This window comes from Equus caballus, chromosome 1 (genome assembly GCF_041296265.1).
Source record: "Equus caballus isolate H_3958 breed thoroughbred chromosome 1, TB-T2T, whole genome shotgun sequence".
NCBI lineage: Eukaryota > Metazoa > Chordata > Mammalia > Perissodactyla > Equidae > Equus > Equus caballus.
The window spans coordinates 13,692,378-13,831,854 of record NC_091684.1 but is presented as its reverse complement, the minus strand read 5'-3'; the positions used below and the strand labels follow the sequence as shown (position 1 = coordinate 13,831,854).

At 45.7% G+C, this 139,477-nt stretch overlaps 2 protein-coding genes and 1 long non-coding RNA gene across 14 annotated transcripts; 1 reads left to right on the top strand and 2 right to left on the bottom strand.

Annotated features, from left to right (window-relative positions):
• Positions 1–37,750: 37,750 nt before the first annotated feature.
• On the bottom strand, positions 37,751–73,229 carry RGS10 (regulator of G protein signaling 10). Of its 3 annotated transcripts, none has more exons than XM_023638405.2 (5): positions 73,014–73,229; positions 61,607–61,725; positions 60,331–60,417; positions 50,190–50,333; positions 37,751–38,216 (listed from the first exon to the last, which is right to left on the bottom strand). In XM_023638405.2, the coding sequence occupies exons 1-5, from the start codon at positions 73,060–73,062 to the stop codon at positions 38,070–38,072; spliced, it is 546 nt and encodes a 181-aa protein (XP_023494173.1). In that variant the 5' UTR covers positions 73,063–73,229; the 3' UTR covers positions 37,751–38,069. The 3 variants fall into 3 exon arrangements, with proteins under 3 accessions (XP_023494173.1, XP_003363460.1, XP_005602256.1); XM_003363412.5 differs by lacking the exon at positions 73,014–73,229 and adding an exon at positions 67,521–67,776; XM_005602199.4 differs by lacking the exon at positions 73,014–73,229 and adding an exon at positions 66,369–66,950.
• A 23,236-nt stretch (positions 73,230–96,465) lies between these two features.
• On the bottom strand, positions 96,466–115,392 carry TIAL1 (TIA1 cytotoxic granule associated RNA binding protein like 1). 10 transcript variants are annotated; one of them, XM_070259753.1, is made up of 14 exons: positions 114,879–115,060; positions 112,699–114,417; positions 112,129–112,190; positions 108,128–108,224; positions 103,198–103,347; positions 102,904–102,958; positions 102,664–102,751; positions 100,679–100,754; positions 99,408–99,516; positions 98,721–98,816; positions 98,532–98,616; positions 98,164–98,287; positions 97,688–97,827; positions 96,466–96,843 (listed from the first exon to the last, which is right to left on the bottom strand). In XM_070259753.1, exons 4-14 carry the CDS (start codon positions 108,137–108,139, stop codon positions 96,717–96,719), a joined length of 1,062 nt encoding a protein of 353 aa, XP_070115854.1. In that variant the 5' UTR covers positions 108,140–108,224; positions 112,129–112,190; positions 112,699–114,417; positions 114,879–115,060; the 3' UTR covers positions 96,466–96,716. The 10 variants fall into 10 exon arrangements, with proteins under 10 accessions (XP_070115854.1, XP_070115879.1, XP_070115863.1 ...); XM_070259778.1 differs by having other exon boundaries at positions 103,198–103,296; XM_070259762.1 differs by lacking the exon at positions 114,879–115,060 and having other exon boundaries at positions 112,699–112,766; positions 113,327–113,375.
• LOC138923101 (uncharacterized) lies at positions 114,338–116,259 on the top strand. The gene is made up of 2 exons (XR_011436310.1): positions 114,338–114,434; positions 115,059–116,259. It is a non-coding gene; the product is annotated as an uncharacterized lncRNA (long non-coding RNA).
• Positions 116,260–139,477: the final 23,218 nt, after the last annotated feature.

The window sequence follows — 139,477 nt, the reverse complement described above, 5'->3', positions numbered from 1 at the left end:
CAACTAGAAGGATCTGCAGCTAAGATATACAACTCTGTACCAGGGGGGATTTGGGGAGATAAAGCAGAAAAAAAAAATTTAAATAGAAGGTAGAAAAGGCTAGAACACGAATTCTTCTCTAGAGCCCCTAGAAGGAACACAGCCCTGCCCACACCTTGCTTTTAGCCCGGTGAAACCCTTGTCAGACTTCTAACCTCCAGAACTAAATGGGTATTGTTTTAAGCTGCTAAGTTTGTGTTAATATGCTACAGCAGCTGTAGGAAACTGGTACAGGGCCGCCTTGTTCACAGTATCCCCAGAGTGTAGCACTGGGATCAAAGAATGAATATAGGGGGATGGCAGTAGCAACTGTTCCATATGCCATCTTTGGCCTCTGTGGCACCAGCATCAGCCCTTGTCCCTGACTTTCCCTGGTGGAGCAGTCTTAGGGCACAGTGGCATGGGCCATCAGCATGTCTGAGTCACCAGGCTCTGTGTGAGGTCAGACTCCTGATGGCTGATGCTCTCCAGGCCCCAGTCCACTCCTCTGACCAGCTGTCATGGTGCTACCACAGCTGCACCTACATCTCAAGGCTGTCCTGGGATGCCTGGCCGAGGTGGCTCCTTGGGTCCATTTGGAGCCCCTGGGCTGGGTCTCTTGGCCTCAAGGCTCCTGAGGGCTGCCAGCTGTGTGCCGACATAGCCCTTCAGGGTCTATCTGAAAGTCTCTATTCATCTTTGCACAACTCCTTGTGGAGTAGGGCCAGGGGAGCTTCTGGGGCTTTGGGCTAATGTTGGGTCTGTGCTTTTTTCTAAATGCCTGGGGATTTGGGCTCATGCCCAGAGCTCTAGAAGTCCTCCATGCGGCATCCTAGGAGGCGGGAGGAGGACAAGAGGAGAGCTGCCTACACAACCCACTGGCTATGTCCCAAACCTTGGACATAAGTGCAAGAGAGCACAGCAAGTGCTTCGAGGGCAGGCGGGTTAACAAGCCCGCCCAAGAATTATTTTTGTTGGCTTTATTGTCACATACAATAAAATTCAACAATGTTAAGTATACAATTCAATGAGTTTTAACAAATGTCTACAGTCACGAATACACCACAGTTGAGATAGAGAACATTTCCATCATCATGATCCCTTTGTAGTCAACTGCCTCCCCGCCCCTCACCTCCCAGCCCCTAGGAACCACTCATTTCATTTCTGGCATGTACTTTACTCTTTTCTAGAACTTTGTATGAAGGAAATCAAGCAATATTCAGTCTTTTGTGTCTGGCTTCTTCCACTCAGCACAGGGCTTTTGAGCTCCCTCCACGCTGTTGTGTGTATCAGTAGTCTGTTCCTTCTCCTTGTGAGTGGTATGGCATTGGATGGATACGCCACAATTTGTTTCTCCATTCCTCAGCTGGTGGTCGTTTGGGTTGTTACCAGCTGTTCCCTATAATGAATAAAGCAGCCATGAATATTCACGTGAAAGCCTTTGTTTGGACACAAGTTTTCATTTCTGTCAAGTAAATACCTGGGAGAAGAATTGCTGGGTCATACGGTAAGTGTATTTCTAACTTTGTCGGAAGCTGCTAAACTTTCTTCCCAAGTAGCTTGGTCACTGTGCATTTCCACCAGCAATGCGTGGCGTTCCAGCTGCTCTGCATCCTTGCCGAATCTTGGTGTGGTGAGTCTTTACGTTACCCAAGAGAACGTAGCTTTATCTGACTTTGCCATTTGCCTTTAATTAAAGACTCGACCCTATGAAGCTATACGATGACTTGTATATCTTGTGTGGCAAAGATGCAAATAAATTCTATCCAGGACAATATATAACTCTAAAGGCCATGGGTTTTAATGCCCTGTAGGACATTAACTAGGTTGATCTAATATAGCACTTTTATTCTGATATTCCCCCTTTTTTATTAACAGAAAATTTTTATAATAGATTTTGTTTTTGAGAGCAGTTTTAGGTTTATGGAAAAATTGGGCAGAAAGTACACAGAGTTACCATATCCACTTCCGCCTCCCCACCCCAACCCCCAGGACACACAGTTTCCACTATTATTAACGTCTTGCATTAGTGTGGTATATTTGTTGTAATTGCTGAACCAATATTGGTACATTATTATTAACTAAAATCCATGGTTTACCTTCGGGTTCTCTCATTGTGTTGTAAAGTTCTATGGGTTCTTTGACAAATACATGATGCCTTGTATCCACCATCACGGGATCACACAGAACAGTTTCTCTGCCCCCAAAACCCACGTGATCCACTATTCGTCCCCTATCCTCCCCCAGGCCCTGTGACATTCCTTTCTAAATGACTTTTTGGGGGAGGGTGAAGATTAGCCCTGAGCTAACTACTGCCAATCTTCCTCTTTTTGCTGAGGAAGACTGGCCCTGAGCTAACATCCATGCCATCTTCCTCTACTTTATATGTGAGATGCCTACCACAGCATGGCTTTTTGCCAAGTGGTGCCATGTCCGCACCCAGGATCCGAACCAGCGAACCCTGGGCCGCCGAGATGCAGAACGTGTGCACTTAACTACTGCACCACCAGGCCGGCCCCCTAAATGACTTTTAATACCCAGTTTTACCCTTTGAACTAGTTTACTTTCCTTCTGATTCCCTCATTAAGGAGTTTGCACTTCTTTAATGCATGTTTATTCTGTATTTGCATGAAGTCATTTATTTAACGTTTTGAAGATTATACTTTACAATGGAAGAACACAGGGAAAACGACGACAGATGGTGTGTGCTTCCCAAATACAACTCTTTGTACATGTTACTCTCTTCTTCCCACTCAACTGTAAGAACTGGGAAGGCAAGGCCCCCTGATCTGTAGCCTCAGAATATAGCACAGAGCTTGGCGTAGTGAGGGCGTAATAAATACTTGTTGAGTGGTTGACATGTTTTTTCAGTGTTCCCAAAGCTGTGGTTTGGGACTTACATAACAGACTCAAGAAATGTCGGAGATTGGGTCCAGCTGCCTTATAAAGCTATTTCCAGATTTGAAGACTCTTAGAATAACTCACAAAACCCCCCAGTTCTCCCTCTCTTTCCCGCATGTGACATAGCAAAGGCATCTCAGGTAGAGATGCACTAAACATTTATGGGTACCACTCTGTGCTATATGATGCTAGGCATTGAGATAGAGTTGGGAATAGCATCAGCCCCTGCCCTCCAGGAACTCGCAGTCTAGTGAGTGGGGGAAAGATGTGCAGACACAAAATTGTACAAAGTGTGAGAAATGCAGTGACAGACGGGCTCCGGGAATTCTTGGAATTCTGAGCAGCAGCTGGCCAGTCTCCCTGTAGTGGACTGTGGTAACCAGTGTTTGGCCAGCCTAACAAGCTTCCCTACCCTCTTCTGCTGATCAAAGACACTGTCCCTTTAGCCATGAGGGTGGGCACATGATCCAGGCCTGGCTAACCATAGTACCCCATCCTTTGGCAACACAACTGGCTCCAGCATATTGACTCAAGCCAGGCAGATCAGCATCCTCCCCTGGTATGGATACAGGGACCCTTTGGATGGATACAGGAAAGCTTCTTTTGCTGTCTGCTTACCAGGCCAAGGCTGCCAGCTGCCATGCCTCCTGCCCCGTGGAGCAGGGTTCCCTGCAACAGCAGGGAATGAGGTCCACATACAGAAAGGGCAAGCCCCAAGGCTCTGGTCTCTGAAGCATTTTTCTTGATTCTGTCAGCTACCCCAGAGTCCTTCGCAGGTCCATGAGCAGATAACCCCCACCCCTTTTATTTTTTAAATAGTGTGAATTCATTTTTCTGTTACTTGCAACCCAAGACTCCCGCTCCAATACACTGCCTTTCATGAAATCATAACAGCACATGCACTCTCCTTTGATGGTTGGGCTGAGAACCGCTGGGGCTGGCGGCGATGCTGAGCACATCTGGCCTGGACTCCACAGGATTCGGGAGCCTGGCTGGGTGTGAAATCCCAGGCCTGGTGAGCTATGTTTGCCCGGAATCCTGCTCAACTTGGAAAGGGGCCCTGGACAGTTTGCCCTGAGGCACGCAAAGGGAGGCTGTCACCTGTCCTGACATCCGAGAAAACCAGGTCACCAGGGCCTGGAGTTGCTCTGCCCCATCCATCAGCCACGTGGGGTACGAGGGTCATTTGGCCCAGGCCTCACAGCCATGGGGCCTCACAGCCCAAAGCTACACCTGCGAGACCAAAGGATGGTTCATGGGGCCAACAACTCCGAGTTTGTGCCCCTTTACTGACCAGACCACGTGTCAAGCACTACGGATATTTTTTAAACTAATTCTATAATTACACTGTAAATAGCACAATTACATGGCAATGTATTTTGTGGGTGTGTTAGAAGTGAAATTTGTTCAGAGTAACTATTTCTTTCAATTCCACCAGTTGTTTATCTTTTTGTGGCATTCTTTATTTTCTTTCATCTAAAAGCTTTAAAACGACCAGGTCTAGGCCTCTCTCCCTCTAAGAGGTTCTGGGTTTGCAGAGTCTCTCCGAAGGGTGCCACCCCCACCCCCACCCCCGCCACACGCACACAGCCCCACCCAGCCCACCAACCCCACCTGCCCTGACTCCACTAGGAACCATCTGAGGCTTCAGGTGGACAGTTCCACCTTCCCAACATTCTCCTGTCTGAATCTCCACCAGGTCAGAGCCATAATCCACCCGAGCCAGGCCAGCTAGTGGATGGATGGATTTCCCTCTAAGAAAATTATTCTCAAGTACCAGATTTTTCCTGTGGGTGACTATGGTCTGGTCTTGATTTGCTGCCAGCTGCGTGACCTAGACCTTTCTCTAGCCTCAGTTTTCCTGTCTATAAAATGGGGAGACTGGACAAGCCCTTCCCTTCCATTCTCAAGCTGGAGTACAGAGTTGTGATGGCAGTATGCAAGGCATGGTGACCACAGGGGACATTTTCCTGGAGCTTCAGATTTGCTCCATGGTGACTAGTTTAAGATATTATTTTGCTATATCCATAAACCACTAAGTTATGGAGAGGAATTCAAATTTGCATAAAATTGTAAGATAAACAAGTGATTTTGAAAAATGTTTATACTTGCCTTGGACACTTAGGGCAATGGCTCTGACTCCCTGCAAGTGTTCGGGTCTCTTTCCGGCCCATGGGCGACAGAGAAGCACTGGACTTGGGTGAGGGGGCAGTTCCTCCCCGTTCCGACAATCAGCCAGACTTCTGCAGCTTGTTCTGCTTTAGCCTCCCACCTCGTTTCCCTTTTATTTTCTCCTTTATCTGAGGGTTGTCATCTCTAATAATAATAATGAATGAATGAAGGCTCTACAATCCCAGGAGTACTATGTAGATTGTATTCTACGTACTCCCTGGAGTTATGAAATCCAGATGCTCTATGATGGAAGGGTGGCTGCATGGATAAACGAAAGGGTGGATTGCAGGATGGATGGATGGATGGATGGATGGATGGATGGATGGATTGATGGTTGGACGGATGGATGGATGGTTGGATGAATGGATGGAAGGGTGGATGGATGGTTGAATCGATAGGTAGATGGACAAACGGATGGATGGTCAGCCGTGGTCCTGTGAACAAGATATGCCCTATATGCAGACCCAGTGGCGGATACTTGGTTGCAAAGGGAGTACCCAGGCAGAGCAGACCTTCCCAGAGAGTCTTCAGACCTTTTCCTGGTGTCCTGTGTTTATACAGGTGGCACTTGGCTCAGGAGAATCAGGTATGGAGGGTGGCCAGTGAACCAGGGCCCGCAGCCTGACTGCTGAGCATTCGTGTGAGGCACGTATCTGCTGCAGTGATGTGAGAATAGAGTAGATGTTCTGAGCTGTAGTAGGGTTGAGTGAGCCCTGGGCATGGAGGCAACTCCATTTCTGCCCTAAAGGATCCAGTACAGACATTTGGGATCCAATGAGGGCTCCACCAATCCTCCTGGGTAATCACGGCGAACTGCAGAGTGGGGGAGGGGCCTTAGAGTTAGGGTGAACATCCCCCTAGGAGCCAGAGAACCCTGGCGGAAAGGAGAGGAGCTTGGTGCTCAGTTCCCAAGCAGAGATTTACCTGCAAACCTGGGCACAGCCCAGGCCGGGGTCAGGGGAGGGGATGGTTTTGCGGGAAGACTCCAATCAGCCCTCCCATGACCTAGCCCCTAGCCCTGCTCCTGCTGCTCCCACCATCATTTGTGGGCCCCCCGAGGCAGCCGCTGGCTCCCCGCCCAGCTCCTGGGTAGGACTGGGCCCTGAGTGGCAATTAGCTGTTAGTGCCGCCAAGTTGATTCCAGCTCCTGGTGACCCTGCGGACAACAGAGCAAAGCTCTGCCCGGTCTTTTTGCACCATCCTCTCCTCTTCCAGCGCTCTATCAGACATGCTTACGTGAAATTATGTTCTGTAAAGACGAAAGTGTTGGACGAGCTGTGCCCTCACCCCTTCCTCTGAGCCCGGGCGTCCCCAGCCTCCTCCAAGCTCACAGCAGCGGTGTGCCCTTCAGGCCCATGTGTTCCCTTGGGAGCAAACCTCCTCCTCCCTGCAAGGTCCTGAAAGGCACCGTGAGGTTCACCAGGGCTCACAGGGACCCACTCGAGATGTTTGCTGCTTTTTCTGAGAAGCCAAACATGTCCCTTAGCAGGGAGCCACACAGGAGTCTGTGCATTAAAAACTTCCCTTAAAAATGCTTTCCTTGGGGCCGACCCCATGGCCAAGTGGTAAATTTGCGTGCTCCGATTCTCCGGCCCAGGGTTTCACCGGTTTGGATCCTGGGCGCGGACATGGCACCACTCATCAAGCCATGCCGAGGCTGCATCCCACATGCCACAACTAGAAGCACCCACAACTAAAAATATACAATTATGTACTGGGGGGCTTTGGGGAGAAAAAGGAAAAATAAAATCTTAAAAAAAAACTGCTTTCCTTTTTGAGCTACCAAAACCCACCCTAGAGGCAGTAACAAGTTTGGGTCAGCTCCATTAGCCGCACAGAGTAGGGCAGGCCCCGAGACGCTAAGCAGCCTGGCACCAGCGGGGTCACACAGCGGACAAGGAACCAACAACCGATCATCCTCAGTTCTTCCGCAGCCCTGGCCCCGCCGGCTGGCACTGCCCCTCTTTGCTCCACACGTGACTCCAGCTCCCACAGCACAGCAAGAGCGTCCAAAGGCACAGGGCTCGGGGACGGCAGGGCTGGAAGAGTTCTCTCCTGCAATCAACAAACAAGAAGTAACGTTTATCAGGCACTCAGCAGGTACCGGAGTCTCTTTATCTTCACACACAGCCCTCATAAAGGGAGGCTGGAAGGCTCAGGTGTGCCCAGGTCACTAAGGTAACAGGAGGCAGAGCTGAATGAGATTCAAGGGCGGCTCCCAAACCCTGCTCCTTCTCCTCTAGGCCGGCAGCTTCCTTGCCTCGACTGGGAGAACACCCATCAAACCACGCGGGGCCCCACAGTGAGCAGACTGTTCCTTCCGTAAAATGGAGAGGAGTAGGGAGGGCGGACCAGGCCTGGGGGGTCTCAGTTTTTAGTGAGCACCAGATCACCTAAACCCAAGCTGTCCCAAGCCTGGTCTTCATACCAGCAGCCTCGCTTGGGGGCTTTTTGGGAAGGGAGGACCTCAGGTCCCACCCAGACCTGCTGAGTCCAGATCTGCAGCTTAACGAGATCCTGGAGAAGCACTTAATGACATTCAGATTCCCAGGTTCTACCCCAGGGAGTCCAAGGCAAGGACCCAGGAATCAGCATTCTTAACCGGCATGGAAAGCTTCAGGTGAGAAATTCCTGCTGGACCTCGGGCTCCAGAGCCCTTTGGGGAAAGCCCATGGATGGGTGGCGGGAGTTCCCGTTGTCAGCAGATGGACAGATGGTGCAGCAACCACAAGGGAAAGGGCTCTTTCTCCTATAATGAGGAGAGGGTGCCTTAATGGCCCTTCTGTCTCCGTTCTCTGGAGTGTTCTTTGGAAGTTGTGGGTGACTCCTCTTCTGTCACTGAGGTCCCGGTCAAGTGCAGGTTGCTGCCTGCCCTGTGGTCAATCCCAGAACGGTTCTGTCTTAGCCAAGATTTTCTCCATTGCAAGTAAGTGCGAAGGAGCTTAAAAGAAAAGGGAAGCAGAGAACCTCACGGAATTCCAGGACAGGAAGCGCTCTCCGGGGCTGGAGCGTACTGATCAGGAGGGGTGCTTCATCCTGCCCAAGCCAGAGGGCTCCTCTCCTTGGTGAAGGGCACAGGCTCCAACCCTACTGCTCATTACAATCACTTGAAGAATTTCACAACCATGTCAGTGATCAGAATATCCAGGGGGAGGGCCCTGGGGTGGCGTCTTAGTCTCAGCATCTTTGGCTATAAAATGGGGATAATAACTGTCCCCACCCCATAAGGTCATTGCAAGGATTTCACAAGGTGACCGGGCAGGAGCCCTTCACCCAGCGCCTGGAGGTAGTAAGAGCCCAAGAAGGGCTGGCTGTTGTTACTGTTCTCCTGAGTCATCGGTACAACCCCCCAGCAAGGCGGAGGGTGCCACCCCATCACAGAGGGCAGCAACCTGGTTTGGTTGCTTAAGTCACTCACCCAGTGTCCCACAGCTAGGAAGCCCCAGACGGGGCTGGGATTTGAGGCCTGCACTGTCTGGCCACAGAGCCATGCTCTTCCTAGCCTAACCAGAGTTGAGCATCTGTAGTGTCTCCTCCTATATGTGAGCTCTTTGGACCCCACTGGCTCTCCCTCCACAGCCTCACTGGCCCTGACATTAGCCTGGGCGCAGTTGGCCAGAGAAGGCTCCATGGGCCCCGCTCGCCCTCACTGCCCTCGTGGGCTCTTTGCCAGGCTATTCATCTCTTCTGGCGGCTTTGCTCGGTGCTAGAACTGAAGGACTCACGTGGCCACAAGAGAGACAGGAATCCTGTGGAATCCAAACTCAGGAAGATAAAATGAGACCTCTGGAAGTCTGAACCAAGCTGCAAGGTGGCACAGGGCCCCCGGCCCCCCAGTGCTCCAGGCCCCCCTGCAGTGGCACACCTACTCCCCACGGGGCAGTCGGCTGCTCTCCCGTTCTCACCCGCCCACCCCACCCCAGACCTCAAACGGCTGCTCCTGGAATCCCGAGAGCTCATCAGACTCCTGCCTGTCATCATCTCCTGACCCTCACGGCCTCTCTGGGTCACAACCTTTCAGCCTCTGTCTCTGCTGCCAACTGCCCTGGCTCTCCACATGTCCACTCAAGTCCTGAAGGGGGAGCTCTAGGAGGAGGAGAGCTCCTGGCACATAGTGGCTCGGCGTGGGCAGAACTTTGCCCCCCCAGGCCATCTCACAGGTTGACCACCTGCCCCTTGGATGCCCATCTTTGGTCCAGTCCTGATGCTGCCAGTGAGAAGAGGGGGTAGGGAAAGTGGACTGGAGTCACGTGCTGCCAAAAAACGTTGCCCAGGGCTGCCCCCTCCAGCAGGGCTCTGGGCAGTTTCCCGACCCTGGTGCCCCGATACTCCACCCGCCCCCTCCCCATAATTCCCACCTGCTATCTGGAAGCCGGGAGGGTGGACGTGCAGTAGCCAAGACAAAAAAATGCAAGTCCAGTGGGGTCTCCTAATACGAACGTTATTTTCATTACTCTCATCTTTAAATGTTTCACCAATGTAACATACACCAATGCGATGCAGGCCACCGAATACGACAGGTGTTAGCAGTTTCTAACTCAGCCTTCCGCACCTGCCAGCCGCACCTACAGTCCCGCCAACCCCTTTTAGACTCTGCCCTCCAGAATGTAAGATCATAAAGTTGTGTTATTTTAAGCAACTAAGTTTTTGGCAATTTGTTATAGCAGAAATAGGAGACTAATGCAATAATTGATATTAACAGATTCATTACATTAATAATATCTTACGCTCATACTGCACTTTACTATTTATCAAGTATTTTACATCCATGTCTCCCTGACTAGATCGTAAACTCCTTAAGGGTATGAATTGCCTTTTCTACTTCTTTTGTACCCCAGGAGTGCCTAGCACTGCCCTGGGAACTCAGGGAAGGAGGAGGGGGGAAGGGAAAGAGTGATGCTGACGCAGCACGCATTATGTCCCAGGCACTGTGCCGAGCATCTTATATGCTTTATCTCATTAAATCCTCACGGTCCTTAAAAAGGAGAAGAAAGAATCTATTTTATAAGTTCCACATTTACACGTCCTCGTGTTTCCCTTGTTTATTTCCTTTTGGTCTTTGCGGGTTGTCAGTAAAGTTCCATTTGAAAACCGCTGCCGGCATCCTTTCGGCCAAGGAAAACACAGAAATGGGAGCTGCTTTGCCGACGCTTGGCCAGAGAAAGGCCAGGCCGGGGTGGCATGGGGTTGAGATGGGGCTTTGAGCCAGGAGAGCTGGTGCAAGAACAGGCCCTGCAACCTACTGGATCCACAATCTCTGGCAAGTTACTATAATCCCCAAATCTAAATGTCCGCCTCTGTAAAACTCACGGCACATTCGCCCCACAGACGTCCACTGAGCTCCGACTATGTGCCAGGACTGTCACTGGTTCTAGAGATACAGCGATGAACAAAAAAGGCGGAAGTCCCTACTGTCACGGGCTTACCTTCTAGAGGGGGTACGGAGAATAAATAAGACACATAAATAAATACATAGTATGTTTGTCAAAAATGCTAAGGGAGGGGCCGGCCCTGTGGCCGAGTGGTTAAGTTTGCACACTCTGCTTCAGCGGCCCGGGGTTTCGCCAGTTCGGATCCTGGGTGCGGACGTGGCACTGTTCATCTGGCCATGCTGAGACGGTGTCCCACACGCCACAGCTGGAAGGACCCACAACTGAAAAAAATATATATACAACTATGTACCGGGGGGCTTTGGGGAGAAAAAGGAAAAAAAGAAAGAAAAAAAATGCTAAGGGAAACAAATGCCCGTTTTTTAAAAACATCTTTGAATATTTTTTTTAAATAAGATTGGCCTTGAGCTAACATCTGTTGCCAATCTTCCTCTTTTGTTTTCTCTTCTCCCCAAAGCCCCCCAGTACATAGTTGTGTATTCTAGTTGTAGGTCCTTCTAGTTCTGCTGTGTGGGACGCCACCTCAGCATGGCTTGAGTGGTGCCATGTCTGCGCCCAGGATCGGAACTGGTGAAACCCCAGGCCACCAAAGCAGAGCTCACAAACTTCACCACTCAACCACGAGGTTGGCCCCAACAAATGACTTTTAATAGGTGAAGCCTTAAGTGAGCTGTGGTACGTCCAATGTGGTGAATACTATTCAGCAATAAAAAGGCAGGAACTATGGATTCACACAACAACCTGGATGGATCTCAGGGCATTATGCTGAGGCGAACAAAGCTAAATTCAAAAGGTCACACGCTGTGTGATGCCATTTATGTATCATTCTCAGAAAGTTAAAATTATAGACGTGGAGAACACGTTAGGGAGTTGCCCAGGCGGTTGGGAGAAGGAGCAGGCGTGGCTGTAGGAGGGAGCATGAGAGAGAGCTTTGAGGTGATGGAACAGTTCTGTATCTTGGTTGCAGTGGTAGTTACACACATCTACACGTGTATAAACATGGCATGAAACTGTATTCACGTTGAACCAATGTCAGTTTCCTGGCTTTGATGTTGTATCACGGCAACGTAAGGTACAGCATTTGGGGAAACTGGGTGAAAGGTGCATGGGACCCCTCTGTACTATCTTTGCAACCTGCTGTTGTCTACAATTATTGTAGCAATTGTCTATAATTATTACAAAATTAAAAGTGTTTTTTAAATATGTAAGAAAATAGAAACTAAAGCAGGGAGGGGTAGGGACGATGTGGGCAGTGGGTGTTGAACTTGTACAAAGGGCCTAACAGTATGTAACTACCTCAGAGGGCAGCGGGCGGTTTAAATGAGATATGACATGAGCCCAGAACACTGCAAATGGTCAGTATATGCTGGATTCTTCTTATTATTATTAGAGAGTTTAGTGTTATGTTTAAGTTTTTTTTTTAGTATGATAATATTGCTGTGGTTATGTCTTTTTAAAAAGTTCATAACTTTTGGAGATGTGTACTGAAATATTTATAGATGACATGATGTGAGGTCTGAGATTTCAAAGTAAAACAGCCGGCGGAGAAGTAGGTGGAGTGTGGATGGGCAGGACAGGCGACTGTTTGAGGCTGGGCGGGATGTCCCTTGAATTCCTGCGGGTTTGTGAGGTCAAGACCACACTCACGTCCTGAGCTCCCGGTGCTGTGGAGGAGACGTGACTTGCCAATAGGGTGGACCCACATCTTTGTGGGGGGTCTGTAGGAGGCCATCTGAAACGGCCCCCCCCCTCCTTTCAGGTTGAGGCCACTTCCTGGTTCGCTGTCTGGAGCTGGTTTTAGGTTTCATTCTGTTTTGTTCTGTAATGATCCATTCGCTAGGAAGCCAGGTTCTGAGAGAGGGCGGCACAGTGGAACACATGCTTTCCCCAAATTTGTTTTAGCTGTAAAATCTTTTCTCCCTCAAACAAATGCTTATGAGGCTCCCAAATGTATGAAACGGACAACCTTTCAACATTTTTACTGTGCCGTCTCAGGGAAAGTGCTTCTCCTCACTGGGCTGTGGTTCTTTTTTTTTTTTTTTTGAGGAAGATTAGTCCTGAGCTAACATCTGCTGCCAATCCTCCTCTTTTTGCTGAGGAAGACTGGCCCTGAACTAACATCCATGCCCACCTTCCCCTACTTTATATGCGGGACACCTACCACAGCATGGCCTGCCAAGCAGTGCCATGTCCACACCCGGGATCCCAACAGGTGAACTCCGGGCTGCCGAAGTGGAACGTGTGAACTTAACTGCTGCGCCACCCGGCTGGCCCCTGGGCTTTGGTTCTTTATTTTTAAATTTTTTAAATTTATGTTATAACAGTTTATGACATTGTGAAAATTCAATTGTACATTATTGATTGTCAGTCATCACATATATGTGCCCCTTTACCCCTTATGCCCACTGCCCAACCCTGTTCCCCTCTGGTAACCACTAATCTGTTCTCTTTATCCACGTGTTATTCTGCCACATAAGAGTGAAATCATCCAGTGTTTATCTTTCCCTGTCTGGCTTATCTTACTTAATGTAATACCCTCAAGTTCCATCCATGTTGTTGCGAATGGGACAATTTTGTCTTTTTTATGGCTGAGTAGTATTCCATTGTATATAAATACCACATCTTCTTTATCCAATCATCGTCGATGGGTGCTTCAGTTGCTTCTATGTCTTGGCTGTTGTGAATGATGCTGAAATGAACATAGGGGTGCATAAGTCTTTTTGAATTGTTGATTTCAAGTTCTTTGGATAAATAGCCAGTAATGGGATAGCTGGGTTGTATGGTATTTCTATTTTCAATATTTTGAGAAATCTCCATACTGTTTTCCATAGTGGCTGCACCAGTTTTCATTCCCACCAGCAGTGTGTGAGAGTTCCCTTTCTCCACACCCTTTCCAACATCTATTGGTTTTTGTCTTGGTAATTATAGCCATTCTAACAGATATAAGGTGATATCTCATTGTGGTTTACTTACATTTCCCTGATGATTAGTGATGTTGAACGTCTTTTCATGTGCCTCTTGGCACACCGTATACCTTCTTTGGAAAATTGTCTGATCACATCCTCTGCCCATTTTTTTGATGGAGTTGTCTGTTTATTCATCGTTGAGTTATATGCGTTATCTATATATTTTGGAGATTAACCCCTTGTCAGATACATGATTTGCAAATATTTTCTTCTAGTTGGTGGGTTGTCTCTTTGTCTTGTTCATGGTTTCCTTTGCCTAACAGAAGCTCTTTAGTCTGATGAAGTCCCGTTTGTTTATTTTTTCTTTTGTTTCCCTTTGGGCTTTGGTGCTTTTGCACAGCACTTTACAGTTTGGTTCCAACTGTAAAGAACTGTTTGGCTCCAAAAGGTAGGCAGGCCAGATGAGGTCATCCCCACGTTGGAGCCAAGGAAACCAGGCACAGAGGGTGCTATTATTTGCTCCAAGTCATATGGTTGGCGAGCAGTAGAGCCACTTTCTTCCTGTGTCCTCCACCATGTCCAGTGGAAGGACGGATGGGTGGTCTCCCCGACTGCAGCCCTAAACTCCGAGTCCAGTGACCCGTGTAGGTGAGACGCCAGTGTGTGCTCAAGCCAGTCGGAGGCAGACAGCCCCAGCTGGAGAGAACCTCCTGGTTCAAGACTCAGTCTGCCCACTGGCCACCCAGGGGACTTTCAAGGCGCCCAAGTTTCTTGGAAAGAAGGCACTTTGCCACTGCCCTCAGGCTTCTAAGAAACAGCGGCCTGTGCGGAGGGGGGTCTTTATTAACGAAGATGATAACAGTTGACAGTATTCATCAGGTCATGAGCTTCACATGCATTTCTCACTCGATCCTCCCAACCACCCAGACTGTTTGGGTGTCATTGTGATTATCATCCCTGCTCTATAGAAAGGGACACTGAGGTTCAGAGACTGAAATAACCTACCCAAAGTCACACAACCTCTCAGTGATGCGGTGATGGAAGCAGGACTCAAAGCCCAGTCTGTCTGATTCTGTGGGCTACATTTTTTCTTTTCTTTTTTCTTTTTTAATCTTACTCAAAATGAGGGCTATACATACTACTCTCCACCTGGCTTTTTTCACTGAATGGTGCATCTCGAAGACGGTTCTGTATCAGCACCTATAAAGATGCCTCATTGCTTCTTATCTGCTCAGTATTCTGTATGTATGGCCATATTGGTTCTTTTAACCAGTCGTTTATACATGATCACTTAAGTGGGTTCCAGAGATTTCTTTCTCCAAATACTGCTAATGCCAATGCCCACACTCAGCCAGCACTCCACACTGCCCCTTGTCCAGCAACGTGGCCACTTGCCCTCTCTGGGCTCAGAGTCTAAGATTCCTTCTAGTCCTAACTACAGCCTCTGATCCTTCAGTTGGAGAAGGGCTGGAGCAGGTGTTCTTGGTCCCCCTGGCATTGTAGGAAGTTCCTACAAGAGGGTATGAGGGCCAGTAAAGTGTCCGCCGGTCCATTTGCCCTCCTCCGGGCCTAACTGTGTTCAGACTTCCCAGAGGTGACATGTCTGGCTTGCTTCCTCTCTTGCAAGAATAAACACACATGGCACATGCAGATGGCCTTTGTGCCCTGACCACCTTTTCCTGCCCTTCCCCTTGGGCCTGAGTCTCTAGTCCCCTTTTCCCGTTTTGTAACCTCAGGCCAACTTCCTTCCTTATGTTCCCTCTGCAGAGGGCTAATGGTGTCCCAGGGTGGAGCAGATGGTGACCCGAGCCTCAGGGTCAGCTCTGCCTCTCGTGGGAGGTGGCCCTCAGATGGCTTGGGACTCTGCATTGAGGAGGGGGCTTCTGGTAGGCAGCAAGCCCTGGGCCTGTGACAGGAGTCACTTGGGCACGAAGTGATAGCAGGGCAATGAGGCCACAGGCAGGTTGGGAAGTCACCCCAAACCCAGAAGTGACCCCTTTCTCCAACCAAATCAAATAAAGCACTAATTGAACCAAGCCAAAGCTTTCACTAGTCTTCTTTCTGCTTCTACAAAGCTCAAAAGAGAAGCAGGAAGGAGAAGAGGAAGGCATGCATCCTTCTCAGTCTGATGCTAAAGAACATGCACCTTGGGAGCAGAGAGAACTGGATTTGAATCCTCGCCCTGGAACACACCCGCGACATGACCTGGAGTAGGAACCCATGCTAGGCCTCAGCTTCATCAGTTGTGAAATGGGGACAAGAATACTAACCTCGTGAATTGCTGTGACAAGGCATGAGGCTTTGGTCCCGATGCCCAGCGTATTAGTAATGCCGCTGTTGGTCTTAAGTCAGGTTCTCTAGAAGCAGAGGCTGAGCCTGGAAATCTTGTGCAAATGATGTATTGAGAGACCGAGGGAAGCAGGACAAGCAGTGGAAGAAGCTGAGCAAAGATGTGGTTTCAGAAGTCCCGCCTCAACACGTTACCCCGGGGAGCTCTGGAGCTTACGCTGCAGCAGAGAAGTGCTCCTGAAGCTGGACTCTTAAAGCCCTGCATCAATCAGCCGTTGGCCACAGGCATCAGGGGAGCCTCCAGAGAAGAATGCAGGTTTGAGTCCTTAACAGCCAAGCTCTGCAGCACCTGGAGTGTGGGTGCGCCCACTTGGTGAAAAGGCATCTGCGCAGGGCACGAACAGCATCTGCTAGGTTGTATCATCATCAGGAGGAGTGGCTCCCTGGAGCACTGCATTGAGGAAGATTGTGAGGCTGGATGGTGGGTTGGTGGAGAAGAATGACTCCATCGATTAGTGATGTCTGCAGTGGGCATGGGTGGCAGATGGCAGGAAAGCGTTTGCTCATAAACTTGAGGACCTCCCAGCCCTTTCCAGCTCTGCCTGTCTAGAATTCTAAATGCTGACCCATCACTCGTTCACCACACATTGAGTGAGGAGCTGCTGATGTAAAGTACTGGGCCTTTGCAGGGCCTTCAAGAAGCATTTTGTCCAGGAGGGAAGAGAAGACATGAGCATCGAGAAAAAGTACCAACTCACCCATGAATGAGCCAGGGTAATAAGAACTAAACCCTCACCGTGACCGCCAGCCACTCAATAAGGCCTGTCAGGAAGGGCCATGTTTCCCAGCAATTCAAACGCATTCTCAAAACTAAATCCAAACAATTCAGTCCCTGGGTTTGCTCGTTTCCTCGTAACATATGTCCAACTCTTTGGCTGCCCCATTGTTCTCCAGGTGCCGTACAACACATTCATTAAGAGCTCCAGCTTTGGACACAGAGAGAGATGGGACTGAACCCTGGCATGCCGCTTACTAGCTGTGTGACCTTAGGCAAGTTACCTAATCTCTCTGAGTCTGTTTCTTCATCTGGTAAACTGATATAACAACAGCAGCTGCCTCGTACGGCCAATGTGACATTTGCTGAGGTGAGACATGGCAAGGAGGACATATGTCCCAAGTGCAAGAAGTGTTTCTGCAGAAGTGGGGAGAGTATAGGAGTAAGAGAGGCTGGTGGGATGGCCCCAGAGACTGGGAAAGGTGAGGCCACCGCAGCTACCTTCTCCTCTTGCTTTCTCTGCCTCTTTCTCTTTGCTGTCGGTCAGGTGTCTCCTGCCGCCCCCGGTGACGTAAGAGCCCAGCCCCCGCAAGCCATGATCTTGGCTCAGTCAGGTGCGTCTCTGAGTCTCTGTGTCCTCAGCGCTGACGGGGCTGCAGCAGGAGCCTGGGAGGCAGGTCCCCACTGTGGCGGCTGACAGGGCCCCTGAGCCCCAGGGGAGACCCTCAGTGCAATCCCAGACCTGGAGGGGCTTAGAGAGCCAGGCAGGGCCGAGAGGGTCGTGCACCCCCGCTGTCCCAGCGAGAGGGACGAGAGTGGCAGCTGGAAGGAAACCCCACTGCAGCCAGCTCTGCCTCCCTCTGGGAAGCCCCAAGGAGGGGGGCAGTTTGTGGTGAGGGGTGTGTGCAGCTGGGCTGGAGGCAGCCTGGGGGTCCCTGAGCCCCTAAATGCCCTTTACCCCTCCCAGTGGCCTCCAGGGAGGAGAAGGGTTGGGCTGTGTTCATCGTCCATGCTGCCTCCTGTGCCCCGGGGGCGTTCTGGGGTCAGTACCTCCAGAGACTCCACCTGCCTCCTCGGACAGTAGCTGGGAGGGGCTGACAGGAGGCACAGGGCGAGTCTGAAATGCCCTCCCCATCTCCCTTGCTCTCTCTCTTCCACAGTCTCTCTCCCACCCTCTTCGTGCCTCTGTGTGTGTCCGTCTCTGTCTCTGCTTGTTTCTCCATCCACGGTCTGCTTCTTCTACCTGTCTGTCTTTGTCTCTGGCTCCCATCCTCCTCTGTCACTGCCTGTGCCTGGCACTCTCCATCTCCTGAGCTCTCCGTCTGTCTTTCTCTTACACGCTCTCCCTCCTGCCCCACTTCTCTGTAGCCCGCCCCTCACTCCCAGATTTTTCTCTCTCTGAAAAGAAGTCCATTCCCCATGTACCAAACCCAAGCCCTCTGAGGTTTTGGGAAAGTGGAGTTTGGGGACCAGAGGCCAGGCCTCCAGAAGCCGAGCAGAAAAGCAATCGGCAGCTCCCCAGAGGCCACAGCCCGAGAGCCGCGGCTTTGACCACCCTTCATTTGGCCTATTTAACGTAATTGTTTCTAACGTGTCCCACATGGAGTAACAAACAACCAATCCGTCCTCTCCCCCAGGGCCCCTTCTTTCTGAGGAACTTTGTCATCCAAGAGCTTCTTGTCTCCAGAACAGGGAGGATAGAGCTGACCATCCCAGCCAGCAGGCTCTGACGACAGCCAACCCAGCTGTCTGGGTTTTCCCACAGCTCATCCAGCCCACCTTGGTTTGGAGTCGGCTGTGTTTGGCACACACTGGGCTAGAATGGCGTAATGTGGGCTGGAATGCCCAGGGGCCATGAGGATGGCATGTTAGAAGACCCTTCTCATCTGCAGAAACATATTTGCTGCCCTGGCTGGGATGGGGAGCAGATGGTGGTCCCTGGCAGAACGTGTTGCCCAGCCCGGGCCCTCGGACCCCGGCTGATGGTACAACAGGCCTCAGATTCAGCTAGCAGGGTTGGGTCATGTTCCTTCCCTCTGCACCACCCTGTAGCATCTGGAGCCACCTGGCACAGTAGACCGATGCCCCAAGCACCTCTCAGCAGCTGGCCAAGACCTTCCAACTTCACCCTTTTGCAATTTCCAGGTCTCCAGCTGTCCAGCCCCATTTTAACTGGAAGTAGGTTGGCCCAGAGCTAACCAAGTGCTTCCAGCCAACTTGCTCACCACCCAGCTTTTGATTCTAAAGCCATCTTTATGCCAGTCCCACAAAAGGAAGCGCAAACCAGCAACGACAGGATGGGGAGAAAACAGCAATAGTAATGTGCTGGACTCAGTGGATTTTTACACCAGGTCCTGGGGGGGTCCAGAGAGGTTCTTTTGTGCAGGCTGGTCTCGCCTGTGACAAGGACCGAGCATCTAGGCTGAGTCACTGGCCCAGCTACAGAGGCGTCCCCTTCCCCGTAGCCCAGGACTCGCTGAGCATTCCAAAAACAACAAGCGGATTTGAGGCTGGAAACTGTAGTTGAGGGATTTTGTTTGTGTTTTTGTAAATAATACACAAGTATTCATCCAAGTGAATGGGAAAAGCTTAGACAATTTAAACATAATGTAGCGAGCAAGGGCAGATGACGGTGACGATCACTGGCTCCGTCCTCGGGGGGCCCAGGCTGTGGGCACTGTTTTCAGAAGCGGCCTTGTCCTCTCTGTGGCTGGTCTTAAAGTCGGGTGTTGAGGCCATTTCTAAAGGACTGCGGGGGGTTTAGTGGCAGCATATCTCTTTGCAACGTAATTTGTGGAAATTCTGAAAGGCTGAAGAAGGAATGAATTTTAAAAACAATCTTTGTATTCTCTACGGAAGAGTGTATTTGAACTTTATCTCTGTCCTCCTAAATTTGCTTAATACGTGTTTTTCTGTTCTTTTTTACCCCATTCTTCACATACCCACTGCCCAGGTCTGAGTTCGCCATTTGCGCAAATTCTCCTATTTGTCCATTGCCCAACAGAGGATGTATTTCTGGTCTTTTAATGAACCCCCCCGGTCCTATGAATTAAATAGATAGATAGATAGATAGATAGATAGACAGATGGAGATAGATGATTGATAAGGAGAAATAAGGTATCAACATCTATGATAGATATCAATATATAGATAGATATTGATATCTCTATGTCTATCTATTTATATCTCTATCTATCGCTCTATATCTATATCTATCAATCAACATATAAATAAAGAAAACAGTCGTAGACTAGGAATTCAAGGCTCTGTCATTCATCTGCCCAGAAAGCCCTGATGGTCTTCAGCCACGTTAGAGTCCACCTGTGCCTGGGCGTGCTCAGTGGTGTGCTGGTAAATGCTTAACAACAGGCTCCCAGGGGAGAGAGGTGAAAAGCCCTCATTGTAGCATTTGCGATTTCTGCAGTGTAAATACTCCCACCACAGCTGGTTTCACACTACCCATGTGATGGTACTGAATGTGGAGTTGGGAAGAGATGCACATAATGGGCTCTCATGAGCTGTACTTGCTGCATCCAGCACAGCACATGGGAGATCATTATGGGGTGGACACAAATGGCAGGACGTCCCCGTGATTCCCTCTTCTGTCCACTGCAGCTCCCGGGGTTTGGAGGCACTTTCCTCCCAGCCAGCTTTTACCCTTTCCCCTCATCCTGTTCACCCTTCTGCCCCTCCCTTTCCTCCAGCAAGTACAGACCAGAGGGTCAACAATCCGTATCAATCCACGGACTGAAGCCAGCCAGAATAACATGCCTTTATTTTTTAAAAAACAGAACTATAAACCAAACCAAATAAATGTATTGTTTTTTCCAGATATGTAAAAAGAAAATACATGATTGGTTATTGAACGTGGAGAGTGAAAGAAAGGAAATGGGTGGTGGCTCCTGAAGGAACAGACCACCACTGAAGCGGTCAGGGTGACACTGGCTTGAGGGGCCCCAGCCCTGGAAGGTCGTGGCCTCTATCTGTGAAGTTTGCGGTTGATGGGGTTGGAGATGGCCTCAGGAAAGGAAGGAAGAGGTAAATGTGGGCTGTAGCGGGTCAGCTCAGAGCCCTGGGAGGTCACAGAAGGAAAGGGAAGGCCACTGTATGTATGTAGGCTCAGGGAAAGGGACCCCACGCACCTTCAGAGAGTCTCCGAGTAAAGGAGGTCACATCAGAAGATCACTTACTGTAGAGATTCAACTCTACCCACTTGAGAGACAGAAGCGACCATTTCAATATTTGAGGCAATTCCACCCACCGTCCCACGCAGGGAGCATATTTCCCCTGAGTCACATGAGTCTGATCAGCCGCTCTGACTGCCCGACTCGGTCAGAGCATCTCATGCCATGTGATTCTGGTGTTGAAAGATGTGCTTTTTTCACCCAACCCGGGCCCTCCATGGAGGCCAACCAGTGGGCCAGGCACTTGTCCTCAGACCCAGGAATCTGTCCCCACCCTTCAACACAGTGTCTTCCAGGGGGTCCCAAGGGGAATCTTGACTAAGCATGGTTTCCACCTGCAGCAAAGGAGCAGGGAGAGGGGGATGATGAGGCTCACGGGACCCAATGGGGAAGGCGGGCGGAGTTAAGAGACTCTTGGGGCTCAGGACCTTAAGAGAGGAAAGGTCAGACCCAGCTGACCCAAAGTCACCCCCATGCTGACCTTGCCTTGTCCATTGCAAGGCTGAACAGCTGCTGCCAGGACGCCCTCTTGGTGCTTCTTGAGTGAATCCTGGGGCTTTTCCAGGGGTGGCCACCCCCGCCCCGCCTCACCCTCTCTGCAGCTTTAGCCCCTCCCCACTTCACGACCTGAAGCCTCTGGTGAAATGAAGAGTATAAGGTTCCCCCTTAGAAAAGTTGGGGACCCCTGAACTACATGTCTACTCTTTCCCCAACATATGAGGGGCTTTTGGGTGGTGTTCAGACAGAGTTAAACAATATAAATTGACATCCTGGAAAAAAGTGATTTTCTCTCCATTTATTTTTAAGTCTTTCTGGTTACCTTACAGGGAAAGTCTATAATCGTCTGCTCGGGCTGCCACACAAAGTCCCACAGAGCGGGTAGCTTAAACAACAGAAATTTATTTTCTCACTGTTCTGGAGGCTGGAAATCCAAGATCAAGGTGCCTGCAGAGTTGGCTTCTTCTGAGGTCTCCTTGACTTGCCAATGGCCGCCTCCTCCCTGTGTCATCACGTGGTCTCCCTCAGCCGTGTCTGGGTCCTAATCCCCTCTTCTTATAAAGATACCAGTCAGACTGGATTTGGGCAACCCCCCCCCCCGCCCCCGGCAGTGACCTCATTTCAACTTAATCTCCTCTGTAAAGACCTTATCTCCAAATACAGTCACATGCTGAGGTCCTGGGGTCAGGACTTTAACATACTAATTTGAGGGGGGGCACAATTCAGCCCATAACACCTCAGTTTAATGCTAATAACACTCCATCTCTATCTTCTCTCATTTTTCGCAAAGAGAGAGAAGATCTGAGGCTGAGAGACTTTGGAGGCAAGAGGACCTGAGTCAGGGTTAATCACGTCACGTTTCCATCAACTGTATCTTTACATTGTCTTCTAGGACGTATGACACAGATCTGCTACTTATAACAGTGATTTTATTTTTAAAAATAAGTACACTTAAGAAATGAGCAAAATTTTCAGTGTTACAAGGTGTGTTATGAAGGTGGGACACAGAAGACTGAAGTTTGGGGAAACGTGACCTGGCTTAGCAGATGTGACTGGGTTGCTCCCATGGTGAGTTGCCCAAAGTCTCAAGACTGGCTGTGTCAGAGCAAGAACTGGGACCCACGCCCCACCTCCAAGCCCAGAGCCTTTCCAGCAGACCGAAAGCCATGCCAGTTGATGTTTGATGCCACGCTCACGGGCAGGGTAACTCTCTGGCTTGGTGTCCTAGTCCACCCAGGCTGCTGTAACAAAATACCATAGACTGGCTGGCTCATAAACAACTAACTTTTATTTCTCTCAGCCTGGAGTCTGGAAGTCCATGAGCAGGGGGCCAGCAGGGTCGGGTTCTGGTGAGAACCTTCTTCTGAGCTGCAGACTTCAGACTTCTCACTGTGTCCTCACATGGCGGAAGGGGGAGGGATCTCTCTGGGGTCTCTTTCATAAGGGCGCAAATCCTATTGATGAGAGCTCCACCCTCAAGACCTGATCACCTCCGGAAGGCCCCACCTCCTAAAAGCATCCCCTTAGCGGTTAGGATTTTAACATGGGAATTGGTGAGGGACACAAACATTCAGACCATAGCATTTAGGGAGCACGGTCTTACAAGTCTTGACCCCACCACTTCCAGGCTGTGACACACTGGTCACGTTCCTCGAACTCTCTGTGCCTCTGTGGCTTTATCTCACGGGGTTGTGGTAAGGATGAAATGAGCTAATACGCATTAAGCGCTTAGTTTAGTAGCTGGTCTGCAGTGAGCCCTTGGTTAATATCAGTTTTTGATCACGACCATAAAAAGAATCATGGAACACCTTCTGAGACAACTGAATCCCAGGCATGTGTATTTATTTTTAAAGAAAAAAATCTAGAAACTAATATCCTGTGAGCACTTCCCATACAACCCTAGCACATATAAGCAGTCACCCTGGGGAAGGAATGAATGAAACGAGTGAACAATGAACAAGTGGGCAGTTTCCATCAGATTCTCCTGGGGCACGTGCTAAAATGCAGGTCCCTGGGCCCATCCCCAAACAGGGACTCTCTGGGAGGAGGGCTTGGGAATCTGCTTAACAAGTGCTCTGGGTAATTCTGATGCACTCTACGTGTTAGAACCACTGACCCAGAGCCAAACCTGTCTACCTGTACAGCCTGTGGGCCGGTCAGCCTGTAGACAGCCCCAATGGGGCTCCCTGCTAGCTACTAGATAAAAACAACCTTTCTCAAAGTTGTACATTGTTAGAAGCACCTTCCCATCATTGACTGTAATACGGAAATGCAGCGTGTTTTGTTGTTGCTTTGTTTTGTTTGTTTAAGTCAACCTTTTTATTTTGAGATAATTGTAGATTCATAAGCATAGAGATCTCACGTACCCTTCACCCAGTTTCCCCCAATGGTGACATCTTACAAAATTCTAGTACAGCACCACAACCAGGATATTGACATGGATACTGTCAACATACAACACACATCCATCACCACAAGGATCCCTCATGCTGCCATTTTATAGCTACTCCCTTCCTCCTGCCCCACCACCTCCTTAATCCCTGGCAGCCACAAAAAAGTGGCAGAAAGGGAGGCCACTGCAGAATGCACCTGCTCTCAGCCACAGAACTGGTTGGCTGAGGGCTTGGCAGCATGAGCCAGGGGGGCTCCTTGTTTTAGGAAAATACTTGAGAGCCAAATCTGTTAACACATTGGCATTGCAAGGGAAACCTTCAGTGGGGTGTGTGAGAACGAGAAATCTACAGAGACCCAAAGGTGCGGTGGGAAGGATGCAGGGCTGGGCATCAGGGCCCCACGCTCTCTGCCGCCTCTGCTGGGGGGCTGGGGAGGGCACCCCACCGGAGGTCACGTGATTTCTGCCTCTCGGCGTAGGAACTGAAGGAATAAAGAGATCAGTCAGCCCCTCCCACCCTAGACCTCCGTGATACTTAAAGTAAGTTTTGCAGTTAGTAGCATCTTGGAAACTGTTTTGTTGACATTAAAGAAAAAAATAATCCTGTGAACTGGTTCCACCTCTGAAGAAACTCTGTGGTTTCTACAGCCTGAACTTGAGCAAAACTGGAACATTAGAAAATTCTTTCCTTCTGTTGCATCTCTTAAAATCTTCTGATGCAACTCCTGATCTATTCCCGTTTCTGTTTCCAGACAGAAAGCTAGGTAAAGGAGGTTGTCTCCAAAAATACATTTTATTGTTCCTCTTTCTCCTCCCTCTGTCCCCTTCCACCACCCTTGCCTCCTCTGAGATCCATAGAAGGAAGGTTCTTTTTTTCTCTTCTTCTTCTCCCCAAACCCCCCCAGTACATAGTTGTATATTTTAGTTGTAGGTCATTCTAGTTTCTCTATGTGTGCCCCTGCCTCAGCACGGCCTGATGAACAGCGCCATGTTCACACCCAGCATCCAAACCAGCAAAACCCTGGGCCGCTGAAGTGGAGCGCGAACTTAACCACTGGGCCACGGGCCGGCCCCTGAAGGAGGGTTCTTGTTGGAAGAGTGATCTGCAACCAGTCTCTCTTTGAGATGAGCTTGCAAGGAGTTTGTTTACCTTTCGTTTTCTAACCTCCAAACACCTCAGAACCAGCACCTGCAATTTTCCCTAATGTATCCTTTGAACTTGCTGCAGGTTAAACCATAGAAGGTTTTATTTCTCAGTTGTAATGTATGTCGCCTTTGCCCACCCCACGCTTCCAAGAAACACCCGGTTCCTCTTTTCCTCCCCACCTCCCAACAACAGCAACAAAATGGAAATAAGAACGTCAACAGCAGCGCCCTTCCTTGGCTCTATGTAAATACCGAGGAAAGAATAAAGCCCGGCCCCCTCGCCCTCCTCCCTTTCACGTCTGAGCTGAGGACACCATCAACAGCAGCGTGCTGAGGGGCACACGAGCGCATCCAGGCGGGACAGATGTAATCAGCAGCATGATTCTTTGTGTGTGCAGAATAGATAGCAGAATGCCACCACCCACGGGATGCTTTGGCAAATGTACTGTCACTCATTTTCCCAAACAATTCAATGGGTTTTTAAAAAGTGCCTACAACAAGCAAAGAAAGGCCCAGGAAAAAACAGAATGACAATTCAGCCTTGAGTTCCCAAGTGACTTGAGAGTTGCTCTGGGCACAGGGAAGCTAAACCAACCTGATGACTCTTCAAACCAAAATTCAGATGGATGGAGAGCCTGGTGCTCACGGGGCAGGCAGTGGGAAGAGCCCCAGATTCACAGTCAGAACAGGGGAGCTGAAATCCCCCGTGTTCCTCACGCGGCTGTCACACACGGCCCTCGTACTTTCGCTGCAAACATCTTTGCGTAGACGTCCTTGCCGCGAACATTTTCACTGCAAACAGTTTCATGACATAACAAAATTAAAAAGACTTTATTGCAAAATACAAAATATTTGAACACATTTAAAATGTGAGTGAATTCCTGGCAATGCTGAGCAAATACCTGACTTTATTTTGTGGGTTGTACCTAAGCACTTGTCTTTGGAATCTTCCGTTCATAATATTATACATTTTTATTGTTTTGCATGTTGATTCAGCTCCTTGTTCAGCATCCATCACACTTTTTCTTTTTGGCTATAATTTCTTCTTTCATTAAGAGAGGTATCGATTTCCAAATCCAGTTTCTAACCTAGGGTGTGTATATGTAACCGGGCTTTGAATCGTGTTGTGAAAAGCCTTCTACACTGCTGTTCGTTCTTGGCATATTGTCATATGATAGACGTGCCAAACTTCTATGGGAATGTGGAGCTAAGATTTATGTAATATGAAAAATGGGAGTACTGCATCAACGGAGAAGTGAATCCAAACTGTCAACCAGTCATTTAATCTTCTACAGCAAATTTGCCTTAAGGCCAATTAGTTATGCAGCGAAAAATGTTTGTGGCAAAAATGCTTGCAGCAAAGATGTCTACAGCAAAGATGCTTATGGCGGAAATACAGGACACGGTCACCTAGGCCTCTGAGTCTTACTTTTCCCATCTGCTTAATGGGCATATTGATACCTATGTCTAGACTTGTAGTGAGGCTCCAAGGAGATCGCTCGGAAGAGTGGGTGCTTTGTGATCTGTAGGGGGGAGATTGTTGTTTAGGGTGCCAGAGAGGCAGTACCATTCCTAAGGCAAGTCAAGTTTCTAGAAGCCCCTGTAAGCACACTCTACAATACTGAGCATTGGCTCTTCCACAGCAGCCTCTCCTCGTGAAGCCAAGGCTTAATAAAGTAGCCCTTATAAAACCCAGAACCTGCTGGCCCAGTCGCAGAGCAGCTGTTTTCCTTTTCCTCCCCCCAAAACCCTGAAGGAGATCCACGTACTGAGTTCTGGGAGCTTGTTAAAATCCCCGTTTCTCTCCCACCCTCGTCCTTCACCCCCGGCAGGGGCCCCGGCACCTCCCCTGCTTCTCTCTCCCTTCTTCTCTACTTTTCTGCATTGTGTAGCTCAGTCTCACATCTCTGGGCTAGAAAGAATCCTTCCTCTCATGTGTGGGGTGTGATCCAACCGGCACTCATGGGATTCTCCAGAGCAGCTGGTAACAGAGGGAGGTCCCCCCCCCCCCGGTTAATATTTATTATTCTGTTGAAATTGTTTTGTTTGATGGTGTCCTCGAAGCTCTCGAGGGCTCAAACTTAAGAGCTTGGGCAAATGTTGAAACAAATCGTGCCTTTGGGTTTTTTTTTTTTTTTTTTTTATATTTTTTCTCTCCTAAATCCCTCTTTTAAGCTCACTTCCTGCTTTCCCTCAGGGTGAAACGAAGATGTGAGCTCCCATCTTTCTTGAGAAGCATCTTCCAGAGCAGAAACCCATGGCCTCTCAGAGTTGAAAGAGGCTCTGGGTTCAGCTGGTCCAATCACTGGTGATGTGCAAAGGCCCTGTTGCACCTCCGGCAGGTGACTGCCCAGCCTCTGCTTGAATGCCTCCAGGGAGGGGCATCCACACAGTGCCTGGTGCACGGGAGGCACCCAATGTGTTTGAGTGGTGGAAGTTATTAAAGAAAACAATTTAACCTTGATCAGTCAGGATTCTGATAGCGTCCTTTCACAACTGCAGCTGTTTCTAAGAAGGAATGGAAGGCCGCCCAGAGCACGGGCCACGGCTGGGCCTGCTGACGGAGGCCAGTTCAGGGTGCAGGTCCGCCAACCACTTACCCCCCAGGGACCTTGAGCAATTCCCTCGGCCTGTGTCGTCCCCACTTCTTCATCTGTAAAGTGGGGTTAATATGCCCTGCTTTGTGGCCTCACCGGCTGCTTTCAGTTTCAGCGGAGATAATGTAAGTGTGAGCTGGGAAGAACTTTATAAACATATGATTTGTTCTTATTATTCTTACTCTTTTTAAGGAACAGTGAAAGAAACCATGGAAAGGCCCCCCAACATTTCAATTTAGAATTCTAAGTAATTCACCAAGGAAATATTGATATTTGCATAGAAAAAGAGCCCCCAGTTCTTTGGATTTGGGGAAAATGGCCTCATTTGGTGTGAAACAGGGGAGGAGAGAACACAAGGTGGCGTCAGTCAGTAGCCCTGGAAAATTGCAATCACTGTTGAAATCTGCCCTGAACTAAGTCATGCCCTGAAGAGACATTGTTTATGTTTCTCTCCTCTCACCCACTAGAGGAACTCAGGGTAGGGCCGGCCTTGTTCACCTCTGAGTCCAGCACTGCTGTGAGATGTACTTAACCATCGCCATTCAAGAGAACAGGTTAGCAAGGGGCATTCACAAGGCCACTGAACTCACTCTATTGGCTGGATCAAGACCCAGACTTTGTTCATTGAAACTTTACTTTCTTGCCTTTTTCCATTTTCTTCTCTGAGAGTGAACTCTGTGTCAGAGATGACCCAAAAGGACTTGTCCTAACACAGTAGTCTTTGAATTACTTAGACCACCAGGAATGCTCCTTTTTAAACCAGATGCCCGAAACCTACTGGATCAGTTTCTCTGGGGTGGGGCTCAGGAGTGTTCATTTTAATAAGTTGCCAAGATGTTTCTGAAGTCTAGTAAAGTTGGGACACACTGCTGCAGGTCAGGAGGTGGTGTTCTCGTTCGCTTCGTTGAGACAACCCTGTGCTTGTTCACTTTGCCTTCAAATCGCTTGTAATCTTGCCGCTGAAGTTACGGGATACTGCACACATGTTATGGTTCCCGAACTGCCCACTGAGACACCCTGATGCCACAGCACACTGACGGGAGTACCACAGGATATTTTAAATTTTCAAGGGAAATACAGTGATAATTGAAACTGTGAATTAGCTCAAGGTGGTTCACGGTTTCAACATTAGATACTACATTCTTTTTGATGGAGTCATATCTTTGCAAAGTTGGGTTTTCAGTGGTTGCTGTGATAAAAAATAAGCACCACACGAAAATCATTGTGGGATGGGTGGTGACATCAATCTGATTTCAAGGTATGAGAAGCTGTGTGGTGTCCACAGGTGCCCACATCCCATTACTAAGTTAATCTGGTGATTTCTGAATGAAATAGAAATACACTTTTAAAACTTCAATTTTTATGTAGACTATTTTTTTTCAGTCAGCTGCTAAGTTGTTAGACTCACATACTTATGAAGTTGTTTGGACCTGTGTAATAAATGGAATTGTTACATTTTTGTTTGTTTGTTTTTCTTTAATGTAAGGACACCGTGGAAAAATTTCTGAGACGACAATGATATCGTGAACTGGGAAAATCCAGGAGCCTCTGGGCTCACGGGGAAGGTCAGCATAAGGAATGTTCCTTCCTTCTCAGAAGTGAAGGAAATACCAGCTAAATGACACCACGAAGAAAAAATAAAACAAATTGAGAATGTAGGGCGTTTAACACTATACTTAGCCTGGTTTCTTCAAAAAGGTAATGTCACTAAATAAAACATAAAAAAGGTTAGGAGACTCGTCTAAATTGAGAGACATTACAAAGCCTGCTCCTTGCTTGGATCCTGGTTTGAAAAAAGGACGTTTTGAAGCGTTCTATAGCTTGGGAAGTTTGCATATGGAGTAGGTGTTAGATGACATTGGAAATAATGATTCATTTTATTAGATGTAATACACGCCCTTATTTTAGGTGAACCATCATGTCTAATTTTCTTTAAAATAATTTGGCAAAAACGTGAACAGATGGAGGAAACATGGCAGAGTGTTAATAATTATTAAATATAAACAATGGTTTTCTTGTAATTGTACTTTTACTTTTCTGAATGTTTGGAAATTCTTCCTATAAAAAGTTTTTTTTTAAGTGACAGGTTATTGGTAAACTGAGCAATACAACTTGTCAGCTCTGAAGAAGCAGGGACGTAAAGATAGGGACAAATCCTCCGAAATTCCTCCCGACTTTGCCACAAAGTTTACAAAGGCAAAATGGCCCCTTGGCTGCTAAAGAATTTGGGAAGTAACTAATTTCCCTAATGGAAAAAATGAGAAGAAACTCTCAAAGAGCTCTCTGCATGAAAGAGAGGCCTCTTTTTTCTCACTCCACACAGCTGGACGAGGAGCTGGGGACAAGGTGTGGACATTCTCCATCAGCTGAGAACCAAGACATGAAACATGGCAGCACACTGGGGGCCCTGAGTTCCTCGACATCCCACCCCCAGCATCACCCTGGTCCCAGGGTGCAGGTCGAACGTTTCTCTAGGGTGGACCTCTTCTTAAAAACTGTCCCCCAGATGCTGGCAGTGTTCTGGACCAGGACCTCGTATAAACATGGACATTATTGAGCTGCTCACTTAAGATTCGTGTGCTTTACTGAACATCAGTCATACCTCAGTGAAAAAGAAAGTCCATCCCTTGCCCCCCTCTCCCCCGCCAAAATAATAATGCATCCCAGAGAGCTGGAGAGGAAAGAGTGAAATTTTAGCCTCTTATCTTGGAAGCTTCAGAAATAATAACTACATTTCAGAACAAACACCAGAGATAAAAGATGAGGATTTGGAGATACTCTTTTAAAATCCAGCAATGGGAAAGGGAGAAATTTAATATCTCAACCATTTTAAATCCTTAAGCCTCTGTGCACACAGCCAGTCATTTCTTGATCTCTTTGTTAATATGTTTAACTTTCCTAACAGGCAGTTTAGTCCTGCAGTTTTTTAAGTAATACACTCACATCAAAACATTGTTTCCAAGTGTTTAAAAAAAATTAGCCGTTTAAAAAAATTAGACTTTAGAAATAAATGAAATGAACAAAACAGTCTTCCGCTGATGGCCTGGTGAATATCTGCGGTCTTTGGGGCCAGCAGAGGCCAAGCTGGGGGCGGGGCGGGGCGGGGCGGGGCGGGACGGGGTGGGGGAGCGGATGGGACAGGAGCAGGGGTCAAGAACCGGTGACAGGAAGAGAAAGAAAACCTCAGCGCAGCCTCGTTCTCCTGCCTGAAGAGCCATGGCGCTGTGGGGGCTAGGAAGGGGCAGCTGTCCCGCCTTCTTGCCTAGTCCCAGCCCCTGTGCCACTCACACCTGGAAGCTAGGGCGGCTGCCTTGGTCACCTGGCACACACTGGGCAGTTCGAAGGCTGCCCCATCCCTGGACCTGGGCTCTCGGAAGCTGATTAGCACAAAGACCCTTTTACAGCCAGACCTGGAAGGGGGCGCCACAGGGGGCCTCTCTGGGGGGACCTCCCTCCCCAGGTGGTGCCCAGGGCCTTAGGGGGTCCTCCCTCGCTGCAAGGGCCCTCCTAGCGGGGAGCCCAGCTGCTCTCTCCCTCCACGGCTCACCAGCGCCCCCGTGAGCCCGAGCCAGGAACTTCAGGAAGGTTGTCGCCCAGCGAGTTGCTCCTCTGCCGGGAGTCTGGGGAGCTCGACACAGAGCAGAGCACGTGGGCAGCTCCTTCCTGGGAAACCATCATTCTCACATGCCAAGAGAAAGTCACCGAGGATACGAGCGGCTCCCCAAAGGACATCTCCTGGATTCCCTTCCCCTTCTTCAGATGCAGAATGCCTCCAGAGGGGACACACAGCTTCCTGTTTTCATTGCTTTTCCCTCGTCAGCGACCCTCTCTCAGACTTCTGTCCCTTTAACTTGGCCACTTGGCTAGACCAGGAAGCTCGCTCCAGGTTGGCAGTGGAGCCATCTCTCAGCCTTGTTACGCAATCCTAGGCCCACTCGGGCCTCCCCCTCACCTCCCTGGCTGCCCACGCAGGTCCTCCCAGCCTTCACCCTCTCCTGCCAGGAGACCTACCCACTTTCCACCTCAGTCATCTGAAGGACATTCAGATTCAGCTCCCTGACCCCGGATCTCTTCTTGTGGCCACTCAAACCATGACGATGTGGAGGAAGAGCCCCAACCAAGGAGTCAGAAATTAGCCCAGACCAGGAATCTGCCACACCTTCCCTGTGTGACCTTGGACGGACCACACGACCTCTCTGGACCACTAATATTTATTGACCCCTTATGGGCTAGGTACTGTGCCAAGTACATTGCATGTGTTATCTCATTGAATCTTACGTTGGGACCAATGTCATCCCCATCAACAGGGGAGGAAACTTCGGCTTGGAAAGATACATGACTTGTCCAAGATCACGCAGCAAATAAGCGATGGAGCTGGGTTAGGATTTAGGCAGTTAACTCCATGATGTGATCTTAACCAAAACTCTCATGCCAACCAATAGTAAAAAATAATAATAATCAAGATAATTGAGAGAGGCTCTCCACTGCTAAGATTCTGGGGAAAGCTGCAAATTTAGTAAAGGTGGACCCACATTTTCATGTCTCTAGGTCATGGACAGTGACCTCACCCACCTAGGAACTCAGAGAAATACTCCCTCTGGGAGAGGCAGACACAGCCCTCCTGGGAGACCAGGGTGTCAGCTCTATAATCCCAAGGATCTGTAAATACAGATATTCACAAGGCAGCCTGCAGCTCTGTCTCTCTTACCCTGTTCTTACGAGGGTGAGAGGGGCGACATGTGGACCAAAAGCCACATACTTGCAAAGGCATCCTTCCTCTGGAGACCAAGCAGCAGCGGATTCCTTTCCTGGGAACATCTCTATCAAGTAGACATCTGTTACTCTTAGGCGATCTGTATGCCATAACAGTTTAAAAAACAGAGTTTAAATGCTTAAATAAGAAGAAAACAGTTTGCCCACGTTGCAAAACAGCATATAAACTGTGCTGGAATTAGCACAAGGGAAACATTCATCTTCCCTAGATAATCTCGAGATTTTTTTCTTAATGGTGTATAATTATGTTTATTGGCATGGAAAGATGGTCATAATATACTGCTAAAGGAAAAAAAAAAACTAGTTGCAAATAGAAAGCCAGACTTTTTAAAGGAGCATTTGACTCCACCTCTCTGGCTGGGGGGAGGCCCCCTCTGCATGTCCTGCAGAAGAAAAGGAAGAATGAGCCAAGATGGGGCTGAGTGGTGGCCTGCTCCCTGAGAGAACAGAGACTTCCATTTCTAGCTGAAATGGCCAAAGATTTGCCTGAGCTGAAATGTGGCCCAGCTCAGTGGAGTGAAAGATGGTGGGCTGTGGGTCTAAAAGCCCTGGGTTCCGGAGCCACGGCGGCCGGGTGCAGGTGCAGAGCCTCTGAAGGTCAGGTCTGCACTGATACAGTGGGAGCCACGCCCACTGCACAAGCTCCCTACGTCTACAGTGTGCCTTGCCCCGTGCTCAGCCCATGGGGGACGCTCAGGAAATAGTGGGCCTCTCTGGTCCTCCCAATTCTGCATTTTTGTGACAATCACAAAGGTTGGCCATTAGCCAGGGGCAACACTGAAGTGCCAGGATGTGACTGAGATCAACCAAAACTTGAGATCCTGACACATTTGGCATTGATTCGCTCACTCAGGAAATATTTATGGAGGTGCCTCTGGGCCAGGCACCAGGCTCCCCTCTGGGAACATCTCGAAACACACCCAGTCCACGTCCTTAAGGAGAGAGGTCACAAACTGGTAACAGATAAATAGCTATGTACCTGTGCTCTGAAGGGGCTGGGAAGGGGCATAAGGGCAGGTGGCTGCTTAGCAGGGTCCTCAGGAAAGACCTCTCCCAGGAGCTTACAGTTGGCCTGAGACTGGAAGGAAGGGAAGGAGCTGACCATGCCAAGGTCAGGAGGAGCCAGCCTGTGCAGAGGCTGCAGAGAGCAGCACCCACGCCCTGCTCAAGGAGCCACAGAGGGGCAAAGGCAAGGTGCGGCTGGGCTCTGCTCTCTTGGCCTTGTGGCCGTGAGGCCATGGTCAGGATCTGAATTTCTACGCTGAGAACAAAGAAAGGCACAGAAGGGGCTTATGCAAGTGAGCAGCATGGTCAGGTTTCTGCTTTTAAAAGATGGATACTGGATGAAGATGGGGAGGGGGCGTGAATGAGGAGGACTGAGCAGTGAGGAGGCTGTGACAGCCACCCAGGCAAGGGGTGAGGGAGGCAGCTGGGTCAGGGCCTGGGGCCGTGGAGATGAGAAGGCATGGACGCATCCAAGCTAGATTTTGGAGAAGAATCTAGAGGGCTCACTGACAGAGCAGACATAGAAGTGCAGGAAAGGGGAGTCACTCGGGCCACTTCCAGCTGCCCCTACACAGTGGCTTTGTGGGAATCGGGAAAAGGCCCCCCTTTCTCCAGGGGGATGCAACACGATGAAACCTTCCATCCAGTGAGGCCACAACCTACAAGAGGCCCCAAGAAGAGGGAGCCCCAGGTTTCTGCTCGAGCAACTTTGGACTTGCAAAGCTAGCAGTGCCTGTGGGAATCCAGGGAGAGCCCAGGGTTCTGTCCAAGATTTGGGCCCCATTTTGATGGTGATTCTGCCCTGCCCCCAGCTGTGCATGAGGGCACACCCAGGCACCAGCCCTTTTACAGTGCTCACGGCATTGTATGCAACCAACCTGGGGAAGAAACACAACTTAAAAACCCTGGAAGCTAATGGTACAACAAGACTATTTAGCACTTATATAAATGCAAGTTCCAGAACATCTGCAGCCAAAATGAAAGTAAATAATGACAGAATGTGAGTCATGGCGGTGCTTGCCTCATAGTCTACAAGCTTGTAAACAAAGCATGCTCCCGAAAGCAGAGCCAGGACCTGCGAGTTGGGTACCAATTCATCAGCTCCCAACTCCGTAACACAGGAAGGGACGTATGTCCTCATCAGCAAAACCATAACGGGAAACTTCGTTAACTAATTCTTCATTCTCTAGAGTTCACCCGAGACTGGAATGAAAAAGCTTCTCCTTGTAAGACCAGAGTACTTATTGTCGTGTTTTTCAAAAGAAATCACCACCAGTGTCAACATGAAGTTTAACATCCTGATATTTAGGGGGAAAACAAAACAACTGAGCTTGTAAACTTAAGAGATGAACACAACCACCCAGTGTTTCCCATCCGTGTCTCTCCCAGGGACCGATCCCTTTCTTTCTGGTAACAGAGCGTTTGGTAAAGACCTTGTCTCATCTGACCAGCTGCTCCCTGCAGGCAGAGTTGATGCCTCCTTCTGTCATCCCTGTAGCTAGCATTTGGCCTGGGACGTTGTTGGTGCTCATTAAATATCTGTTGTGTAAGTAAATGAGCATCTTCGCCAAAAGGCAAGTATTCACCCCAGCTATGGGTTTCCCTGGGGCCTGTCCAAGCAGAGGACAGACCAAAAAGGGAGAAGGGGGTCAGGAAACAAGGTTTGGTTCCAGCCTCAGAGTCTACTGGCTGTTCTCCCACTTTTTAAGGTTTTATGTATGACGCAATGGGAAAGAGGCACTTGGAAGGCACTCTGCAAGTGTGAGGTGGTCCCCACCACGCCTTCCAGGGTCATTCTGCAATTGAGACGGTGGGACCATGCAGGACTCTGGACCACAGTTTACTCTGAGAAAGCCAGCTGGGTCAGCAGAGTGGATTTGGAGGTATAATTAATGACGGCAAAGTCACAGGGGAACATGTCTCCCAGGCCATGTTCTCCACACGTGGGAAATGGAGATCAGGGCACAAACTACAGAGCTAGCAGATAACACAGTTATGTGAGTGGCCTGTTATAATGCAATAGGGAATGGTGGGGCCTGCGGCTAACTGGAGATTACACTCATGCTCTGCCCAATGAACTTGCGTTGAAAGCTTTAAAACACATGCTCCATCAGACACAACATCTATGCCCTGCAGGCTGACAGTCTGAGACCCTGCAGGCTGTTGTATTCACGTGTTTTTTATTCTGATGCTTTGACATCTAGGGCCTTGTTGACTCTGCAGGTACGGTCCCTCCCAGGGCTAGCTAATTCCTAGAGACAGGAGCACGTCTTTCACGTGCAAACTAACCAATCCAGAGCTCTGTTGCCACCCTCCTCCTTTACTGGGCTCTCACACTCTGGGCCACTTGGCCTCATGACCCAGAGCCAGGTGCCAGACAAGTAGGGACAGCCCCTCTGCCCCAGAGCCCACGGAAATTATTCAGACCAGCCAATCCTAAGCCTGCTTACCCTGCCCTGCCTTTCCCCAGGAAACCACAATAAAGGCTCTTGCCCACGTTTTCCCTGCTCCCTCTGCCTCCTGACCGACCCTGGTGCTTCCCCAGTGCCCCTGCGTGGTTCGGCATGCCCCCTCCTCGTAGAAACTGTAACAAACTCCCTTTTCAGTGGCAGTGCTCTCCTGATCTGTTGGCCTCGCCAGACCTGAATAATAAAACCTACATGTGAAACTCCCCTAGAGCATGAATCATCACAGCTGCTGTGTTCCCCCTGCTGAATCTCAGCACCTGACAGTCCTAGCACATTACAGACACAAATATTGCTCAGTAAACGCATGGATGGACAGACAGACACAGGGGGAAAGTGAAAAGCTGGGAGAAGCATCTATCCGGCTATGTGGGTTCCCTACAGTGTCACTCTTGCAATGGCCTCAGGAAGCTGAGTTCTGTCCATGCCTCGGTTCTGCAAGTGGCATAGACATAGGCAGCCAGGCAGGAGGAAGCTGGAGGAAGTGGTGTGAGTTCACGCTGGTAGGAGTCAGCTGTGGTTTAAGTTATAGGCCCACCATCCCACTGACATTCAGCTTTTCAGGCAGCTCCTAAGCAAAGGCTTTGCTTTTGGTCGAAAATCTTCCTGCTATCTCTGGCTGTTTCCTTTATTCAAATGCTTATAAAGAGAGCGCCACCTCAAAGGGTCTCTGAACTCAGAGGTAAAAGGGTAAAAGCCAGAAAGAGGGTTCTCAGCACACCGGCAGCCTCTGGGACCTGCCTGCACAGGCTCTCCAAAGGGAGCCCTGAGCGGGTTGTTCAGCTCCATGGTGCCCCGAAATTACACTCTATCTGCAACTGTGCCATGGGGTGGGTCTGCATCCCTGCACTTTTCTAGTTAGGAAACTGCAAGTTGAGCTAGAGAACCCATGCTGTTTTTAATCCCTACTCTTAGAAGTATATCGATCTACTCTGCTTGAAGACGGACTGAATTTCTCGGATGGCATGGCCCTTCGGTGTCATTCTCAGCATCACTCTCTCTCGTCCCAGGCAGAGAGAAGGTCCGTCTGGGATGTCCCGGGGAAACGGAGAACCCCCTGTAGGGGGATCGAGCATTTGCCACTTCTAATGAACACTCAGTTGGATGACTCCGTTCTCAGCAGCGAATGGCTCCCTGAAGGCCATCTTTTCCCAGGCCCAAGATGGAACGACAGGAAGCATTCACTCATAGTGAACGGACAATGAGGCTAGAAAATCTGGGGGAACCAACCAAGAGGTCACACTAGGAGATGGTCATCACTAGGATGACCATGAGAACTGGTTCACCCAGAACAGAACCAGCTCAAGCCTCTTATCCCCGTGTAATTATTAAACTCACTCCTCTTCTCTCTCAAAAGTATCCTGGTTTGATTGATAAATTATGCAGTCACCCTCAACATCAGGGAATTCTGCAAATGGGAAAGCCTGAGTCAGAAGGCTCACAAGTAACAGAAGCTGGGTGCTTTGTGTGCACAAATGGGAGTTTAAGGTTTGGCAAACATGCAGGAGCAGGTCTGGCAGCAGCAGATGGCGGGAACAATTCGCAGAAGGGGACTGTGCCTGACCTCGTGCTCTGCTGGGCTCCCCTCTAAAAGGGCGCGGGGTGCCTGGGCCGAGCAGGACTTCGCTCACAGCCTCTCCACCCAAGAAGAGGCTTTCAGAGCCAGCATGTCTTTCCCTTGTTGAAGTCTCACACCCGGAGGTAACCAGTCCAGCAAAGGGTAGGTGCACAGAAGAAAGGGTTCCAATGTCCCCAGAGGGGCTATGGGAGAAGGGAACATGCCACCACCTCCATCATTGGCACGGGCTGTGTGCCACATCCCGTTCAACATCACCTTGAGCTGCCATGGGGACTCTGAACAATTCCCCATTTGTCTTTCTTTCTTCCTGGTTGAGATCTTGTTTCTGTCAAGATGAACTATTTATCTGTGTTGCATGAAATGTCACAGATTGTGGGCAAAACCAGGACAAACTCACGCACAAGAAATCAGAACGATCTGCTGAGGCTCACACGCAGCTCCCCAGATCCGTAGAGGCCGGCAGTGATGAATTTCCTTTCCCTACCACTGAACTCGCTCTTGAGAAGTCTTTAAGCCAAGAAGTGCCCAAGAGACAACACCCCCGGTGGCCTGAGTTTGTCAGATCAACTCATTCTTGAGCTGATTCGCCAAGTAAATCTGTGGATATCACGACCCCTCCCACAGAGGCAGGGCAAAGACTTAAAAGGTAAGAGGCGGCTATAAGTTTCACCTGGTGGCCTCACATGACGTTTAATAAAGCTAAAAAATGCTTAAAGTGTCCAGTGTTTAAGGACTCTTTCCACCTTTTTTTGTGCATGTGTGTGTGAACTAAAACTTCGAAGCTATTCATTTTTTTATGTAAGATTAACCATCATGCAAAACTTACTGGTCAAGCAGTTAATAAAATACACATATCCCACTGAAGGGTTTTGTACATTTCGGTCCTTGCAGATAACAAAGCAATTATAAACCCTGCACGGTCCTGAGAGGGAGTTCCTCTGCTTCGGAAAGCTGCCAGTCCCATTGGCTCCCCGGGGGCTCATGTGTTATAAATTCTTGAAGCTCTTTTAGCTGCACTTTGAGCATCGGGTGCGTCTTCTTCCTCTTCCTCGGTTCGCTTGTGTTTTAAAAACAAGTCAGACTTCAAGAAGCGGCTGTAGCTGTCATACTTCATGAGGTTGAAGATCTAAGGAGGAAGAGAAAAAGAGTCTGAAGGATGAAGCTAATCAGGCCATGAATCATCCTCTTAAATATTTATTAAATACCTACATGCGCCAAAGAATACAAATACGTGCAAAACACACACAAAGAGAGCTAAAGTCAGTCGTGTGCTAGACGAGGCGGATTTCCTGGATGTTTTGGGTCATTATGAAATAATCTCAATGGAGTATTATAGCTCAGAGAGTCACACGAGGAAATCTATCTTTATTTTCCACGGAAGTATAGATTCACAGAGCACTGATTTGTACCCTCGTATCAAGAAGTCCTTTAAGAATCTCTACTTTATTTGGATAGATAATCCAGGGACGTATTTCTCCAGGAATTTGAGACAGCGAATAGAAACAGCTCCTGTAGAGACGGTGGTGTTGTAAAGGCCACTATCATATCAGATGATGCCAATGTCGTCGAGACCCCCAGATCTGGCATCCAAGATCTCAAACCAACCTGTTATTATGCCCAGAAACAAAATGGGGCTTATTCAGTGCAGGGCCGGGGAGTGAAATTATAGTCTTAGCAAGGAGAGGCTTCGGGCACAGCCCTAATTAAAGGAAACAGCAGTCAGCTGCAGAATGAAAATCCCTGCATACGCACAGCACGCACACAGGCCCTGGAGCACGTCTCTGGGCAAGGAACGATTCTAAGGTATGCTTGTCAGATGCGAGAGGAGGACCCCTGATGGAGCCTAAGCTCCTGGATTTGAGGACTGCCACCTGCCGCACTGCAGGTCCTCAGAGGGTCGTCCCCCTCTCTTCTCAGCCCCAGTCCCTATTCCCAGCATCCCCTCTCCCCTACTCTATCCTATGCCCCCCTCCTCCCTTGCCCTACAAAAGGGGTGGGGAAAGGAGATAGAAAAAGGGAAGCAATTTCTGGCTGTCAAGGGGACAGTCTCATTTGAGAAATCTCTCTCTCCCTTCCTCTCTCTCTCAGGCGTTTCGACTGAACTTTCAGGACCTTCGGCAGATTAAAAATCCACACCTGCACCCTGCTGCCCTCACTGCACTACCATGCTACCATGGGCTCAACCCGTGGAAAGTTCCAGAGGTGTCTAGAATGTCACTCACTGCCAGGTGGGGTTATCAAGTGGGTGGCAAAACCCTGACATCATTTAAATCCGCCCTCTCCCAACATGCACACAAACTATTTTGTAAATTAAACATCTGACGGAGTCTAAGGACTCAGAACACCTGCCTGGGGGATGGGAGAATTGGAACCTTCGGTCTTTCCACCTTCATTTTCCCGAGACAGCTTCAAGCACAGGAGAACTGCCGAAATCATTTTGCTCTCGGCAGAGTCCATAACCCAGGGAAAGATTTAGGACTTTGGGTTTTCTTTAAACTTCGAAACTGCTGCTGCCCTTCCCCCAGTGGCCTTCCAGTCCTTTCCAACCGTTCAGATAGACCACACCTCTGTAAGCCCCACCTTGCGCCTCTCAACAGCAGTTACCTATTTTGTAGCAATCTGGTAATCCTAAACTTATTTGCTGAGGTTTGGAGAAATTATTAAAAAAAAAAAAAAAAAACCTCCCAGAAAATACAAAAATCATAGCCAGGGGTGAGCTGGAAGATGAGAAATGCCATTGTCATTTTGTGGGCTCCTACAAATGTGCTAAGCAGGTGTCACCATCCCTCACCACCTGTATTATGCAGCCCTTCCAGGCTCGGGAGCCCCCAAAGGGAACTTGGAGATGCCCACCTGATTCAAAGTCTGGAACGGATGCTCAAAGAGTGATGAATGAAACCAGCTCCATGAGTGCCCCTCCTGGCACCCAGCCCTACACCCCCTCCCACACCAGGTCCACAGCAGATGGGACCCACCACTGCCAGCAGGATGCGGTTCGACCCAAGCGTCTCATCTGAAGTCTCTGCGTGTGGGAGTGGAACATCCTGTTTGCCTGTGGTGGCTCTGAGGCTCACACTTCAAAGGAGAGAAAAAAAGGCCGGGGCTGGAGGCACCCAGAGCCAGAGGAGGCGGGGGAGGGAGGGCAAGGAGGTTCAGCTGAGGAGAAAGCTCAGGAGAGGCTCAGGGGCTGCAGGGCTCTCAGCCTCCAGGAGATCCCAAGAGACTGCAGGCTCTTCTCCCCCTCGCACTCCAATGGTGCCAGCAAGCTCGAGGGGAGGGGGCTGCGAACTATTTAACAAGAGCATAAGGGCCCCTTCCTGCCGTGGGCAGGTATGAAATGCCCCTAAAGTCCTTCAGGCTGGGCTTCCTTCTCCAGGAGCCCTCGCCACCTCCTGGTGCTGCTGCGGAGTCACTGGGAGACAACTGCAGCCATCAGACTCCCCGTGGCCTCATTTTCCAGGGCTGTGAGTTGCCGGATATTTCTGTGCAGGGCCTGGAGAGCAGACTTCCCGCTGGGCACTGGCCTAGAAGCCCAGGGCAACAGGGTGCTCCTAAGACAGGGCCCTCACGGGTGGTGCGCAGCAAAGACCGGCTTAGAGGACGGAGAACGCTCCTAAAAACCTCTTCCAAGAAAGTGGCCGAAGACAGTGCACCCAGCTGCTGCCCACAGCCTTATTTATCACAGGGTAAATGGCCACAACAAGGGTCCAATAAATGTTCACCCAGCGAACGAACAAAAACCACTCAACATGCAACAACGGAGGGCTGGCAAAATAAATCAGGGTAGTGCCAACACTGTCAAGAGCGCCTTCTAACCACACACCAGGCAGGACTGGGGGGCTACAATTCAGCCCCTAAGAGTGAGCAAAAGAGGGAGGTGGGATGCAAACACTGGCAGTCTAGCTCTGGAGCCCACACTCCTAACTACTAGGCTACACTGCCACTTATATGGCAGACTGATAGGCAGTCATTAAAAATGAATTCTGCAAAGAGAGTTTAATACGGAAAATGTACGTGAATGTTAAATGGCTGAACACCAAATCTTGAAAATGCCCTATACCTAAAAACGGTGATGTCAAATATGTTTTTTAAGAGTGTGTTTGTATGTATAAATGGGAAATAAATATCCCAAAGGTCAGTGTAGGGGGTTGAACGGTGTCCCCCCAAAATTTAGGTCCATCTGGAACCCCAGAATGTGACCTTATTTGGAATCAGGGTTAGTTGAGGATCTCAAGATGGCATCATCCTGCCTGGAGTGTTGTCCTTATAAGAAGAGGGAAGGACACACAGACACACAGAGGTTAAGAGGGCCATGTGAACACAGAGGCAGAGATCAGAGTGATGCAGCTACAAGCCAAGAACACCAAGGATTGCCAGGAGCCTCCAGAAACTAGGAAGAGCCAAGGAAGGGTTCTTCCTTAGAGCATCCAGAAGGAGCTCAGCCACCAACATCTTGATTGTGGACTTCTGGCCTCCCAAACTGTGAGAGAATAAATTTCTGTGGTCTTAAGCAACTCAGTTTGTGATAATTGGTTATGACAGCCCTTGGAAACTAATAGAGTCTGCTTATTGATTTTACCTCACTGCTACTTGAGCACAGAAAACGAGATGGCCCTAGGGGCTCCAGAAGATTCTACAAAACCAGGACTCGGATGGGGAGAACCGGCCTCACCAGGGCTAGACTGTGACCCCGACCTGACCAACACATCTCAAGCTGTCTGCAGGGAAGAGAGAGAGGAAGGGGGAGACACATCTGGGATTCGGGGTGGGGCTCCAGGTGGGCGGAGGCCATGGGCACAGAGCCATAAAGCAGCCGGTTCTGAGAGACAAGCAGCCGACGAAGCAGAAAACTCAAGTTGGCAGCTAAGTTGCATTCCGTGCCTTTTTTTTTTTTTTTTTTTTGCCAAGACAGCTGTGGCTCAGCAGGTTTCGGGTTTTGGCAGCCCCACATCTGTGAGCTGCATGCCCAGACTGTAAACTGTTTAGCATGGTCGCCTGGGCATCCAATCCTGCAGGCCACTGGAGGTGGGACTCGCGGTGAAAAAGGAGAAGGGAGCCTTTCCGCCAATGTGCAGCTACGCACAAGGGCCCCAACACAAGGCCATTACACAGCCAAGGCGCCCCTCCCTCTCCAGAGCCCGGCCAGTGGGTGATTGATTGGGGCTTGCCTTTCTGCAAGGGAAAATATCCACGCGGTGCTCCAACTTGAGAGTGTTCAGAATCGGCTGCTCCGGGAAAGGACCTGGGCCCTGAAGCATCCTCATCCGCACAGAGGACGAGCAGCTTAACCAGCCTCGAAGGCCCCTCCATGAAGGCTCCAGCGCTGTCTCAATTAAGTGCATTTCAAGCCTAATAAATCTTTTAAGACTTCTCAGAAGACAAGGACCTTAAAAGACCTAAACTCCACATGCGTCCTCCTTTCTTTTCAAAACTCTCCACCATGTTATTCCAACTGGGTACAAGGAGGAAAAAAATAAATCCTTTAATGCAACAGAAAGGTTTTTAGTGGGATTTCATATCTGTTTCAAGAACTAGGTTTAGTTCTTATGTGGAAATTGCTGAGAGAAGGCGGCAAGCGCCGCTGTCTGAATTGCAGTTCTAGAATGTGCTCTCTCCCCACGCCCCTGGACCGTAGACATGTGTTCACACCACACAGACAGGAAGTACGGAGAAAGCAGCCCACTCCCTCCAGCCTCTTCAATGAAATGATGACAGAATCAGCTGGGCATCGAGGAGGCTGTTGGGGCAGGGCACAAACGGGATGTCCCCAGCCCTGAGTGGAAGACTGCCTCCCCTCTTCTGAAGTGGGAATGGGGTGCACCCAGGAGAAGGACTGAGGGCAGCTGGCAGAGAGCAGGTGACAACACAGGACAGCTCAGGCCAACCCTGTCCCAAAGCGCCAGGGAGGGCCACTGGAAGTTTCTGTCACCCTGGACAGTCCTCCCGCTTCCTGGACAGGTCTGCCAGAGATGGACGATGTGCCGGGATGGGATCAGAACTCCAGAAAGAGACAGAGAGACCCCTGCTCGGGGTGAAATGCCCTTGCAGGCCCGTGGGTCCAGTGCTGTCACACGGAGGGAAGGCGCTTTGTCCACTTTTTCCTGGAGACCATAATACTCAAATCCAAGGCCCCAATGACACGCTTTCTACATGACGCAAAGGTATTTTAATTTTGCCTTTTGCCATCAGGAGGAGAGTTAAATGCTATTCTGGTGCCCACACCCCACTTTTCTTTCCCTAAACACCATTTTAAAGTTAATTTCAAATTTCAAATCCGCTGCTTCCTGCCCCACCCCTCAGAAGGCAAATGGCTGCGGCAGACGCAGGCAGCCAACTTTCCTTCCATTTGAATGAAAACCCACGACCTGCCCTTTCTGACTATGCACGTTGGAAAATGCCAATTTCTGGACTGGACTTGATCTTTGGGAGCAAATGTCAGCTGGCACCCATAAGACCGAGGCGTCCAGAATCCCGAGCTCCAGCCGCCACTGCAGACGTGGAGAAATAGGGGGTTGGGAGAGGGTGTGGACCCCTAAATGACCCCTGAAGGCACAGCAGCCCCTCCCCCACCTCTGGGTCCTCACCAGCTGGTTCAGCCCATCTCACTGATGTCTAAAAAGGAAGTGTTTTCACTTCTTGGGTTCTGGGGAAATTCAAAGAAACGACACTACTAAAAAGGAGCCGACGTATGGGTCTTTGTCAAGGATGTGGCTGGGAGCACTGACATCTCACTGAAGTCTTTCAATTTTTTTTTAAGCACCAGAGGTTGAGGACTTCCTTTTCGGTGGAGAAGGCCTCCTCCCCTCTGCCTTCCCCAGACCAGACTTAGCGCCAACCCCGAAGCCTGGGCGAGGGTGTCCTGGCAGCACACGAAATCCACTTCAAGCGTAAGATTTACAGAAAAAGAATGAGTGCACCTGCTCCCCGTCAAACCCACGGCCCTCTCTTTCACAGCCCGAGAAAGCAACGATCTCAAGGTCCCATTTGCAAGGACCTTGGCCCTTCCGCCTTCTTCAATCTCCTTGCGGTTCCAGAGTGAACGACCAAGCTATGCTGTGGAATTCCAACCGGGGGGCCCGGAACAAGAAAGGTGTGTGACTGGTGCCGAGAAACTCGCAAGAGGAGAACTTTGTTTTGAATCTTTCAAATGGCACAGCCTCAAGTCACTGAGCAGATTTCAAAGTGTTCCATTCTTAAACATTCAGGCAAGGGTCTGGAAGGACATCCTTGAGTCACCAAGGGAGTGAGCGGGAAGGGGCGGGCCTGAGTGATTTTAACTTTTCCCTTCATACCCTCCTGGGGTGTGTGAATTTTCTTTTCTTTGTCTTAATAATGAACACGTAGTAACTTAGCAATTAAAAATAATTTTAAAAATTCACTTGTCCAGAATTCCGAGCAACGCAGTAATGGGATGTGCTCGCGGCTCGTGCTGGCTTGGCTGGTCTGGGGCTGCCCTTCCTCCCTGGAGTTCCCAGCCATGTGGGTTAACGGGACACGTGTTCAGGCCACAGAGCTGACAGAGCCAGCACAGAGTGAAGCTGTAATTTCTTGTACAAAGAAAAGCATGTTAGCCTGCTGTGACTCATATGATCCCTCCATGTTGCAGCCGACTCTCAGTGCCTAAGTAACTGACGGGAATGTTCTAGAATCAGCCAGGGCTGGAGGTCCAGGAAAGCACAACTGAGCAAGAGAGACAAAAGTGGGAAAGGAGAAGGAGGTGAGAGCGTTGGTTGGTCTTCAGATGCCACAGGCAATGGTGCTGTCCCAGCATCCATGACAGGAAAATGGCGGCACAGACCAGAACGGTAAGAACAAAGACCACCGCTTGCCTCTGAGCACCAGGTTGAGGCAGGAAGAGCCGGCTGACCCAGAAGCCCTGGGCTCAAGCTGTGTCCCCCTCTCCAGCTCAGATGGGCTGCCCTCCCACGGAGTGAACATTCTCCCTGTAAGCAGAGGTGCCAGGCCCACCATCCCCAAGACTCCTTGGGAGTCAATGAGACGCACCCCGGAAAGCACCGTGACAACTGTGGAGAGCTTCAGTCTTAACGTCTCCTGGCATTCAACGAGGTGCAAAAACAGCCACACACCTCGTTGCTGTGTTTGGTGGGGCCCTGAGGCTCAGTGGGAGAGAGGCAGGTGAACTCTGCTACTCTGTTGGAAGTCACATTAAACCAGGTTTCTCGATCTCAGCACTGCTGACATTTTGGACCAGATACTTCTGTGTCGGGGGCCTGGCTTGTCCCTGGAGAGTCTTTAGCAGCATCCTGGGCTCTGCCCACTGGGTGCCAGCAGCACCCCCACCCCAGCTGTGACAACCAAACATGTCTGTAGACATTGCCCAATGTCCCCCAGGGGCAAAATGGCCCCCAGTGCAGATCTGCCATGTTGGTAAGGTTCATCTTCCTGTCGCCTTCTAATGGACGCGCACAGGGAACCCCATAGAGCGCTGACTGCAGCCAGGCCCGGCACTGAGCGAGCCTTCACAGGCACCAGTGCATTTCACCCTCACAACCGCCTTATCGTAACCCGCCTCTCACAAATGAGGACGCTGAGGTACAGAGAAGGCTCGCATCTTGCCCAAAGTTTCACAGCTACTAAATTCTAAAGTCAAAGAAAAGAGAAAAAAGGCAGGTCTAAGAAAATAAGGTTGTGGCTGTCAGGGAGCGACTTTTTAACATCGAAGAATGGAAGCCACACCAGGAAATAGGACCCACCTGGGGGGGTCAGATGGAGGCGGGACTGGAACATGAGCCCCCACTTCCCTCTCCTGGCTGACGGACCTACAGAAATAATGACAGTGAATATGAGCTCAGTGTCCAGGAAGCGATGGGCGGGGAGGAAGAGGGAGGGGCAGGGGGCAGGCCATCTGGGTACAAATGAGCCACAGTCAGGAGGTCGTGGGTTCCCAGCTGACTGTCTAGGAACAGAGATGGCTCTGTACCGAGTCATCCACATTCTCTTGCCCAAGAGATGAGGGATGGGCACAGCCAGACCTGGGAATCAGAGCCAAGGTGCTCAGCTTTCAAGAGGACCAAACTTTATGAACCCAACTGGCACATTCTATAAATAGTCACCGTTCAACATCCTTGAAATTAAACCAGTTACTACAGCCTTAGGGCCTAACCCTAGCCAGTCCCTCCCAACTCAGCTTCTACCACCTTCGCCACTCACTACACTCCAGGCCACACTGACCTCCCCCAACACATCCAGCGATTCCTACCCCAGGGCCTTTGCACTTGCCATTGCTGCTCCCTGGAAGGTCCTGCCCCCAAGTCTTTTCCCTTGACTCCTTCTTGCCACTCAGATCTCAGCCACCTTTTCAAGGAGCCCTCCCAAACCACTAGACCCAAAGTAGGGTCACTCTTAGTCTATCACCTGTTGAATGTCTCTGTCTGTCCCCGTGGAAGGACAGGTGCTCAGTGCACACACAGCTCCTAGCATAGTCCCTGGTACACAGTAGGCCCTCCGTCAATACTTATAGCATAAAGGAGTGACTGAAAGAGCAAGTCCACACACCACCAAAACAACCGGAACTGAAACAGACCCGCCACGACTGGACCAATAACAGAAAAAACGACACTGCAGGGAAGGGCAATTCATGGAAGAAACCAACTCTTTGTAAGGTCGCCTCCTCCTTCCAGCTTCCTACAACTTAAATTCGTCCACCAGCAGCCTTTCACTTGCAGCCAAAATACCCAAGAGACACCCAGCCCCGGCTCTCCTGGCCTTACAGCACCCACGGGGCCAGGTCAGCAGAGCCGAATTCAAGCAGAGAACCAGCTGCCACTACATGAATTTTCCACGGCACAAAGTTTTAAGCCCCCAAACTTCTCTTAAGACATCGTTTCGATGAAATGCCTACTAAAATGTCTAACGCATTTTCCACGGAATACGCTGACCACCATTTACGTTGTGCTCGATGCTTTGGGGCTGTTGGGATCATTAATCATGTCACATGGGATGCCCCAGTGCAGTGTGTGGGCTGCGGGCCCCCACGCTCAGTGGCTCCAGATCACTGTGCTGTGGTTTTGGGTTCAGTATTGTTTTTCTCTCTCCTCCCTGGATGTTAGCTATCGCTTCTTGCTACCCATCACTGTGCAGCCTCTACCCGCACTTCGAACCTGCTGTGAATGAAAATCCAGACCCTGTTAGAACTCGGTGTAGACTAGGAATAAGCAGGACCTGAAGGAAAACCCAGGAAGCTGTCCTTTCAATAAGATTCATGGGTGTTGGGTCAGCTAATTTGATGCTCAGGGAGGATTTTCCCATCCTTCTAGGTTCCAGTTTGTGCCCCAAAGTCCACCCTGACCTATCGGCAGCCTCCAGGGTGCAGAGCACTGCCCCCCGACCCCATGAGGAGGGGCTGAGGCTCCTCCAAGTTTCCCTGGTAAACGAGCGTTGGGGCACAGAAGCAGCCTGCTCAGACAGCTCGGCGGCGAGAGCCAAGCGGTGCTCAAAGGCGCCAAAGCTGCTGAGGAGGCTTTTCGAAGTTCTGTGAAATCCTGTGGTTCCAGACATGCTCCCCTCAGCTTCACACTCCTTCCTTTAGGAAAACAGGGCTCTCGGGGGGCCCTTTTGGGAGCAGAGAACCACAGACCGTGCTGAGCACACAACTTGACGGTTACCGGCAAGGCCCCTGGGAGCAGAGTTTTCCAGAACAAAACAGAACCCAGAGCCCCCGCACGGGGACGCGCTGTGGAGTCAGCTCAGATTCCCAATGCCTCGTTTTCCCTCAATTATGCCTCAGGAAGAGAGTTAGTGCCTCTGTCTCCCTCTCGAATAAATGGCTTTGAACAGCAGGGGATAAAAGCACTTTCTTTACATTAAGCGCTTTGAACCGCACTGCGCCACATTTGCTATCATGTGCCTACACGTATTTCCAGGAAAAAAGATAGTCTAGAGAGCAAGAGTTATCTAGCGGTTATCTCCAGCTATGAAATCATGGATTTTTTTTTTCATCTTTATATTTTGGTTTCCCAAGTTTCCTTCGTTGAGCGTGCACGACTTTTCTAGTTAGGTAGGTAAAAGTTATTTTTAAAATATTTTTCTTTCTCACTTAAAAGAACTCCTCCTCTGTCCCTTGCGTCTCCTCCTTCCTGTGCCAGCCCCCAGTGTATGAGTCCAGTCGGGTGTGCCCAGGTCACAGAAGTCCCACTCCATTCTGAGATGTGTCACAGGCCTCACCGCAGGAAACGTGGGTCCTTGGGAGCCCCCACCGCCCGGAGCGCTATGGGTTTATCTCATCCTTCACCACCATGGCTCCTGCAGCCCCGGAGACGGCCTGTATTCACAGGCCTGACCAACCCGTCTGCTCCGGCTGTCTCCTGGCGCTTTGAGGAGCAGTGGGAGGCTGCCTGGGAGCCTGGGGGAGATGCACAGGCTGTGATGCGCCAGAGAGAAGACAGCGTTCGAAGGCAGGTGGACGAGAGTGAACTGGCCTCCAGCACGTCCTCCCACCTGTGTGACTCTGTGCTAACAAACCACTTAGTCTCCCCAAACGTTGCTTTTCTCGTCATCAAAATGGGAATAATAATCCTCACTGGGGATTAAACGAGATGATACATGCCAAGTGGGCATCGGGCACAGGAGGGCACCCCTGCACGGCAAATACTGTTGTTATTGAAAAGAACAGAGGGGCTTCATAGAGGTTCTCACGCTGCACTTCCAAGTATCATAGGCAGCTTTTAAAAGATTCTGAGGTCCAGCTGGGGTGGATATCCCCAGGTGCTACAGCCACAAGAATTGCCTTTTGACCTTACATTCTACTTACTTTCTCTCCACAAATCCATGTCCATGGCATCCTTCCTATTGGCTCAAAATCACCACCTCCAGGAGGCCCTCAGCAAGTCTCCCGTGCTCACTGGAGTTGGAGTTCCTTCAACACCAGTTGAAATTTGATTGAGAATTCAATGTGGAATTTACACTTGCCACTGTATCAGTTGGAAAACATTCTCAAACTATTTCTCATATTTGTATTTTCTACCAGTATATTTGTTTGCTATCTGAGCAAAGATGAGGCCTCCTGGATGCTGGGACATGCTGTGGGGTCTGTGCACACTCCAGGTGATCAAAAAAAGGCCAACTAGTGCAAGGGACCAGTGGTTCTCAGAGTGTAGTCCCTGGGCCCGCAGCATGAGCATCGCCCGGGAACTTGTTAGGATGGCACAGTCTCAACCCACTTGGGAACCACGGCATCTGAGGGTTAACTCTGGGGGTGGGGCCCAGCGTCTGTCTTACAAGCCCTCCAGGTGGGTCTAGGCTTGCTCCCCGTTCGAGGACTGATGAATTAAATTAAAAGCTAGTCTCCACCTGTGTACCAAGGAAGGCCTTTGCTCCTCGATAAGGATGGGGCCAGCAGAAGTCTGAAACTGGTCTGTGTTCCTTGTCTCCAAGTGTTTATCTAACATTCGCAAAAACAGAGCACACCGTGAATGGTCAGATCTGCAAATTCATGTCGAGAAAACCTCTCCAGTGCGGTCTCCTCCCTCTGCCTATGACTGCCGGCATTCCTTACAAGAAGATTTGCCCGAAAACTAAAGTTGATCCCTTACAGGTCATTCGTTAAACCTAATTTTCCCTGTTTTAAGTGGAATATGCTGCCAGGCATTAACTTTTCATTACGATTCAGGAGCCTCATTATGAACTAGCTCATGTATGGGGCCACCAGAAGTAGGTGGCAATGTTTGGATATTTGCACAAAAAACAGCCCGGGTTCCTGGACACTTTGAGTCCTTGGGCTTGCTTTCTAGTTTTTCTCTTTTCCCTACCTTCAGCAGTTTTCACGTTGCTCCCTCAGTGTGGGGTCTTCAAATAGCCCCAGCCTCCCTAACCTGGGCTGAGAAGACAGAGAACACTGCTGGTTGGGGTTGTGTGGAGGCCAAGAGTACACAGGCTGAGGGAGACCCCTCTGGGTCAAATCCTGAGCCTGGCACTCCCATCCTCTCTCTCGCCAACGCTGGCTCCTCAGGGTGCCTCAGTCTGCCCAGCTGGATGGGACGGCTTCTAAGGGGGTCTAATATTTAGTGTTTCGCTGAACTCCTCCAGGCTGGGAATAAATGTCAGTTTTCAAATCAAGGTGCAGGTGTGGAAGTCAGTTTACCTGGTCCTGGAGCTTCTGGAACATCAGCGGGTGTGGTTCTTCCAGTATCTTCTCATTGAGCCGGGACTGCCCCTCGACGTTGACTTGTGACGACGCCTTGCTGGACAAAAAGGTCATGTAGATCTCCTTTGCCTTTTCCTGCATCTAGGGGAGACACAGGGAGCCCGTTTGTCATCTGTGGGCACAGCACTTCCCGGTCTGAGCCTAGCTCTCTGCTCCAGCCAGACCCAGAGGAGCTGCTGCAGGAAGAGAAACGGCTCTGCAGTGCTGGGGGCTTTGGCTCCAGAGCTAAGCTCGATCTGGGGGGGCTCGTGGTCAGCCTAAGCTCCCACCCCCGCCCCTTCCAAGCATCTGTAGCCACATCTCCTGTCACGAAATGGTTACAGTACCCATTGAGAAATGACAGAAAGAATCCTGGCCCAGAGTGAGTGACATTCTGTACCACTCAGGACCATCCTGTGACTTCTCCAAATTAAGGACTCGTGGGAATATTATTCAGCCATAAAAAGTATGAATGAAGGAAGTACTGACCCATGCTCCAACGTGGATGAACCTTGAAAGCGTTATGCTAAGTGAAAGAAACCAGACACTAAAGGCAACATACTACATAATTTTATTCATATGAAATATCCAGAATAGGCAAATCTATGGAGACAGAAAGATGAGTGGTTGCCCAGGGCTAGCGGGAGGGGGCAATGGGCAGTGACGGCATCATGGGGAAGGGGTTCCTGTTTGGGGTGATGAAAAAGTTCAGCAACTAGACAGTGGCAATGGCTATACAACAAGGTGAACGTGCCTAATGCTGCTGAACTACACCCTTTCCAAGGGTTAAAATGAGAGGCCCCAAAATGGCTAAAATGGTAAAATTCCTGTTATGTGTATTTTACCACAATAAAACAAAATCAACTTAAAGCATGCAGACACAACCCCACCAGGTATCAAGCACCTACTGTGCTCCAGGCACATGCTAAGTGATTTACAGCCATGGTCCATTTCCCAAATCCCTGAGCATCCAACAAAATGCCATTTCCTGTTAGCGCCACTTCCCAGAGGAGCCAACGCAGGCTGGGAGAGGCAACATGACTTATTAAGGAGACTGCAGGGAGATTAGGATTGATCGGCTCTAAGGCCTCCTGTTTCGGCTCAGATCCACGCCTGCGAGATACCACCCCCCACCACCCCCCCCACCCCCAGGTGGTGGGGTTTGTTGGCATTCCAGGGCAGGGAGCTTTTTTCAGGTAATGAGATACGAGGGTAAGCAAGGGAGGGGACATTCGCGGCCTCCCCGAGGGCCAAGCGCGTCTCGGCGGAGAGCATCAGCCCCCAGCAGGTCCGGATCAAGAGAGGCTCGTGTGCACAGCTGGAAAAGGCGCGCCCAGCAGGCCGATGTTGCACCAAAACCATCCGTGGCTGGCGGAGGAACACGCCCCCGGTGAGTGCTGCGTCTTAAAAAGAGCGGGCCTCCTTGAGGGGCCGTGGACAGGAGCCTGGTCCTCCAGGGCGGACCCGGAGGGTTCTCTTTCTTTTTTTTGAGAAAGGAGATGTCGTGGACTCGCACCTCCCAGAAGCAAAGATGGGGACTGTTTCTCTAAACATCAGAGCCCAAGAATTACCTCACCCTACAGAGCAAGCCAGACAATAAACGCCTCTGACATGCAGTCGCGGAGCAACGAGTTGTGGGGGGGAGCGAGGGGGCTTCCCGGGGCCTGGAAAACTGCCCTTCTCTCCAGGGAGCCCCCCCAGGGAGCCCCCCCTGGGGCCCCGCACACCCTGAGAACTTGCTAGGAAATCCCAGGCTTTGAAACCCTTTCGCCTTAAGGAAACTACCAGAAGGCTCCAATACCTAGTGCTTGAAAGAAGGGGGAAAGCAGTCCTTTCACTTATTTTGGTTCTGGGGACTAGTTGGCAAAGGGCCCCAGGAGGCTGAGGTCTGACGTCTCCTGTCCCCCAGAAAGAAGGCCTTGACACGACCTGCAGGAAGACTGCCCAGGTGGGGGTCAAGGCCCAGGCCATGGTGTCTGTTCTGGATCAACCATCAACATGAACAAGTAACTGATGCCAGACTCAAAGGCACAAGGAGCATCTTAAGATAAATACGGCTATTCCAAGGGACAAGTCTGGAGACCATCATGGAGACCCAGGCCAGCCACAGTGTGGGGCTGCTGGCCTCTCAAAGACCACACCCCGCCCCCATGAGGCCATGAGCCTCCCTCCCACCACCCTCATTCTGTCAGGAGGGAAGATTTTTGGAAAACCGCTTCCTGTTTTAATGATACTTCATAAAAGCAAAATTTCAGCCAGTCAACAGGATGAGCAAACTCCATGAGAGCTCAGGAGGCAGAAATCACTTCAGGCCCCCCCTGCCCCTTGAACAGTCACACACACACGTTTTCCAGACAAATCCAAGCTATCTTGGGTGGTTCTGAAAAGCAGAAGTGTGATGAGTAGCTGGAGGCGTAGAGTTGGGGGCAGGAGGGGCCAGGAGGAGAGGAAGCAGGTTCTGGGGGGTGAGGGGCGGTCTGTAGGTCAACAATCCTGGCTCAGCCCTACCCTCCAGCCCCCAGCCAGCCCTCCTGAGTCCCTGTCGGGGAGCAGCGTGGGGTCCCTGAGGCACGCAGCCCCGGACCCACCTCCGACTGACACCCCGAGTGATGGCTTCAGCCGCAGAGCTTATCTGCACCCAGATAGGAAGCGTGACTGAAAAGGGAAACCCCGGGCCTGCCGACCTCAGGCCAGTCACGGGAAGGCCTGGTGTCCATGCTGAGAACACAAGAGAAAAGAAGAACCAGCCTCTCGAGTTATTTTGGTAGATTTTCCAGAGCTTTGTTAACCCTGTAATAGCTCCTATCAGGATAGGAACAGAACATCCACCCACGGGTGGAGCTGCCCAGGTCTGTGATTCGGGGTCTGTGATCTGGAAGGGGAGCCGGCTGCTTCTCCAGCCCTTACAGCCTCCACCAGGGCACATCCTCTGTGGAGAGCAAATGTGCCTGGCATGTGACCCCGCCCCAGAAGGTGCTGGAAAAGGACCCTGCCTGGGCCCATGTGATGACTCCTGACCTCAACCTGAGGATGGCCTGTGGGCGTGTTTGCACCCAGAGGAGCTCCTCCCTGACACCCACAAGTCTGGGGCTTTCCTTGCAGGCCAGGCAGTGCCTCAGCCATGATCATGCTCAGGCAGGAGTCAGCAGCTGCTCTCAGCAAGCGCGTGCGCAGAAGCAGCAACTTCTTTTCAACATCAGCCCCAGAAACAGACATCAAGTCAGAAGGGCAAGGGCATCGACAGTCCGAAGCTCAGAAGAGAGTTGCTTTGTATGTTCTGGTTCCTCTCCCTCATCCAATAAGCTTCAACTTTTTCCACTGGGAAAATGAAACAAAACCTCCTTTTGCTCCACCTATAGCTAACGACCCTCCTCCGCACCATCAACTTTCTTACTGAAACATCTCAAAAGAAAAGCATGCACTTTGCGTCTCCGTTTTCTCCTTCCCACCCACTTCTCAGCCCACTCAGGCTGGCTTCCGCCCACCTGCCAGGTTGGCTTCCCACCAGCTCACGATGTCCTCCAGCTAGCTAAGTCCCTCAGACCTTCTTCTGGATTGCTCTCTGCCCCTGGCCCTGCTCACCTCTGCTGCCCTCTCAGGGTTCTCCAGCACCTCCCTGTTTCTAACTGTCTCCTTTGCCAGCCCTTGTCCTTCTGTCCGCGCCCCCCCCCCCCCATCAATTCTGAGGTTTCCCAGAGTTCTGCCCTTGGCTGACTACTTTCCTCATGACATGCTCCCCCAAGATTTCAGCTGAATCCTCTCTCCCAAGCTACCGACCATATAGCCAACTATTTCTAGAAATGTAGGCTTAGATGTCCCACAGACACCTCAAACTTGACACCAAGGAAAGAAGTGGTCCCCTCCTGGTCAGCAAGTCCTGCGGTCTCTACTCCAGGAAGCTGGGAAGCGCCATCCTCCGACATGTCCCTCACCCCCGCACCCTGCCTGTCACCGAGTTCTGCTCACTTTGCCTCCTGCACGTATGTCCATCCCGCCCATTCCCCTCACTCCCGTCACTCTGCCAGAGATGGACGATGGGAGAGGACACAAGAAAATTGGAGGATCAAGCCACTACCTTTATTAATAGCAGCCTCAGAAAGAGAAGGAGGCAAAGAAAATATCAAGTAAATGATTGGAGAATATGTTCCAGAACTGGCTCCAGAAATAGAAAGCAGATGGAAGGATAGTGAATGACCCCACACAGAGCAACACGAACAGCCCTCAGCACCTGCAGGTTGGGGAGCGAGTGCCAACAAGAGACGTCCAAATATGGCAGGAACTCAGGGGCATCGGGTCACCCAGGTGGCAGGGATGAGGAGGGCAGCAGAAAGAAGTCGTAGACCCCCAGGTGCTCAACCCCCAACCCTGAGCTGTTACCTCCCTCCCATCTCTGTCTCCCTCTCCCCAGGAGACTGGAGTTTTCTTCTCTAAAGAAATTGACGTGGCGAAGCTACAGAACAGAGGATGGTGGCAGGGATGTGGTACCAGACTGACTGTGAGGGCTGAGGGGAATCCCGCACACAGACCGCCCCCGCCCCCAGCAAGTTTCTCCCAACCCAGTTGAATGGAGATGTGTTTGCTTTATAAACGTACTGGGCTTGTGGCCACCAGGAGGAGACTGGAGGGTCCTAGTTTAGAGAAAACAAAAGCAGAAAAAATTCAACAGAAGGATTTGAAGATAAAGCTGAAATCTCCAAAGAGAAGTAGGAACTAAAAGCCAAAGAGATGAAAAAATAGGAAGGAAAAAAAGACAGAAGGAAGAGCTCAGTCCAGGGGAGCAGAGCCATCATCGGAAAAGAGAGCGGAGAAAAGGGAAGGAAAGAAGTTACTAAAAAATAATGATGATAATCCTAACAACTAAGGACATTTCCCAGAACCATAAATTTCCAGATTAAAAGCCTCCACAAAGTGCCCACACAATGGATGAACTCCACACCCTCCAAAGCCTCTGACCGTACAGTTTTAGAATATTGGTGATGAAAAGAAGATCCTGCGCTATTCCAGAGAAAAAAAAGCAAAGAAAACAAAACAGCTTACATGTAAAATACTGCTTCTTAACAAAAATGGAAGACAATGGGACAATGTCTTCAAAATTCTGAGTGAGTTTCAACCTAGAATTCAATTCTGTGCTCCATCAGATTATCAATGAAGTGGGAGAGTAGGGAAAAAAATAACATTTTCACTCAACAAAATCTTTAAATGTCTACCTGCCATGTCCCCTTTCTCAAGAAGCTATTGATTCACCAAAATGAGGGAATGACTCAGGACAGAGGAGGACCTGGGCCCAGGAGGCAGGAGAGGGGCAAAGGGGACAGCCAGTGGTAACAAAGGAAGGCCAGGGGACGCCCCAGTGGGAGTGTGGTCAGAGGACCCCAGTAGGACTGTCCCCAGGGGAACCCGGATGAGATGATCTGAGAGGCCTGACCCTGTGCAGCTCTGTATTGAGAAGCATTTTAAAGGCTATCAGAGAGGGTGAAATAAGAAAAGCAAAAAATGGTCCAAGAAGGAAAAAATGTAACGGTAGCATCCTCTTTGGCTTAGCAGCGAACAATAAACAATGAATTATTATTATTATTTTTTAAGGAAGATTAGCCCTGAGCTAACATCTGCTGCCAATCCTCCTCTTTTTGCTGAGGAAGACTGGCCCTGAGCTAACATCTGTGCCCATCTTCCTCTACTTTATATGTGGGACGCCTACCACAGCATGGCTTGCCGAGCAGTACCATGTCCGCACCCAGGATCGGAACCGGCGAACCCCGGGCTGCCGAAGCAGAACGTGCGCACTTAACCACCGAGCCACCGGGCCAGCCCCAACAATGAATTCTTAATAATAAAAATGCAGTCGACAGGGATGGAAGTAAGTGGAACCTCGGTTATAGTAAGAGGAAGTCAGTAGCTAACATCTAAAAGTGATGAAGTGAGTGGGGAAGGAACGGAAGCTCAGGGCAGGCCAGTGCCAGGCCCAAGACCACACCGCAAGCAGCTGAGCTCCGATCGGTCTGGCCTGGACCTGCCAAGTCCACGCTGAAAGGCCAAGGTCGGAAAGAGACAGCCCAACCCAGAGGGAGAGGGGAATCTTTAAATCTTTAAATGCTGGTTCAAGTCACTCTCAGAGCCATGATTATTAGAAACTTTGCACCACACCCCCACTTCCCCACCCCACCCCCTCAGTTTGGTTTTTAGAAATCTCTACAAGCTTCCGTGTGCATTTCAATCCTGGTCACATAGGAAATAGGCCCAAGATGCATGTGCTGGTGAATGAATGAATTCAGGAGTAGCCAAAGAATAAACACCTAGTTGGAGCTTTTTCTGAGGTTTTATGAGACATACATGCTGCTTTGTTTTAAAAGATAGATAATTCATGGGGAAGAGGCACTTTATGGAAAAAACTTAAACCAAAAAGAAATTGCAAAGGGAGAGAACTGTTCTGAAAGCTGACTGCTGACTATGAGCACCTGGAAGGGACAACCATCACAGGAACCCCAAGGAGGGTGGGGTGGGGGGTGTCACCCTCCCAACTTCCTAAAGCCCCAGCATCCCCACCGTAAATGCAGAGTCAAGACCCTCCCAAACTTGAGGGGCTGCTTTCCTGCCTGCCAGGGGGCACAGCCCAGACCAGGGAAGACAGTGAAGACACGGCACCGTTCCTCCGTCTGGAGCTTCTGAGAACATGAGCCCCAACAGAAGGGACTGCAAGGTCCCCTCTTAAGTCCATCCCTAAGGCACCACTGCAGCACGAGGTGAGAGGGAGGCCAGGACCCCGCCGGTGTCGGCTGACTTGGGTGGAGAGAGCTGTGTTCTAGGCACTCGGATGCAGTGGGGGAGAAGACAGACAAAGACGTCAGACCTCATGGAGCCCGCACAAGAGAGGGAAAAGCAAATAACACAGACGATCAATAAATAAGTTACGTGAGGTGCCATATAAGTTGCTAAGTACTGGGGAGAGAACTGGCTGGAGAATCCAAGGAAAAGAATGAAAAAGCCCACCAGCACAGGTCCTGTTTAAAACAATGGAGGTCAAAGAGAGATTCGCATCCATCCCACAACTGCCTTCATTCACCGTACAGATAAACCCTCGACAAACTCCCTGCTGGACCAGACGTGATAAGTCTGATTGTGAAATTCAGTTGGGCTGACTCTTCCCACGCTTACATCCTCCTCCACTTTTTAAAATTAGTGACTTAGAACTTAGTCCTGGTTTTACTTCCCCTGCAGCCAGACGCACTAGACATACACAGGCCCTGGAGTCAGAGACCTGGGTCTGCATCCTGGCGCTGTCTGCGGCACCTGGCGAGCTGCTGCTTAACCTCTCAAACCACAGCTCCTGTATCTGGAAGGATGGGAATCGCCATGAGGCCAGTGTGATACCCAGACTCAGGTCTGGACACCGCCGGCCTCACAGATGCTTCCTCCCTTCCCAGTTACCTTCTGCATTCTCAGGCTGCTGACAGTAAGGCAGCATTCGCTGCACCGAAGCAATCATCAGGCGTGTTCCAAGCCCAAGGACACAAACCTTCAAGGAGTCCTATCCTGGGTGACAGGGGTAGGGGTGCATGGAAGGGCTGCCAGACTCCGGAAGCTCTCTGTAGGATGTAGATGGGGCGGTATGACCCAACACCGTGGCTTTCCAGGGTCCACCTTGGCCCCCAAGGCCTCCTTGTGTAGCCCCACCTCCCTCCCTGCCTCCAGCACAGCAGAGGCAGCCTGCTACTCAAGCACGACTTTCCCACCATCTGGTCTTCCTTCAGCTCTTCTCTCTAGGCCTTCCTCCCCACATGCTGTTCCCTCTTCCAGGAACGCTATCCCCACCCCCAACCTCTACTTCAGGTGTCAGCTTAAAAGTCACTTCCCCTGGGGCCTTTCCTGACGGCCCCCTGCCTGTGCTCCCACGGAACCCACACTTCCCATTTCTATACTTGTCACACTTGCAAAGGCTTGTCTTGGCTTCCCCTCTCGATGCCTGTTCCCAAAAGCTCATCTGTCTTGTCCCTTTGTGTCCTGTGCTTTTCACCAGGCCTGGTCTTCACCAGGCACTCCACAAAGATTGAGTGAACTCAACTGAACTGAGGGGCACACCAACATGGTGTGCAGGGAAAAGGACTGGGCGACCCCAGAGTGCTGGTTCAACTCCCAGCTCGGCTGTGGGGGGACCTCAGGTTCCTGGTTTGTACAATGCAGGGGTGAGCTGGCTGACCCATATGCCCCCCTCACCTCCAACCTGCAAACAAGAAGGCAGAGGAAGGGCAATTGGCCCCCTGCTTCACCCTGAGCTAGGACTTCAGGGTGAGGCCGGATGAAGCAGTTGCCAAGTCCAGCATTTATGGGCGGTTGTCCCCAGGCACTCCTGCCTGAAGGGTGGCAGCCCTCAACCCTGCTTTCCAAAGCGGGCCCTCCCACCAGCTCGCTCACTTTTCCCCTGAGGCTGTTCACCAGCCAGGAAGCTCTGGCAAAGGCACCCAGGGAGGAGAAGAAGCCAGAAGGAAGCAAATACCAAGGGTCATGCCCAGGACAGCTGTCTGAGCTGCCCTGGGGAACTCAAGCTAAAGGGACCGTCTCAGACTCCATCCTTGCCCCTACAGAGAGGAAGGTGGGAGAGGGACAGCCACACGGCTCCCTCCTGGGGGAGTTGCGCCTGAGCCCGGAAGAGCCTCTGAATAAACCAACGATGGACGTTTTCCAAGCTGTTGTCTTCAAACACATCATGACTGACGCCCCCGTGGATTTCAGCTTCTGGAGACAGAAGCTCAAAAACTGGCAGCCCCCAAGCCACATCTGCCCATGGAGGTGTTTTATTTGGCAGGTGAGGCTTTACATTTTTTAAAAATTAGTTCCAACATTTTAAAAATCAGACAGCTTCACATAAGAATCCTAAGGTCCAGATTTTCTGGAAAAACAGGCAGCACTGGGCTAAAGATGGGAGAAGACACCTTAGGAAGAAAGGCCCCTCAGGGTCTGAAGACAAGGGTGGGGAAGCAAGGACCTAGGTGGGCAGAACTCAAAGCAGGGAAAGCCTAGACAGCTACAGACCCCAAGTGTTCACTGCGAAAGTCAGTGAAACAACGAGCTGCAGCCTCTGGAGGCAGGGCAGGCTGCCCCCTGATGGCCTCAGTCCCCACCACTCCCTATAGCCTCACACCAAAAACTTCACTCATGCACATTACTTATGGGCCCCTGTAGGCATTTAGCTGGTAGTCTCTTAGAAATACACAGGCTCGGGCCTCATAAACACCCCCAATCCACAGGCCTCCTTCCTCATAATCTCCTCTGCCTCCCTGTACCCCCAACTTTCCATGGCAGAAAGTCCACTGACATTGGAATTAAAGGCTTCCTCCCACAAAGAGTACATATCTACCCAGGAGAACAGTCAGAAACTTTCTGTGTGGGATGCCTGCCAACTACAGGAAGTTTTGGAAGATCTATTAAATAATTGACGGTCCATCTGATTCGCGCTCTGCTTTTATCACTACACGTCTGCTTATCATTTTACTACGTCTGCACCAAACGCCCGACATGTCAGATGCTGGGGGAAGAAGCATTCTCATTACTCACACGTGAGGAAAAACTCGTACGTGATGATAAACTCTAAATGACATGAATCGTTATTTTTGCTTTAAATATTTGTCCATTTGAACAGCTCCATTTAAAAATGGATTAACACTCTTTTTAAAATTATTAATATTTGATCAATGCAAGATACCTACTCTGAAGCTTAAATCTTCCCCCCAATCCAGTATGGACCAGATTTCTTTAGGCAATCTTGAAATCTATTGGAAAGACAGCTGTAGCTTTATAAGGAGGGAAAAACATCATCAAGAATGTGATTACAGGGGCCAGCCCGGTGGCGCAGTGGTTAAGTTTGCATGTTCCGCTTCAGCGGCCCGGAGTTCCCAGTTAGGATCCCGGATGAGGACTAACACACCACTTGTCAGGCCATGTTGTGGTAGGCGTCCCACATATGAAATAGAGGAGGATGGGCATGGACGTTAGCTCAGGGCCAGTCTTCCTCAGCAAAAAGGAGGAGGATTGGCAGCAGATATTAGCTCAGGGCTAATCTTCCTCAAAAGAAAAAGAAAAAAAAAATGTGATTACTGAGAAATACCTGCTTCTTATCTTGTGTTTTCTTGAAATCTTCACATGCGAGCCAAAATAACACATTTTCTTCACTGAATTCCTTTTTTAAAAATTCCTATGGATAAAAAGAAGAAAAAATATCAAACAGTATTCTAGTTTAAACAAACAAACAAATAATGCTTTTCCCTTCACAGCCTGACGTGGCCAAACTTAACACCCGAGCATGGTTCCATCACCCTGTGAAAACTCCATCCTCAAAAACAAAGTGTATGTTTCATGTTAAAGCTAAAACTTCATATGCATTTGAACTCAATGGCTTTGACGTTGTGAGGAAGAGTAAAAACGAAGCAAGAATCTACTCGCAATTCTAAGCTGACAATAAATTACCAAAAAGTAAATTAAAGTGGAAGATATATTAGTTCCTTGTAGACAGTGTTTAAACAAAGTACATTCCTCTAAAATCAGGCCCATTTTTTTTTTTAAACAAAAGAAAAGAAAACATATTAAGCATGTCTAAAAACGCCATGATGAAAACTATTTTAAGTTGGAGGTGTGTTTTTTCTTTTGGCACTGTTGGGGGGTTAGTGGCACAGCCTGCTATTCAGCTGTGCACACAAAGGTGTCCTCCCTGAGACCCAGACAGGGCTCACAGTGGCGTGGTGTCTAGGGATGTTGGTTGCCCTGCCCCCGACCCCCTCCCTGGGGGCTGCAACCGGGAGGCACCTGGAGAGCACTTAGCCCAGCCCTGACCCAAGACTTCAAGACAGGAGTCGGCGGGACTCAGGCAGACACAGGGCATTCTTGAAATTCACATGTGGGGTGTCTGCTGGCCAAAAAAACTATGGCTAGGCAGCGCCAACATCTCCCCATCCGTCAGCTCTCCTCTTGGAGTTCAACTTCACTGTGCCAGCTGTTGTCCAGCCTCTCTCACTCTGCTAACAATGCATCCTGAGCATCCCTGACACACAAGAGGACAAACCTTCACATCAGAGGGAGCCAGACCACCCCTCCCGGGTGTCCCAGAGCTGGGAATCCTTTGTAGATTCTGCCAATGAGCATGGGACCACTGCCCCATCATCCCCCACCCCCCAACTATATAAAAAACAGAAACGGTCTGTGTACGCCCCTCAGTGCTGGTCCGTGGGACCAGGGAAAGCCTTTCCCTCTTGAACTTGACAGGTGAGAAGTTCTTATTCTCGAGGTGGGACAGAGAGTGTTAGAAACTGGCCTGTGTCTCCCCCCACCAGGCACCTAAACTTCCTCACGTGTTGCATCAATCCCAGTCAACAAGGAAAAAGGCAAACCCTAAATCTTTTCACGCCTTCTGGGTCTTCGAGCAGATTCTCCAGAGAGGCCGCCCACTTGGCTGTGCTCTTGGGGTTCTGGTGGCTGCTGCTGGGACTCCCATCGCTGTCGTGGATGTCTGCAAAGCAAAATCAGACTGTGGATGTGGCCCCAAGATCCGGTCATTTAAAAATAGCTGCCTATAATGGTCATCAGCATCAGCATCACCACTGTGGCTAATATATATTCAGTTACGTGCCCCAATATATTTGAGACACTTAACACAGTGAACTCATTCTAGTCCTGACAACAACTTTATGAAGTAAGCGCTACCATTCCCTCCATTTTACAGATGAGGAAAACTGAGGCTCAGAGCCGGGAAGGGACATGTCACTTCCCAACACTCCCCATACATCCTTCCCCCACCCACATGTCCACTCGCCAACTCGAAGGCAGCCCTCAGTCTCACTCAAACCCTCCTCCCAGGGACCAGGACTCAACAGGGACTCCTTCCCCATTACACTTTGTGCAGTCTTACAACGGTCATGCTGTGTTGTCACTGTTTGCATGACTGGCCCTCACGAGTCTGAAAGCTCCTGTATATCTTGATCTTGCTTGTCCAGCATGTAGCTCATTGCCTGGCGCATAAGTAAAAGTATGTACAAGGGGCGGGCCTAGCGTGGGGAGAGGGAGGGACTGGCTGCAGGTGCAACATGGAAGGGGGCTGCCAAAAAACTCAGGCATCAAGATAAATATTTTCATGCAATATTTTGAAAAATCAAAATTAATGCAAGAAAATTCCATAGTGGGGGCCGCCCCCTGGCCGAGTGGTTAAGTTCGCGTGCTCTGCTTTGGTGGCCCAGGGTTCCACCGGTTCGGATCTTGGGCACGGACATGGCTCTGCTGGTCAGGACATGCTGAGACGGTGTCCCACATAGCACAACCAGAGTATACAACTAGGTACTGGGGGGCTTTGGGGAGAATAAAAAAAAACGATTGGCAACAGGTGTTAGCTCAGGTGCCAATCTTAAAAAAAACAATCCATAATGAGCAAAAATATCAAAGTTTTAAATAAACAGATTTTTCCTTTTGCCTCAGGCTCCAGTAGGGCTGGCATCACCCTGTGACTATGTGTGTAGAGGGAATGAATGCATGGCTCTTTGTTCCCGCACATCTGCTGCACTCTCTCACTCAGACACCTAAAGAGCCTCTGGACTAAAGGAAAGGGGACAGGGCACCTCTGACTAACACACTTTGGCGACTTGCCTGAGGGAGGACGTGACAACAGAAATACTCCTCAGTCTACAGAATTTGGCCCCTTCCCGGAATCAAGCAAAAACCGTGGAATGTCACTTCAGGTGGGCCCAGATTCCAAGCCTAGTGTGGCCAATTCAAGCTGTATGACCATGGGCAAAATTCTGTGTACGATGGATAAGTCCCTATCTTTCGGGTCATCCCAAGGATTAAAAGAGAAAGCACTCAGGACCTACAAGCTGACAGGAGACTCTCAACAAACCTTGGTTCCTCTCTCCCCTCCCTTAAAACAACGATCTATCCAGTGAATGAGTTTTATAGCTAATACTTTTTCTCATTGCCTTTTTTTTTAAAGTAGAGACATATTTCTATAAAGAAAAGTTTGAATCTAGAAGAACATAAGCTTTTAATTAAGAAATCGGCAAGCAAATCCCTTTAAAAGGAAAAAGTGTAAAAGTCTTATAAAGATTACTTGCTGCAATGCACTAAGTTATGATGTGCTGGGTGACAATCAGAGCAGCAGTGGGACAGGACTGATCAAGTTAAGAAAACAGCATGCATCTGCACAGCTCCTGGCACAGAGCCGTGTTCATTTACACTGCCATTCTCAGAGAAATGCAAAGTCAGAGCCTGCCTTCTCTCAGCGGAGGAAAGATCCTTTCTCCACTGGAACCCAATCATAGGCTATTGGCACCACCCCATCTCTAACATCTAGACTTAGCCAACATGGTAAAGAAATTTGGTTTAATATGAAATAAAAACAAAAACAGAAGAAAAAAGAAAGATTACTTGCTGCAAATAGCTAGGGGGGCCACACAGCTTAGAATGTTTTTGGAGGAAAGTTCTATCAGAATACACCGGACTTAAGGGTAACAGCCTCCGCGATCGCTTACGTTCTACTGGGGGTCAACGCACCATGTTAACTTCTCAAGTAGCTGAGACTCCGTTCCCAGCATCTGGGAAAACTACCCAGATTTTAGACACTCAGTGGCTGACGGGCTCAAGAAAGCAAAAGCCAGAAGCCCAGCGGGGGACTGTGTTTCCACACTCCTTGGTGATGGAGCATATAAGAGAATTATTTGGGACAAATCCATTCCTTTAATTGAGAAGGCAACTCGCTCGCACACATCACAAATGGACCTGATGCTTCTGTAAAGTGAATCTCCAGTTCCTGGATATTAAGTTAGCTCCCTGCTCTCTGCAAATGCTACAGTGGCAAGCTTCTGAACACTGAGTTTCTTCCCACCGAAGCATAAGTGAAATTAAAAGATCGTTATTATCAGAAATTTCTGCAACAGGGTTCATTCTGCCAAGCTTTTCACTACTTTACTCTCCTGTTCTTCACTCGGAGAATACAGTTGGACAGTTTACTCCATTTCCCTGCAGATGTTCTCTTAAGTAAATAAATGTAGAGACACAAGTTCGCTGTTCCAGGAGCGATCTCAGGCAGCCGCAAATTTCTCTTGCCATCGCAGAACAACTCCTTTGCCCATAAGTTTTCAACCTTGGCCTGAAAGGATTCCAAAACTCAACCTTCTTTTCAATAATAAGCCAAACCTCACTTGGGTTTTCATTGCCTCTCTGTCTCGCAAATAAATAGACTCGGTGGGTTCCCATTTAGCCAAAGGAGTGCTGTGGTTAACCAGACCTTCTGGTTCACTGAGAGATAAGATGGCTGCCCGCCCCCCGCCCCACATGAGATAAGTGCTACTTCACGTCACCCTTTATTTTACACTCTAATCATTTTGCCTATTAGGTTTCTGTGCCAGCTTTCATTTGAACACGTTTTACAACTCAAAACTCACTAATCGGCTCTATTTCCCTTATTTTATAGACTGAGAAATCAAGGTCGGGGAGGTAAAATGACCCACCCAAGGTGACCCAGCTCAGGAACTGCAGGATGGAACCAGCACTGGGACCTACGTGTGAGGGCAATGGTGCCCAACAGGGTCACCTCCACCGAACCCCGAACCCCAGGGCTCCCTGGGACATAGGAGTTTCAAATAATGGCCCTTCCTTTCAATTCTCTCCTAGGCTGCCATGGCCCCACCATCAAAAGCCATGAAATACATTTACAGCTGACACTGTGACAGAAGGGCACAGAATTTTCAGGGCTGGCTTAGAAAGCACACCAAGACGCAGCCACCTTCCACAGCCGTGGTTACTGGATTCTGGCTTTGGTGCCCCGGGTAAAGGGAAATTCCTTCTTACCTTTTTGCCCACCTTCTGCCCCAATAGTCCGTACTTACTTTAAGAATCTTCTGCCCACGCTCCATCTGTCACGTGTTTTCACTTTTCCCAGAAACATTGGTTTGAATTTTTCCAAGACTTCCTGATGGTCTTTCAATTTTGATTAAGGCTTTTGGCCATGCCTTTTTGTCTTAATCCTTCTTGACTGGCATCAATATAAATAAATCTGGATGGAGCAGCATTTGCAAACTCCATTCACTTAATGGTGCCTCTCTTTTTCCAAGTCATTATCCCTGACCTCTAAGGGACTGAGCAGAGTTCCCCTCCATTTGCCACGCCCCAGAGACTGCCCCTGAACTCGGGGCATTTCCATTACTCAGGTCTCCTGCTCAGACTTCCGCTATTCCCCCAGGCACGCAAGTAACGGCTTGCTAAGCTATCGGAGTTCACTTTAAATGTTACAATCGGTCCCAGCAACTTACAGGAGAAAGAAAGAACCTCTCTCCATAGCAAGAAAGTTTACTTCTGAATTTAAGAATAAAGCAAAACCAAGAGTTCCGGGCTTCCCAACTCCTGGCACTTGGAGACACAAAGGTCCCATACCCTTCTTTCCTTTTTCATTGATAAAAGTTTCCATTTTAGATGGATTGCACAAGAAGATGGGTTTGGAACGCACAGGTGGCAAAAAGTTAAACTCATTTTTGTAGCAACTTTAAAATCGCTCAAGTTAATAAGGAGCTGTTGGTGAGAACCACAGACAATTGTTTGTTTCAATTTTGTCCAGCTCTGTTTATTTTTGTTGCTGTTCAGTTCAACTGCAAAACATTTTTTGCAATGAAAAAGACTGTTTTTGGACCTTCTGGGCTCTTTAAAGCACTTTAGACCTTCATATTTTTGCAGGCACAACACTTATTTTTCAATAAATTTATCTTCAGATTAATCTGTCATTGGCTAACAGTAAAAGTTAACACGAGTTGTTTACAACGTGCTGAGTACTGTTCCAAGCTTTTTCTATGGGTTAAATCATTTAGTTCTCACAGTAACCCTCTGATGTGATTAGCATTATCCCCACTTCACAGATGAGGAAACTGAGGCACGGTAACTTGCAAGGGTCACCCAGCTAGGAAATGGCGAATCATGGTCCAGGCCTAGGCAGTCTTGCTCCAGAGCACGTGCTCTATACCACAAGGTTCTACTGCCATTTTTATTTTTAATATTTGCCAATCTTTACATGCACAGAGGCCAGAACACAACAGCCATGAAGAGAATGACTACAGTTACGCTGTGGGAAAAGACTGAGAAAACCAAGGGTCCCATTCCACACAGACAGAAACTCACCTAAGACTGGGCCGAATCCTCTAGCACGCAGACACAATGTACACACACTTTCCATTTATGTTTATGCTGTTCTATGTGGTTTCTGACCTCAGTAAAAGCCATTATTCCGATGACTGCGCAGCATCGCGGTGCAGATGGCTGAGGCCGGTTGCTTGCAGCATATTGCGTAATGCATTATTTATAGATGCTGTGATGTCATATCTATCAGAGACCTTCTCCAGACATTAATTCCTTGAAAACCCATCCTCAGAAGGCATCTGTAACACTCATCGGAACCAAATGCTTACAGCATGGATTCCTGCTATTAGTCTGCAGGAAGGGCTGGGTGACCATCCTGCATAGATAATTTCCCCACGTCCAAGATGATCTTGGTCAGATCGCAATATCCAGCTTCCTCAACAGCAGAGTCAACTGACATCCTCAAGCACCCTCAAAATTCACAACATTTTAAAGAAAACAAACCAAACGGTCAAGCCCAGGAAAAGGCAGAAATGTTAACCCTAAATTCTAACGTAGCTTTGCTACAACACCACACACGCAACACGCACATGCACACTCACAGCGTACTCCTTTAAAATACTCAAGGAAAGCGCACAGCCCACAAAACTTGTTTAAAACTGCATGTCACTTATACCACATCAAACATATTATATTAAAACAAAAAGGTCATCCCAACTTAGCAGCAGAGGATCAGTTTGTTACAACTGGTGACCAGGCTCCGGAGAAACCGGGTCATGGAAACACTCGATCTAAACATTACTTAAGTGTTTATGGGCTCCTCAGAATAGCTTCTGAGAATAACTACCCTTCAGGCAGGCAATTCCCTGGGTAGGGAGGTTTGCATGACCTTCCATTAGCATAAAATTATAATAAAAATGAAAAAGTTTTAAAATAATCATAATAGTAAGTATCAAAGACCAGAGCAGGCAAACAGGTTGCAGCCGGTTGGCTCGGCTCAGAAACGGCATCGGGGCAGTTCTCACACGCGGTCTGAGGCCTCAAAGAGAGCCAAGCACTCAGGCGGCACCTCCAAAGGTCACCTGCCACCTGTGCATGCACGCCACACTCCCCCAGCCCCCGCTCCGCCCTCCCAGCGCCCGGGCTGAGGGCGAGCCAAGGACATCTGCCACAGGGCTGGGGGCCGCTCCTTACGGTCCATGCTCTGGGGTCCACTGCGGAGTCCCACGCAGCCAAGAAATCCGCTGCCTTCTCAGAGACGTCTTGTGTGAGACAGATGGGGGGCTGCGGGGCTCCCGAGCACCCTTGGGTGCAAAGCAAAAACAAAACTCAACATCCTCTTTTGAGCGGACTAAACAACAGATGGCCACTGGTTTCCAGTTTCTACCAGAGGGAAGGAAATAAGAACGCCGGACTATTATTCGCAGGCTCCCTGGAATCCTCACTTTCTAGGCAAAGGCCCAGAAAAAACAAAACTACCCAGGAGCTCGAGTCTGGGGCGCAAGTGAAGACCCTGCCATCATTTTTTTTCACTTTCCAGAAGCCTCAGTACTTCCTCTGGGCCCTGACACTCACGCAGAAATGTGCTCTCACTCTCCCCTGGCCCTACCTCGAGCAAATAAATGACTTTTCCCTTCAGTATCAGTCAAGTAGACTGAGCGTTCCTTGAGAGTCAGAGCTGTGCCTTCCTCGGGGCCAGCAGCATCCGGCACTCACGTACAGATCTATACTGACAAATGACTTCTCACGGATGGGGGGTTCGGAGGGCAAGGCAGAGAGGAGGGGGACGGCTGTAACAGCAACTGGCATTTGTTGAGCACCTACCATATTCCATCTCAACTTCACAACAACTCCGGGAGATTGGGCCCATTGGTAGCCCATTTTACAGACGAGGAAACTGAGGCACAGAGAGGTTAAATAACTTGCTCCAAAGGAGCAAGTAAGGAAGTGGACGAGCTGGGATTCAGCCCTAGGCTGTCTGGCTGCAGGGCCTGGAAAGCGAAGGGCAGCGAGAGATGCAAGAAATGAAAGGCGGGGCCCTTTTTCTCACGGAACTTAAAATTAATTCAGAAGATGAGACCAGGAGTTCCCAGATGGCCATCTGCCCTCAATGCCAAAAGCTGGCATGAAGTTTTCTTCCCTGGTCCATGAAGAAATGAGATAAGGATAAGGAAATATTTACCAAGTGAGCTGTGTTGACAGAGTAAGGACAATCTTGGATTGTTTTTTAAAAATAGATAATTCTATTTATTTGCATGTAGAAAATTCAGGAGACACAAAAGGGTGCACAGTGGCATAGGTCTTCCTCTCGCCTCTGACCCTCAGCTATGCAGCACCTCTCCCTGGAAGCAGCGATGTCTAGAAGACTCCTGCGCATCAGGACACTCCTTAACATGAGATTTCGTCTTTCCTACGATTTGGGGTGTTAAACCATCCCTTCGTTTGTGAAATGATAAAGACAGTTGATGGTGGCGTTGTTTGTTTTTAATGTCCTCACTGGAGCAAGGAAGAAAGGAAAGGAGGGAAGAAGGGTGGAAGCGAGGCAGGAAGGAAAGAAAAGTCGTCAGCTCTATCTTCGTTCTCTAAATCCGTTTTAACAAGGTGACTAGATGGATGCTGTGGGAGGTCATGCATGTAGCTCTGGACTGGGGTCAGAGATTTGAGTTCCCTGGTCTGTCCCTTCCAACACGGGAGGCTCCAAGGCAGTCCTGCCCTTTGGTGGGCTCTGCCGCTGCCCAGGGAGAGCCGAAATGGACAGGTGCCTCTCAGGCGCAGAGAGGGAGGGAAACAGGAGCGGAAGAGCGGGCCTGCTGGAGCAGGGAGGACCAAGGACGGAGGACACCCTCCGGGAGTGAAGGCACGGAGGTGGGAATGTTCAGCCACCCAGGGGCAGAGTGGGGAGCGGGGACGTGGGACCGCGAGGGAAGGCAGACCAGATGAGGGGCCCCTGACGCCGCACACGGGGAGAGCAAAGCGGGCCCACAGGCAATCGGCAGGGCCCTGGAGGAATGGGAACCTGCTTGGAAGGGAAATTCGTCCCCAGAAGTCTGCAGGGGACTGTTTCACTCCACTGCACGCCTCCTGACAGCTCTTATCAAGGAGCTGCTGCCGTCGCCTGCCTGGGCCCCCCCTGCCCCTACTGCCACCCCAGGCTGCTGCAGTGGAGAGCTATCTGCGGGAAGCAGAAGAAACCGGTGAGTAAATTTAGTACATACAATTCAAACAGCACGTTTAAACAGAGCCCAGTGTCAGGGGGCCGAGGGGTTACTCAACCCCAGGGAGGGAAGTGACTCAGTTCACCCAAGAAGCCCTAGGATGTGGCCCAGCCAGGCACCTGCTGAGGTTTCCAAAATTTCTAACAGTGAGGAAAGGCAACATCAGTTCAAATGCAAAGTCAGTGAAGGCAAATGAAGCACCATTAGCTCCTTGCACCCACCAGTCCACAGGCTGCTCTTGGTGGACTTCAGAGCCGGCACCATGGACCCACTGGCTCAAGGGCTGATCACACCTGTATAAAACAGTGCCCCGTGGCCCGGCCCGGCCTTCTGTCCCTGCTCTGCTCTCCTGAACCCGCAGGCCCTGGCCAGTGACGCTCTGCAGGGAAAGTTTCCCAGGCGGCCAAGACTGTCCTGCTGCTGGGTTGTTAAAACAAAGACATTAAATTGCTATGTCAACTGTCATCTTTAAATAAAAACTTAAGCCCAGCCATAAATCTGAAACTGGTCCCAAGGGTTTAATGGGATAATGTATAACAGGCCCAGGGGGGAGGGCCGAGGCCTGCCCGGCGGCATGGGGATTCCCCCCACAGGTCACCCCTCGGTCTGGTCGCAGCGGGTGGAAGGCTGTGGCCATGGCTCTGCTTGGAGGTGAGCAGCATCCCACTTCTATCATCAACAGTGCGAGGTGCTGTCGGGGGCAGGGTGGGGGACAGAATCCTTCCAGGGGTCCTCAGAATTCAATGGCATAACAATCAACTCGGGGACTTGTTGAAAATGCAGCCTACTCTCCCTCCCCCCCCCCCCCCCCCCGGGTCCCCAGACTGAATCACTGGGTCTGGAGGGTGACCTGGAAAGCTGCATTTTATCAGGCTCCTCCCCCCTCCCACGTGGTTTGTGAACACACTTGGAGAAACCTCAAAAAGGAAAATAAGGGACTCGCACTTAGAACCGTGGAATCAGGGGTTAGGAACTCCACACCCTCAGCTGACAGACACTGCCTCCCATAAGATGTTGCTGAGAAGCAGGAAGACTCTAGAGCCAGAGGTGCTGGCAGGCAAGACTGCGGCCAGGTCCAAATCAGGGGTCCTGCAGGGGCAGATCCAGCTCTTGTGGGGCCAGAAGCTGATCCGACTTAGAGAGTCTCTTTAAGAAAAATAATTCAAAATTACCACACTCAAATAAAATTCAGCACAGGGTCCCGTGGATCACTTGGCCAGCTTCCCAGGATCTCCGCCTTGGGGCCACATTCCCCCTTTCTCAGTGGGCTGCTTCTCCCGCTGCTGAGTGGTGATGACTAAATGGCAGGGGTTCATGTGTCCTTTCCCATGGAGGGGCAGACTTTAAACCTAAAAATCCTACAGAAATCAGGCTCTTGGGGGCCAGGCATCCAGTACCAATCCATGACGTTGAGCTACTGACCTTTCCATCAGCAACCTCCCCACGTTTCAGCCTAAAATTTGCTGCCCTGGGAGAAATACACTCGACTAGTGTCCCTAAAACGGCCCCAGTGTTTCTGGGGTGCAACCTCTCCACACACCACCACCCCAAAATCATGTATGTCCTATAATGTGGCTGTTCTATTTGGAAGACTTCAATCCCAAAAGGATCCAAAGCACCAAGTAACCCATGCCGGGAAGCTCACAGCAGCTCTGTTTCTAACAGGAAAAGAGGGAAAAGACAACAGCTGACTATTATTACTCATGTATTACATGCCAGGCATTGTACTAGGAACTTCATATGTTTTAGTGTATTTAATTCCACAACTCTACGAAACCCACTTTACAGATGGGAAAATGGATGCAGAGGTGAGCTGGTAAACCAGCTCTCCTAGGAAAAAAGAAAAAAAGCTTGATTCTTAGCGTTTGCTGATTTCCACGGTGTAACTATTCAGCGATAGTCAATTTCAAGCTATCTATGATAGAGCAACCAGTTTCCAAATTTCCCAATAATTTAGCAATTGGCTCAGAGGTTGAGTAACTTGCCCAAGGTCGCTGAATGATAGACTCAGGGTGGGAACCATTCTGCCCAGCTCTCCATAGGCCTGTGAATACCCAACGACAGGCAATGGCTAAAACGCACACCCACAAGGGGCTCTCTGACCCACAGGAAACACGGCAAGGTTTACAGGACCACTAACATTAATAGAAGCTCCTTACAATAACGCTACGAAGTCCTACTTTATTACAGTGGAAACTCTACTTTATTAGAGATATTAAGTGCAATGATTTGCTTAATTTGATGGAGGGGAAACCAGCTCCACTGAAGTGCTTGAAGAGGGGTGACTATTTTATTCCCATGTTGCAGATGTTATCTGCAAAGACACAGAGAGGTTCCACAGCTAGTAAGCGGTGGAGGTGGGATTCAGACCCAGCCAGTCCGGTTCCAGACCATCCTCTTAACCACAACGTTCCTCATAAAACATATTAGGCGAAGAAAGGACACAGACCAACACTACAGATTCTTAGCACTGTGCAGGAGTCACTCCTGGAGCGGGAGGCGGCAGAAAAACCTCTGGACTCCAGAGTCAGGCCAACCAGGGTTTCAAAGATTCTCCATCAACTCTTAAGAGTGACCGGGGCAAGTTACCTAACAGCTCCTGGCTTCAGGTCCCTCCTCTGGAAAGTGATGATAACAATACCTATCTCACAGGGTTGTCGTAGCAGTGAAGAGAGAATTCACAGACCCGGGTGAATACAGACCCGGGCCCACTTTAAGCACTCAAGGGGCCTCGGCTATTGATATGAACACAAAGGGTAAGATAGTTGGAATCAAGGGCACAATTTCATCTTCACCGTGGGTTTATCCCATCAAATTGCTCCAAATTATGGCTCAGGCTGGTCCACTGTGACAGCCAAGCATAATCCTCTGTAATGTCACTGCCTCCCTGGCGCCAGTTACTTCTCCACCCTGGTGTTCGCCCTCCGTGGCGGCCCCACAGCTCGTCTCCGCCGCGCAGGACTGAGGGCGCCCGGCAGCCCAGGCCCAGGTGCCAGTCGGATGCGCGGGGTCCAGCCGTGCCTCCTCTGGGCGCGCGCGGCCATCATTTGCACCAGCGCCCGCAGCGGAGGCGGAGAACTCAGGAAGGGGGGGACCCCGCGCGACGTTCTGCTTTCGGAATCTAGAACCCATACTACCTCCAAAGTTTAGGGGTGTTTTGGATCTCCTTTTTCTCCCAGACCATCACTAAAATGAAAACTGCTGTTATTTCCCCTTTTGGCCAAACTTCCTCCCCGGGGTGCCTCTCGGGGCTCTGCGCTCCCGCCGCGGCTGGGACCGCAAGAGACGCTGGATCAGGCGGGGAGAAGTGGCGCGGTCAGCCGGGGCTCCCGTCGGGGCGGCATCGCCAAGCCGCGCCCGAGTCCAGGAGGGAGGGTAGGATGCCCCAGGCGGGCAGCGCCGGCCGGGGCGGTTCCTCGCAGTCCCTCGGGGCGCCCCGATCCCCAGCCCACGGGCCCCGGGAGCCGCTTACCTGACGGCGGCCGCTTCCTGCTGAGCCGGCTCACCGCGCGGTTAAACATCGCCGCGGGCGCCCGGGGGAGGAAGGAGGAGCAGCCGGGCGGCGCAGCGGCTGAGCCGGAGGAAGGAGAGGAGGAGGAGGCTGAGGAGGAGGAGCCGCCTCAGTACCGCCCCGGCGCGCCCGGCCCCCGACCCGCCGCCCTCCTCCCCGCCAGGCGCCGCGTGGCGCGCTCGGTGCGCCCTGCCCGCCCACCCACTCGCCCAGCCAGGGGCCCCACGGTCCCGCCCGGGCCAGGGCGGACCCGGGAGACTCCCAAACGTCGGGATGCGTCCCCGAGCTCGGGATGGAGCGCTCTCGCCTGCAAGGAGCCCACGCCGCCCGGGATTTTGGAACCCTGCTTCAGGCGGTTCGCGCGTCTCGGGGCCCCCTCGCAGCTTCGCGGGACTCGCCAAAGAAGCTGCCCTGGGCCCCGCCCCGCCCCGCTCCCAACTCCAGCGTCCATCCCAGTCCCCCGCCCTCTCCCTGCAGCTCCCAGGAACAGGCAGGGCACCCCGGGCGCACAGCGCTTCGTGGCTCCACGCGCTTTCGCGAGGCTGCAGGCGGGGGTCACCTTCCGGTTCACAGACCGGGAAGCCCAGGCCTCGCGGTTGTGCAAAACCCGGGCGCGGCCCACGCCTTCGCCTCCTCGCCCCCGGGATCCAGAGTCTCCGCGCGCCCGGGCCTGTCCGCCCTGCGACTCCGTGGGCACTGGGTTTTCCCATGGCCGCGACTGCCGGTGGGGCGTCCCCGGGGTCCCGGCCGCGGTGCCCGCGCGCCAAGCAAGCCGAGCCGCCGCCGGTGGGCGCCCTCTCCCGGGCCGCGCCTCGCCGCGCGGGCCCCGGAACTCGGGCACCTTCTCCCCTTGGCCTTGAGACTCCGGGGGCGCACCTCGGGGGAATTTTGCAGGAACCTCTTGGGTTCCAGCGCGGAGAGATGCCTCTGCCCCCACACACCGCCTGGTCGGGTACACTTCTAATAACTTTGGGGACACGTGGCGCCCCTTGCGGCAGGGCTTTTGCGCTCTCAGCTCGGGCCCGCTCTGCGCTCTCGTTCTGATTTCTCCTGCCGCCGCCGGTCACCTGCTCAGCGCCGCGCGCTCCTCCCTAATCTATTATCTCATTTCTTCTGCAAAATAGCCCAAGAAGGGGTGTCAGCCCCATGTTCTTGAGCATTTGGTTTGCAAGGAATTGTCTTTCTGGCGAGGCTTCTTTTTCTCCTCGTGTATCTGGCTTTGTCTCTAAATTGGCCTTTATTTTTAGCTGTACTAATTGCTATTTTTCTAAACCGCTCCCCAGTCGTCGCCCCCCGCCCCCCCGCCGACCCATCCTTTTGCAGGATTTTCACTAGTTGGCACTTTCTTTTATGTGTTCTGTTCTGCGCTTCCCGTTCCGCTAATTTTTCCTCCCTCCCTCAACCCACCCCCTCGGTCCCAATTCCACCCCGTCGCTGGCCTTCTATGGTTGCTTCTCATTTCTCTCTCCTCTTCCGCCCCGAGTCTTTGTAAGTATTTCTAAGCGCTCTCCCGCTCTGCCGCCGAGAGCGGCTTTTCTGGCTCCTGAAGGTTGCAGGGGTTTTCAGCTGCAACTCGAGAAGACCACGGTCGCCAGGAACGGGGAACCCAGCGGAAAAGCTCGATTTTAAAAACGTCTGCCCCTGTCGTTGGCCTGCCCGGGCGTGGGCTCTCCGCAAGCTTCCACTCCGTTGTAATGGGATCGAGCTGATACTATAGGCAGCAAAAGTAGAACTTTTCAACTCTGGAGCCAAATGAGGTCGCTGCATTCTCATAACAATAACAAGGGAATTTGTGCAACACACCCCGCCAGAAAACTTCTCTGGAGACCGGCGGTAATTACAAGTAATTCTAACACAGGAAATAAGGAGACCGGCACAGTGGGTAAAAATTGGACATAGCTAAATGTTATGCCAGTTGCCTGGTCCACCCTCGCAGTGTCCTGAAAAACCCTGGTGTGGCCTAGGACGCGCTTGTGAATCCCTCTTGAGCTAAGGCAGCCAGGTCGTTCTGAAATGAAGGGAAAATAGAACAGCTTCAAATCACTTTTACTGTGCTGTTGGCTTATCAGATGCTGAGTAGAAAAATAAAGACCCATGGTTAAAGTTTAATGTACACAGTTTAAAATTTTTGTTTCAGGACATCAAAAGACTGTCCTCACAGTTCCTAAAGCTTGCCAAAAGAAAACACACACACACACACACACACACACACCCCCACTCCCCACGTGATTTAGTTCTGCCTGCCCGTAGTCCCTGGGCTGGAGGTGCTTGCCATCCACACAGCATCACCCACTTTCCTGAGCTCCTCTCAAGCCTTCACAAACAATGGTAGCCAATCTGGGCAAGAAGAGAACAAAGCAGTTTGGCCCCTTGCTTACCTCTGCTTGTTTCACCTGCTGTCTCACAACTTTCATTCAGACCAGACGAGGAGCAGAAGCCCAGGATGTCTTCTGGCAAAGCAGAATTTCAGAGTGATCACTGACTTTTTAGAGTTATTTTTTTATTCTATTCAGAAACTTAAAAAATTTACTAAGCTGTGAATATATTATAGAGTCTCACAGAATAAAATATTTTATATAAAATATATTTTAGAGCCTCTTATAAAGAATATTCTAGGCTATTTGAGGCGGGTGAGATATAAAATAAGTAGATAAATAAGTGCCTGACTTGGAGTCGAGAGACCTGGATACCAATCCCCGCCATTTAGCAGACCAGCTGTGTGTCCTTAAACACAGCCTCATGGGACTGGACAAGGAAAGGATGCCACCTACATTCTAAGGGTATGTGTTCACCAGCAATAAACCACACCACCTGGCACAGTGCCAGCACATGTAGACACGCAAAAGCGTACTGGAATCTGAATTACTCTCACTCCCCTTACAACGCTGTTGCAATACACTTTACGCACTCTGAAAAGTGGCATTTTTAAAAGAAATTATGTGAAGTTGGCAGGATTAGTAAATGTGATGCAGCTAATACACAGTGAAGGGAGGAAAGTGCATTGTTACAACCTCTCTGGAAGGCAAGAGAGGAGAGGTCATATTTGGCAACATGTATAAGAGCCTTCAAAATGTTTATATCCATTGGACCAGTGAATAATTCTACCACTGGTAACTTATGCCAAAGGAATAATAAGAGATGCAAAGATTTATGTGTAGACTTGAACATCATAACTCTTCTTTTATCAGTGCTGTTTATAGTAGCTATAAATGCTCATTAGTGGAATTACTAAATTGCAGTATATTCCTATGATAGAATATTTAACAGTTGTAAGAAGTGTGTGAAGAATATTTGGTGATGAAGGAACACGCTTATGATGAAGTCTTCATTGTAAAAATCAGCACACACATATAGAGAAAATTTTCAGTGGGCGAGAGGAGGGAATATAGTAGATTCATGTATAGAAAGCTTACGGGAAACTATACCAAAATGTTACTAGTATTTCTCTTTAGATGGTGGGATAATGGGTAATTTTAAACTTTCATTATTATATTCTCCTGTTTTGCAAAATTTCTGTAGCGTATATCTTTTAAGTTGGGAAGAATCAGTAGTTGGAAACTGGTCAAAATCTCTACTGGGTTTAATCTACAAATGTTTAAGTCCCCATTTTTACATTTAGTTTTTCTTTCTTTAAACTCTCAATTTCCCATGGAAGCAGCAAGCAGACACCAACTGCTTTTCCCGTCTTTGATCTCCCTTGCATGTCTTTTTTTTTTTTTGAGGAAGATTAGCCCTAAGCTAACTACTGCCAATCCTTCTCTTTTTGCTGAGGAAGACTGGCCCTGAGCTAACATCCATGCCCATCCTCCTCTGCTTTATACATGGGACACCTACCACAGCATGGCTTTTGCCCAGTGGTGCCGTGTCTGCACCCAGGATCTGAACCGGCAAACCCTGGGCCGCCAAGAAGCGCAATGTGCCAAATTAACCACTGCGCCACTGGCCCAGCCCCCCCTTTGCATTTCAAGTCACACATTCATGGCATATCACAGCTGGAAGGATCCTTGGAGATCAGCATATTGTGCTGCAGATCAGGAAACTGAGGCCCAGACAGCTTTAGCTAGGACATGATGCTGGGTTTCCTGAGTCCTAGGCAGGTGGTCTTCCTAGGACAGCACTTTGTATCTTGTGCCATGGTGCATCCATGGAGATGCACCTAAACAGGAAGATCTTTCTGTACATTTAAGATTCTAATTGGGAACAGGGCAGATTAATCACATCAGCATGCAGTCATACTTGTATTTCTCCAATCTCAAAACAAAAATGAAACTCCTCTATTGCCCTATTTCACTGAAGCACTTTTCAGCAAAGTGCCTCAAATGAGTTGTCTGTACTCAGTCTTCCATTCCTCTCCATCCACTCTCCTAAACCCTCTCTGGTCTGACTTCCATCTCCACCACCCCACTAAACTGCTCCTGCAAGGTCACAGTGACTCCCACCTTGGGAAATCCAAGGGTCAGTTCCATCTCCGTCTTACTTGACCTACTATCAGTATTTGACCCTGTTGATCCCTCCCTCCCCCTTGAACCACTTTCTTTCTCTGACTTCCAGGACACTATGCTCTCCTAGTTTTTCTTCTGCTACATTTGCTGTTCCCACTGCCACCCCTCCTGACTCTTAAAGGTGGGCGCCACATGTTTAGTCTTTGGATCTCTTCTCTTCTCTTGCACACTTACTCTCTTGACCATCTATCTCATCAAGTCTCATAGCTTTTAATACCATTTTTTTTAAAAAAGACTATTTTTTAGAGCGGTTTTAGGTTCATGGCAAAACTAAACAGAAGGTACAGAAAGTTGCCAGATACCCCTTAACCCCCAACACACACAGTCTCCTCACTATCAACCGTCCCCACCAGAGTGGTACCTTTCTTACAACCAATGAGCCCAGATGACATATCATTATCACTCAAGTTCATATTAAATACCATTTTTATACCATAGAACTCCCACATTTCTGTCTCCAGCCTGGCCCTGCCTGCTTGACATCTCTTCTTGAATACCTGATAAGACATCTCAAACAGAGTGTGTCCAAAATGCATCCTCCTCTTCCTGTCCACACCGGCTCCACCCGTAGCCTTCTCATCTTGATTAAAGGCGGGTTCACCCTTCCAGTGGCTCAGACCAATTATCTTGGAGTCATTTCTGCTCATCCTTTTTCTCACACCTCACATCTACTCCATCAAGTAATCCTGCAGGTCCTACCTTCAAAATAAACCCAGAAGCCCATGCTTGCACCATCCCTATCTCCACAACATCACCCTCGTCGGAGCCACCACCCAGTGCCTGGATCACTGCAGCAACCTCCTCACAGGTCTCCCCGCCTACACCCAGCAACCAGAGTAAACAAAGGAAGTCTCACCGTCTCAACCCTCTGCTCCAAACAGCACTGGCTCCCATGTTGTCCCAGGAGAAAGTCCAAGATTTTATAAAGACCGACAAGGCCCCACGTGCCCAAGACCTCCTCCACTCCCTTCTGACCGCCTTTCCCACTTTCCGCCCTCATCTGCTCCTGCCAAATCTCCTCTTTATCCCTCAGCGCTCCCCCACCCCCGCCCCCACCTTGTGACCTTTGCACCAGCTGTCCCCTCTGTCTAGAACACTCCACCCTGGATATGCACGTGGCCCATCCCCTCAGTTTCTTCAGGTCTTTATGGCAATGTCACCTCATCAGTGCTTAAAATGGCGGCCCCCACCCTGTCCTTCCACGCCCCTTTTTCCTTCATCCCTGCCGTTTCTCCATAGCACATATCACCTTCTAATGTGCTATATTTACTTATTATGTGTGTTGTCTGTTTCTCCCTACGGTCCTACCTTCACCCTGCCTTCCATTCACCCTGGAATGTGAGCTCTGCTGTCCCAGCGCCCAGGAGAGGGCCTGTCACACAGGAAGCATTCAACAAAAATGTGCTGATGAATCAAGAGAAGAAATAGTTAGCTCCTCTCTCCCGAAACTCCACTAAGATGACAGAAAAGGCATTAAAAATAAGGTGTTTTTTTTTTTTTTAAGATTTTATTTTTTCCTTTTTCTCCCCAAAGCCCCCCAATACATAGTTGTATATTCTTCGTTGTGGGTGCTTCTAGTTGTGGCATGTGGGACGCTGCCTCAGCGTGGTTTGATGAGCAGTGCCATGTCCGCGCCCAGGATTCGAACCAACGAAACACTGGGCCGCCTGCAGCGGAGCACGCGAACTTAACCACTCGGCCATGGGGACAGCCCCAAAAATAAGGTATATTTTTATAATAAGGTATAATCCCACCCGGACAAGGTTTACAGGAATGGAGGCAGTAATGGAGAAGAGATTTCAACCAACCTGAAGCAGATAGAGAGGCAGAAATTGATTTAAAAGGAACTGCAATCCATATGCAGGCAGCTGGGTGCTGGGAAGGAGGCCAGTTTACCTTGTGAGCCTCCGATGAGCCCCAAACTGAAAGGCACAGGGCACAGATAGCAGGGCAGGCAAGAGATGGACACAGGGGTGAGATAACAGTCTGTATAAGGGGACTCAGGCACCCTTCCACCCCAGCCCAGGAAGCCAGAAATTATTGTGAGAAATATGGAAGCACAGAGGCTGTGGGCTTAGGGATCCCTGGCCGAGCGAGCTGAGGTGCAGATGAGGCTCTGGGCCAAAGGAGAGTGAAGTGAAAGTCTGCGTCTAGAACTGTGAGGCTCCTTCCCCTCCCTGCGCCCAGAAGCCCAGCAGCCAGATGTGCTAGAAAAATTTAATATCTCCCTCCAAATAAATAAATAGATAAAACACAATAGATATTAACATTTAGGGGTTCCCCAAAGTTAGCATGCCCAATCACAGAGAAATACACTGTCCTCATGCCTCTTCCACATTCATACAGCTTTTGACACCTCCCTCTCAAAAGGAGGGGTATACAAGATCACAGACATTTAAGGAATGCCTCCAACATGAGAGAGAGAGACGAAAGTAAACAGAAGATAAGAATTCAGGGGAAAAGCAACAGAGGGAGTAGATTAAGTCTCTTTTTAAACTATAATTATCTTAGAGAGAGAGAAGCTATTGCACCCATAAAACAAGAAAGAAAGGTTGGAATATAAAAAACAGAGAACAAAATATTTCAAAAAAGGCTTGGAAGAAAGTTGATGAAATCTCCTAAAAATCAGAAGAAATGAAGAAATGCACAATAAGACAGAAAGAAAAAAATTAGAGAATCAGTCCAAGTAACAGGAGTTCCAGAAGGACCTTAAAGAGGAAATAGTAGAGAGGAAATTAAAGATGTAATTCAAGAAAACTGCCCAGATTGAAGAAAACATCTCCAAACTGAAGGAGCCCACAAAGTGGGCCTATAACAAAGTACACCAGCGTGAGACTTCAGAACATAGACAATTTCCAAAAATCTTACAAAGAGCACACTGCTGGTGGGAATGTAAAATGGTACACCCACTTTGGAAAGCATTTTGGAAGTCCCTTAAAAAGTCAAACATACACCTAACATATAAGCCAAGCATCCCACTCTTAGGTATTTGCCCAAGAAAAGTGAAAGGATACGTCTATACAAAGACGTTACATGAATGTTCATACCAGCTTTATTTGTAATATCCCTAAACTGGAAACAACCCAAATGCCCATCAACAGTTGAATGGATAAACAAACTGTGGTACAACAGAATGAATAAAAAATAATGAATTATTGATATATTCAACAATATGGATGAATCTCAAAACAATTATGCTCAGTGAAAAAAGACAGCCCCAAAGTGGTACATACTGTGTAATTCCATCTAGGTAAAATTCTAGAAAATGCAAACTCAACCATGGTGACAGCAAGTAGATCAGTGGTTGCCTGTGGATAACTGGAAGTCGGGGTGGGGAGTGGGGTGGGAAGGCTGGATTTCAAAGTGACACGAGGAAAGTTTTGGGGTGATGGATATGTTCATTATCTTGATTGTGCTGATGGTTTCGCAGGTGTATACTTATGGCAAAACTTAAATCATATACTTTATGTATATGCATTTCATCATATGTCAATTATACGTCAATAAAGTTGTTTGTAAAATCACTTATGAGTTGAGAATGTAAAATGGTGCAGCCCCTTTGGAAACTGCTTGGCAGGTCCTCAAAAAGTCAAATATGGATAATAAATAAATAAATAAATTCACAGTATAACTCAGAAATTCCATTCTATATATCTACCCCAAAGAAATGAAAATAAATATCCACACTAAAACTTCTACACGAATGTTCACAGCAGCACTATTGATAATAGCCCAAAAGTGGAAACAACTCAAATATCCATCAACTGATGAATAGATGAACTCATGTGCTATATCCCTTTAATAAAATATTATTTGGCAATTAAAAATGATGAAGTCCAGATACATGCGACAACATGAATAGACATAAAAAATGTTATACTACGTGAAAGAACTATCACAGAATACCACATAATGTATGATCCTATTTATATAGTAAAGTCCAAAATAGGCAAATCTGTAGACAGAAAGTAGCGTAGTGGTTACCTAAACCTGGAGACAAGGGGAGAATGGGGAGTGACCGTTCACTGATAGGTACAAGCTTTCTTTCGGCGATGATGAAAAAGTTCTAAAATTTGATTATGGTGATGGTTGCACAACTCTGTAAATATACTAAAAACCATTTAATTGTAGCTTTAAATGGGTGAACTCTATGGTATATACATTATATCTCAACAAAATTGTTCAAAATTTTTTTTTTAATTTACAAAGATCAAAAATAGGTCACATACAAAGGTTTAGAAATCAAATTGTCACTGGACTTCTTGGAAAGCTGCTGGAGTATATGCAACAAAAATGAGAAAATGCAAAACGAGAGGGAAACACAGGCTCCCAGGAACAAGGGACCCAACGTCAGAGACACAGTCCCCGCTGGTATGACGGTTGTGCGGCAGAGCAGGGGAAGCCAGTCCAGGCAGGATGACAGTGAAGGCTCCAGGAGCCTCATTCGATGAGTCTGAACGTTTACAAATTGTATTGACAAGCACTTGATAACTCTGTTGCTGTATGTCGTTAAAATTAGTGACAAGTATAGAAAACTAAGCAAAGAAAAATCCGGCAATTAGTAACTCCAGGAAAGAAAATTAAAAGTACAAGAAAGAAAACAATCAATATATGCTATTTGTGGTCAGCTTTGACAGTCATAATTAGTAAACATTATTAACTGAAAACTTTGATATATTTGGGGGAGAGGGACTGAAGAGAATGAAAAGTAAGAAAACTAAACTCTCATCTACCACATGGGAAGTCAGCAGAAAAATCCCGAAACTGTTGCATGAAGAAACACCAGTATTGTATATTGTTCATGATATATGGGAGTAAATATCAGAAGAAACAGCTAAAACTAAAAAATGGCGGCCTCTGAAGAATCAGCAGTATGCCTAGGAGAGGATGGGGAAGCGGAATTCTACTTTTCATTGACTTTTGTTACTATTTGACTTTTTAAACTATTACACATATAGATCAGTTTAATGAAAATAAAAATTAATTTAAAAAAATTCTAGTAATCACCACATGGTGAGTATATAACAAAAGAGGTAAGACTTGGCGATATCAACAGTAATAGTAACAGCTGGGTTTCACTGAGCACTTACCCCATGCTCGGCACCATTCTAAGAGTATTTTAAATACTGTTCTCACGTGACAACCCCCTGGAGGGGTCTCAATCCTGGGACTGCCTCTTGTGGCAGTTGGATCACCAACTGCAAGTAAAACTGTGGCTCTTCGTGGATTAAAAAGCACATTCACACATATTTGCATTTGATCTTCAGTAAACCTTGTGATCTAGGAATTTATGGATGTAGAAACTGAGTCTTAAAGAGGTTTGCAGAACTGCTCAACATCACAGGGACAAGTGAAAATGGAGGGCTGGAAGTCAGGTCTCTCGGCTCGCAGTGCTCCTTGCACAACTGCCTCACACCCAGGAAAAAATGATTTTTAAAATCACTGTCCCAGGGGCCAGCCCGGTGGCACAGTGGTTCAGTGCGCAACATCCCGCTTTGGTGGCCCGGGGTTCGCTGGTTCCGATCCTGGGTGCGGACATGGTACTGCTCGGCAAGCCATGCTGTGGTAGGTGTCCCACATGTAAAGTAGAGGAAGCTGGGCATGGATGTTAGCTCAGGGCCAGTCTTCCTCAGCAAAAAGAGGAGGATTGGCAGCAGATGTTAGCTCAGGGCTAATCTTCCTCAAAAATAAATAAATAAATACGTCACTGTTCCAGCTGTTACTCTGTAACACTGTTCTCTTGCGTTATTTTTAAATGTTAAAGGAGAAAAGGGTTTGGCATTTCCAAGAATCTTAACCTGGATTTCACTTCAAATCTAGATATTAAAAAATCCTCTGAAAAGCAAAAAAAAAAAAAGTGCACTTGCGTACACATCCTCACACATAACACATCTAAGGCGTGACCACAACATAACAACAATGTCTTGGGGGTTTTGAACAATCGTACTGCAACATCTCCCACTAAGTGTTGTCCTAGCGTGATCACGCAGACACAATGAGGCAACCTGGCAGCCACCACTGCTCAGTCATGTCCAAAAACGTCTCCTTTGGAATGCCACATTCTCTTGAGAATTTCTAATAGTGAACAGTATCTTGTGGACCTAACTGGTTTTTGGAAACTGCCAAAACCTATCTGATGAAAATCTGCAGAATGAAGTGGGAGATGCAGCAGAGAGATGCTGGTGGGGGGATGTGAGGCACAGCTATAAAACAGCTGGGCCGGGGGGATGTGAGGCACAGCTATAAAACAGCTGGGCCGGTTTACTGGTGTGACTTATAAACCATGCCCGAAAATGGCTTCACAAGAACCAGCATTTGGGAAAGGCTTACAGATGACTACTTTTTAAGACAAACATACATGTCACATTTTGGATATATGAAATCTGGCATGATTAGAAGAGAGTCACTTTTACAATAGCATTAAGTTACATTACTAACGTTTATGGCCATCATATAATACACTCACAAATGTTTCCTACTACTTAATAAAAACAATGGACATTTTGTGAAGTCATCAGCCCCATAAGACAGAATTCAATAAAAAAATTTAAGAAATTATTTTTTTAACCAAAGCCTAATTGATAAAGAAAAATACAAAAGTTTTAATGGTTTTTATTAAAAGTCTTCTGGTTATTCATCTATGCTTATAAACTAATCTCTAAAACTCTTTAAAATGTTTATAAAAATCATAAAATCCAACCAAGAAATAGTTAATCTTCAAAAGATAGACCATTTATCAAGATGTCCCCATTACGATTTCCAAATACCTTTTGATCAGTCATCAAGTTTCACCTAAATGCTATTTTATACTTGTTTTACCTGTGAACGTAGGAAATGTCAAAAAAAGGTAATAAACACGTAAGTCATCTGACAAAAATGCAGAACTGCAAATCATGTTGTTCTCGCTTAAATTTTAGCCAGATGGAAACTTTCCTGAATCACCACTTCCTCGATATACATTGACCAAGTTCTCAGGAAAGTACTTTGGCTCACAAGTTTAATATTTTTATCAGGTGTTAAAGGAGGATTACACGTGAATTTTTGTACCCTAAAGAACACTGAAAGAATATACAAAGTCATAACTCAGATTTTGAAGATACGTCAGGTGAAAAATACATGTGTGTACACACACATATGAACACATAATTATATGTGCACATGTGTGTATGCACGTGTACACCTATCTACATATTTAAATAAGTTTGTAAGCAAGCTGAAAAGCAGGCAGGGTTGTTGGCACCACATCAGCTACATGAATGCATTTTAGAGACAGTCTGCACAGCTTACATCTCTCAAGAGTAGGCATGAATTCTACACAGAGATCTGGCAATCATCAGATCCAAAGATTTAAGCCCAAAGATCTTTCCATAAAAAGGAGTTGCCTTTATGGGGAGGCAAACACCACACATTCCTGGTTATCTGGATCATGAGATGATCTCTATGGATAAACACAGGAGAATCCATTAATGATACCGAGTTTTAAATGCTTCTAGTCATAAATACCAAAATACTTTAATAACTGTAAATCCCACCATTTACATAATAGGCTGTAAAGCGCCATTTTGGATCCAGCCCATATTTCGAAGGGATTTATGGACACAGGTGAAATTTGTTGCCAGATCCTATTTACAACCTCAAGCAACCTCGCCAGCTGAGGCCGAGCCTATTCTCAGCCACCACTACCCTTAACCTTTTTTAGTCAGGGCCACCAGAAAGTTTTTCCACCCTTAACATAAACAGCAGTAAATTCTCCAAGGGCAAACAAACCATTCTTTACTTTATAGGCTAAATGGACATGTGGCAGGTCGAGGAATACAGACTTTTATCTGCTACGTTCTGCAGGCATTTAGAAGCTCTTAGCATTGCTGAGATTGATGATCCACCTTGTTTCTTCAAGGCTCATATTTTTATCCCATTGGATTAAAAATGCCAGTAGATTAAAATCACTTTAATTTATGAGAAAATCCACTAATAAACTAATGATTAGCTGAGACCTTAACCTCACCTAACGTCTTAACTAAGTTCTGTCATATAAAATAGTCACTTGATGAGGCAAAGACGTAGTTTCTCAAAAGGAAACTATCTGAGAACGGTTACCTAACAAAAAGAAAGCTGAGTCAGTTTACACAGAGACTCTCATTCTGGCAGAGGGAAAATGAGAAAAGTTTAGAGAGCAGTGACACACCTGAAAAGAAAATAGTATCTAGGCCCAAGCAGTAAGGATTGTTTATTTTTAATGTGACCTATAAAATAAAAAAATTATATACTTTATTGTGGTGAAAATATACAACATAAAATTTTCCATCTTACATTCACATTTATATATATTTACATTTGAAACAGATCTCCAGAACATTTTCATGCTGCAAATCTCAAACCATACCTATGAAACAATTGCCCTTTCCCCCTTCCCTTCAGTCCCTGATAACAACCATTCTACTTTGTTTCTATGAATTTGACCACTTTAGATACCTCATACAAGTGGATTCATACAGTGTCTTTTTGTGACTGGCTTGTTTCACTTAGCATAATGTCTTCAAGGTTCGTCCCCGTTGCAGCATGTGTCAGACTTGCGTTCAAGGTGGAATAATATTCCCATTATGCATATACATTTGGTTTACCCATTCATCCTTCGACGGACATCTGAGTTGCTTCCACCTGTTGGCTATTGTGAACAGTGCTGCTATAAACCTGAATGTACTAATATCTCTTCAAGCTTCTGCTTTCAATTCTTTTGGATACACACCCAAAATTATCATATGGTAGTTCTATTTTTAATTTTTTGAGAAACGACCATACTGTTTTTCACAGCAGTTGCATCATTTTACAATCCCACCAACAATGCACAAGTGTTCTAATTTTTCCACATCCTCATCAACACTTGCTATTTTCTGTTTTTTTTCTTTTGGATTAAAAAAATTATAGAGGAGCTGGACTCATGGCCTAGTGGTTAAGTTCAGCACGCTCTGCTCTGGCGGCCCAGTTTGGTTCTCAGGCTTGGACCTATACCACATGTCAGCGGCCATGTTGTGGTGGGGACCCACATACAAAACAGAAGAAGATTGGCACAGATGTTAGCTCAGGGTGAATCTTCCTCAACAAAATAAATAAATAAACTTTTTATACTCACAGTAAAGCTTTCAGTTTAAGTTACTGAAAATTTTTTTTGAAAATTGCGGGGCCAGCTCTGTGGCCGAGTGGTTAAGTTTGCTGGCTCTGCTGCGGCAGCCCAGGGTTCAGATCCTGGGCACGGACATGGCACCAATCGTTAGGCCACGTTGAGGCGGTGTCCCACATCCCACAACTAGAAGGACGTGCAACTAAGATATACAACTGTGTACGGGGGGTTTGGGGAGATAAAGCAGAAAAAAAAAAAAAGATTGGCAACAGTTGTTGGCCCAGGTGCCAATCTTTAAAAAAAATTTTTAAAAAATTTAAAAAAATTGGTAATTGTTTAAACATTTTTCAACTATTTAAAAATGTATATAGTTGACTAGATCTTTGTTCCCAGAAGTTGTAAAATGTTAAGATCTTTTTGTTAATTTTGTATTTCTACTTAACCTTTCTTTTGAACACCCTGTCCTTCTTCTCGTCCATCAGGGAGCAGATGAGTAAGAGTCCATTCAACAGTAAGCCTAGTAACAGCAGACAGTGGTAGAGAAGGGGAAGGGGGGACATGCATGACGAGGGCAGAAGGGAAGATTTGCATCCAGGCTCACTTCTCTCCTGGAGATTTCCTTTCCAACCACTGCCACAAGCACCTTCAGGAACACCAACAGGAGCTCCTGAAAGGACGACAACTTGCCTGTTTCCAAAAACAGCTGAGAACACAGAGGCTGCCATCACCAGCAGTAGCCACCTTGGCTGCTAGAGGAAGCTCTCAATGGCCGGCGTGACTTTGGGAGATATCCAAGCAACAAGGCGAGAGGCACAGCAACCGTGCCTTGGAAAACAGGATGACCTACACTGCCTCCTTTATCCATGCACTTATCTTATCCTAACAGATATAACCAGACTGCTGCTCTGACTCTGTACATAATGCATGTTTCCCTTCAGTCTCCAGCCCCACTTTATTTGCCATTAAGACCTTTGTATAACGGTTTTCAAATATACCTCATATATACTCACTCATTCATTCAACAACTATTCATTAAGCATCTATCTAATACATAGGCATTCTGAGAACAGTAAATGAGACAAAATTCCTACCCTTGTGGAATTTATAATCTGGTAGAACTTCATTAGTCAAACAATCACATAAATACATATGTCTATTGTTTTAAGGACCAGAAAGAAAAAAATAAAAGGATAATCAAAATACAACTGAGAGATCCTTAACTTAGGTGTGGGGATGAGGCAGAGTCAGAGAAGACTCTGCTGAAAAAAATGATGAGCAGATATAAATAGCCAGGTAGACTGTGGTAGTAGAGCTTTCTAGATTAAGAAGGCATATGCAAAGGCCCTGAGGTGGGAAACCTCAGTGAATAAAAGGAACTGAAAGATAACCAGGGTGACTGGAACTTGCTGACAAAGGAGAGGGAGAGAAAGGCTAGACAGGTGGTAGGCAGGCAGGTGTGCAGGACTGTAAAGCCAGGACAAGGACTTGGGATTTTATGGTAAGTTCAACAGGCAATTACTTAGGCATTTTCAGGCTATGTGTTAGTAGAAGTTTTTTAAAAATTAGTACAACTGTTAAAGAATAATCTCTAAGATTTATTAAGTGAAAAAAGAAAGGTGCAGAATAGTGTATACAACATGCTGCTATTTGGGGGGAAAAAGGGAGGGAGAATAAATGTTCACATGTAAATATGTATCTCTGGAAAAATACAAGACACTGGTAACACCGGTGCCTCCATAGATGGGAACTAGATAGCTAGAAGAGATGAGGGGCAGGAACAATCTTTTACTGTATATCTTTTTGTATCTTTTGAATTATGCATCATGGTTAAGAATTACTTGTATCACAGTAAATTAAATTAAAAAGTCATGCTGGCTGTTGTGTAGAAAAACTAGAAGGGTTAAAAGCTTAGGTAAGACAAAGGTAAGATACCAGAACAGTTAAAATGAAAAAGACTGGTAGTATCTAGTGTTAGCAAGGTAGGGAGTAACTGGAATTTCACATGCTGCATACTGCAAATTGATGCAATCATTTTATGAAACTGTTGGTGTGGGGGATTGGAATTGATCACCCAAAAATGTGTCTCTTTGGCACAAAGATTATTTTGGCCTGGTTACTTTTAAAAACTGGAGACATGAGAGAAACTCTGGAAAGAGGAATTTACTTACCCTTTGTAAGAGACATTTACATTTGTAAAGGAAATCTCCATCTGTAAAGGTGTCTCCCTCTCTGTACCACGAAGAAGGGGGATGACCTTCTCTCTAAAAACTCTTATCAATACAGAAGGCAAGGATTTAAATCTGCGGGATAACCTTACTCTTGTTTACTATGCTTCTCTGGTAATCTCCCATAACTGACCCCTCCACCCCCAACATCCTCCTTTGCCTTTAACTGAGGATGGTATTTAAGATGAGAGCCTCTGCCATTTTGGTGAGTTGCTCAGTTTTCCTGAGTCTCTCTCATGTATACACGTTATAAAGCTTCGTTTGATTTTCTCCTGTTATTCTATCTCATGTCAATTTAATTCATAGCCTGGCCAGAAGGACCTAGACTGGGTAAAGGAAATGTCTTCCTCCCCTACACTGGGCAGCATCTGCTAACACTATCAGACACATACCCTACAACCCAGAGTTCCATTCATAGGCATACACTCAGTATCTATGCGAACTCACATTCCCCAAGACATTCATAAAAACTCATTACAGTACTATACATAACTCCCAATGGAAAACCGTGTTTAATTAAGAGTAGAATGGGTAAATTATAGCACATTCACACAGCACTACAGCATTGAAAAACTCAGGTACATGCAAGAAGAAACTAATAGTAACCAGAACAAAAGAATATATACTGCTTAATTCCATATTTATATAGTTAAAAAATAAACAATCTAATCTATGGTCACAGAAATCAGGCTAGTGGTTATCTTAGGGGAAGAGTGGAGGCTAGAGACTAGTAAACACCACAAAGGCTTCTGGGGTACTGGCAATGTCTTATTTCTCAATCTCAGTGCCAGTACATGAATGTGTTCACTTTGTGAAAATTCAGAGTTGTGCACATATGTGTACTTTTCCGTGTAATGTTCTAATTTTTAAAACTATATATACCAGGTAGCAAGCTCTTGCAGTAGTCCAGCTGAAAGAAGATGGTAGTTTAGACTAGGGTAAGAACAGAGAGTAGATGAAGACAAGATCTACAAAGTGACATGTTTTTGTTTTTAGCTGTTTCCACTTTTGCATTTTGTCACCAATCTAGTAAATGTAATAAAACCATCAGCAAATTTAATGCCAAAATAAACTATCTGCTTGAAAGAGGTAATAAATTTGAGTAAGGTTATAAATACTTTAAGTAAACGCAAGCAATTTCCAGACATATTAGAATTTAAAATCTTTCCATTTGACAGCACAATTAGATTCAGGGCACATTTAAGACCAAACCAAACTAAGAATATAGACTGATAAGGCCTTCAATAAACATTTACCCTTCATGACAGAAGGGCAAACCAAATTTTAAATAACACCATTTTAACTGTGCACTCACACGAGGGATACGAGACCATGAAAGACCAACTGTTAAAATTACCACCTGCAGTTTTCTTAGGACTGCAGCAGGTCTTTTATAGGGTAAGTTGTCTTATCATTCTCACCTAAACAATTAAGAAATTTCCTTCTATTATAACCAGTTTATCAGTAAATACGCTGAAGCACACACTGAATTTAGATGTTTATGTGCTATTTATAATTGCCGCCACAAGAATCTCTCCCAACTTGTCTGTTAGACTCAGATGCTGTCTGTCCAGGAACCCAATTCTGCCTTGCTGGTAACCCCTTTTCCCAAAATTAAATAACCCTCCCCAAATTATCTGGCACCATGGCTCAGTATAACTCACACTCTTGGAGTGCTATGCAGGAGCAGATATGGTTCCTACCCGGTACACCCAGGTACATTATCATCAGGAGTGCATCCTAATCACTTTTGAAAGATGCTTGCAAACTATATTGGGTAGCAATCACAGAGATCATGAACTCCAAAAAACTAGTTTTTCTAGAAAATGTCTGACCATGGCCAATAGGATTTTCTTCCCCTGATAACTAGAAGAGGAAAAAAGGAACTCACATCAATTGGTTTTATTTGAGATTACCTTCACCCACAACTGTGGAGCCTCAGAATCTGCATTTTGACAAGCACTCAGTTGATTCTGATCAAGTTCTACTCAAGGAAAACACCAGGTGGTGTTCTGATTTTAAGAGGGAAACTAAAATACATGTTTACTTTCACTTCCTCAGTCGCATTAATGCATTCAGCATTTATTGAACATCTATCATATGCCAAGTACTGTTATCAAGTCCTAGGGTTTGTGTAGTTACCAAAAGAAAGTCCCTGCCCCCATGGAGCTTACATTCTAATGGAGGGAAACTGACATAACTGAAGATAAAAAAGTAGCGAAGCAACCCAGGAATGAGGTTATCCATTTTAAAAAATAATACAGATTCCTGGTTACAATAAACTAAGTGTGGATTTTGAGGGATCTCCTAATTCCATCATTTTACTGAAAATGCTCAAAGGCACTATTTTAAAACGGCAGCATTTGCCCAACATTCTAATACACACGTAGATACATTAATAAATAAAAAACACAGCTTAAAGGAAATTGAAAAGAAATGATCAGGTCCAGTAAATAAAACAAAGATGATGGTAATCATTTATTTTCAATAACTTGAGATGTCTCCTAGTCTTGATAAAATGTGCATAGTCTTAAACTAGTAACATATTAAATATCAGCACACAAGCCCTGATTACCATGCATGGCTTACTGCAACTGCCCAGGATTGTGTATTCCCAGGTCAGTGCTCTTCTCAATCAGGGACTTCTCTCCGCTTCATCACTCTAGTCATCTCTCCTTCCCGAGTCTGAATCCTCATTAAACAGGTAATAGACAACCAAGTAGGAGCTGGGTCATATGTTAAAATAGAACCTAGCCAAAGGAAATCAGTTAAAAATATTTTTACAAGTTTAGTCCTCTCCAGAAAGAATCAAAGATTCTTACTTGGGCATTCTCAATTTTGTTTGGCTATGTTGAGACTCATAAGTTAGCTTTATTTTTGTGTGCAAAAGCAATCATATATACCACATATGGGACAATTCAACTCACAACTTTTAACTAGTAAAATGAACTGAGAAAATCTGAAATTTATACAACATTAGTATCAATTCTCACAACAGGCACAGTTGCATATGGCTACATATTTCATGCCCATCTTGTCCAGATGGTTTTGGACTTTTCTTCATTGGTATACCAAAACTCAAGGAAGAAGGAATATAGGAAAGGAAAAGTAAATAAAATCACAGTTGGACAAGTTATGGTATCTACCGGTTGTATACAGGAAAACTTGGTTTACCTCAAAAATGCAGTTCTAGAGGTTCTAGAGTACCACCTGACAACTGGGCTTTTCACAAACTCTTGTCAGTACACAAGAATGAAGCAGAGTCAAACAGGAGGTCCACCGGCAAGCTAAGCCCAGCTGCAAGACCAACAACTGGACAGCTCAATCACAAGATGACTTTGCAGCATACAATGATCCTGGCTTTCCTCTAACAGTGATCCAACAGCACTTTAGTTTTATTCATGTTTGGCAAACTCTCCAAGCTGACTTCAAGATACTACATGTGGATCACTCTCTCAGAGGAACATCTCAGAAAAACAAGGGTTAGTGAATTTCAAAAATAAATTCAACAATTTGGAAAAGTTAAAGTTTAGCATATGTACTAGAACTGAGTCGGAACATTAAGGAAACCATTTATTGAATGTACACCTTTGGTCAACCATTACCCTAGTTGACATTGTTTAAAAATGAAACTATGAACGTTCTGTGGATTAATCTCTCTTGCCTGGAACAAAAGCCTAACTCAAGCCTAACTCGACAAAAGGGTCAACTACTCTTAGTGCTCCTCCCTCTTTCTTTGCCTAAGATAAAAAATAACCAAATACATATACTTCTCCCTCCTCCATTTCCTAGATAGAAACTGAACTTCTTCCACATTCAGGCAATTCTAAAATCAGAAGTCACTCTTATCCCTAAAAGAGATATTTACACAAAGAACCTCGTGAATTAGTTTCTAGCCTCTCTGTAGTAATTTTCAAAATAGATGCAATTTAAGTAGACGGGAGCCCAGGTTTCACATTAATATGACATTTAAATACCACATTAATTAACCACAATTTGGAATAACACATTTTTTACAAGTCATAATTATTCACTTAATTTCCTTGTTTAAAAATGGAATAGGGGCCGGTCCCACGGCCAAGTGGTTAAGTTTGCACGCTCCGCTTCAGTGGCCCAGGGTTTCGCCAGTTTGGATCCTGGGCGCAGACATGGCACTGATCATCAGGCCATGTTGAGGCGGTGTCCCACATGCCACAACTAGAAGGACCACAACTAAAATATCCAACTATGCCCTAGGGGGACTTGGGGAGGAAAGAAAAAATGGAACAGATGGCAATCTAATTCATAGTAACCTATGTGAATAAGTAGGATATTTTCTTACTTCACACAGCAGAATTCATATTTAACAAAACCTGCCTACATCTGTACCACCTAAGAGAAGGCTAACATAAACTAGTAAGTCTAAGTTTTGTGTATTTCCAATACACACTAAAAACGCAAATTCAATGTTTATAATGTATTAAGTGGAAGCTCAAATGCTGACTTTTTTGGGGGCGGAGGGTGAGGAAGACTGGCCCTGGGCCAGCACCTGTGCCAATCTTTCTCTGTTTTATGTGGGATCCCACCACAGCATGGCCTGATGAGCAGTACTAGGTCCACACCCGGGATCTGAACCTGCGAACCCTGGGCTGCCAAAGTGGAGCGTGCAAACTCAACCACTATGCCACCAGGCCAGGCCCCCAAAATGCTGACTTTTAATAGGTAATATTTAATTTGAGCATATCTACAAGAAAAGTGTCTAGATAATTTATTCTTTTTCTACTTTTTTGTTGAGTGCATCTTTACTTATGATACTACCAAAGATCAAAATAACCACGGTAAAATAGTGGTTTCCATTATTTGTGGACTCTAAAGTAATAGGATTTTACCATATTAATATTCAACAGAGCATACAGTTTTAGAAGGATGCAAATTTCTTCTCCTCCACATACAGAAATTAAGTTTTAATTCAATAAAGCTAATGGACTTTTAACACATACCGAAAACAGAAATAGATCCTGAATATATGTATATTCCACATACCTTACTAACAAATTAAAAGAAAACAAAATTGCTTATTTCATGGCAGCCTTGGAAGGAATAATTATATAATAAACGACAATAAGAAAAAGCCACTTATCATATAGTCTAGTCTTTATTGAAAGACTTACTTCAACTGTGGTTTACAGCTTTGGCTTAAATTGGCCAGTCATTTTAGCCTCTCACTGCCAGCAGACATAAAAATCAAGTGGGAACGGCATGGGGGAAATACTAGTAGAGAGATTATTAGAGCAAAGATGGCGGTCAGAAACACAGCACCAAAATAAACCTCAAAATAATTACGAAATAAGAAACATTTTCTTGCATGCCAAAGGATCTCTGCTGCTGTTTTTAACGAACGTGGAAAAGGCAATGATTCTCAGGCTTAAATTGGATCAAGATAGCACTAACTTCGCTTTGTGCTTTAAGCGTCTGGAGTCTGATAGCCTGACAGTTGTATTCTAAAATGGTGTATTTCATTTAGATAAGTAGTTTTATATTTTAAAAACCATTTAATATGAAATAATTTTCATTAAGTGAACTGATCATGAAATCTCGTTCTCTTCCAGATTAAGATGAAGGACACTTCAGTCATATGTTTACTATGGCAATATAACTAATCTGGATAATTTTATTAAATCATAGAATATACAACCAGGAAACACTGCAGTGGTATTTAGCTGTTATTGCAATAAGCTATTTAATTTACTGGCAGACCAAAGAAGGCAAACTGAGAATTTAATAGGCTTTTATCAATATATATTAAAAAAGTCTTTAGTTGTTCAAGTTTCACATATAGTCAAGAAATTTTTAACTAGGAGGCATAATTGATATGAGTGTTCTCCTTAAAAAATATAAAGTAACTTTTCCATAACATCCCCCAAGACTCTAACCATGAACAAAAGAAATAAGGGTGAATTTGATAACAGAAGAGGGTAATACATGACTACTGTGGTTAAAAGTAAAGTGCCATAAAAAATTTGGCCCAAAGATGAAGAACTTCAGACGCTGTGAATTTTCCTGTTTAATGCATTTGTCTGTATTTCTAAATGGGGGAAGAAGGAAAATAACATGAAAATTATTGTGGCCACCACTTTATAAAACCATCATTATTTTAAAGCTAATTTTAAGACTTCAAAAGTTTAAAAAATAGTAATTTGTGGGTGCTTATTGCATCTTACTGCTTAACTGTGAAGGGTTTTCTCATTTTGGTGCCCAGGCCTGAAAACATTTCAAATACACTGCCTAAACATTTGCACCCCCTAGCTGTCAGAATTCAAATACATAAGATTTTCTCTCTTTTACATTCCTGTTACGATGGAAATTTGAGGCAGGTTTATCCACACAGCCTGAAAAATACCTCAGAAGCAAACTTCAATCTTAATGTCTACCCAAATGATTCATTTACAAACTCCACACACACAACTCAGCCCTGCTCAGGCTGCTCATCCCATGCACACCACCCACAGGGAGAAAAAATTAATTAAAAATCAAAGTCACAACTCTGTGTACTATTTAAGCTGAATATCCAATTATAAATTGGTACAACAAACTGTCTAAATAAGATGTTTTAGCAATCTTGTTAAAAAAATTCTTGGGCAAAATATATCTAATTTTAAAAAACACCCCAAGATTTTTAAAAACACTTGTACTATACAACTTATAAGAACCTTGAAATAGGTTTACAAGGTTTTAATTAAGGTATTTACATACCAAGTCATGTAAAGCAAAAAAAAAAAAAAAAAAAATTAATTTCCAGTGACATTTTAAAATGTGCTAACGCATCAAATATTTCTATGAAATTAAAATTAAGGCTTTTTCTGTATAGTGACTTGTATAGTTTTAATTTTACATAGTAGCCACACTTGGAACCGTCAGTCTCAAACACTCTTACCAGTCCATTGCATTCGATGCAGTGGAGGGCGCTAAGTGTTACTTCAAATAATTACATTGCTTGCTACTTCTATGTTGAAGCATGCTTTTTAAACACTGGAGTTATTCAATATTTACAATGTATATCATTTAAACTTCATGTAAAAGCACAAGTATGACTGTCTGACTTTAATACAAACACCATACTTGGAATTTCCCCCCAAAATGAAATGTAATTTGCTACAGTTTTAATAATCAACACTTTTTAAAGTTTTAAAAATATGTCAATGTGGACCACCAACATTCGCTCAAGTAACTCAGACAACGCTGTTCCTTATTTAGGCTGCAAAATTTCTTTGTCAGTCTGGCTTCAGTTTCTTTAGTCACAGAGAAAGTAAGTATTTCCTCCAAAGCGACTCCAAAATCATGCATTTCTTCTCAATATCACACTTTTTTCTGCTGACTTCAAATGTGGTCCACCTCAGGGGAGGGGAGGGGAGTATCAAGGTTCAGGATGAACTTATATGTGATTCCCAGTTTTTCACGATCCTCCCTTTTTTGCTCTTTTAAAAACACAGTGAGTTAAAATACTGAACAGCAAGATAAAAATGGAATAGTATCTAAGAATCAAAAGGTATTACCCATTTCTCCTATTATATCAAAATTTGTAGTCAGACTTGTCTTTATTGACTTTATTTTAGTTTTTGTACACAAAGAAAAATCATGTTCATATCCATCATGAACAAAAACTTAAAAAGGCAGAACTAGAAGACATGTGTCCTTCACCAAAGCAAAGCTGTGCTAAAGGTTCCAAACATTTCAATTTTTAAAATAAATATTTTCATTTTCCGATGTCTACTTTCATGTCTTCAGAGTGTCACAGGAAACTGAAGCTATCATGAATTACAATTTTGTTTAGAGTCCCAGCTCACTGTGTTTGGTAACTTGCCATACCATATCCAGCTTGGTTAGGAGGAGGTATTACAGGGGGAGGAGCTTGTCCTTGGGGAGGCTGAGCACCAAATCCACCCATCCAAGCAGCAGAAGGTGATTGACTTGGAAGGAAAAAAAAAAAAATCTTCAGCAAACACAAAGAAAAAGTTACCTATACATTTATACAAAAATCAAGCAGACCCTAATCATAGAATAGACAATGACAAATTAACATACCTACAGTAACAGAGAGTAAAGAAATGATATATATCCACACATGTAGAAAATCTATTTCAAGTTCTTCAATTTCTGTTAACCACAACTTAACACAATGACTTTTCTGAAGAGTATCTCAAAACTGACTTTTTAAAAAATGACAGATGATTCAACACCCATCATATACTGCACACATGGTTTATCAATTTAAAAGAAATTTTAAAAACACAAGTTCATACTGGAAAGAGACGGAAGAAGGAACCAGTGAAAATAAAGGTCTGAGCTGGCCTAGGGGAAAAACATGTGTAAGGGACCAACCCATTCTATCAACAAAGGAAGAAAAGCACGCTACTTTGTAAGACATTAATCTCTGTGACTTCTCACACAGCCAACAGGTATAAATCATTAAATTTCTGAACATATCTAGACAAAGATCTTTTCCATGCAAAAATAAACACGTAGATAAAATAGCATATTAGAAATGTAGGGAAAAAATGTAAATCAAATTTTACCAACTGCTTATAGAGATAGTAGGACACACCAAATGTTACCCCAACCTCCCTTTTCACCTAGGTAATAGAAAGCAAATTTTTAGCATCATAAATCACTTTTCATAAGGTTTCTACAATGCTTATAATGCCAAATAGTTCAATGTATTTAATTTAAATAAATTCTCCCTAAGAAAACACATTTTCTAGTTTCTTTTGTCAGAACCACATCTATTTCTATATTGGAAAAACCCAAACTTACTCTACTCCAAATCCTTGTTGATTCCACGGTTGCCCGTATACTCCATAAGGTGGCACTTGCCACCCATTTGCCATATACTGTCCATACTGTTGTGGGTTTCCATAAACTTGGCTCCACTGGCCCCACTGACTATAGTCAACCTAGGAAAAAGCAAATTAATATTTTAGGGAACAAGTAAGAAACACAGTATTTGAAGAAAGTGGGAGACAAGGAAGAGAAAAACTAAGTAAGCACCCTTATGTGAATAGGACTCTGTTATTTATCATTGTCTAAGTTTATTGGGGTGGTGACACCTGTGAAAAGAAAGTATTAAGATTCAGTTAATACCGCAAAATAATCACTTTTGAAATAGCATTAATAAAATCAACTGAAAGCAGCTATATGCTTTACTTTTTTGTTTATTTTACAGTTTCTAAAGCTTTTATGTAGATATGTAAGATGGAAACCTGAAAAAGTGCTATGAAAAATCGAATTACCTGTTGGAAGTTTTTAGTCATATCAGGAGATTCTTTACCCCAATAGCATTTAACAACATGTCCTTCAATCGTAGTACCATTCACCGAAACAATGGCATGGGCTGCACTTTCATGGGTTGAAAATCTGAGAGGACGATAAAAAGGTTTCTTGTCTTTGATTTTTTTAAAAACTTAACATAGTAAATAATACAGAAACACATTAGTTTATAACTGTCAACTTGGTATTTTCCTAAAGTACATCATGTAGGTAAAGTTCGACATTGCAAAGAAGTAATAAAATAACCAACTCTGATACCTGAGGGAATCAAATAAGATGACAAAGGAATGGATCGAATGTAAGGGTGATAATACTACAGGTAGAATTTTACCTGACAAATGAATAGCCCTTCTCTGGAAAAACTCTTATTTCCATAATTTGTCCAAATGGTGAGAATGTCTGTCTCATAAGCTGATCTGAAAAACAAAAACATACAAATAAAATACTTAAGGCTGTTTATCATGAAACTGATACTAACAGTGAGGAAGCTCCAGAGAGACCAGACACCCAAACGCCACACCTGTCAGCCCAGAAGCAATTCCTCCACAGTACACAGTGCAGTTTTTTGGACTTGACTGGTTTACTACATCTTCAAATCTCAACTGCTTAGTGTTATCTACAAGCAGAAAATAAAAAAAAACATCGACAGTTATACAGTATAAAACTGATTACTACAATACTATTAAGATATGCCTCACTGGGGGAGAAAATAGAATTTTTTTCTTGATGCTATGATCTGATTTATAAAATCAGCTGATTCACAGCTCCAAATATACTTATATCGAAGCCCAATTCTTTCTTTTATTTTTATTTACTTTTTAATTTTTTTTTGAGGAAGATTAGCCCTGAGCTCACATCTGCCATCAATCCTCCTCTTTTTGCTGAGGAAGATTGGCCCAGAGCTAACATCCTTGCCCATCTTCTGCTACTTTATGTGGGACACCTGCCACAGGATGCCTTGATAAGGAGTGTGTAGGTCAACACCCGGGATCTGGAACCAGCAAACCCCAGGCCACCAAAGTAGAGCGTGTGAACTTAACCGCTGCGCCAGCAGGCCGGCTCCCCAATTACTTTTAGATAATTAAATTCAAGATGAAATGAATCATGCAATGCTAATAAAATTTAAACTTTAAGAAATTAAGACTACACTAACACACGATTTTGTGAAGTACTCATAATTTGAACGTATACACTAGACATAACTTACTTTCTTGTGTACTTTTAGGTGCAGGTGGTTTGCGTGTGGCCCAATTGGTTCTGATTTGACGACCACCCAACCACTGACCTCCCATATGCACAATTGCATTTTCTGCATCCTATGGAGAAAAAAGAGAGAGAAAGAGCAATTATAAACACAGGAAACAGTGATACATAAGACCTAGTAAAATGAAATAAAATGCTGGCACTGCTGTATCCAATCAATCTTATCAGTAAATGAATTCACTAAGCATTCTAAACAAACAAAACTGAACTTAACATCACAAAGAAAATGCTTTGAACTTGAGGGATCATAAAAGCGATTTTTATTTACAGATTTCAATACCAGGACAGCGCTTAAGCATCAAAGAAAATTTATCATAATTCAAATACGCAAGGAAAAAATCACAATCCTACTGATTAAAAGAAAGCAGAAAATTCCACAAGACAAAGTTGTCTTCAAATATCTTAATTTTACAGTTGATCTGTGATGTAAGTTTTACTGAAGAATATATAAAAACTCTAATATTAAGGTCTAAATCACCTACCCCTAAAAATCTATATTCTAGTAGCAATGGATTATTACTATGACACAAGATTAACAACTCATTTTAAGATGGAAGACTTCTGCATTATGATTCAGAATGCTATAAAATTGCTGTCAATAAAAAATGAGTTTAGATTATCAGAATTAATGCGAATTTACAATGAAGCTAAGCAAAGAGTAGACTCCTGTCCTTTATCTTACTGCTTCAATAAAATGTAGGTAATTTACATTGCTGAAACTGTGCTAAATGCTAATACCAAAGCTCATTTTGTTATCTGACGTTACAGTTAATGCAAATGCTTCGCTATTTTGGTACCTCTTTCTTAAAGAATACATGCAAAAACCAAGATGAATTGCTTATATTTTCATTTACATAATTTGTTGTAGTCATTAACATCCCAGCTATAAAAATACGGATAATTAAAAAATTAAAACTAAGATTTTCATGGTTAAGACTAAATATAATTTAACTTCTCTCCAAATTTGGAGATTAGCTCATTAGCTTGAGCTTTACTTATACATCTTACCTTCACCAAAGCATAAATGCAACTTTAATACTCTTCCTTATAATCAGCCTAACTTTTCCCAGCTATTTCCAAGCTCGTGAAAAAAGAATGGATTATATTCAAACAGACAAAATTACATATAAGTTTTGTTCACAGTTAACATCCAAGAGTATTCTTCAAGTTTCAGATTAATGACTAAATTTTGTATTAAATTTGAGAAGAACGTACCAGTTTGTTATAAAAAGATACAAAACCATAGCCTTTGGATTTTCCAGTTGCCATGTCTTTAACTACTCGGGCATCCCTGTGAAAAGAAGCACAGCTAAATGAGGGAAGTAAGAGTCATCCTCAAAATAAAAACTAAAAGGAACCACACACACTGTATTGTGAGCATTTTTTAAAATAAAATTCCAGTTAGCCCTAATTAACTACAGCCATTCCTGAACTCTCCCTAACACTTCTTTACCTGTTAGAAAAAAGCAGTAGGACAAAAACATGTAATAAACATGCAACCTAATCAAATAGCCTGTACTTTCTAAACTAAATGCTCAAATTTGAAGATTAATAGGAACAATATTTTCCTTTTCTAATATTCTATTGGCTAGTGTCCTCTAAGGTTTACTGGTTCTATAAATTACTGTAACAATGCTAACTACTTTACCATGCAATCTCTAAATAGTTAAATGTCTTCTGCCTAGTGATACAAAATATATGAAATATTAAAAAATTGAAAAAGAGGAAAAAATAGGAATTAAAAAGGCATACATGGCCTGTTAACAGATTTCTTTATTTTTCTTGGTCAATTCTCTACCATCATTTTGGAGTTTGGGCAGCTGTAAATTTTGAAAAATTGACATTTTCAGAAATTTAAGAAAGGAGAATAAAAAACTAACAACAATGCTAAGCACACCAGTACGAAAACAACAAATTTACACAGAAATTTTAGTGAGTAAGTTAAAATGATTGGAAATATAGAACTCCACTGAATATAGAATGTTAAAATGTAAATACTAAAATATGTATATATAAATAATGTATAATAAGAATAAATAGAAATGAGAAAAAAATCTACAACTGAGTTCCAGTGTGCACAGTTCCTTGCAGTTAGCCTTCAAGATCCTGTCCATTCTTATGAGCAATTCTGCAAAATAACCAGAATGCTATTACTTTTAATTGTGACTTGGACTTTAGAAAAACTGCAGGTCTCAGGTATAAATAAAGATTGAAAAACAGCAACCTGTATTATTTTTTATACTGATTTTTAAAACAGTACTACTTACCACATTTAGAGATTAAAAAGCAAAGCAAATACCAAAATAGAAAATTAAGAATTAAATCTTTCTTTCAAATAAATTAAATCTACAGAACAACAAATTGAATAGAGAAAAATATTGTTGTTCTTAGTTGAAACATATTCCTGTAAAGTAGTACTAAAACATTTAACTCAAATCTACAGGAAATAAATACATAAAATCAAACTGATTTTAATCAGAAAGATAAATTGTGATAAACATTTTATAGAACTTGTAACCACTTTTAATTTTTCCATATATTTGATCAAGTAACATACAGTGAAATTAGAGCATAAACTTTGTTAAAAATCAAACCACATTTGGCCTTAACTAGCAGATTCAAATGACACTAACAACAAAACGTCTACCGATTAATCCCACATTTATGGTTCACATACTGAAACATTTTAATACTATAAGAATATTACTTTTCAGCTAAAATATCAAAACACATTTCTCATTACAATTAAACATGTACATTTCCAATTTAACCACAATATACCCAAGGATTTACCTACTTTCCCCCATTTATAAACTCCTCCTATAAAAGTTTAATACACAGTATAAATCACATTTATTTTTAACTCATTATCTTTAACCACCAAATTTTTAAAACATTTGACAAAAAGCTGGACTTTATAATAGGTTTTACTACCCAAACATTTGCTTCAGAGATAACAAACAGAATCACTTAAAATTTTTTAACATATTATACACAAGATTAGATGAAAACAAGACCCCAAAACACTGAAATGACATTAACATTTTCAACAACATCTACTAATCAAAAAAATAAACCAAACAAATAAACAACAAAAAAAATCACACTAACTAGGGAAAGAAAATCTTAATTCTGATACAAGTTAATCATATACAATTTTGCCTATCACTATTGAGTATAGTATTGATTATGATACTTACGATATTTTACCAAAGGGGGCAAATGCTGATTTAATATCTTCTGTTGTTATTTCTGGACTCAAATCCCCAACAAACACATGGAAGTGATCTGAAATCAAAGCATTTGGTAATCAAATCCTCAGGAAGTCAGCTCCTAACCCTTTTTCAGGCAACACTAAGGGAAGAGACCCTGTTCATGTTGGAGGCGCTGCCAGGATCACTCAGAACTCTTCCACGTTACAACGCAGCGGTAGTACTTACTGGAAGTATCTTTTTTCTGGCTACTTGGTGTTGTTGCCCAGTTTACTTTGACCTCCTAAAAATAAAGATTATATTTAATGAAATTATTAGGCATGTCATTATGAATCATAACACTTACCACTTATTAAATCACTTATCAAGCAGGATTATCTTTGAAAAAGTACTAGGCTGAATAAAGCAAAAACATCACTTGGCAGAGCTGCATATTTGCTTAAAAACTTGCTAAGAAAGAAAACCACTAATCCGACATGCAAATACATATACTCATAAGGTGCCATCATTCTTTGATCTTACCTTTCCCAAAATTTTTCTCCCATTCATAGCAGCTAATGCAGCAGCTGCATCTCTGTGTTCATAAAATTCCACAAAGCAATATGGGTCATTGCTTGTATGCTGCAAAACAGAAAATCCAACAGAAGAGTTGACCCTTCTGCTATCGGGTTGCTGAGAAGAAAATCCAGGAAAAAACATTACTGACAGCTAGGAATGTACAAGGTGAGATTGCATAAGCTTATGAAAGCCTAACACTTTAAAAATAAGATTTACAGCTACACCTGACTGTGCACCTCAGAATACTGATGTACTCAAACAGAACTCAAAAACAGTATAGAATCATGACTATCAGTATTAAATCAAAACATAGAATTCTGGCAAATTATGTTAAAGATAAAACAGAAGTTTACAGTAGACCAAACAAAACCTCGAGTTCAGATTTGAGAGATAAGGACCACTCCTTACCACTGCTCTTCTCTCCCAACATTATTTTCAAAAGGATGAATTCTATTTATGCATCATAATCCTTCATAAACTGTATCCCATGACTATAAAAAAATACAGAAATGAACCAACTTTACAAACTTTACTCCTCATTGAAAAAAGGATTAGTACTACATATGATGAAGCAAGACTATGTATTTCTTTTCTGGGTAAGGAAGGAATGAGAATAAAAACAGAAAAATTTCAGATTTATAACCAGCTATTGAAACGAATTCCCTATCTTTCAAAATACTCTAATGCACTGGAGATTCTATATACTTTGAATTTGGTCTTCCAAAGACCAGAAAAGTACACTAGTGATCAAGAAGAGAATTTCTGAAAATGTGTCTGAATAAAATATTTCAGCACAAAGCTACAATTTTATATCACAAAAACACCAATATAAGAAATCTTTACTACTATAATCTAAACCACCATGCCTGACAGTAGTTGGCCAATGGGTATTTCTAAAGACAATGAGAAAGCAAGTAGTACTACCTAAGTTATAGCAAGCATATCACCTAACAACCAAAACGGAAAAGAATTTTATAAAATTACAATCTATACTGAATAGCTACACAACTGTACAAATATATTTTTCATGTAAAGTCAAAAACATTCATCACTGTTCAATGTGAAATGTCCTAAAAAAAGAATATTTAAAGTGTGGAATTCTAGTTGCGCTTACAAGGGATAAAAATACCAGATAAAATAAAGATCTTTTCAACAACCACTGTTTTTCATTCCAGCAAAGTTTTAGAAGAAAAATCCAAAGTAAGACGTCTAAAACAATAGTGGTAAAGCAACCAGAAGGCATTTCCTTGAGGGAAAAAAAAAGTGTGATCATTAATAGTAACAAGAAAACTATGGGCTCTCGTACAAAATTCTATTGTCGTAGCCATATGAACACTCTTCTTATGAGGTAGAGAAAGGAAATGGGAGAAAAGACTCCAAATAAAAATAGGTACTTAAATTTCTTCTTGTAAAAGAGTTCAACTTACCAGTGACATTCACTGAAGAAAGGAGTTAAAGATAAATAAGCTAAAACTGTGCTACTCAATTATTCCTTTTACTCCTACCTCTTCTGCCCTGATGGTCTCTAAGGAAAACACTGATAATTGTAGCAAAATATACAGGGGTGCAATGGTAGATCTATGAAAACCGGTTTTAGTAAACTAGTCTACTCATGTATACAGACTTCAAGTTTATGTACCTACTAGTACGCCAGATCCTATTCAATGCATGTAGTTCATGTACACAGACACACACACACACATTTATATATTCACATCACACTGCATTTCATCTAAGACACCACTGATTTTTGTCACATTCCAACTGCCAGAAATGTTAAAATTTTTCTAATGTTTGCCTTTGAATCGATATATACATGTTATTATAATATATAGGGAAAGCTAGAATCTAAAGTAAACAATATCTAAAGTAAAAAACCATACGACAGGGAAAAAAGGATTTTTCATATACTGAAATGAAATTTATGAAAGGAAAATAAATGCCTGTATAGTCTGTACTGGAGTTCATGCCCTTTGGAAACTTCCCATGTATCTACCACCACCAAGTGACACTCTGAAAATCAACTGTGTCCTTACCTTAGTGTTGTCACCAATTTTTGTTGGATGACATAAATGTCAAGACAGAGAAATACGAGATTTTAAACTATTTACAAGTTCAAATGTAGGAGTTGTAGAATATGGATAAATTATGAAAATTCATTTCAAATCCCTCTACCTCTCAAACAGCTGATTGTACACACAGGTTTTTAAAAAATACTATTAAAATAAATCTTTATCAAAAATTTTCTAGTGACTCTCTCTATTTTCTCACATCCCATTTTTTCCTAAACCCACTCCAGTCAGCTGCCAACCCAATCAGGCCCCTGAAAATTTGTATTGAGCTCACCAACAACCTCCTTGCCACCTCTGTGATCCCTCTTCTGTCCTCATCTTGACTTTCAAGCAGAATTCAAAACAGTTGACAATTCTCCTCCTCCTCTAAATATTCTCCTTTAGATTCCACCCTACTCTCTTGGTTTTCCTGTTTCCTCATTGGAAGATCTTTCAAAAGATAATTCTTCCTCCTTAACTCAAACTCTAAATGTCACTCTAAGTGTGGAGATGCTCCAAGGTTCAGAACTAGGCCCCTCTATTCTTCTCTCTCAGCATTCTCTCTAGATCTCACCTAGTCTCATGGCTTCAAGTACCACTGCAAGCTGGTATCATTAGCACTGATCTCTCTAGAGTTCCAAACTAGTTTATCCCGACTGCCTCCATACAATGTCCATTTAGATGTCTAATGTTAAATTTAACATTGCCAAAACACAACTCCTGATTCCCATCAATCCCCCCATCCATCCTGGATGCCCATTTTAGCAAATAAATAGCATTATCATCCACACAATTGCAAACAAGAATTTCAGGGTCCTTCCTGATGTCTTCCTTTCCTTTATGTCCCAGAGCCAATCCAGTCCTATTGATTCTACCTCCAAAATATATCCCAAATTTATCTACCTCTATTTCTACGCTACCACTCTAAAGAACAGACCCCCATCGTGTCTCACCTAGACTAATGAAATAAATCCAGCTGGCTTCCCTCCTTCCATTCTTGCCCTCTATAATCCATTCTCCATGCAAAAGTCATTTTCCAAATAGAGTCATCTTAAAAACACAAATCAGAGTACCTAATTACCCTGCTTAAAACCCCACTGCAACCAGACTAAAATCCAAACTCCGTCGTGGCCTGTACTGCCCTAGGTAATTCCAAACCTTGCCTGCCTACCTCTTTAGATTCATTTCCCACCACTCCCCTCCACTCACCAGGCTCCAGCCATCCTGGGTTTTGCTTCCTCAAATACACCAAGCTCATTAGCAACTCAAGGCCTTTTTATTTGGGGTTCCCTCTGCCTCCAGCTCTTAACATAGATGGCACTATCTTGTTATTCCTCTCTTTCAGCTCGAAAAGACGACATCTTCCTTCACCACCTAACCTAAATAGCACCAAACCTCCAACCATCATCACAGAACTGTCTTATTCTCATCATAGCTCTCATTCCTACCTGGAATTATCTTGTTTATTTGTTTATTAATAATACACTCACTAATACGTAAACTCACAGGTACCTCGTTTGTCTGGCTCTCCATTATATCCCCAGTGTTTTAAATAGTGCCTAGCACAAAGTAAATTTCTGATTAATGAAAGAACGAATGAATAAATAATCAAAGACAAGAAGGAAAGAAGAGAGAATATACCAGAATAGAATGAATATCATTACTTAGGAAAAATCAAAAGGCTAATTTGCTTAACAGACTTTTAAAAGCTCCCCTCTGTCTCAGGTTATAACACAAACCCCTTAACAGAGCATGTGGCCCCTGCTGAACACTTCTGCCTCATCTCCTGGCATCTCTTATGACTAATCCTATTCCAAACTCCAACCATGCTATGGTTTCTATCTTTCCCTCTCTTTCTCTCTCAACCACTCCTGCTCTCTCTGTCTACCAGACTGGAGCAACATTCTTCTATCTGCAATCCCTTCTTCCTTGAATTTCTTTCTATCCAGTTTCCATTACTACCCTTTTTGGTTTCAGCCTAGACACTGACTCCTCTAAGAAGCCTCCCCCGACCTAAGATTGTACTGGACCAATGTGCTCCCACAGTATTTGAAGCTGTGATTCCGCAGCATTTATTATCCTATATCGTTAGTGCCTATTAACTCCTCTGTCTCCCTTATTAGACTGTAAAATTCTATGGGGCCAAGAAGTGTCCTACCCACCACTGTATCCCTAGCACTTACCGTAGTATCTCGTACACAGTAAACAGTCCAAAAAAATGTGTTGATGAATAAACAAAAAGGAAGAAAACAAACTGAAACACAAGTCACTGGGCACTGCTACACAGTGTTAACCAGGAAAGTATAAAAAGTAAGTTTTCTTTGAAAAAAGGAAAACAAAATTATTACTCTAACAATTTAAATTCCTATCTACATAAAGCTGCTCAGTCATTAGCACTTAGGAAAAACACACAAGATGCTTGGTGCTGCACTATGCACATAATAATCTAATGTTCTCTTACATACAACAATTCCTAACCTTTAAATATATACTATCTCAACAGGGAACATTCTTAGTAGAATTGTACGAAATATCACCTAGTTTTTCAACACTCTGAGATAAGCTCTAACAACTTTCTACAAGCAGAATCACTTGAAGATAACTACATCACGAAGAATGACCATTTGAGACTAAGAGCACAGAAACTTTGTCTTCTCAAATAAAACTCCATACTAAACCGTTTGTCAGCCAAATCAAAGTAATAAGTCAACAAAACAAACATGAATCTCTCCATCAGAATAACTTGAGGCTTAAAATGATATTTAAAATTGATACTAATAAACTCATGTATCTCAAAATATTAAACATCACGCTGTCAGCAGGTGGAACTGGGAAGACCTTACCTCTGTTATCATTTTACAGCTTTTACAGGGTCCAATCTGACTGAATAACTGAAGTATAAGGACTTCTGTCACATCTCTGGAGAGGTTACCTACGTATCTGTACAAGAAGGGAAAAAACAACATTATCAGCAATTTTCCTTCAGCTTCTGGTTTTAACACGTTATCATTTAACTCATCACCTTTTATTTCATATTAACTTCCTGTCTTCAATAAAATTTTTCCAATTAAGCCTGATCCTAAGAAAGTAAGATTAACCCTTACTTAGGAAAGCAACAATTGTTCTTAGGCCGCTAAAATACCACTTCATCAGACTTCATAAACAACAAACCAACGTGACCTTGCATACCTCAAAAGCATACTATTGTGTATCCTATATACCATTTTTTTCATCTTGTTAGAATAAGAATTTAAACCAGCCTCAAGATAATTCCAATTTCTAGACGGGAAACACAATTTAAAATAATGTATAACATACACACAAATAATACCACAAATATTCACTAAAACACCTGATCAAAAAGAATCACAGAGATATATTATATCTAATATAGATATAAGGTGAGTTTCTCTTAGACGCTCAACCAAAGCAACTACATGAACAAAGAACAGAATTAAAGTCATAGCAAAACGCACAGAGATTGGAGGGTTTTGTTTTGTCTTGCTAAATGAGACTGTTATTGACGATGTGTCTCCACTGTTTTGTTTCAGGAGAGCAGGGCAAAATTATAAAAGTTCCTAGGTCTAAAATGCATCAGAATCAACAAAATGTATCTTTATGTAGACAACAAATGTAGATTTCCTTAGAAATTCAGAGTAAATTTAAGATAAATCCAGGTATACTTTTGACTATGCATATTCAAAGATTCAGGATTTTTTTCTTTAATTACGAATTATATTGTAGTTAAATTACAAATATGTATTTTATATAAGAAATTTAAAATACAAACAAAAAAAAGAAAAAAAAAAGGAACACCACTCCCTAGAAATAGTCATCTTGATTTCTCTTGTACCCCAGATTTATCTTAATTTACCTTAATAAACTGCCAAACTTTTAAGTCTTTCTGGTACTCAGTGTATAATTCCTAAAATTCACATCTGTTATGAACAATCTCATAAACCAAACAATATCTGTAAAATTAACATAGTTTCTTCTGGAAAGTAAAAGGACGTAGTTTTATTTTCCTAACTATAATATATAACATCTGGAAACTGAGTACTGAGACCAAAATAAGCCTTGCATCTATGGTTACCATATTAAATATATAACGGCTTTATGATGGAACACTCTGAAAGAGAAAAACAGACTGAGAAAGGTAAGGTTAAGTGTAAAAAAAAAAAAAAAAATTATCTGATTAAGAATGAGTAGCAATTTTCCAGTTCAGCTAAGAATGTCACTGGAACAGGCACTAACAGTAATTTTAGTTTACACGCTCTAGAACTGAAACACAAGTGCAATGTTACTTAAACAGAAGACTAAACCCGTGACAAATTGGTTTAGGTCCACTATGCCATCTTTTCCTTATACTTAAAGTAGAGCAGACCCATCAGCAGGCCATGAAGTGACACACTTTTTCCAGCAGTAGTGAAAGGTTACAGGATTATGAGCTGGCCAGACAACTGCCCGTCCCTTTTTAACTCATAGGGGTTTCGAGCCTGTATCCATGGAATAATTTATTTTTGTATAAGGTAGACCTATCTATAAGGAAAATGAACAAGTTACCTGGTCTCCTAAGTGTTATACCCATCTAACCTAAAGTGCTAGTTAGCTCATTTCTAAGAGAATACAAGAAGAGCGGCTAAAACGGATTTTCATGCACTGAAGCTAACTAGTAACAAAGTTAAAACAGAATTATCATTTTAATATAACAAATCTTAAATGATTTACATAGTTTTAAATTTGTATTACTATTTAAACATTAATTTGTTCAGGAAAAACTGCAAGGGCATTAACTACCTTCCAAATCTAAGAGTCACAATTAAAGCTGTTACTGTTTCATAAGATTTTTATTCCAAGTCAACCTATTTCCAATCTGTTATAGATTCTGAAGAATTTCTAGAGGCACATGTAGTTATATTAATTTACATTTCAAGCACTGATGCCAAAGAGCAAAATGTTACTCTAAGTTTAGAATGTCATGAAACACTTAGAGAAAAATCCAGTTTTAAGGTTGCCTATGTTTCAAATATCTCCACTGAAACTTCAGTGGTAAACAGCCAACTAAACTCCAAAAACTAACATAAAAAAGGCCTTAAATAATAACACGAAGAACATCTTAATTTACCATGATAAAAAGGATATAATTTCACCTAATTTTACCCAAATCACAGATTGTCTTTTCCTTTACTCAGAGTTCTATAATTCATTCATTTACATACGCCTTCATTCATAACCATAAATATTTTATAGCTTTAAAATATTGTACTTTACAACTTAAGTACCTCTACATTATCATAAAATATGTCCCAAATTCTGTCCCAAAATAAATACTAACAAAAATATTTAAGACAAATGTTTAACACTCGATCTGGTAAGAACAGCTCTTGGTAGTACGCTGAAATGATATCTGTTTTCTTTCTAAGTTATAGTTTCTACACTTCACTTTCTTTCTGCTCTGGTTATGAAATAGCCAACATATTCTAAAGTTCCAAGTGTGTAAACATAAAATTTCTATTTGAAGAACATATACAAAATAACAGAAAAAGACAAATGGCTCAAACTCTTGTATTGGGAGGTCAATTCAAAGAGGAAACACTTAGGAAATTCCAAAACGATTTTTCACTCAAGTAAAAAAGGGCATACCTTAGGTCTATTTTGTCTTTTAAGAACAAGAACTGTAGGAACTAAAGCATTAAAAATGGAAAATGATGCCTTTATCTCTAGTATCAGGGTTAAAATCCAAATTGAGACTAGAAACTTGGCAGTTTCACAGTGAGCAAAAGTTCACATTGCCAAACTACTTCCTATGTCCAACTGGACAGAATTTTAAGTTAAGAACATCATGCCTTTCAGAAGACTAATCACACTTTTTCAACACTGAATGCATTCTCACCCTGAAAAGAGGAGCCCCACCCCAGCTGAAATTGCCAGCACTTGTGTTACAACAAGATACTATGGCTAAATTTCTATGAAAGTAACATTTTTGCTTTTGTTCTTGACAAGTTCCTATATAAGAGAAGATTTTGCAACAATATCCTTCAATGGGCCTTTAACGAACTACTCAATTTGTCAGTATTTCATTCTAGGAAGGAGGCAGATCAGAAGAAAGGTGCAGGAGATACAAGTCAATCGACCAACTACATGAGGGATATCGACACACATACACTTTAAAGAAAACAGAAAATATGATTAAATTGAACGAGGGGCATAATTGCAGACACAATGTAACCAAATCCATGTATGTATAGCTAGTAAATTTTATAATGGGATTTAATAGTATTTTCTTCTGGTATTGCCCTTAGATGTTCAGATTATACTCTATATCACTGGCTTTTTTCCCTCTTTTGAGCGAGCCTCCATCAGGAAAAAAGAACAGCCTTAAACATGGTATTGCATAACATGGTATAATTCCAGATCCACAATTCCTACTCATTTTGGTGCATCAGACAGATGGAAAAAATGAATTAAACTACAATAGAACAGCATTATAATTTAATGTCGTGTTACAGATTCCGATAAACCAAGGATCAATCACTGCACTCAAAGCCACCCACAACACAAGGCTGAAACCTGGTCCTATAAGGCGGGTGTCAGACAGTCCACTTCCAACACCAGTATTATACCGCATGATCTTGTTTATTTATTTATTTTTTTTAGATCACAAGATACCCAATACACATTACCCCAAAATAAATGTTAAATGAGAACAAAGAATATCAAAAAACAGACCTTTAAAGCAACTGTATGACAAATAAACTTTAGGTTCAACAACAAATTCTATACCACTTTAAATACCATCAAATAAATTAGTAATACTGTAGGTAATGAATATTTAAAGACCTACCTAGGCTATAAACACCATATTGTTTTCTGATGATAGAACCATATGTCTTAGCTTGTGTGTGTCTGCAGGAAAAAAACCTCACTAGTAACACACAGGCATTTTAAGGAAACAGTTTAAGATAAGCTTTGTTAAGAGCACATTCTTTTAAAACATACTAACCACTTGAAAACCTAATCCACAGATCACAGTGTAAAATAAAAGAAGGACCTCCATAAATAAACAAAACAAAACCCTACTAGATATCAACCTCTAAAGTCATGTTCAAAGTTTTCATCGTGTTACTTGTATCTAAAAGAACCCTTTGAGGAGAAATATGTAAAACGAACACACAAAAAAAAACTAATATGCATTATTTTCGTTAAAATCTGACAAAAATCCCAACTGTGAAACATTTGCTTTTATCTCAAAATTTTACATTTGAAAAGTTTAAAAAATAAATAAAAATCAACAGACAGCACCACATCTGACAATCATGTCTGCCTATAATTTTAAACCAATCAAGACTTTTAAAAAACGGACTTAATACTAATTTAAAGAAAAGAAGTATAATCAGTGTAAAACATTCGATACCTCTTACGTTCCAGGCAGTGAACTAAGTGCTGCAGGGGTAAGACTTAAGAAGATGCAGCAGTCCTTGTCTACAAAAAAAACAAAACCCTTCCCATGGAGAAGAGTGGGAGAAGGAAAAAGAAGACAGAATAGTAAACGAGTACTGACATACGGGTACAAGAAGCTCAAGATATTTCTTTACTCATATGTATACACGTCACATTTTTCGATAACTGTAAACATAGACAACTTAAGTGTGTTCCAGAGAAAGAACAGGAGACGGGAGGAGGTAAAGGTAAGAAATATGTGACAAAGTTAACTTATTAGTCTACCGGAGAAGGTCTAAGGTAGGACAGAGATGAAGACAAGGTAGATGCAAAGATAGTTATACGGATTAAAGGTACTGAAACAGCATGTTATTTAGCACTGCAAAACCAGGAATTCCTCCTCATAAGGAACAGATAGGTACAGTCAACGAGAAATGTGCCATAAGAATTTACCAATTATTCAGTAGCTATTATGATCAATGATAACATTTCAGATTCTTAGATACAATGTAACTTTTATCTTTGTTAAGCACATGCTAGCTAGGCACTAAATCCAGCTTTCCCAGATGCTTCCATCAAAGTACACATCACTAACTAAATACCAAGTCTTGGCTTCAACAGATGTTCAAGTCTGTCCCAATTCTCTCTTTTCTGGGGAAAGAAGGCAGAAATGGAAGACAGCATAAAACATGAATATAAAAGTTCTACTAAGTAGGCTTTTCCTTCAAGCATTTGATGTGCTTAAATTGGCCTCGAATTCTCAAAACAGGATGACAAATACTTTAGTGAGACATTAGAGAAATACGAATAAAGAGTGCAAGGCCCTCCCCCCAAAAAAGCAAAACAAAAAACCAAACATATATCAATAGTGAATACAGATATCTGTTTTTACTGAGCGGACTTTCTTTGGTAGGAGTAAAGAGATGAGAAGCTAGTCAAATTCCCTTAGTATCCACGCACATTTATCTATCCCCCCAAAAGTAATTTCCCCATCAGATAGCAGAGCCAAGTGAACTATGATCATATCAATACCCGGCAGAGGCAAGAGAAAACACAGCAGCAATCTGACTCCGTGTACTCGAGGTACGTGTGCTGAGCTTCCAGAGGCTAGGAAAACCGAGGTGCCCAACTTTAAACATTTATTAGAAATTACTCAGACTTAAAAAAAAATGCAGGAAAAAGAAAGGAGTGCCACACTATCCGGAAAGGAATGCAAATGCTGAGTCATCACTCTTCATTAGGAAAGGAAGGAAAGTCGAAAAAGCGGTGGGAAGATGGAATTCATTCATTAGATGGAGCTTCAGGTAAAAAGCAACAGCAAGATAGAAGAAAAAGCGCTCAAAAGACACACATCGAACAGCGGATAAAGACATCATTTTATCCAACTCCGAAGGTCTCGAAGCACAGACAGATTAGGAAGGGGTAACACCAAAAGAGCAAAAGCAGTTTAACAACTGGTTGTCAGTCTAGCGTAGGTAGCGCTCAAAGTAAACTTCGTTATCCAAGAAGGGAAAGACGCTCCGGCAGCAAGAGGCATCCCATTTGCACTTCAAAAGTAGCGGGCGCTTGGCGAGTGTTTCTGACAGCGTGGGCGGGGGCACGTGGGGCAGAAAGAGTAGGGGCTGGAGTGGCCGCAGAGCGTCCGGCTTCCTCGGAGAGCTCAGCTTGGGAGAAGAGCCGGGAGCGACTGGAGCTGGGGACGTGGAGGGCGTGAGTGCTAATTCCACGGGACCCGCAAGGGATGCGGCTGCGGTCCCACCCCCAGACCCACCCCCACCAGGCCCTGCCCCCGTGGGGACCCGCAGCTCTCGGCCCAGCCCAGGGCCCCCAAAGCAGAGGGAGAGCAGGAGCTCTCCCGGGCCTGACAGCCTCTGCGGTGCAGAAACCCGGCCTGGGAAGGGTGTGCAAAGAAGGGCGCGAGAGGGGAAGGTCGAAACAAGCCCCAGACCCCAGGAAGTGACTGTGTTTGGGGGAAGGGAGGGCTTCCTTCCCAAGGAAAAGGGGACAGAGGAGGAATGCACTTCGCGTCCGCGCCACCGCGGCCAGGGAGCCGCCGAGAGTCCCGGCTTCGGCCCCGTTCTCCTGCTCCCTCCCTCAGCGTCCCGCGGCGCCCGGGCCTCTCAGCGCCTGGCACCCCCCGTCTCGGGTACTCACAGAGTCCGGGGCTGCCCGTCGTCTTCCATCATGGTGGGTGCGACGGAGCGATCCCGGGACAAGGGGGAGGGCAGGGCTGGGGAGGGGAGGGGGTGGGGAGGAAGGGGAGGGGGGCTCCGGGCACCGGCTGGGGACAGAGGAAAAGGCACCGAACCCTGCTCTCGGGCTCTCTCCCCCCAGCCCGCTCCGGACACTGCGCTCCAACCAGGAGGAGCAGGAGGAGGAGGAGGATGAACAAAATGGCCGCCGCCACCAGCCAGGCAGGAAACGGGGCAGAGCGCAGGCGCGGCCCGCCAGGTCACCCCTCAGGCCAGCCGCGACGGCCTGCAAAGGGGACAAGTGAGGGGCGAGAAAAACGGGTCGCCGAGAAAACCCTGTGTCCGGTCACGACGGACCACGTTGTCGCTGTGCGCCAGCTGGCAGGCCGAAGCCCAACCAGCTCAAGAAGAGATCGGGTAAAAAGAGAACCGCCGTGCAGCCGAAGTCTCTGGGAATTGTGGTCCTGGAAGTGAAAGAGGGAAACACTTCTCCAGCGGACTTCTGGGAACTGTAGTCCAAAGGAGAAGGCCAAAGGAGACGGCCGGCGCCCGCGCCGCGCTGGGACGCGAAGACGAGACTTGTGGGTAGTGTAGTCGTACGTGAGGACGTGCGGCGACCAGGAAGTCGGCGTGCTGGGAGGGGAGGGGGAGAATAAAAGCGACGTTAAAAGGCGGGGAAACGAAGTGGGAGAAAACACTGTCCGGGAAGTAAACTACAGGTCCCAGGGTGCCTCGCGCTGGGGGCTGTCCTAGGAGTGCTCCAGGCATTTTAAGGCTGTTTAGTTGGCTCATCCTGAGCTGCTGCTCCGCCTCCGACTGGCCCCAGAGCGGTTTCTTCAACTGCGGCTAAGGCTGTGTTCTGACTCCGCTTGGTGTCCCAGCCCGCAGGCCTTTCTGGTCCTCCTCTACTAATCAAAACAACCGGCCCGAGGTCATCAACCGCCGCCCCGCGCGACGGGCCGGAGGAGTTGGTGGGACCTGGGGCCGGCGGTGAGCTGGGAGCTGCGCTCGCCACGGCCCTTGGGGTTTCCCAGGGGTCGGCTGAGTCCTCTGGGCGCTTTTTCCCGCAAATAGGTATTCTCACCCTAGGTAGCCTGCTTGTAGATGAACAAGTTTTAGAGGTTTCCCCATCCATGGTCTCATCGAATAAGGGAGTAAGAAGGGCAGTTCTTCATTAAAATCGAGTCATTGTACGGTGCGGTGATGATGCCCTCCAAAGCCCTTATTTAATTATTAGAGTGAAAAAAAATCTTTGGGCAGAGACTTAAGGTTTTGTTTACGGACATCCATCGTGTGGACGGGGAAAGCGGTCTTGCTTGAAAATGGGGAAAGCCGTATTCAAACTGGCTCTGTTGCCCTGTGGAATGTTTTCTCACTGAGGACAGTTCTCGGTGCGCTTCCCCCCCCCGCCCCGGCCCCCCCCCCCCCGCCCCGGCCCCCCCCCCCCCCCCCCCCCCCGCACCTAAGCGTCTTCAAGAGAACGTCATTGAGTTCGTCCCCGCTCTTGTAGTTTAGTGAAGGGTGGTGTTGGGGAAAGATTTTTCAGCCTGTTGCCCGAGCTTAAGGGTCCCAGTTAGTGCCTTCAGAGTTGGTTCTAGAAACGTTACTGAGGACCGGACTCTGCAGGCGGCTGTGCTGTTGGTACCACTGAATCCTAATCCTCTAAGGGTGGTCAACTGCAGCAAAAGCGTTGTAATGTTGATTTGAGGAGGTGACGGAGATTTCAACCTGGAAGTCTCCATAGAGAACATGACAAGGGACTTGAGCCTCATAGGAGTCAGTGGGAACAGCAAAAGGGCACGGAGGTCAGGATCCTTGCTAAAGTATATAGTAGTTTTTTGGGGAGGGGGGAGCAGGGAGTGCGTGGAGTAGGGGTCCTGAGAGCTCAGAGAGGTGGGCAGGGGCTTTATAGAACCATATTGTTAAGGACTTAGACAAAGCTGAGGGGTTGAGCTTTGGCTTCGAGACAGTGAGGAGTCATTCAAGGGTTTAAATTTTTTTGTTAATAGGACCTAGGTATACAATTGGAATTATCATAATCCAGTTCATCATTGATCCATGCCTGGCCCCACTGTATTAGTTTCCTATTGCTGCTGTAACACATTTAGTGGCTTAAAACAATGGGAATTTATTATCTTGCAGTTCTAGAGATCAGTTTTCCTGGGCTAAAATCAAGGTGTTGGCAGGGCTAGTTCCTTCTAAAGTCTAGGGGATAATGGATTCCTTACCTTTTCCAGTTTCTAGAGATTGCCTGCCTTCCTTGGCTTTTGGTCCCATCTACCATCTTCAAAAACAGCTAGCATCTTCTTTGCTCTCTGACCTGTTTCTGTCCTCACACCTCTTTCTGACTGGTCTTCCTGCCTCCCTCTTACACTTACAAGGACCCTTTGTGATTACATTAGGCCAGGATAATCTCCCCATCTCAAGACTCTCAAGTCACATCGGCTAAGTCCCTTTTAACATAAGGTAACATAATCAATAGTTCTGAGGATTAGGACATCGACATCTTTGGTAGGCCATTATTCAGCCTACCACACCCATCTTTATTAAGTTACTTTTTAGCCCTGAGCTAACATCTGTGCCTATCTCCCTGTATTTTATATGTGGGACGCCTGCCACAGCACAGCTTGATAGTGTGTAGGTCCGTGCCTGGGATCTGAACCAACGGGGCTGCCAAAGCAGAGCACATGAACTTGAGCATTCCACCACCAGGCCAGCCCCTAATTTAGTTACTTGTAATAATGTAAGAATAGCTGTAAACTCTCCATCCTAAGAAAAGTTACAATGACAGAAATTTACAATTGGATGTATAGTTTGCCTCCCCCACACGCTAACTCATCCTCCTGTCTCCCCTCGCCTTGGGTAACCATCATCCTGAATCCTGTCTTTACCATTTCTTGTTTTCCTTTTTACAAAGTTTTATTCCATATATACATATATATACCTAAAAAGCGTGTGTGTATAAACATATATTTTTTAAATTGTTTTTAAATGTAATAAAAAGAGTATGTCCAGTACACACCTATTAGAATAGCTAAAATCCAAAACGCTCCAACACCAAATGCTGATGAGCATGCACAGCAGCAGCAACTCTCATTCATTGCTGATGGGAGTGCAAAATGGTGCAGTCACTTTGGAAGACATTTTGGCAGTTTCTTACAAAACTAAACTCCTAGGTATTTACCGAAATAAGTTGAAAACTCATGTTCACACAAAAACCTGCACATGAGTGTTTACAGCTGCTTTATTCATAATTGCCAAAAGTTGGAAGCGAACAGGATGTCTTTCATTAAGTGAATGAATAAACTGTAGTACATCCAGACAATGAAATATTATTCAGTGACAGAAAGCCACAAAAAGACATGGAGCAATCTTAAATGGATATTGCTAAGTGAAAGAAGCCAGTCTGAAAAGGCTACAAACTGTATGATGCTGACTATGTGACATTCTGGAAAGGCAAAACTATAGGGGCAGTAGAAAGATGAATGGTTGCCCCGGGGATGGGGGGAGATGACCAGGTGGAACACAGAGCATTTTCACAGTGGTGAAACTATTCTGTATGGTGGATCCCCTAGAGCTGTGCAACTCAAACAGCAAATCCAAATGTAAACTGTGGACTTCAGTTAATAATAATAATGTTTCAATATTTAATTGCAGTTGGTTCATTGATTGCAACAAATGTACCACATAAATGCAAGATGGTAATAATACTGGAAACTGTATTCCTGAAACTGCTCTAAAAAATAAAGTCTGTTACAAAGGAAAAAAATATGCATTTGTATTCTTTTGAGACTTTTTTCCGCCGAATGTAACATGGGTAAGACTCAGCCATATTTTATGTATTTACTTCATTCATTTCGCTGTTGTATGTCTGATTTCTCATTGATGGACATTTGGGTTGCTTCCAGGTTTTTACTGTTATGAACAGTGCTGCTATGAACATTCTCATACATGTCTCCTATTATAGATGTGCGAGAGCTTTCTTTAGTCTATTTAGGTTTTTACCTAAAAGAAGAATTGTTGGGTCACAGGGTATATGAATATCCAATTTTAAAAGATAATGTGAAATATTTTTTCCAAAGTGAATATGCAGATTTGCACTCCTGTGAGCATTGTGTAGGAGGTCTTATGAATGGATCCACAGTCTATTCCACACTTGCTTTTATCAGACTGTTTACATTTTTATCAGTTGAAGTGTTGGCTCAGTATGGTTTTAATTTGCATTTACCTAAACAATAAGATTGAACATCTCTTCATATTTATTAGCCATGTGTGTTTCCTCTTCTGAAAAATGGCTGTCGATATCTTTTGCCTATTTTTCTATTATGTTATATGTGCTTTTCTGGTTGATTTTTAGGAATTCTTATGCCAATCCTTTCTCAGTTATCTATACTGAAAATATCTTCTCCAAGTTTGTAACTTGTTTCTCTCTTTTTAAAAATGCCTTTAATGAACACAATTCTTAATTTTAAAGTGGTCAAATCTATTTTTGGATGTGTGTGTGCGTACGTGTGTGTGTGTGTCCTGTTTAAGAAATATTTCCCTACCTCAAAGTCTGAATTATAGACTCTAAAAGATAGTCGCCCGTATAGTCTTCTAAAAGTTTTAAATTTGTATTTGACATTTAAGTTATTAATCCACTTGGAGTTAAATTTTGTATACATGTATGGTAGGGATCCAATTTCATATTTTTCCATATGGATAACCATTATTTTTTAACTCTGTTTATTGAACCGCTTCCCCCAACCTTTCCCAATTGATCTGATATGCTCCCTCTGTCATTATGCAGATTGGGTTCTCTAAGAAGAAAATACCAAGATGGAATTCAATGCGCAAGAGATATATTGAAGGAAACTCTTATGAGGGATGGAAGGAGGAGGAACTGGAATAGGCCAGGATGCCCACAATACAGGTTGGGCACGTGTAAAGAGAGAAGGAAGGAAGGAGGATTGGCTAGGAATTGCCTCAGACTCGGTATGGCGCTTAAAAATGTCTTGGCTAGGGCACTGGGGAGACCCAGAGCAAAGATTGCACTTTAAAGGAGTCCTATGTGGGCAGAAATGGCCCCGCCATCTCAGTCACTAGCTGAAAGTGGCCCTGGGAGAGAGCACGGTCTTTGCGTGAATGCTGCGGTGGATATAAAGTTGCTGCCATGGGCTGGCCTGGTGGCACGGTGGTTAAGTCCACACGTTCCGCTTCAGTGGCCGCGGGTTTGCTGGTTCAGATGCCGGGTGCAGACATGGCACAGCTTGGCAAGCCATGCTGTGGTAGGCGTCCCACATACAAAGTAGAGGAAGATGGGCACAGGTGTTAGCTCAGGGCCAGTCTTCCTCAGCAAATAGAGGAGGATTGGCAGCAGATGTTAGCTCAGGGATAATCTTCCTCAAATAAAGTAAAAAATAAAGTTGCTGCCTTCTGACCTGGAGAAGACCTGGAGGCTGTCCACTAGCCACACTCCTTGCAGCAGTTTCTCCTGGAGGGAGGTCTGAATAGGGCACATTCATGGCCACCAGAGTCACATGCCAGAGTTTCACATGTGCACCAGTTTGTTTTGGGGCCTCTATTCTATTCCATTGGCCAACTTCTCTATGCCTGTGCCAGTACAAAACTATATATTCATAATAAATTCTAATTCTGGTAGAGTTCGTCTCCTCCTTCCTGCTCTTCTTTAGAAATGTCCTGGCTATTCTTGGTCCTTTATTCTTCCATAGGTAATCAGAGGTTTTAAGCAAAGGAGTAATATCAGATAAGTATTACAGCAAGATAACTCGAGCCGTTGTATGAATTATTATAGGAATGAAAGATTTCAGGCTGAGAGAGCTTCTGAGACATAATTTCAATAGTCCAGGCAAGAAATAAAGTGGTATAGATTGAGTGGACTTAGGCAGTAGCAATGAGAAAAGACAGGGGTTATGAATACAAGACAGCAGGGAGGCAAACGGGTGGGAGAAATAAAAACCTGAGATAATTCCTATGTTAATGGCTTGGCCATCTGCCCAGATTGTGGGGCCTTTCACCAAGTCAGGAAGTACAGGAGGAAGAACAAGTTTTAGGGAAAGTTAGTTTGATTTTGTATTTGCTGATGGGGGCATGTATTTAAAGCTGCCCAATGTACAAATGAATATAGAGGTCTGGAGCTCATATTGAAGCCCAGGCTGGCTTTGGGAGTAATAAATCTGTAGGTGTATGAGAGAAAGTATCACCTGGGGAGGGTTGAGAACATGAGAGGACACTAACATATAAGGAGAAGCCAGAGAAAGAGGAACTACCTAAAAAAGATTGATAAGGAATAAACAAAAGGAAAGGCTGTTATCCAAAACCCATTAGGATGGTTTTTGTCAGAAAACAGGAAATAACAAGTGTTGGCAAGGATGTGGGGAAATTGGAACCTTTGTGCACTGTTGATGGGAATGTAAAATGGTGCAGCCACCATGGGAAAGAGTATAGTGCTTCCTCAAAATTAAAAATAGAATTACCATATGATTCAATAATTCCACTTAATATATATCTGAAAGAGTTGAAAACAGAGTCTCAAAGAGATACTTGTCCACCCGTGTTCATAGCAGCACTATTGACAACAGCGAAAAGGTGGAAGCAACCCAAGTGTCCATTGATGGATGAGTGGATAAACAAAATGTGGTACAGTCATGTGCTGCATAAGACGTTTCAGTCAACGAGGGACTGCATGTATGATGGTGGTGTTACCATGCCAGGTTTGTTTTTACCTGCTGCCCAGAAAGCCAAACACCAAGACAACGAGGTTTGCAGCAGAGACAGAGTTTAACCACAAGGCAGCCATTCAAGGAAGCAAGAGCGTTGAGTCTCAAATCTGCTTCCCCGAAAATAGGGGCTCAGGGATATTTATGGGATGGGGGAAGGAGGTCTGAAATGTGGAGATAGACGATTGGAGGTGAGGAAAAGTGAGATAATTGATGATCTGTGCAAGCGTAGTCAGACTTCATGCCTCTTCACAGGACCCGTGTTCACAAAATGGTGGTGTTAGCATGATCCGAGGGTGGAATTTTTAGCCTCTCGATGTGAAAAGGTCACCTATTTGACAACTGCCTGGGCCCAGTTGATGAGTTGGTGGTCTCAACCAGCCTGGAGTGGACAAAGGGGTTCTAGTTCCTGAGAAAGAGCTCAAACATCTGCTTTCATGGTGACCCAGGCTCCAGGGAGATGTTGTCTATAGGAGCCTAGTGGGAGTTGATAGCATACTGCCTAAACAGCACAGCTAAAAATGGGTGGGTTAAACAGCTAAAAGCTATAATCAATAATTGCAAAAAAGAAAAAAAACCTTTACTTCCTAGCTACTTAATCATCAGTGGCTAACTCTGACTCTCTGCCAGTTTCAATTGTCTCGTTAGATTGGTACTATATAGCCTAGGTGTGTCGTAGGCGATACCGTCTAGGCTTGCGTAAGCACTGTAGGGGAGGAAGAAATTTTCCTCTACTCTTGTAGGTTCTTCTGGCTGGCCTAAGAATTAAATTGACATGAGACAAATTAACAGAAGAAAAACAAAAAAAGTTTAATAACATGTATACATGGGAGAAACCCAGGAAAACTAACTTGCCAAAATGGCCAAAGCCCTCACCTTAAATATCATCCTCGGCTAAAGACAAAAGAAGATGTTGGGGATGGGGGCAGTCAGGGACTTCAAAGGGAAGGAAGGCAATTCATAGGTAGGTGGAAAGGGCCAAACGTTTAGAAAACGAGTGTTTGGCTACACAGAAATAGAAGAACACAGAGGGGAGCCCAACAAACAGGCTTTTCTAGGTTCTTCCCTGTCTACCACCCAGTTCATGTTATGCTAAGGTGATAGCTCACTTCCTGAGACAGGTTTTTAAAATCTGAATTCTTTTAGGCAGTTAAGGGGGTGGTAACAAGAAAACTTTCTGAATCTTTTGTTTCTTAAAAATAATCAGCCTAGGGGGCCAGCCCTGTGGCCAAGTGGTTAAGCTCGCACGCTCTGCTTTGGCCCAGGGTTTCACCCATCAGATCCTGGGCATGGACATGGCACCACTCAACAGGCCACGCCTCAGCAGCCAGTGCTTCGCTGGTTCAGATCCTAGGCGAGAATATGGCACCACTCATCAAGCTGTGCTGAGGCGTCCCAAGTGCCACAACTAGAAGGACCCACAAATAAAATATACAACTATGTACCAGGGAGCTTTGGGGAGAAAAGGAAAAACAAAATCATTTTTTTTCTTTTTGAGGAAGATTAGCCCTGAGCTAACTGCTGCCAATCCTCCTCTTTTTGCTGAGGAAGGCTGGCCCTGAACTAACATCCATGCCCATCTTCCTCCACTTTATATGTGGGACGCCTACCACAGCATGGCGTGCCAAGCGGTGCCAAGTCTGCACCTGGGATCCGAAGTGGTGAACCCCGGGCCACCAAAGCAGAATGTGCGAACTTAACTGCTGCACCACCAGGCCAGTCCCAAATCTTTAAAAATAATAATAATAATTATAATAATAATAATAATAATAATAATCAGCCTAAAATAATCGTCATGTTAAAGAGACTCATTTTGGAGTGGCAAATTCGTTCCCTTTCAGTACACTCTATGATGTTCATACAACAACAAAGTCAACTAGCGATACATTTCTCAGAGCATAGCCCCATCGTTAAGTGACACATGACTGTATATACAGGCAATAAAATATTATTCAGCCATAAAAAGGAAGGAACTTCCGACACATGCTACAATATAGAGGAACCTGGAAGACATCATGCTAAGTGGAATAAGCTAGTCACAATGGACAAATATTGTATGATTTCACTTACATCAGGTACATAGAACAGTCAAATTCAGAGAGACAGAAAGTAGAATGGGGGTTGCCAGGGCTGGGGAAGGGGAAATGGGAGTTGTTATTTAAAGGATAGAGTTTCAGAGTGGGGTGATAAAGTTCTGGAGATGGATGGTGGTGATGGATGCACAACAGTGTGAATGTACTGAGTGCCACTGAACTGTCCACTTAAAAATGGTTAAGATGGGGGCTGGCCCAGTGGTGTCAGGGTTAAGTTCACATGCTCCACTTCAGTGGCCCGGGATTCGTGGGTTTGCATCATAGGGGAGGAAGACATTTCCTCTACCCTCTCGGTTCTTCTGGCTGGACTACAAATTAAATTGACATGAGACAGAATAACAGGAGAAGATCAAACAAAGCTTTGTAACATGTATACATGAGACAGAGCCAGAAAAGCTGAGTAACTCACCAAAATGGCAGGGGCTCTCCTTTTAAATACCAACTTCAGCTAAAGACAATGGAGGATATTTAGGGGGGTGGTTTGGGCCTTCAAATGGGAGGAAGGCAGTTCACATGGAAATGGAAAAGTGAATGTTTAGTAAATAGAACTTTGATGAGAGTGGGCTTAGCAAGACTCCTCCCAGTCTGCCAGATACCCAGAGTTATCTATGGTAATAGCCTGTCCTAGGGACAGGCGTTTATTTTATTTTATTTTATTTTATTATTTAATTTTTTTGGAGGAAGATTAGTCCTCAGCTAACATCCATGCCCATCTTCCTCTACTTTATATGCGGGATGGCTGCCACAGCATGGCTTGCCAAGCAGTGCCATGTCCACACCCAGGGTCTGAACCCGAAAACCCCGGGCCACCAAAGCGGAACGTGCGCACTTAACTGCTGCACCACAGGGCTGGCCCCCTTAGATTTCTTTTATTCACTCCTTTTCACTGGCTGTCAAGGCCTGCCAGAGGAAAAGTGGATAACCTTGCCAATGGGCGCAATTAAAGCTTACAGTTTCTGACCTCCACTGGGCCCTTAAAGCTGCTCAGTGTTCCCTTGGTCCCTCAGTTTTCTCCTCTGTCAAATATACTATATAAAATAGCACCACAGGATTGCTGTAAAAGGTCAGTGGCATAACACATGTAAAACATTTGGCTCAGGGCCTGGTGCAAGGCACTGAAGAAAAGTCGCTTTCATACACAAATTCTTCCCGTCTTTTTTTTTCAAAGATTGGCACCTGAGCTAACAACTGTTGCCAATTTTTTTTTTCTGTTTTTTCTCCCCGAATCCCCCCAGTGCGTAGTTGTATACTTTAGTTGTGGGTCCTTCTAGTTGTGGCATGTGGGACGCCGCCTCGGCGTGGCCTGATGAGCAGTGCCAGGTCCGCGACCAGGATCCAAAACGGTGAAACTCCTGGCCGCCAAAGTGGAGCACGCAAACTTAACCACTCAGCCTCCGGGCCGGCTCCTGTTCCCAGGTCTTTATCTCTCCACTTCCTGAGCTCCGTACTTGAATTTTAAATAACCTCCTGGGCTCTTTACCCCCCTTAAAATTCCACCTCCGAGTTTCCTAGTTTGATGAAAGATGTCATTCTCACAAGCTACAAACATCAGCCATCTACTCCACCACCTCTTATTCCCTACATTCCTTGGATCGCAGAGTCCTGTCCATTTCCTCTCTGACTTATCATTTAAATCTGTCCCCTCTCCCTCTCTCCTTTACCACCTGGGTCTATAATTTTCTTCAATTGTTGGAATACCTTTCCTTCCTGGTTCTTCATGCCATTATTCTCTCCCCATTCTAATACACTATTCATTTTGCCACTAATCTTTCTTTTCCTTTTTCTTTTTTTTAAAAATTGGACTTTGCACAAAATTTGATTTATCTCAATCCTTGGTTCGCAACACACTGGCATCATTGGTCCATGTGTAGCCCTTTTTATTTTTTTTCATGTTTTAATGAAATAATGAACAACCATGATCTTACCATCTAACCTAGGAACTAGTACATTGATAACAACTTATAGGAACTTAGAGGTTTCTTTTATTTGCCATTCCTCTACCTTCTCCCCACAAACAGATGCAAGCCTTATCCTGAATTTTGAGTTTACCATTCCTTTAGTTTCTAAATTAGAGTTTTAATGTATATATGTATATTGTTTAGTTTTCATTTTTATAATTATAAAAAAGTATATAATGTTATATGTTGTCTTGCATTTTAAATTCCTTCATACCTGTTACCCTGGCTGAAATTTTTTAAAAAATCTGACAGTACCAAGTGGTGGACAGGATGGGAGCAACTAGAACTCTTATGTTACTGGTGGAAATGCAAAATAGTATAACCGCTTTGGAAAACATTTTGACACTTACTTATAAAATTAAACATACACTTACTATATGGATCTAGCTATCTTCAAGTTATTTACCCAATTTAAATGAAAACTTATATCCACACAAAACCCATGTGGCAATGTTTATAGCAGATTTATTAATATTCACCAAAAACTGGAAATATCTTATGATGGTTAATTTTATGTGTCAACTTGGCTAGACTATGGTGCCCAGCTGTTTAGTCAAACATGAGTCCAGATGTTGCTGTGGGGGTATTTTGTACATACGACTGACATTTACAATCAGTTGACTTTAAGCAATGGAGATTACCCTCAATAATGTGGGTGGAATTCATCAAAACAGTTGACGGTCTTAAGAGCAACAACTGAGATTTCCTGGGGAAGGAGGAATTCTGCCTTGAAAACGTACCTAGAAGTCCCGCTTGAGTCTCAGCCTGCTGGCCTGCCCTACAGATTTTGAACTTACCACACCCCACAATCACATGAGCCAATTCCTTTAAATAAATTCTCTTTCTTTCTAGATAGACAGATAATGGATGGATATAGATATTGATAGATGATGTAGATATATGGATGTATGTCTGCATGTATATGTATCTATAGCCTATTGGATCTGTTTCTCTGGAGAACAACAACTGATATGCATCCCAAACGGCCTTAAACTTCTGAATGGACAAAGTGGTCCATCATCTACACAATGGAATAACTCTTAGCAATGAAAAGGGATGAAATAGGCATGCAACAACAGGACTGAATCTCCAATGCATTTGGCTAAATGAAATAGGCCAGATTCAAAAGGCTACATACCATATGACTCCATTTAGATGAAATTCTGAAAAAGGTAAAAACTGTAAGGATGGAAACAGATCAGTGATTGCCAGAGGCTGAGGGCTGGGGGAGCTGACTACAAAAGGGTATGGGGAGATTCCGAGGTGTGGTAGAACTGATTTATAGCTTGATTTTGTGATAGTTACGTAACTGCATGTAAATTACACCTTCATAAAAATATGCTAAAAAATGAATAGGAGGCAATCATGTAAAGAAAATTACTCTATTGAAAAGGAACTGCATGGTAACACAAACCCACTTACTTTTTTTTTTTTTTAAAGATTTTTTTATTTTTTCCTTTTTCTCCCCAAAGCCCCCCGGTACATAGTTGTGTATTCTTCGTTGTGGGTCCTTCCAGTTGTGGCATGTGGGACGCTGCCCCAGCGTGGCCCGATGAGCAGTGCCATGTCCGCGCCCAGGACTCGAACCAACGAAACACTGGGCCGCCTGCAGCGGAGCGCGCGAACTTAACCACTCGGCCACGGGGCCAGCCCCCAAACCCACTTACTTTTAAATGTATTAATGATATATAGAGATTGAGAATAATTCTGCAATATAGTAATTATCTTAACAATTATATGTCATGTCCGTTAAATTTAATTAAGATATGTACCCTGTGTAAATTAAATATGCTTTGATTTTTAAATTTATTATTATTATTTTTTTAAGATTTTATTTTTTCCTTTTTCTCCCCAAAGCCCCCTGGTACATAGTTGTATATTTTTAGTTGTGGGCCCTTCTAGTTGTGGCATGCGGGATGCTGCCTCAGCATGGCTTGATGAGTGGTGCCATGTCTGCACCCAGGATCCAGACCGGTGAAACCCTGGGCCACCAAAGCAGAGCGCGCGAACTTAATCACTTGGCCACGGGGCTGGTCCCAAGATCTTTTAATTTAAATTGTTAAGAAATTTATACCAAAAAAACCCCACCAATAAACTGATAAAAGCAAACAAAAAAATCCATGTTGTTGCATGTGGCTGTAGTTGACTTTTGCTACTGTATAATATTCCATTACGTGACCATTGCAATTTATTCATTCTTCTATTAACGCACATTCTGTGCTGTTATGAGTGGTATTGCTACAAATATTAAATAAAGTATTATTTAACAAAGTATTTATCCTTTTCCTGAAAATCTTCCACTATCCGCATCGCCTATAGGATAAAACCCAAGAGGACCCTCGTGGCTGCATCAGTAGGTTGTCTTGGACTCTGGCTTCTGCCTGCCTGGTTCAGCCAATGGGGAGCACTGGCCAGGCTTGCCAGATAAAATACAGGCCACCCAGTTAAATTTGAATTTCAGATGAACAACAATAGTTTTTTAATGTAAGTATTTCCCATGTAATCTGGCCACTCTCATACTAGCAAGGAGGAGGAAAGCGTAAGAGGCTATTTATTCTCCCAACCTCCTGCCTGCAGAGCTGCTACAATGGGCTGGCTCCGTCCCCAAAATCATAACTCATGTCCAGCAGTCCTCAACATACAGCTCAGCAGGTTCTGGTAATTCGTCCTTCTTCTTGCTCCCTCAGGCCTAAAAGTGGTAGTTAACAGCTTCCAGCTATAATTAGTACCAGGGGACTGGACCAACTGCTCCTTCTTGCTCTTCCTACACCCGCCCACACTTTTGTAAATAGATCCTTGATTGAGTTCTTTTCAATTCCCCAGTTTAGGTGTGTTGTCTGTGTCCTGCTGTACATAGATGAGGCTGTTCCCAGCTCTTTGAGACAGAATACATAGATCTTTCCTTTCTTTCTTTCTTTTTTTTTTTAAAAAACATTGGCACCTGAGCTAACATCTGTTGCCAATCTTTTCTTCTTCTCCCCAAAGCCCCCGAGTACCTAGTTGTATATTCTAGTTATGAGTGCCTCTGGTTGTGTGTGGGGGACACCACCTCAACATGGCTTGATGAGCGGCGCCATGTCCGCGCCCAGGATCGGAACTAGCGAAACCCTGGGCAGCTGAAGCAGAGCCAGTGAACTTAATCACTCGGCCACAGAGCCGGCCCAGATCTTTCCTTTCTTGACCCTCCCACAGCAATTTGTGTATACTCTAGAACCCCAGAGAAGGCCAGAGTACAGGGCTTCTCTGTCGGGTCCAACGTACCAGATACAGTTAAGCCCCTCTGATTCTTATTCTCCTACTAGTTGGTCAGTATTATTTCCTTTGGGGCAGGGAAAAAACTGTTCCCAGGACCTCACACCTTCCTTTCCACTGCGCCTTTGGTCTGAGCTCTGTACTCTGAGCTCTCCAGGCCTTTGGTCTCTGAGATCGCAGGAAACCTTTCTCTCACAGTAAGACCAGCTCTTGCAACTGAAAGGTGTGGCTTTCAAGATCACTGTCTTAGTTACATGTTTGAAAAATCCACTCAGAAGCTCTGTGAACTTCTACGACAGGCTTAGCCCCTGACACACTCTCCCCTGAGACCAGAAACGTTATTGTTCTTTTGGATGAGGGCTGAGGGGCAGTCAGAAAATGTTGGGATAGAATAAAACCTCAGTTACCTCCAAATTTTATCCCATTGTGTAGTACTTAGTATAGTAAAAGTTCAGTGCAATTGTGCTTTAAAAAGATTAGGCAAGAGTTAATAATAATAACAATAGTTATCCCCTGTTGAACAGTTTATCTGGGCTGAGCACTGTGCAGATTACAGGTCTCCAACAAGCCTGCGAGGCTGTGAGGTTTGTTTTGGTTCCCACCCTGTACCCTGTGATGCCAGGGCCGGGAATCTGCAGGCTACATTTCTCCTTTGTCAGCTGGCCAAAATGGGGCCCCAAGACAGAGTCTGGAAGGCAGAAGGAGGAGAGAAGGGACTCGTTCCTTTCTATTTGCTTGCTGATTCCCTCGGAATGGCAGATTGGTGCCAGTTTTCAACTTCTTTCCACATTCCCAGCACAGCCAGGGGGCTCTCACTGTTCACATGTCTGAGCCCCAGTTCCACGAGACCCCTCCTCCAAGCTCCCAAGGTAGCAGCAGTAGCTAGGGGGCCCTTCCTCTAAACTTGAAGGTTTTTGTGATTGACTGTTACACTAATGACCCTCGCTGGATCCCGTCTCCTGAAATCCATGCACCCCTGTAGTCACCCTCCACCATGACTAGGCCAGGTGACCTGCTTTGGCCAATGGGACATCAGCAAACAGTCAAGCAGAGGCTCAATGAGCACTTCTGCTTTGGGACTTCGTTCTCTTGGACTGTTGCTGCCACCATCACGTGAGGGAGCCCAGTGTAGCTTCCTTGAGGGTGAAAGAGACAGAGAGAGAGAGAGAGGCCCACCCACCCAGACATCCCAGCCTACCTCTAAGCTTTGGAGTGATTTGTGAAGCCGCAGTAGAGCGCTGAAGCAGTTCTGATAATCCCAACCTCTTCCCTCCACCAAGGGGATGGTTACCGCTTCCTACAGCTGTTATCTGTAACCTCGAAATACCCGTTTTGTTTGTTCAGTCCTCCCATACGTGTTTAACAATTTCCCCGTGTTCCCCCTGTTAAATCGATGAGTGTAATTTCTGTTTTCCTAACTGGACCCTGACATATACAGTATTATTAAATCCATTTTACAGATGAGAAAACTGAGGCTCAGAGAAATTAAGAAAGATGCCGAAGGTCACTGCTAATAAGGGCCCCAGGCTGACTCCAAAGCCCTTGTTATACTTCGCATTAACTTCATTAATCTACAGCAATAGCTAATTGTGCTAAGTAATACACCGATTGTTATATGTCATCCTTATTATGATGACGACCATTTGAAGTTGATGTTACCGTAGGAAGGGTTCTATTCGCCATCGGGAAGTCTCCAGCTCGTGAGCCAGCAGAGGGAGCTCTGTCCCTAGGACCCAGCCAGCAGTTGGCTGACCCAGAGGGGAGTAAGAATAACAACAGCCGTCTGGATCAAAGGGTTTGGACAAGCGCTCCAGCATAGGACACTGTAGGCTCCTGGGAGGGAAGGGAAAGGAAGAACTGTGTTGATTTAAATTTAAAAATATTGAACTGGAGCTGCCCAGCTGAAGCCCACAGTCCTCCAGGAGGAGGCATTCAGGGTCCCTTCCTGTCCTCCTCCCACTCGGCACCTGATTCCACCCTGATAGTAAGAGGAGTTTCTCTGGAGTGGGGCGCATTTGCCAGTGGACAGAGTTACTAAGTAAAAGGGACCTTGGGTGCGGACTGGTTCTCTTTCCTAACTCCCTTCCTGTAAAATAGTGACAGGAGTAAGAAAGGGCAGCTGCGCCCTCCTGGGAGCAAGCTGGACCATCCTGCCTCTTCTGCCGCCTCCCTTCCTCTCCCGTCCTGACTTGCTCCAGCTCTGTGCTCTGACCTGCCTCAGCTCTGTGCTCGGCTCCAGGGCCTCCCTGGCTCTTCTTGCTCTCTGGGTACATTCTCCCTGATGGTGATGGGTCTGTGTGAAACTGACTTTTCCTCCCATCACAGCAGCAAAATCTGAGACTTAAGTGTGAGCTCTGGGGGAGTAAATACTAGACCTTAGAAGCTGTAAGCAAGTCTCACAGCCCAACCAACCAGGGCAAAAGGGGCAGCACCTGTCCAGCCCAGCTTACCCCTCTCGCTGCACTGGGGATTGGAGCAAACCATGATCCCTTGGCCTCCCAGTTACCTACCATTGCCACCTGCTTTGGAACTAGGTCTAGGTAGAAGCGATAGGCCAAAGGTGGAATCTGGGCATTCCTGACTTCCCCTAGCCAAAATGCCATTTTAAAACATCATGTAACATGTAACACATATTAAAGAATATGTATAACATATGACATTGTCAAGCATAATAAAGTGAATTCTTAGGAACCCAACCTAAGAATTAGCCTATTACCCACCCCCAGGTATCTACCTATATGCTTCTCCTCCTCTAGGCCTATCACTCTGCCAGAAGTAACTTAGGATACTCTGAGTCTGTGCTTCTAATTCCTTATTTCAAATACTAATTTACAGAATTGTATTTGTTCTTTAATAACATTGACACTTTTTAAAAGTTTAGGCCCTCAATTTGGATTTGTCTTATTGTTTCCTCATAATTATATTCAGGCTAAATATTTTTGGTAGGAATACTGTATAGGTGAAGTATTGATCCCCAAGGCATCCCATCAGAAGCTCCATGGTGTTGGTTTGTCCCATTATTGGTCATATTAAGTTTGATCATTGGTGTAGATGTTGTCCACCCGATTTCTCCTTTGGAAAAATACTTCTTGGGCCCGCCTGGTGGCACAGCGGTTAAGTGTGCAAGTTCTGCTTCAACGGCCCAGGGTTCGCCGATTCGGATCCCAGGTGCGGACATGGCACCCCTTGGCAAGCCATGCTGTGGGGCATCCCACATAGAAAGTAGAGGAAGATACACAGATGTTAGCTCAGGGCCAGTCTTCCTCAGCAAAAAGAGGAGGATTGGCAGCAGATGTTAGCTCAGGGCTAATTTTCCTAAAAAAAAAAAAAAGGAAAAATACTTCTTACTCTTTGTAATTAGTAAGTAATCTGTGAGGTAATAATTTGAGCCCATGTAAATATCCTTTTCCCCAACATTATTTCACCAGTGGTTTTAGCATCTATTGATGATTCTTGCCGAAATCAATTCCGTGGTTCCAAAATTTTCTGGTAGCTTCTTTTTTCACCAACCATTCCTCCCACTCCTTCAGTATTTGATTTGAGGTAACATCCTTTTATTCCCAGTTAATAACCATAAGGCAATCAAAAAGCTTATTCGCATATTTCACCTTCATTCTTTACTTTATTTTCTCTCAGCATTTTAAAGATATTGTCTACTCTTTTCTGGCTTCTACTATTGGTAGTGAGACATCTTCTGGCAATCTAATAGTCATTCCTTTGTAAGCAATCTGACTTTTTTCAAGAAAATGAAAGCCCCGACTTGAAAAACAAATGAAACTTTAAAAAATGAAAGACATAATTGCTTAAACTTAATGGACAGATTAAACACCAAATTTGATACAGATATTGAGAAAAATGAATGAAGTGGGAGACAGATTTGAAGAAATTACCCAGCATGCAGAGAGAGAGAAAAAAGATGGAAAATATGAAAGAAGTCATGAGATATGGATGAAAGAATAAAAAGTCTAACACACATTAAGTTAAAGTCCAGGAGAGAACAGAGAGAAAGAATGAGAGGCAATATGGCTGAGAGAAGAGAAGGGGCTGAGAATTGTCTAGAATTTGAAAGACATGGATCCTCAGAGAGAGATGTATCAGTTAGCTAGGGCTGCCCTGACAAAGGACCACAGACTGGGCAGCTTAAACAACAGGAATGTATCTTCTCACAGTTCTGGAGGATAGATCTCTGAGAGCAAAGGATTGGCAGGGTTGGTCTCTTCTGAACCTCCCACTGTGGCTTGCAGATGGCCGGCTTCTCCCTGTGTTTTCACATGGTCCGTCCTCTGTGTGTCTCTGTGTCCCAGTATCCTCAATTATAAGGAATCGGGCCCATTCTAATGACCCCATTCAACTTAATCACCTCTTTAAAGACCCTGTCTCCAAATACAGTCACATTCTAGGGTCCTAGGGCTTAGGACTTCAACTCGTGTACTTTGTCAGGGAGGGGCACAATTCAGCCCATAACAATAGGAATCACGATATATAACAAGTGTGACAAATAAAAAGAAATCCACATCCCAACACAATATAGTGAAATTGCTGAATGCCAAAGACAAGGAGAAGGTCTTAAAAGCAACCAGAGAGAAAACCTACACTGGCTTAACAGTGGACTGGCTCCCCTCCAGGCGTCCTCAAGGCCAGTGTCTAACAGCTGTCAGACTCAGCTCCCAGCCTGTATCTCCAAGAGGTCCTGCCCTGAGGTTTGCCTTCTCTGAACTTACACACCGCTTGTTTAGTCCCAAGCATGTGACATGCTCTTATTGTTCACCGACAGCAGGGGGCCGCTGGCGAATGTCACCAGGTAGAGCCAGACCTTAAATCTCTCTCCCACACAGACGAAAAATGAAAAATCCACTTGGGTTACATCACTGCTGTAAAAATCAGATGTGAGTTGAGGTAGCTTAAAACTGGCAAGTGCGGTCTGGTGGAATGTCACTGTGGGAGATGGGTCAGCCTGAGAAAAGAAAGGCGGCGTAGACTACATAGCTGACAGCTTTGCCAAGGCTCCCAAAGGCAGGTGTCTGTGGTGCCAACAAAATCGTGCCTGCTGCCCCTGAGTGTAGTGCCACAGTCACCAGTGCCTGAGCCCTGGCATCTTACAATTTAATTCATCCTGTGGGGGTGTTTTGTCTACCCAGTGAGACAGGTATCTGCCATAACGTGTCCTATAACCTCTACGGCACCAGACATTTGTCTCTGTGCTAGGCAAGTGCTCAATAGGTGATTTGATGAGCAGGTTGATGGCAATCCCTGGAGAATCTTGGTGTCCTGGAGCCTACAGCGGGCTCTGGTCTGCTGGAGGGGATTTATAACTCAGGTGTACATCCACTGCTGTAGCCACTGCCTCCACCACCATCATCTCTTGCATGGAAAGCAGCCGCCGCCTTCTCCACTTCTCCCTCCTTTCAATACATTCTCCACACAGCAGTCAAGCAATCTTTTTGAAAAGATAGGAATCAGACTACATCACTGTTTTGCTTAAAATCTTCTGTGGCCTTCCGTAGCATTGAGAATGAAATCCAAACTCTTTGCTGCGGTCTCTACGATGCTGCAAGATACGGGCCCCATCGGTACAGTTTCTTCTCCTCTTCTCACTATGATCCAGCCACCTGGACGTTTCTCAGTTCACCAAACACACCAAACTCTTTCCCACCCCAGGGCTGTGGCCCTTGTTCCTCCTTTTGCCTAGAATGGTCTTTCTCAGCTCTTCCTGGAGTTAGGCCCTTATTTTTTGAGTCTCGGCTCACAGGTCCCCTCCCTAAGCACCCTTGGAAAGCGGAGTCCCCGGTTACTCTGATTCATCGCTGTTCATTTCCTTCTTGGTGTAATCATCGGCTCTACTTAGTCTCTATTTATTTTGTTTGCTTGCTAGTTTATGTCAGTCTCCCCAACTAGAATCTAACAGGACAGGGACCCCGTCTCATCCTGTTGTCCCTGTGTCTCTAGCTCCCAGCACAGCACCTAGTGCGTTCAGCAGGCTTCACATGCCAGGTGCTACCCGGCCTGGGCCGCTGGACCCTGGAGCAGAATTCTTTTCTTACATTCCAAGGGAACCCAATGCTCAGCTGAATCATCAGAGCTGCTGCTCCGGCCCAATCCAGCTCAGCTGCCAACAATCCAGCCTGCTCTCAGAATTTAAATTGACCCCCGGAGCCAAAAGTAGTTGAAATGCAGAGCTAGCAACAGTTTACCTTCATAAATTCGACTCCCTGTTGTTCATGGTATTAACTCCTGTTTCAGGCACTTCCACTTCAATTAAGACTTGGCACACTTCAAAATACCACTGAACAGCGGGACACTGATTGAATTCGAGGTGCCGGGAAGCCAAATGGAAAAATAATAGTAAAACCACTGGTCCTTTTATATTGTAGTTAAAAGCTTGAATAAACAACTATTACACCTCCTTTAACGTTCTATTCGGTTCCAAATTAACCTGGAATCGGTGTAGTACCTTACACTGCTCTCACCCCGCCCCATCGAGCGTGGCCAGTCTGCCTCACAGTTCTCTCCATCTGAGCTTCCAGTTTGTCTCTCAGCAGCACTGTTGGTACACAATGCGGGTCAAGTTCGTAAGATTTGTAAATGTTGAAAAGGATGTTTGAATGATTCAAATGGTTGTTTGCGTGTATTTCCAAATATAAAACCTTTGGACAAATATGTAATGATCTATTTCAAATGCTTCCTTTGATCATATAAATTATGGTATACCCATTCAATGAAATACTGCCCAGTTATTTAAAAAGAATGTGGGAAATCAATATGCACTAATGTGGAAACAGGCCCAAGATGATTGTTAAGTGAAAACAGCAAGTTGCAGACCGGCCACATTAATGTCTCTGTGTGCATGTGTATGTAAATATGTTTTCTTGTAAGCGTGGAGTATTTCTGGAAAGAGGCCCTAAGTCATCCTGGAAGTAGAATGTCTACGATGATAATCGCTGATGACTGCCAGGTGCTTGCCCTCTGCCAGGCGTTGCACCAGGCAGTTTTCAAACGCCTCCACTGAGTCTCCACGATAATTCCGAGAGGAAGGTTTTACAATCTCTCACTTACAGATTGGGAAACTGAGGCCAAGAGAAGTAAAGTAACTCAACTTCAGCGTCCTCTGTATTTGAGGTGGGTGTTTTTTTAACCTTGAATCTGCATGACTTCATAAAAAATAAGCTCATTAGTAATTTAAAATCTTTACCTCTCAGATTTTGAAACCGAGAGGGGCAGTGGAAAGGTTCGGTCCCAACAAGTTCTATTATGCCAGTGAAGAAAACCCAGGCTGCGTCACTTCTAGCCAGGTGCCCTTTTCCCGGCAGCCTCGTAAGGAGGAGGTGATCAGAAGCTGCTGGAGTCATAAATCATAAGCAGAAGCAGGAGCACAGGAAGGAGAAAAGGCCAGCTGGCGGCCCTTCGGGGTCAATTGACTCTGGTTTCCTAGGCATGTGATTATGGAGAAGCTGATCCACTGCCCACCACGGTGACATTAAGGGAGGCCTCCAAACTGAAGGGTAGCACTGTCCCCCAACTAGCCTGAACAATTCAAGATTAGCCACTGGCTGCAACCTTGTATCAGGGCACCTGGAGAGAATCCTTATTGTTACACACTCATTGTGATGCCAGACCTCATATTAACACTTCATTTGACACCCCCCACAACAACCATGAGCTCCGTGATCCGCAGTTTAACAGCAAGGAATCTGGCACTTTGTGAAATTCAGTAATCTAAGTCCCACAGCAAACTACAAGGTTAGGACTTGAACTCAGGTCTGTCAGGCTCCCTGTTAACTCCCACACTGGGGTTCCTGGGTGAGCTGATGGCGGCCAGGGGTCACAAGTTTCATATGTTCAGCACCCCCTTACTAAGCACCCTTCACCCAAATTGTATAGGACACAAAACAATGAAAAAGTGCAAGGCTCCTGACTCATGAGCCAGCCTCTGTCTGCTCCCAAGTCTTCCATGCTGGAAGAACGTTCAGCAAAGTGGCATCTGCTCTCAGATTGCCCTGTTGCCACCTGCCTGATGACCTCTGGAACTGCCCAGAATCGTGTTCCTGTGGCCTACACTGAGACCTTCCGGGATTGATTACTGTGTCCTGGAGTTTCCCCTGGTCTCTGGTGCCTCAGCCTCTACGAACTGGCCATCCTGCCACCCATTGACCTAATTCTCACATTGAAGCCCCATTGCACTGCAAAGGTGGAGTTGGAAATGTGAGTGCTTGACCTCTATGCATCTGGGAGGGCTTGTCACACTCTGAATTCATGCCTTAGAAATCTGATGTCTTAAAGACAAGATCCTGGGGCAGCTCCTAAAGGACTTTCTGAGGCTAAAAATGATGATGCTAGACAAATGTGTCTCAGCTAGCCTGCCACTCCCTTCCTTGCACTTGAATACTGAGCTGCCTGGAGTCACACACACACACATGCACTCTCACACACACACCTTGTTTCAGACCTTTGGGTCTTGGCTTGCTCTTCCCTTTCCTGAAATGCCCTTCCCATTTTTCTTCACATGACTGACTATTACTTAGTCTTGGAGATGCAGCTTGGATATCATATCCTCAACCCCAAACTGGGCTAATGTTTTCATATCACCAGGGTTTACTGCCTATTACATTGAAATGTGTCTCGCCCTTCGGGCTGCAAGTCTATAAGGATGGGGCCCAGGTTTGGGTCCCCTGCAGTTTTTCAGAGTCTCACCTGATGTCTGACATGCTGCAGGTGCTCAGAGCAGGTATGTCGCTCTGTCCAGCGGTCGTATTCTCAGCCTCCAGGTGGCCTCTTCATTGTGTCGTGGCCAGGTTCCCATTGTGCAGACTCATTACCTAAGTGCCAGGGCTTGTAAGTCTGCCGCTTATCGGAGGTTCATCTGCAAGACGCTGTAATTGAAACAGCTTCCAGGATGGAAAAATCACTTCTAGAATTTAATTTCCAAGCTTGCGGCCTGGATTGTTCAAGCTGATTACAGGAAACGGTTGGAGTGCTAATTGCTCTCTATGCTGAATCCAGATGGGTATGTTTACTAGGCTGAGAAATGTTAATTCTGTCTTTGGCCCAGAAATGTCTGGCATTCACTTTAGAGGAAAATAGAAAAATAGGGTAGTACAGCCAGCTAGGCTCAATTACACAGTCACGTGCTGCACAATGATGTTCTGGTCAGTGACTAACTGCATAGATGACAGTGGTCCCAGATATTAGCACCATATAGCCTAGGTGTGCAGTAGGCTATACCATCTAGGTTTGTGTAAGTACACTCTATGATGTCTGCACAACAGCGAAACCAACTCACTTTGCATTTCTCAAATTGTGTCCCTGTCCGTTAAGCCATGCGTGACTATATTTCTCTTAAAGAAAATTTTTTGAAAACATGGTAGGGCGGGTGGTCCTGCCAATTCTGACCCGGAGCTGTTGGGGGAACTTTGCCGTTCAGGAGATGGTGTGCAACTGTCACTGATTTTAAAAGTTCAGCAAAAGAATTTTGAGCAGTCAGTCTTTAGTACCATGACAAGGCTGGCCAAATGTCGAGAGGGCCTGAAGGCTGACGGAGGAGCATGCTAGGGGGAAGGAGCAGAGGTCTGAATCTGTTCTTTTCTGAAGCGTGTAAGTAAGAGTGTGCATATGGTCAAATGACAACAGGAGGAACAATAGCTCACACATTTACTGAGCCCTGGCTTCTTGCCGAGCATTACGCCAAAAACCTTACATTCTTTATGTCATTTGATCCAACAATTCTTTGAGGTAGACCCCAAGATTATCCCCATTTATAGTTGGGAAACCAAGGCTCAAAGAGTGACTTGTCCAAAGCGGCAGGCCTCCTGTGTGCTTTGCAAACACTTTTACGACTTTGCAAATTTGTTTAACCCCCGTTTGGCGCAACAAACCAGCCCTGCCTCTGGTGGCCACCCCTGTCCTGTGTAAGTTCATCTGGCTGAAAGATGGGCAGTTGCTCCCCAGGCAATAGGGCAACAGGGGCTCTTTTTCCCCCCAGTAAACATTCTTCCACACAGTGCTCAAGACAGCAAAGACAACAGATCCATTAATTAAGTGAGTGACTGGCCACCTGCCTGCCTGGTCCGAGCTCTCTGAGATTCTGTCTTCGGTTATAAGTGCAGTTAGCTCCCGGAAGAGGAATAGAGCTTTGTGAAGCCCTGTGGCCCTGGCATGGAAGCATTTCCGGGTCTCCCATAGCACCTTCTCACAGATGCTAGGGAGACAGCAAGGAGGGGAGGAGTCCCTCTTTGTCAATCAAGAATGCCACCTCCTGATGCTGGCGCCAGAAGAGAGCACTGAACAACCCTCTGGCTCCTGAGCTCAGCCCTGTGACTCATCCCCATGGCTCCTGCCTTGCATACGCTGTTTGTGGAGCACTGTAATTAGTTAATGAACTATCTGAATGATATTCCTCTAGTCATTCAACCAGCCCCATCCTCAGAGTGGTAATTGTATTTGAGGTTATTTAAAAACATTATTGTATCCAAATAGAGTTTACATCAGCAGACGGCATGGTTAGTAATCCTGCTATCCCTGGTGTTTCTAAATTGTGCTATAAAC

What these genes read in the sequence shown, in the direction of transcription:
- RGS10 (XM_005602199.4), bottom strand. Translation starts at nt 66,423, where the DNA reads ATGGAAAGTGTGTGTACATTGTGTCTGCGTGCTAGAGGATTCGGCCCA. An exon ending in AGGATTCGGCCCAGTCTTAG is followed by an intron (nt 61,726 to 66,368) that starts GTGAGTTTCTGT and finishes TTTGCTTTGCAG; the next exon opens with ACATCCACGACAGCGATGGG. An exon ending in TCCAGAAGCTCCAGGACCAG is followed by an intron (nt 38,217 to 50,189) that starts GTAAACTGACTT and finishes CTTCCTCCTTAG; the next exon opens with ATCTTCAACCTCATGAAGTA.
- TIAL1 (XM_070259735.1), bottom strand. Translation starts at nt 114,910, where the DNA reads ATGATGGAAGACGACGGGCAGCCCCGGACTCT. An exon ending in GCCCCCTTTGGTAAAATATC is followed by an intron (nt 100,755 to 102,663) that starts GTAAGTATCATA and finishes TTCTTTTCACAG; the next exon opens with GGATGCCCGAGTAGTTAAAG. An exon ending in CAACAAGGATTTGGAGTAGA is followed by an intron (nt 96,844 to 97,687) that starts GTAAGTTTGGGT and finishes TTTCCTTCCAAG; the next exon opens with TCAATCACCTTCTGCTGCTT.